Here is a 123,406-nt window from a genome sequence, read left to right as displayed (position 1 = left end):
GAGGTAAACCACGTCCACGTAATACGCACTCTTGTCCATAAATATGGACATGCCAATCAAGTACAACATGTATTCTCTCAATGCATATTCTACATGTTGCATAGCTTGTTCTGAAGGAGAAGAGCGATCCAAAATGCAGCAGAATTTAAAATTTCTCCTTTAATGATCCTTACTAATGGGCATGATCAGTGATAGAATCGTTACCTCTTGTGGCGATTGTAACCTTTGATGCAGATCTACGGAGCGATCACGAACGTTGAACGATGACAACGCCTCTACTCAATCCACACGAACGTTGAACGATGACAACGCCTCTACTCAATCCACACAAACGGATTCCTTCAATCTCAGTGCTAGCTGCTACGAATGAAGGCTTTGAGCGAGAGAGAGAGAGAGAGAGAGAGAGAGAGAGAGAGAGAGAGAGAGAGAGAGAGAGAGAGAGAGAGAGAGAGAGAGAGAAAACGAAATTGCAACTGCACAAATGCTTCTACACAAGGGTTCTATTTATAGAACCACTTGTGTGGGCTGCAAGCTAAAAAGCCCACTCAAGTGTATGTGTCTCATATCTTATAATATGCCAAAATCACTTAAGTGCGTGGTACCTTATCATATTTCGTATTCTACTTAAGTACACCGTACCTTACGATGTTCTACCATTCACTTAAGGGCACCATACATTATGGTATTCCTTAGTTACTCTATCTCTCATCAATCTGTCCTTTTGTGTGTGACCCTGTAGGTTTTCGCGGCATTGGCAATTATATTAAATCACATATTTGACAGAATAAATAGTGAGCGGTATCTAGCAACACATCACTGCTACCCAAGACACGAAAATGTCATGTGATCTGACAAATCCTTTTGTGATAATACTTATGTGTACAATTACCCTTTTGCCCTTATGTCTATATTGAACACAAGACATAGACTGTGTCATCCTTGTCCAGTTCAATATTGGGACCATAGACATTTATCCTGTTACGCAGGATGGGCAAATTCCATTTAGGTCACTCATGTCCCTTAGCATGCTTCGTGGAGTACCCATCAACTGTCTTTATGGTCATCCAGTTAAGGACAATGTTTGATCAGCAATAAGGCACTCGACTCTACATCTAGGGTCCATAGTGGTTTCAGGTCGAAGGGTGGTATACATCATTATCACCATGAGAATAACTTATGACACTTTGCATAACATTCTATATAGTATTCTCATAGCGGGTCAATCCAGTATAAATATTACTCTTAATATTCATACCTATATTTAAGACTTGATAACTCCTTATCCATGATCCATGAGATGCGATCATCAGTCTATATACATAATAGTCTTAATGCTTTAATGTTATCCCACTTCACAATAAAGCTCGATTATGGATACTTTAAGAATAGTGTCCTTATGTTTAATGTGATCTCATGATTAAGTCACACTTGATACATTAAACGAACTATCTATTCTAGGGACTTTATTAGACAAACACAATAAAGAAAAAGCCTTTTATTATTAATAAATAATTCGATACAAGTACCAAAAGTATTGGCCTCTAGGGCTTACACCAACATGTTCATCATCACCATTAGCCTGCTCTACTACTATTAGTTGTTGTGCATACATAATCTCTACAAATCCAAACCTAACATGACACCCTCAAGTGTCTTTTATCTCCTTTAGGACATCCCCTATGTAATCTCCCAAATATGTCACAATCTTCAGTGCCTTATCTCTGATAATCATGGTGTGTTCTATCTTCCCTTTTGGGAAGATGTAACATGTATGACACATCGTATAGTGTAATGGACATCTCCTCATATGAAAGATAAAAAGATAACGTCTTAGAGTTTCATCTCTCAACAAGCGTTGACATCATACTATGGTTAATGTTAGAATAACTGGTAATGCGTAAGTCTTACAACCCAGATAGTTGCATCACATTGTGAAACCACTGCTTTTGAGGTTGATGCAACCTCGCAATCTTCCGACCATGTTTGATTCATTTTAAAGCATCATGGTCATGCATATAAATAAATCATCATCAGAAACTTCGAATATTATAACACATGTGTTTTAAAGAATAAATACAGATGGATTTCACCTCTCCGTCTCAACATGCCTGACAACTTGGTTCGTATAGAGGGAACAACGATAACTCATACGGGTTTCCTCCCAACCCTTAAGAATGTCATTAACCTAAGGTGCCTCAACTTGGACCAATGGGGCTTCTAGGGCGTCATGAGGTGACACATTCCTCCTCTGAGAAGACAAAGTCGGATATACATGAACCTCGAAAAATGACGTCTCCGCATAAAACGAACTAGAATTGACTGGTAGCTGGGATAGCCGAGCTTTTTCCCTACCAATGCATGTTGAGACACTATGTCAAACCTCATTCTCTCATGTTTTTCATCCATGTTGCCTATAATTAAACCATGCAAAGTCGGAAAAATAAAACTCAGATGAAACACAATGAAAATTAAGATAAACAATGTAGACAAACCAAATACAAAAATGCATTTCCAGATTTCTGGAAAATAAAAGTTTGAAAGAATATGAAAGTGCATTTTTGTATTAACCTGCTACTAAAAAACGAAAAAAAAAATGGCAAAAATGCATGGAAATCCAACATTCTCAAAACATATTGCTCATCTAAACTACATATCAAACGCATTGCTTAGTTAATAACTTATCCAAACTAATTATTAAACAACCTAATGCTCGATACAAATGTATAGAGAAATAAAAAATATTTAGAGAAATAAAAAACTTACCAAATGTGAGTTTGATGTTGAGTTATTCGATTGATTGGATATTGAGTGTAAAAGCTTGGAAGTGAGATAAGAGAGTTTGAGAGGGTTTGTAAGTTTGAGAGCGTTTGAGAGAGTAAAAGAGAAACGAGGAAGGAGAAGAGTTTGGCGCATGTTTGATTAAAAATGTGTCTGGAGGTGCATTTTTGTAAGTTATACCTATATGCATTTTTGTATTAACTTTTTACATAAAGTTAGGGTCTGGCTCAATAACAAATGAATTTTGTGTGAACCATGCATATAGAAATACATAGTTGGACACGTGACTTCGCACACAAGGGGATGGTTGAATTGTGTGTTTTAGAAAAACTTAGATTTGAAAAACTTTTAGGATTAAAATCATAGTTTAATTTTTTATTTAGAAAAGTGTTAGAATTAATTAAGCAGTGGTAAATAAAATCACAGAATATAAAATGCAAAAATATAAAAAGCTAAGGGAAGAGAGAAGACACCAGGAGTTATACAGGTTCAGTAAAAACAACTTTGTCATGTCCCTAAGATTTGATCTCGAGAGTGTCCAATAAACTTAAGAGTTTTTAGTAGGTTGAACTCTCGAGCCCCCTTATACAAGGAAAGTCAAGTTTGTGTATAACTTCTAACCAAACACCAAACACCAAACATGGGAGAGAAGTAGCGAGTATTCCACCAAAATGATGGATCAAAGTGGTTAGTTTCCTTTCCACAAGAAACTTGAAGTAGATAGTCTTCAAGTTTCAATCAAGGATTAGAAGCTTTTAACACAGAGCTAAGCTCGCGAATCAAAACTTGGTTTTATACTGGGTTAACCAAGAACCTGTGAGATTTTACCATCGAAATGATCTCGAAACTTGAAAAAAAATTAACATGCTGAATTTTCGAATCCAAATAGAGGTTTGATCACATAATCCCTAAACCAAAACTTTTTTACGGGTTTAGCTTTGAACATAAACAAATGATCCCTAAATGGATCAAATATTCAACCAAGGTAAAACCAAAACCTTCTTGGTGAACTTACAAAACTACCATTCCATAATTATAGCTTCATCACTTGCAAAATTACTTTCTCGAAAAGCATTATGGCTAAAATTTTAGTGAGAGAAAGTAAACAAAAAGTTTTTTTTGAGAGACGGTGAGAAGTGAGAAATGAAATCACATTTATGGATGTGAAAATAAGTAGGAATGGGTATTTATTTATAGGCTAGAGGTTGGCACAAAAAAAAGAAAAAAATTTAAGGTCAATAATGATGTGTTAATAATTTGGCATCATGCTCCAATCGACTGGTAGGCCTGAGTTAATCGATTAATAGGCTTAAAATGTTAAGAAAAGATATTTAGTTCTTACGCCTCATAAAGATGGTGTCTAATCACTTAGGGTGCATTTCTGAACTGACCTAATCGATTGGGTTAAAGTGTCAATCGATTGGCAAAGACAAAAGTTTTCCCATAGCTTTTATAACATCTCCTAACTCATCTAGTATAACTTCAAGGTATTTTTAAAAGTGTTTTCTTGATAAAAATAAGCTTTAAAACAAGTTTGTGTATGTGTGTGTGTGTGTATGATTTAACCACTCGCTTTTACGAGGATGACCTTATGCTTTTACAGTTATTCACTCAAACGTGTTGAGGCATGATTTCATATACTTCAAGACTTGTCAGATGCTTTATCCTTATAGACACTTGCTTGAGTTTTCTTTGAGACGAGGCTTGAGTTATATTCCATTTAATTTCCATCATCAGATAATCAAGTTCATCAAACCCTAATATCCTGGTTTGCATCATTAACTTCTTAACCGTTTTATGCTTAACCTTAGTTGTTATCATTACCAAGGGCATGTTCATCTTCAATATTTGTCATCATAAAAGCATGTTCTATGACCTGCAAAACATGGTTTCACATACATTTATATATTCTAAGGGTAGTTTTAGTTTTTCACTATGGTGTGAAAGCAATCTATAGGGTGGGAAAAATAATTCTCTTTTGAAGAATCTACCTGACAACCTCACAAATTTTAATAATGCTAAAACTACCCATGTTATTATTTACCTTTTTCAAAAGTTGTAGTATGGAAAAAATTTACTCTAAAAAAACCAGCAAACCACAATATAAGGTAGTATTTAAAAAAATATGGTAGATTATTTACTGATTCAGGTGTAAAAATACTCATTTTTACTGGATTTTAAAATTTTAAGTTTGAGCCTTTGTTGTATTTTTTATAAATCCAATACGTGGCTATGATGTACCAGAAGTTTTAAAAATTCGATACATCGAATATTTTCTCCATCCTTAAAAAATATGGTATGTTATTTAAGAACGATCTCCTTATATGCGGCTGAGGTGTATGGTTCTTATACATTTCTTCATAATTGATTTTGTATATTTTAATTATATGTTTTATATGAATTTTTGAAATTTCTAATCCAATTATTGAATCTACGAGTAATATGTTATATGTTTTAATTGAAATATATCTCCCTCATGTGGCGAAGTGTTAACATGAGTGCAATCTATTGCGAGACAACATTGTATTGTTGTTGTTGATGTCTGTTGTGATACAATAAACGAGCAAAGATGGAGAAAAGACAAATTGATTATGGATTGTAAGAGAGGAGGAAAGTAGAATAATAAAAAATCGTCTCAAGTCACTTTTAGTAGAAGAGTTAAATATTCATTAAGTTTAGATATGTGCCTAACGGTAAGGGTCGGAACATAATGGTTAGATGTGATATTCACAATCATGATCTACATAAATATTTAATTGGTCATGACATATTAGGTCGTCTAAAACCCGATGAAAGATTGATTGTGAATGAAATGACAAAACACTACATGGTGTAACACCCCAAAATAATTTAAATACTATTTTTATTGTTATTTTGGTTTTTTGTTTTGTTTTAGCACTTGCATTATTATTATTATTAGTATTATTATTAGTAGTAGTATTATTATTGTTATATTATTATTAGGATTATTATTGTTTCGTAATGGAATAAAAAATGGAGTGAGGATCGGAAGTGATGGTGGATTTGAGCTTTTGGTGCAGTGGAGAGAGGGATGACCTGCAAGGTTAGCACTCCAACGCTCAAGTCAATACATGAAGTAGAAGAGTGAATTGAAATTGTGTTTGAAACTTGTTATCTAAATTTGGCGCATTCTCTATAAATAGTAGAAATATGATAACAAACTTGTTATTTATTATGAGTGAAGTGCGAATAGTCGTTGGATGTGAATGAATTTGACATATTTTATGATCATCAAGATGAGAGTCCTCATGTGCTGGGAAGATTCTATAAGGATTTTGATTCTTTCATGGTGGTTGGTCGAGGCCTATATGGGCATCCCAAAACACTTGCCCCCAAGCCCTTGCTTATGCGTAGCAAGGTGAGGGTTTGGTGCATTAGCCTCAAATGTTGGACACTTTTAGTTCACCTTTGGAATAGAGAAAGGGGAACATTTTAGTTTCCTCGGATTTATGCATTTAATACTCTATACTTCAAACATCTTTTTGGAGGTGTCATCATTACAACTCTTGAGAACCGAAATACTTGAGTGTTGTGTGTGACTGATTAGATATGTTTGATAGAGCCTACTTCCTTTTTCATGGTAAAATATATTTCTTGAAGAGTCATCGTTGTTTTCCTTTGGGTTATTTCCTTAGTTTAATTGTTATCTTCCTATTTCGCTTCCTTGCATCCGAAAAGTCAGTGCACTATGGGTAAAAAATTACAGAAGGGTGCTCACAAATCCCAAAAGAATGATCCATCTTCTTGGGAGGATTATGTCTACTATTCTGCCATTTTTTTTACCAGAAATGGAAGTCTTGATGAAGGCTTTCTTGAAGTTGGCCCATTATATGATTGATGTGCCTTAAATCCATCAGAGGGTGAGAGGATATGTAGTAAGTATGGTCATTGCATTATTCCCTTTTATGAATTCACTTTCTCGATTATGTGTCTTTGCCTACCCTTCATTTATTTTGAGATAGAAGTCCTGAAGCATCTAGCAATGGCTCTTTCACAACTTCATTCTGCAAGTTAGGCATACACGAAGATCTATCAGTACTAGTGCGAATACGTGAAAGGAAAACCTTATGTGGCCCTTTTATTTTATCTCTTTAAATGTTGTTGTGACCCTGTAACTCGGACGTGAAGCATAAGACTAATTTCTTTGGAGTTGATTGTGCGTGGCTTCAGACCTCTTCCTGAGATGTAACCTTTCGAAGACCAGTTCTTTCTAGTCACCTATATCTATTTGAAAGCTCATGTTATAGTTTGCGTTGTTGTGGACTAAGTGGAGGGAAGATGCGTTGAGTTGTTACCCAAGTATTGGTTTAGGGTCCTTTCTTATGGGGAACATTATGTATGTGTATAAAGAGAAGGACATTGCTGCAGAAGATCTGTACTAGAAGAGACAGTTTGTGAGCTTAATCAGCGACATGGGTTACTTTGGGGGAGGAACCCCCACATACGAGGTTGACCAGAAGCACTTGCAGTGCCTCATTGACGTTCAATTAATGATGGAGGCCCATTCCCAAGAATATAGTGTAACACCTCAAAATTTGCCTCCTCTCTTGGGACTAGCTTAACATATTGCATTGTATTTCTTAGGTCATTAGTCATTAGCATGTTGCATATCATGTGGCTACATTAAGCAAGTCATCCTCCTAAGTCTGGGTCAGAAGATAAGAGAGGTAAAGATGCAAGCTTGAGGGTTTCATTGATTGAATTGATCACTAGCCATCTGAGGGTGTGTGATTCAAATTAGGGTTTCTTGATTCTCAAGGGGGTTGAGCTTCATCTTGGTTGCAATGATACATCATCATCATCATGGTCTTTTTATCATCCAAGAGATTGATCAGATACCTTGGGATTAGGGTTTTGACCACTGGTCAACCCTAATCAGTTGAATCATCTGCATTGGGCCAGTCAGGGCTTGGCAAGGAGATGGGGTCTACAATGGATATGGGGATCATCATGTGATTGTTTTGAGCTTATGGAAGCTAGGGTTTCATCATTGAGCCATTTCATCAGGAGTTTGAGGCTCAACTGGATCAGTGCATGGCCAGATTCATCTATCAGTCAGAAAAGTCAACTGTGGTCAACTGTGCCTGAATTGATGGATTTGGAGGTGGGAGAGGGCAAGAGACACATCATTCATGTCTAAACAAGTTTCATTTGACATTTCAAACATCAAGAATGAAGAAAATAAAGTCAGATGGAGACTTTCCAAAAATAGAAAGTGACTTGTAATTGGAAACTGCCAAAAATGGAAAGTTTTTCACCTCAAAATTACATGTCCAAAAATGCTTCAAATGAAATTTTGTCCAACATGAAAGTTGTAGATCTTGCTCTCACCTTTCCAAAAAGTCCAAGAACATGAATTTCTCATGTGTGGTTGGCAAGTTGTGATCAAGCCATTTTCCAAAAATGTTGAAATTCAAAGTGGCATAACTTTTGAATGGAATGGCCAAATTGGGTGATTTTTCTTTGAGCAAACCACATTTTACATGTACTTTCATGATGCATCATCACATTTCATTAAAAATCATCATAGCAAAAAGTCATTTTTCAAGTGATTCATTTTGAAAATTGGTGGGAAAAAAGGTGATTTTGTGAAATACATGGCTTTTGCATACAAGACCAATTCCAACACATTCCAAATATCAAATGTGACTTGCTCCAACTGATTTTGCACTGTTACATTGACTGGTTTAGAAAAGGATATTTTGGCCATTACACATAAATTGCGTTTGTGCTAATTCACTCCAATTTTGCTAATTGTGATTAACTTTTGGATTAGGAGTTGGTATAAAATGATAATCATAACAGAAAATGCATAATCACATTTCACAATTTTAGATCTAACAAACTTTCCCTCCAAAAACCTCTCAATTCTCTCCAAAAAATTTCACACTTTTTTCATCATTTCTCATTGAATTCATCAATCTTTTGGCTGTTTCTTGTTGGATCCATCATCTACATGTGTCATTGAGGATCTGTTTCATCAAAATCGTGGCAAAGCATTGAGGAATTGGACTGTTGAAAGCAAGCTCATCCATGGCAAATTGAAAGTTCTCCAACCTGGTGCACAATTGAGCTGCAAGACCTCCTTCAATCATCTTCCACATCATCAATCTTCATCTGTTTTGGCATTAGAGGCTTGGAAACTCACGATTTCAACTGCTGCCATCACCACAAGGTTAGAACTCGATCTCCTTAATTGCTCAAATCATGATATGGTTCTTATAGATCTAAGTTCATAGAGTGCACTGCAACTTGTAGAATTGATTTTTGTTGAGAATCGAGTGAGAAATCTTGAATTTAAGTTTGGATGTGAAACCTATTTTCGTTCGATTCGTGAAGCATGTTTAGAGTTAGGTCAAATGCTTGCCATATCCGTGATGTACATTGAATGATGGTTCCATTGATATATCGCTTGCTCATTTTGGTTGTGATTTGTTCATGACGATTTCTGGAAATTATGAACACTATGAATGCTTCAAGAACATTCTCCAGGACATGTTTGATCCGTAATTGCCTTGCCTGCGTTTGAATTTGCTGTTTACTGCGTGTTTGAACCAGTAGCGTGCTGCCAGCACTTTTAATAAAACGATGCGTTTTGGTTTCGTTGTTCAATAATTACAAGTTTGCCACTGTGACATATTAATTCATTTTATTTCATTTCTTTTTTCAATTTCATTTCATTTTCTTTTTTCCTTTTGTTATTTTTATTTCATTTTGATCTTGCATCTTAGAAAATTCATATCTAATTCATTTTTAGTCCAAATTTGATGAGACTTTTTGCACCATTCTCCTTGTGATGTGTAGTTTTTTATGGTGATTTTTAATATTTTTGTGCACGTGTGAATTTTAAAAATGCCTAGAGATTGTTTGAATGTGTCCAATTTGTGTATGCCATGCCATTTTGCTTGTGAAGTCTTGATGCTTCCATAGAAATTCATGAAATTTTACATGCACATTCTTGACTCTTTTCTGGTGATTTTGATGTATAGTTGGCTAATTTTGCTTTTCTGGATTGAAAGATATGATGTGATCAAGTTGAGTGTGACAATGTGTGTCACACTATGTTATGCCATGTTCATGAATTTTGTTTCCATGCCTATGCTATGTCTTTTGCTCTGGATTTTTGCATGTGGTTCCATCTAGATGTTAGGTTTAAGCATGATTTTTTGTAGGATTTTTTGATACATTTCTTATTTGATTGGTATTTTTGTTTGCTGTTTAGTCATTTTTAGGTTTTTCTTGAGTGATCAACTTACATGACTTGTAAAATTCTCATTCCTTATCATATGAAGATGAAATTTGGTGGAGTGGTTCTTAACATGTTTAACTTCATTTTGGCTTTGGTCCCATTCATTTTTATTTTATTTCCACTGTTTTACACTTGCCTAAAGTTGACACATGATTTGTGGCATTGTTTGAGCTTGTATAAGCATGACTTGACTTCCTGATTTAATTTCCATACTTCCTCTGGTCCAAATAGCATGAAATTTGATATGCTACTCATTCAATGTGTTCTGTTTAGGCTTGAATTTTTATGGAATTTATTGAGCTGTTTTGATGTTGATTTGATGGTGATCATTCTGTTTGCTCTAATGTGATTCCAAAGTGCATAGTTTGGCATGTTTTATATATGAAATGGATTTGGTACATAGTTTTGGTGTGAGACCAATTGGATTCTATTCTTGCTTGATAAATCTTGGTTTTGATCAATTTTTACTTGCTGTTTTGAATTTTTCATCTCCTTTTGACCCTAGGCTTGTCCTAGTGGTCTCGTTTCTCACGTTTGGATGTGATTTTCAGGTTGAAGAAGCAAATGCTTTGAGGATGTTAATTCAAGTTGATTGAATTTGGTTAATTGTTGTGAACTAACTTGTGTGTGTTGTAGGATGCTTGGCTCACTTGCTTTGAGCTTGTGCTTGACTCACTTGAGTTGATTGTGCTTTGCACATTGCATTGTTTGATTGCACATTGTCTGTTGGTTTTTATACTGTTTGTTTTGATTTTGTGATTGGTATACTTACTGAATTAGATTGATTTCAGGTACTTTAGTCGCTAACAGTTCATCTTTGAACTTGCTTTGTGCTGCTGCTTGGTTGTATAAACCAATTGAGGTAGACTCTCTTGTCTCCATGTAGTCTGGAAGACCTGGCCTGTTACTTGGCCAGGCACCTGTCTGAAGTCCTCCTTAAGAGGCAATGTTTGTGATTGTTTAACTTTGTCCCCAAGCAGGAAAAGACCTTGATTAAGGCAATTGGCAGAACCCAAGGGATGTGCAATCCATCCCCTGCTATTCTTGTTGAGTCGTCCCTCTGCTCACACCACTGTGTTGATGCATTGGGACATTAACCCAAGATCAGTTGAGTCAGAGTCTTGAGTGTAGAAGGGTTCCTACTTTCTGAACCCACACTCCTTTGTCTGAAGTTCTCCCTGGCCAGGGATAAGAGCTGTGAAGTCTAATCTTCACTCACCTTTCATCTGGCTTCACCCTGACTCTCAATGTCAGGGTTAAGAGCTAATACCACCCTGACACAGTTGACTTGCCTTGGCAGTCTAACCCTTTGTTTGAGCCCACTTTGACTGGATATAGTGTGTGCTATTTGAAATGTCTGCTTTGCTTTGTTTATGCTTGCATGCTTTGCTTCTTCCTGGTTAGGATTAGCTCGCTGTTGTGCAAGTAGATAGAAACCATAACATAGGGCAATGATGCATGATAACATCTAGGCTCGAGTCCAGCTCCCTAGTAGTGTGTCTCCCTTTGTATCTGGTTAGAATTTCTTTCCCGTTCAGGGGAACTACGTCGCCCTGATCCTCATACCAGATAAGGTACGTAGGCAGGAGACCGTGCAAGGTCTCTCCGGGTGTCGCATCTCGAAAAATACGATTCCTCGCGATGGTCGCGGAAAAAATTATGTTCGAACAGAGTCGCCACCGAACTTTATTTACCCTAATAAAGGGATAGGAAAATATCGATAAAACCTCTAAAAAATAGAATAATGGTCGTCGCAACCATATTCGGGTTCGGGAGTCGATTACGCAAGGGGAAGGTATTAGCACCCCTCACGTCCGTTGTACTCAACGGGAACCTTTTAGTCTAATTTGCTATTTGAATGTTAGTTAAATGTTGTTTGCTTTCTTCTAGTAATTAGAGTTGATAATAGAGATGGGTGAAGACCTCATGAGGGGGAAATGGGAGGTTTTTTTATTAGTGTGCTCGCCAAGATTTCGCAATCTCGTGCCTACGTATCCTTATGGTGCAATAAGGAAATCAGAGCATTCGTAGTTCGGGCAACTACGGTTTTTGTTGGTGTCTTTTAATGAACGACTGTGTAGATCGCGTCCTAAAGGCTAAACGCTGGCTTGCCTACTCTCGGCGGAGGCTTAAGCGTTGGTTTGTTGTGCGCATTAGAAAGGATTAACAGTGTTCTTTTGAAAAGAATTTTTAAATTGTTGGTCGCACGAGGGCGAAGAATTAAATTTGATTTGTGAAAGTGTCTTGAATTTATTCGATTGTGTTTTAATTTGATGACGAAGATTCGAACAATGTGGCGTACGCCAATTATTCGAATAATCGAGAGATAATGAAGCGGATGCTCACTATTCTCCTTTTCATTCAAAGATTAATTATTAAAATAAAGCTTTTAGAATTTATAATTAAATTGGAAAAATGATTTTAATTTTAGAGAGTTTTTTAGGTTTTAATTAAATGACAAAAATTCGAGCAATATGGCGTACGCCAATTATTCGAATAATCGAGAGATAATGGAGCAGATGCTCATTAATCTCCTTTTCATTTAAAGATTAATTTAAATAGTGCTTTTAGAATTTGTAATTAATTTGAGAAATAATAATTTGTAAATGATTTTAAGAGAATATTAGAATAGTTAAATTGGGAAAATGATTTTAATTTTATAGAGTTTTTTAAGGTTTTAATTAAATGACGACAATTCGAGCAATATGGCGTACGCCAATTATTCGAATAGTCGAGAGGTAGTAAAGCGGAAGCTTACTATTCTCCTTTTCATTCAACATTAATTTAAATAATGAAACTTTTAAGATTTTATAAATAATTTGGAGAGTGATTTTAATTTCATAGAATTTTTTAGGGTTTAATTGAATGACGAAAACCCGAGCAATATGGCGTACGCCAATTATTCGAATAGTCGAGAGATAGTGAAGCGGAAGCTTACTATTCTCCTTTTCATTCAAAATTAATTATCAAATAATTTTAAGAAAATACTATTTAAATATGGTGGATTTGAATTTATTTAGAATTAATATACTTTTGAGAAAGACTATTTGGTATTGGACCAACATCAAATTTATTTATTAGAAAATAAAGTAAATTATTTGTTGACATTAACCGTTAATCCATCATATGATTAGTTAATGAGATAAAAATGAATTGAAAATAAAACTAAGCTAATGAACATTTCTACTATCATTATTTAGAACTAATCGTCTTAATAAAAATACTTAGAAGATAATACACATATCAAAGACTATAAATCCAAATATGTGAAAAATGATCAAAAGGAAATCCTCAAAAATAAACACCTAAAAACACAGCAAGCCTCAAACCAACCAGAGTTCATAATGGGCCCTAAGGCCCCAAAACTCATCCTACAAAGAAATGATCCGGAGATCAACAAGAGAAAAAAAAAGCCCTAAACTTAAACCTCCTAAGTTCATTTTGAAAACAAAAAAAGGCAGGCAGCTGTACAGCTGTCCTGCGCTTGTCCTTGATGGACGACCTTTGGTCTTCCCGTTAGTGGGACGCGTGGGGATTAACACAGACAATAGGCTTGAGGTGGCATTCGTGCACCCAGTCGTCATCAATGAATGGCAGACTTTTGAAAAACAAAATATTAATGATTTGATTAAATGTGAGTTTTTAAAAGGAATCATCGTTGGGTGTTGATACTAAAAGGAACGATAGGTCTCCTTCTTCCTCATTCTTAAAACTTGCTTCCAACAAAAACACCCTTCAAATATTATAAGACCAAAAAAAAATTCTAACATCTACCTCATTCGAAACTGGGATGACCATTTCCGAACCACAAACCATCCCTACCCATGAGTTTTAATGGAGACACAGACCTTAGATACATCACTAAGCTTCGGGAACGACACAAAAATGTCACAGATCTAAAACACATCCCAAACCGACATCAATAGTCATCTAGTTTAAAACAAACACAAAAACAGATGCAAAAATCTCTCAAAGAGTGGAAAGGAGCAAACCCTAAAGTGAAGGCGAATGGGTTTCGTGGAAACTTTGGAAATCCGGCGCAATTCTGGCGATGGTGATGGCTTCAGGTATCTACTCCTTCTTTCCTTCTTTCCGTCCTCTTGCGCTCGTTACTTCTTCTTCTTCGTTCTTTGTTACTGATCTTGGGTGTATTGGCTTGACAGGGGCTTAGCTCGAGCTTGTTGAGCCTCGATGTGAGAATCTCAACAAGTTCAAAACGGAGCTTTTTTTTAATGAGGGTTTTGGAGTGATTTTTCCAGAGTAACGGTGCAGAAATTCGGATCCCTCTTCAGTGGATTTCACTCCCTTCTTATAGAGAGGTGGTACGAGGTTCATACGTCCTTATCCTTCATGAGCTGGCAAATCTATTCAGAATCATTCTGTTAGAGAGGAATTTTTGGGCTGGATTTGGTGGGGACCAAGGTATGTGAGTCATTTTCCTGTTTTGTCTGTAGTGAAATCCTTCCAAAAACGTGTGGCCTTTTGTTGAACTTTTCACTGCCTCTTTACTGCTGTAAAACACATGCTTGTCAAATTATTTACTCTTCTGTAAAATGGAATTTTTAACTGATGCTTGACCTTTAATCATTTCTTACATACAACGGCTTTCTAATGTCAGTCCCATTTGGTTATGGATGGTGACAGGACCGTTAATTTGAGCTGGTACGCATTCATCTTGAGATAATACGTAGCGGATGTCGGTTTTGTTGCTATCACAGTGTGCTGTCACCAATTCTCGTATTGATGTGAATTGTTCTTCAGGTATGACATTTCCTGTTGATTCCGTGTGGTGTCTTAGCTATTCATCACTTTTGCTTATGGTTTTAGTTGCAGCTTCATGTTATTTTGGCTTGACTGATTATTGCATGTTTTGGATTGATGCATATTGCTTGACAATTTCAGGTTGGTAATTCGGATGGAAGTAAGGCAGTGCATACTGATATAGGTGAAATGCTGCCTTTATGTTGTAGGTCACAATATGACTCCCTCCTACCAGGTTTGTTATTTTGTACTATCGTATATGACTGCAATTTGAAATGCTCGATTGTTGTGTGTTATTGCCTTTATACTGAAGTGCATTGATACTTGCAATGTCTTTGATGTATGCTGCTGGACTAGGTTGAAAATTGATCATTGAATATGCTAACTGATATGCCTTGGAATTTTCTTGTGAGGATTGCTGAGACTTTTGTTGAACCTTCCTTTGATGCTGGATTTATACTTCGACAATAGGTACCTTGGTTTAATCTTGGTATGTGGCTAATTCTTCTTGCTGCAGGTCGGGTTCTCCAGTTAGGCCTGTTGATTCCATGGTTATGTTGAACATGTTGTCTCGACCAAGGTTTCCTCATCCATTGGCTTGTATTTCAAAGTTCTGAAGCGGGTTTGTGGCAGAACTGCTCAAGGTGCTTGCCATCCTATATGTTCTGTTTATTCATCGTGATGTTGTACTGATGCATTGTGGGGTGTGAACCGTGTGACAAAGGATACGCAGTGGCCCCTCTGCTGCAGAAGACCTGCAGACTTGCAGTTGCTTGGCCAAGGCGGATTGCAGCCCTCTTTGATGTTTGGTGGTCAGAATGCTGTGGTTCGTGATGTCGAAATGCGGTTCCATTGTTTGTAGAAGCACACGCATTGTATTGTAATGAGTATGTACAAGTTTCAAGCCTGTTTCAATTACGGTGTGTTTTGATCATGCCGGTTTTATATTTGCTTTATTGCTTGGCTTAGCCTCTTTTCTTTCATTCAGAAATCCATACTCTCTGTTAGAGCAACATTTACAAATGAAAGAAATCTCAGTAAATGTTTTGATCATGGCAAAAAAAATAAAAACAGTATTATCATTTCCAAGAGCAGTAACACTTATTTTTCTAAAAATGATGGAGCACCATTATTGAACAGTCACGTAAAACGCAAGGTCATTCCCAATTCAAATATAAGGGATTATTTGAGGATTATCAAAGCCAACCACTAGTTATTCAACCATGTCTTCCCAGAGTAAATAAAATCAGAATAACATATTGCCATGCGGAATGCCACATCTGAATATATCTAGAACGTCATAGGCATTTATGCAGGACTGCAAAATCTACATTTGGAGGTGGCTATTTTCAGACATAGTAACCAATGAAAGCGAATCCCCTTCCAATCAATCTTACCAGCACAATACCATGCCTAGGTTTCCACGCAAAACAGTAATGTCTGCATCTTCAACCTTTAAGTCTTATTTGTTCCTTCATAGTTGCTTGTCATAATCAAGTTTCTTCTTTAAGGCCTTACAACGACCAAGAATGCTAGTAAGGCAAGTGTAGAACAATTGCTTTGACAAAAGGTTGTATTTCTCAATTGTAGTAGGCTCTTGAATGTACTCTTTGCTTCGTTCCAATCAATTACTTGTCGTAAACATTTCCATGCCTGGATATAAACTGTGATGCTTGACATGCTTTGATTGCAACGACTTTGACTTTGATGCCATCAAATCTTGTGGAGTGAATGAGTGCAGTAATCGGAAATTATGTGTCGGCACTGCTACTACAACAACCAAGGGTGCGGCTCTTTATGGAAACTCAGCTCTATAGACTTTAACCTCGTGCGTGAATTTTTGCTCTCTTTTTACATGAATAATGAATCTTCGAACATGTAGTGCAATAGATAGTATGACTTTGACTTAATCATGAGTGATACCCAAGATTTAGGACCTGAATGGCTAGTGACACTCATGCGACATAGGCCCGACAAAGACTGAGATGTACCATGTCTTAAGAGTTCAAACAGTAGATGAAAAATAATTTATATCAAAACCAAGAGTCATGAGATGAATGAATGCTTGACCAAAACTTTTAAAATGCCCGGACAAAATTGGGGTATGACAGCTGCCCCTATTTAATTACAGTGAACTAGAAAGCAGAAACGACAGTGGTCTTCATGCGTTCATAGTGAACGGTAATTAAATACAAGAAGACCCGAGTTTTATCCTTTGAAGTGGAAGAAGTAAATTCATACAGAAAAAATGTAGTAAGAAATACAGTATGAGAAGGAATCGTCAGCATAGTATCTTGGATAATTACAATCGAAGTATCCCTTTAAAGGAACGATACCCCAACTGTATCCAAGACTGTCTGGTAATAAGCGAAACAATGTTTCTAAAAATGAATGAGACTCTTCATGTTGATGAAGCAGCATCTCAAACAGTAAAGAAAATGAGATTCTCTGCATCGAGTCGAAGCAGCATCTCATATGATAGAATTAAGATATTCCGAACAATGGAATGATACCTTAATTGAATCTGAGACTCTTCGAGGATACTAGAGCAGTATCTCAAAAGAAAAACTAGAATGAGACTCCTCATATTAATGAGACAGCATCTCAAACAGTAATGAAAATGAGATTCTCCATATAAATGAAGTAATATCTCAAAGAATGAATGTTTGTTGGGGGGTTTTTTTTAGAAAAGATTCCTTTTGGAGGAAACCTGTTGAAGAAGCTCTGCAAGGAAGAAACTCACAAGAGACCTTTATGGTAACTTCTGCTTGGGGAGTGTCATACCCCAAAATTTGCCCATTAATATTTCAAGACATTTGTCAGGGCACTCTGACTCATTTTTATGACACTGATCCCAAAGGAACGAAGGCCCAGCTCACGAATGGCCCAATCCAGAAAATGGCCCAAACTGGCCTGTTCGCTACACGCTCGCCTAGCGAACGTTACGTTCGCTACACGCTCGCCTAGCGAACGTTCGCTACACGCTCGCCTAGCGAAGCAAACGTTCGCTACCAGCTCGCCTAGCGAAGCTGACAGACAACAAAAAATTTCGGGCTTCGTTCTGAGCCCATTAGGTCATGAAAAAGGGCATTATAAATACCAGCACTTCAGTAATGAAAAGGAGAACGAAAAAGGAGAGGGGAGAACTCTAGCAAGCAAACCCTAGCGCTCACAGACGGAAAACCCTAAAGGAAGCCCTGAGGGAAAAGCCGGCGGCGGCAAGGTCACTTCCGCTCAATTCGATCCGATCAGCCAATTCAAGGTTACAATTCGATTACAAACAGGTTGGCATTGCTATTACTACCCTATGTTCTTAATTTGCACATGGTATCATGATTGAATTTATGAAACTATCTTAAGTTTTACATATGAATTTAAGTATGCATGAACCGTTGAATGTCTAACCACATAATCTCTGTAATGAATGCTATAAAGTGTGAAGCTTGCTGCCATCATATCGTTATTAAAACCGGAATCCGCAGCCGCTCGCTAGCACATCGCTAAGCGAGCATGCAGCGAGTATTCGCTAAGCCTTCGCTAGGCGAGGCAGGCGCGAATCCGACAGTAGCCAACTTTTCTGTTCTGACTTTTCATTCATGTTTTATCATAACCAGGCATTGTTTATTTGATCCTATTACTGTTATGATTTCTTTTGCGGTGTAATCCTCGATTGCATCCTGATTTGGTATGCTAACCCGTTTGTTGAATTTTGCAAAGGTTCATATGTCCCAGAAAAAAAGACCGCCGTTAGGTCTTCCACTTTATTTGTGGGATACCCTTGTGGAGGCTCACCCTAAATTGCTTAATTAATTTTAATGTGTTAATTTTAATAATTAATTTTAATGTATTAATTTTAATGTATTATTTTTAATGTATTGATTTTAATGTGGAGATTCATCATAATCACCTAATTAACTTTAAAATGTGGCCTTTAAATATGTGATCTTGGACCCCTCTTTTGCCTTACGATATTACGGTATAACGGTCATGTCCCGCGAATGTAGGGATACACTTAGCAAAGACCCTTCGGTTAAATCATCATAAAATAAATCATGGTCCCTCGGATGTTGCCTTCGAAATTACGATTTTGTCCCTCGATGACCCTTCGGTGTAGCCTACGGTTAAATGATGATCGTCCCTTCGAATGCTAAGGTATCCTTACAACTGTTGCCTTCAATGACCTATCGATGACCCTACGATGACCCTTAAACATCCAAAGGGTAAAATTACTCACTTCTCAATAGTAAGGACAGTTTTACCCTCATAAGGATAGGAAACGTTCATAACGACCTTAGGAAGGTATAACTCTCAATTACTGGATCCTAACCTAAAATATTTTCAACGCCTCACACCTTTCAAAACCTCTTTTGGAAAATCACCACTTGGTATACATTCATACTAGAATCATTACCAAGTTACATTTTTCTAAACCGTTTTCAAAATCAAACGAGATAAATACTTTGTATACATTCATACGAGAATCATTACAAAGTTAAACTCTCTTTTCGAAACATTTTTAAACAATTCACCAACACTTTTCAGACAAAAATATAAGTGATCCAGCAATTAAGAGCCCATGGATAACCATGGATACAAAGGGTGCTAATACCTTCCCTTTGTATAATGTACCTCCCGAACCCAAAATCTATTGAGGTCTTTCCTGTTCTTTTCCACCTTTCCTTATTGGATAAAAGAAAAGTCGGTGGCGACTCTTGCTATCCGCGACATTGCGATAAAAAGCAAAACACCCCAAGTCAGTTCACCGTATGACAGAACTGGCGACTCTGCTGGGGACACTTTAAAAAGAGAGGTTACCTTAAAAAACAAGATCACTTATTTAAAATTGTCTGATTTACTTTTAAGGGATTGCTTGGGTATTCTTGAGTGAAAGATCCTACACCCGGATCTAGTGTACCTTAGGTAAGTAGCAATAGATCATCGCGACTATCCGGCGTATACTGGAATGGTTAAAATGGTGGCTACGGTTAATGTGACACTTTGGTTGTCCTGATGTTCCTCATGTTACTTGAGGAAAAATTTGGCTTCCGCGTGGTGTCATTAAAGCATTAACCAGACCTTTAGAACCCTAATTGACTCATCCTGGCCATTAGAAAGTAGTGAGATAACTGACTTCGGTTCCGACTGGGGTTGGTTGATACTCGATACTACACCCTTTGAGATTGGACTTTAGGGAAGCTTCGGTCAACCACTTGGCGTTGCACTGAAGTGGACTGAAAGAAAGGTCGATGATCTGAGATCCTTCTAGAACCCGGTTACTATTCTAGGACAGGTTGAACCAACCAAACTTCAGTGGGGAGGGTACTTACCTATGGAACTCATGCAAGCCTTAAAACCTAGGATTGATTGTTGTGTGACATGTCTTTGCTTGCATAACAGCATAACATCATAACATCATAACATCATGGCATTATACTAACCATTTCAAGGACTTAGGAATTTAGCTTTGCTCTGTTAAACAGGTTATGGCTTCCAGGAAGACTATCCGGGTCAATCTTGTAGCAATCTCTCCTCAACTCAAGGATTTGGTGTCAGAACTCCCCGATCATGCTCAGTTCAACAAGAAACATGGTCATCTTCTCAACTTAGTTACCACTGGTTTCAAGGAAGATATGATGAGAGTCCTATTCCAGTTCTTCGATCCTAAACATCATTGCTTCACTTTCCCAGATTATCAGTTGGTACCCACATTAGAAGAATTCTCCCAGCTGCTTGGGGTACCTATCCTTGATCAAATACCTTTCAGTGGTTTAGAAAAGGTTCCGAAGTCTGAAGAAGTTGCCGCAGCTTTACACATGACGAAGTCCGACATTGAAGCTAATTGGGTAACAAGGAGTGGAGTTAAGGGTTTACTTGCCAAATTCCTGACAAATAAGGCCCGAGAATTCTTAAAAGTTATGAATGTCCGTGCTTTCGAAGACATCCTGGCATTGCTAATCTATGGCTTGGTGTTATTCCCTAATCCAGACCAATTCATAGACATGAATGCTATTAAGATATTTCTCACTCATAACCCTGTACCTACCTTGCTGGGAGACATTTTGCATTCCCTCCACACTCGTACCATGAAGAGGCAAGGGACTCTCATGTGCTGCATACCTCTATTGTCTAGGTGGTTTATTTCGCACCTTCCTCAATCAGTTTTAAAGAATGATCAAAATCTGAAGTGGTCTCAAAGGATAATGGCACTCTCCCATTCAGACATCCGTTGGTGTTCTAACCTCAGAGAAAATGTTATCATCATCGACCGTTGTGGAGAATTCCCTAATGTACCACTCCTGGGGATAAGGGGAGGTATTACTTATAATCCTGCCTTAGCCCTACGTCAGTTCGGGCATGCTCGAAGAGATGGTCCACATGAAATGATCATCGAAGGCATTGTGTTCGACTATGACAACGATTCTCAAGGTCTCCGTCAAAGGTTTGTACGAGCTTGGGGCATGGTGAAAAGAAGCACTTTAGGACAGAAAAACTCTATTCCTATGGAACCTTATCTCAGATGGGTACGCGCCAGAGCTCGTGAACTTGTCATGCCATATCTTGCAATCGGACCTCAGATTGTCGAACCTGAAGCTGAAGGAGATGCTCCTCAGATCATTCCTTATCCAGATATGCCTACCAACGTTGAGGAACTAAAGAGATCCTGGATCCAGTTGAGAGAAGAAAGGGATACTTTCGAGACTCAGTTCGTCGCAGAAAGGAAGAAAGTGTTAGAACTTACCAGTCAGCTCAATGAGGAACGAAGACTCAATGCATATCTTCGCCCAAAAAGAAGTCGCCCCTGGGAGACTTGAGCTTTCATTGTATTTTTATTATTTTTCTTTTTGTAATGAATATTGGTCAAAAAAAAAATTAGCAATAAACATTTCTCCCTTGTTGGTGATTTACGCAAAGTTAAATTCCAAAAGTCCTTGAAAACATTTCATACATTGCATCGCATAACATAACATTGCATAACAGGTGTTCTAAAGGACCATATTCTCACGGTCTGCCTCTTAAACAGAAAAATGGATCTCGAACAAACTGTCAAAGATCTCCAGACTCAGAATGCTCAGTTCAAGGAGATGATGCTAAGCTTATCCAAGGGGCAGGAGGAACTGAAGGCTCTTTTGGTTGAAAAGAAGAAAGACAAGAAAGCTGTGAGTTTCATTAACCCGGGAAGAAGGCGTAAAGGACAGGCTACGGGAATCAAATTTGGAATCCCGAATGGTCCAGAAGAGGGGGCGGAGAATGACTCAGAGGAAGAGAATGCTGATTTCTCCAACCCTGAGGATGACGATGAGAACTATGAAAATGAACAGTACTCTCCAAGAGATGATAAGTACAAATTGCTGGAAGAACGCATGCTAGCCATGGAGGGTCAGAAGGCGCCTGGTCTGGATTTCGAAAGTTTGGGTCTGGTCTCCGATGTGACCATTCCTCGCAAATTCAAAATCCCCACTTTCACTAAGTACGATGGTGCGTCTTGTCCTCAGATGCATCTAAGGGCTTATGTGAGAAAGATCCAGCCGCATACCACTGATAAGAAACTATGGATCCATTTCTTCCAAGAAAGTCTGTCTGGCGCTCAGTTGGAATGGTATTATCAGCTCGAGAGCTCTGACATCCGCACCTGGACTGATTTAGCAACAGCCTTCTATAAGCAGTACCAGTACAATTCTGAGCTAGCGCCTACTCGGCTGCAGTTGCAGAGTATGGCCATGGGATCTAAAGAAAGCTTCAAAGAGTATGCTCAGAAATGGAGAGATTTGGCCGGCAGGGTCAAACCCCCTATGACTGACCGAGAATTAGTAGACCTGTTCATGGGTACCCTGACTGGCCCATTCTACAGCCACCTACTGGGGAGTTCTTCATCAGGTTTCACTGAACTTATACTGACGGGTGAACGGGTGGAGGGCGGCATTCGGAGTGGGAAGTTACAGGCAGCTACTTCTACAAGCAGCAAAAAGTCCTACCATGGGAAGAATGAATCGAATGCTGTGTATGGTCAGAAGAATCATAATAAGAAAAATGGTGACCATGCCATTGGAGCAGTGACGATCGCAGCCCCGCCGGCTCAAAACTTCCAGCAAAGACAAGACAGACCAAGAAGGCAGTTTACCAAGCTCAATATGACTTTAGCACAAGCACTGCAAAGTATGCTAAAGGTAAACTTAATCACTCTCAGAGGTCCTCCAGCAAATGTCAACACTGCTTCGCCTCGTTATAATCCCAATGCCAGGTGTGCATATCACTCCGATAGCCCCGGGCACGATACAAACGATTGTTGGCTGTTAAAGAATAAAATTCAGGACATGATCGACGCTGGGGAAATTGAGTTCGAGCCTCCGGAGACTCCTAATGTCATCACTGCTCCTATGCCTAATCATGACAAGGTTGTTAATGCTCTCGATGACAATCCTCTCATCACTACTGTAACGGACTTAACATCTCCTCTCCCGATCATAAAGAGGAATTTATTGCAAGCTGGTTTATTTCCAGGTTGTACTGAAGATTGCAATCTCTGCATACTCCGGCCCGAAGACTGTTTGAAATTGAAGAATGGTATCCAACGACTGATGGACGATCGTACAATCCTCTTTGAAAGGGTTTCTAAGGCGGAAAACCCTATTGAAGAAGTATCTGTGATTGCAGGGTCCAAAGGTCCAGTAAAGATTACTGCTCCCAAAGTACCTGTGAAGATCATTGCTGAGCCCAAGGCAGCCCCCCTGATCATTACTACACCTGGCCCAGTACCATATTCCTCGAGCAAAGCCATTCCGTGGAATTATGGAGGTGATGTTTACATCCATGGTGTAAAGCAAGTTGGCAATTCTGCTAATCCTAATGATATTGTTGGGACTAGTAAAGTTACTCGAAGCGGAAGGATCTTCTCTCCAGAAATCTCACCTCCGGTTCCCGAAAACCGAGGAAAGGAACCAGTCAACCCTTCTCAGTCAGAGATACCGATCAAAGCTACTACTGAAGATGTTGCCAAACGAGAAATGGAAGAAATGCTGAAAATCATCCGCAAGAGTGATTTCGATGTGGTAGAATAGTTGGGGCATACTCCTTCCAAAATCTCAATGTTGTCCTTGTTGTTATCTTCCGAATCTCATGCCAATGCCTTGATAAAATTCCTGAAGACTGCCCATGTACCTCAGGAGACCTCCGTCGATCAGTTCGAAAACTATGTTGCTAATCTGACTGTCGACGGTGGCCTAGGTTTTTCCAATGCTGACCTGACGCCGGCGGGAAAGAACCACAATAAAGCCCTGCATATCTCCATTGAGTGTAAAGGGATCACCCTGTCTCATGTGTTGATCGATAATGGATCCTCTTTGAATGTGTTACCGAAAGCCGTGCTCGATAAACTTGACTGCAAGAGCATTGAATTGAAGCCTAGTGACATTGTGGTGCGTGCTTACGATGGTGCAAAGAGTGTTGTCCATGGTGAAGTGGTTCTCCCTATCAAGATAGGACCTCAGGTTTTCGACACTACTTTTCACGTAATGAACATTCGCCCCGCTTATTCCTGCTTACTGGGACGCCCTTGGATTCATGAGGCAGGTGCTGTAGCTTCGTCTCTCCATCAAAAGCTGAGGTATCCAATAGAGGGTAAGATCGTCACTGTGTGTGGGGAAGAAGAATACATTGTCAGTAGTGTGCATACCTTCAGATACGTTGAGATGGATGGTGAATTCTTCGAGACTCCGACTCAGTCATTTGAAGTGGTTCCTCCGCCTAGTCCTGTCCTTAAGCCAACTCCCCTTGTGCCCGAGGTTATTCGAGCTCCTCCTGCCATGGTTTCCCTGAAGGACGCTCAAGCTGTGGTTGAAGATGGTGGCTGAACTGGCTGGGGTCAACTGATCAGCATACCCTACAAGTCTGATAAATCTGGTCTGGGATTTAGCTCTGAAAAGATGGTCAAAGATCAAATCAATGCTGTAGAAGATGCTGACAGTGATTGCGACCTGGATAGCTGGATCTACCCAACAATTGGCGACGGACTCAATAATTGGAAGGCTGAAGACACTATCCCGATCTCCTTTAGTCAGGAGTAATTGTTATTGTCCATTTAGTATTGCAAATCTTTAATTTTTCAAGTGAACTTCTTAAAGCATTGTGTCTACGCCCGGGGCACAATAGCTAATTTGTTAAGGGTTTTGTCATTTCATAAGCATATTCATATTCAATAAATCAATGGACTTTTTCGCATTCGAATATTGCGCTCTTTATTTTTCCTGTCGTCTTTCAAACAAGTTATGCTTTCTTACACACACTCACGTAACAAATTGCAGATCCGTATCCACTCTGGATCCTATTGATAATAATTCCGCTACTGTTCATTATGACTTTGAAAATCCAATCTACCAAGCCGAAGATGGAAGTGAGGAAGATTGTGAAGTCCCTGGAGAGCTTGCCAGACTATTACTGCAAGAGGAAAGGACTATACAGCCGCATGAAGAGTCCCTCGAAATTGTAAATCTGGGTACTGAGGTAGACAGAAAAGAAGTCAAAATAGGAGCAGATTTGGAAAACAGTGTAAAAGAAAGATTGATTCAGATGTTGCACGACTATGTAGAGGTTTTCGCCTGGTCTTATGAAGACATGCCCGGGTTGGATACTGATATAGTGGTGCACCGGCTGCCTACGAAGGAAAACTGCCGTCCTGTCAAGCAAAAGGTTCGCCGCATGCGTCCCGAAATGTCTGAGAAAATCAAAGCCGAGGTTGTGAAACAATTCAATGCCGGTTTCCTAGCCGTTACTTCTTATCCTCAATGGGTTGCTAATGTGGTGCCAGTGCCAAAGAAGGATGGTAAGGTGCGAATGTGCGTAGATTACAGAGATTTGAATAAAGCGAGTCCCAAAGATGACTTTCCACTCCCGCACATTGATGTTCTGGTAGATAACACCGCTCAACACAAAGTGTTCTCATTCATGGATGGATTCTCAGGTTACAACCAGATTAAGATGGCGCCTGAGGACATGGAGAAAACTACGTTTGTGACGCAATGGGGCACGTTCTGTTATAAAGTAATGCCATTTGGTTTAAAGAATGCAGGGGCAACGTACCAGCGTGCTATGGTGGTTTTGTTCCATGATATGATTCATCATGAGATAGAAGTATATGTGGATGACATGATAGCTAGATCTCATACTGAAGAAGAACATCTCGATCATTTATACAAACTGTTCGAGAGGTTGAAGAAGTACAAGTTGAGATTGAATCCAAACAAATGCACTTTTGGAGTAAGATCCGGTAAACTCTTGGGCTTTATTGTCAGCGGTAAAGGAATTGAGGTTGACCCGGCTAAAGTGAGAGCTATTCAAGAAATGCCAGTTCCCCGTACGGAGAAAGAAGTCAGAGGTTTCTTGGGACGCTTGAACTACATTGCTCGATTTATCTCCCACTTGACCGCTACTTGCAAACCCATCTTCAAGCTACTGAGGAAAAATCAAGAGATGATATGGAATGAGGAATGTCAAGAAGCTTTTGACAAAATCAAGAAATATCTCCAAGAACCTCCAATTCTGGTACCGCCCGTTGAAGGAAGACCTCTAATCATGTATTTGACCGTGTTAGAAAATTCAATGGGGTGTGTGTTGGGGCAACATGACGAGTCTGGTCGAAAAGAGCATGCCATATACTACCTTAGCAAAAAGTTTACCGACTGTGAAACAAGATACTCACTGCTCGAGAGAACTTGTTGTGCTTTGGCCTGGGCTGCTCGCCGACTAAGACAGTATATGTTGAATCATACCACTTTGTTGATTTCTAAGATGGATCCCATCAAATACATATTCGAGAAACCTGCCCTCTCCGGAAGAATAGCGAGATGGCAGATGATCTTAACAGAGTACGATATCCAGTATACTACCCAGAAAGCAATCAAAGGAAGCGTGCTAGCTGATCATCTGGCTCATCAAGCGGTGGACGATTACCAATCTATGAATTTTGAGTTTCCAGATGAGGATGTCATGCTTGTCACTGATTATGAAAAACCTAGACCGGATGAAGGACCCGAATGGGGATCCCGATGGACTATGGTTTTTGATGGGTCTTCTAATGCATTGGGCAATGGTGTTGGTGTGGTAATCATTTCTCCCGAGGGTTACCATACGCCTTTCACTGCTAGACTATGTTTTCATTGTACCAATAATATGGCTGAGTATGAAGCATGTATTTTGGGACTCAAGGCTGCTATAGACCGGCGGGTCAGATTTTTGAGTGTGTACGGAGACTCAGCATTAGTAATCAGTCAGATCAAAGGAGAATGGGACACTAAGCATCCGAATCTCATCCCTTACCGAGAACTGGTGATGACATTAATCCCATACTTTGAAGAGATAACATTCGAACATATCCCACGAGAAGAGAACCAGTTGGCAGACGCATTAGCTACCATGTCATCTATGTTCAGAGTCAGATGGGACAATGAAGCTCCCAGGATCACCATTGGACGGTTAGATGAACCAGCATACTGTTATGAACTTAACACTGAGAAGGTACCGGAGAAACCTTGGTTCCACGACGTAAGAAGATATTTAGAAGCTCAGGAATACCCTGAAGGGGCATCCATCAATGACAGAAAATTCCTGAGGAAGTTCTCCGCTAAATTCTTTCTGAGTAACGGAGTATTATACAAACGTAATCATGATTCGACTCTGCTTCGCTGTGTGGATAAAAAGGAAGCAGAAAGGATTATGGAAGACATGCATGACGGTATTTTTGGGACTCATTCTAATGGACATACAATGGCCAAGAAGATTCTGAGATCAGGGTATTATTGGTCTACCATGGAAGCGGATTGCCACCATCACTCCAGAACCTGTCACAAGTGTCAGATCTATGCGGACAAAGTACATGTGCCTCCTGCTCCATTGAACGTGTTGACAGCTCCTTGGCCCTTTGCAATGTGGGGCATCGATATGATCGGAGAGATTAAACCTACGGCTTCTAATGGACATCGCTTCATTCTCGTCGCTATTGATTACTTCACAAAGTGGGTAGAGGCAGCCTCATTCGCTTCTGTCACCAAGAATGTGGTGGCACGGTTCATCAAGAATAGTCTTATTTGTCGATATGGCATCCCTGAAAGAATTATCACTGATAATGGTACTAATTTGAACAACAAGATGATTACTGAACTCTGCACGCAGTTCAAAATTAAGCACCATAACTCCTCTCCGTACCGGCCAAAGATGAACGGCGCCGTAGAGGCTGCTAATAAGAACATCAAGAAGATCATACAAAAGATGACAGTAACGTACAAAGACTGGCATGAGATGTTACCGTTTGCTCTTCACGGTTATCGCACTTCAGTACGCACTTCGACAGGGGCAACTCCTTTCTCTTTAGTCTACGGAATGGAAGCCGTTTTACCAGTGGAAGTTCAGATTCCCTCCCTAAGGATCATGAAAGAGGCGGGTTTAGGCGAGGATGAATGGATTCAGACTCGGCTCGATCAGATAAATTTGATTGATGAGAAGAGACTTGCGGCTGTTTGTCACGGGCAGATATATCAGAAACGCATGACCCAGGCGTTTAACAAAAGAGTCAAGAGACAGGTGTATCAAATTGGCGACTTAGTGATCAAGCGTATCATTCTACCACAAGGGGATCCCAGAGGCAAGTGGACTCCCACATACGAAGGGCCATTTGTGGTTAAGAAGGTATTCTCCGGTGGAGCCATGATACTTGCTACAATGGATGGCGAAGACTTCCCGCATCCTGTGAACGCGGACGTAGTTAAAAAATACTACGCATAACAGAGACCCGCTAGGGCGACGTACCTAGGCAAAAGTAAGGGCATCCCGGCGAACCAAAAGGGTTCGGGCAAAAATTAGGGATAAACCTATAAAAATGTACACCCGGCAAGTCGAAAACCTGAAAAGGCGGCTTGGGCAAAAAAAGGGTATCCCGGTGGACTGAAAACCTGAAAAGGCGGTCCAGGCAAAAATTAGGGATTAAAGCGTATGACTATGCCCCGTTCTCTGTCTGCTTCAACCAAGTTCAAGAGACTGAACAAGCCAATCACTTCTATCCGACAGCAGGAGATGAGATGCTTGAAGACATAATGACAGTGGTGGAATTGGAATCGATAGGACTTTTTCTGCATAGCTTTCTCTTTGTTTGCTTGACAATTTCCTCTTACTAGGATTTCTGTCTCCTTGTACACAAATTGCCTGTTTATAGGCCCTCTTTCAAAATCAATACAATTTTATCCCCAAAAAAGATGCTTTTGTTTTCACTTTTTCTGTTTTGATTGCATAAACGTCCATTGATTTAATTTGAATTGATATATGCATTTGAATATGATCAATGTTTACAAAAATACATGCCTAAAATAGAAATAGCGATTACTACAAGACTTCAGGACCAAGGAGAAGGTCTAACCATGCTTTCCAATGAATCCGTTGCTAATTCGATTCCCCGGCAACGCCAATTATTCCCCAGAAGAGGTCGGCACCACCATACCGAAAGGTCATCTCTTCCATCCCCAGCCAGGCTCTGTTGAGTGTTTCCACCATCAGACAGAAATCAAGTATCCCCCAGCCGAGACAGGGTCATCAATACCAATGTCTCCGACCAGCAGACTGAGATTTATCTCCCCAGTAGTGTCCCCTGGAAGAATGTTTCAGACGCCTAATGCATTCATTACATCATTTCACATCACATACCTATATACAATTTTCATTCCGCATCATATACATTACATCATTTCATATACATGCACACAATGCTCGCATTTATTCCAGACGCATAATTCACTCGTCACATCGTTTCACAGCACACGCATGCATACAACATTTGCATCTCATGCATCATGACATTGCATGAAACTAACTTCATGTTTCAGGTTAATTATCCTCCTGATACAGTCAAAATAAAGATCCATTCAGACGGACATCCTTCTCAATTACAAATACGGCTTTCAGATATACCCCATGTCAACATTCATTCTGACGTCCTCCCAATGGTGGCATCTCTAAGCCCACCTCAGATATTCGCTGCAAATACAACAAATATTATCAGATACAACCTAACGTACGGTTCATTCTGCAACTCCAATACGGTCTAACGTACGACCCATTTGGATACTCAAATCCTCAGATACGGCCTAACGTACGGCTCATTCTGCAACTCCAATACGGTCTAACGTACGACCCATTTGGATCTTCAGCTCAGATACGATCTAACGTACGATCCATTCTGATCTTCAACAACTCAAGTATGGTTTAATGTACGACCAAGTTAAACCTTCATCCCTTACTCAGATGCTACCTTCGGACAGGTACATTTCTGAATGGTAGTCTAGTATACGGCTACTCCCTTACTCAGATGCTACCTTCGGACAGGTACATTTCTGAATGGTAGTCTAGTATACGGCTACTCCCTTACTCAGATGCTACCTTCGGACAGGTACATTTCTGAATGGTAGTCTAGTATACGGCTACTCCCTTACTCAGATGCTACCTTCGGACAGGTACATTTCTGAATGGTAGTCTAGTATACGGCTACTCCCTTACTCAGATGCTACCTTCGAACAGGTACATTTCTGAATGGTAGTCTAGTATACGGCTACTCCCTTACTCAGATGCTACCTTCGGACAGGTACATTTCTGAATGGTAGTCTAGTATACGACTACTCCCTTACTCAGATGCTACCTTCGGACAGGTACATTTCTGAATGGTAGTCTAGTATACGACTACTCCCTTACTCAGATGCTACCTTCGGACAGGTACATTTCTGAATGGTAGTCTAGTATACGGCTACTCCCTTACTCAGATGCTACCTTCGGACAGGTACATTTCTGAATGGTAGTCTAGTATACGACTACTCCCTTTTCAGCAGATTCAGCCTAACGGACGGCTCATTCTGCTCAGATATGGTTTAATGTACGACCAAGTTAAACCTTCATCTCCTCAGATGCTACCTTCGGACAGGTACATTTCTGAATGGTAGTCTGGTACACGACTACTCCCTTTAAAGTAGACACAGCCTAATGGACGGCTCATTCTGCTCAGATATGGTTTAATGTACGACCAAGTTAGACCTTCATCCCCTCAGATGCTACCTTCGGACAGGTACATTTCTGAATGGTAGTCTGGTATACGACTACTCCCTCTTCAGCAGATTCAGCCTAACGGACGGCTCATTCTGCAACTCAGAGACGATCTAGCGTACGATCCATTCTGATCTTTCATCCCCATCAAAGTCATCCGCCTAACGAACAGCTCACTCTGGTACTCAGATATGATCTAGCGTATGATCCATTCTGATCCCTTATCCCCAGCAGTATATAGCATACTCTGACTCCCCAGCGAAGTCAACAGCATGATGGAGGATCCACTATACGGTCTAGCGTATGACCCGGTATGACATCCATGTCTTCAGACATCGTCTAACGTACGATGCAATCGGAAGCTCGTCATCAAACTTCCTGGATGGCATCTCTAAGCCCATCTCCATCAAGACTAGCTCCTGATTGACAAGCACAAATTTTTGGGGCATTCTAGTGTTCAATAATCTTTCACCTCCAGACCACGAACGGCACATACCATTCTACTCTCTCGGTTCAAGAATATTGAACAGGGGCAGCTGTCATACCCCAAAATTTGCCCATTAATATTTCAAGACATTTGTCAGGGCACTCTGACTCATTTTTATGACACTGATCCCAAAGGAACGAAGGCCCAACTCACGAATGGCCCAATCCAGAAAATGGCCCAAACTGGCCTGTTCGCTACACGCTCGCCTAGCGAACGTTACGTTTGCTACACGCTCGCCTAGCGAACGTTCGCTACACGCTCGCCTAGCGAAGCAAACGTTCGCTACCAGCTCGCCTAGCGAAGCTGACAGACAACAAAAAATTTCGGGCTTCGTTCTGAGCCCATTAGGTCATGAAAAAGGGCATTATAAATACCAGCACTTCAGTAATGAAAAGGAGAACGAAAAAGGAGAGGGGAGAACTCTAGCAAGCAAACCCTAGCGCTCACAGACGGAAAACCCTAAAGGAAGCCCTGAGGGAAAAGCCGGCGGCGGCAAGGTCACTTCCGCTCAATTCGATCCGATCAGCCAATTCAAGGTTACAATTCGATTACAAACAGGTTGGCATTGCTATTACTACCCTATGTTCTTAATTTGCACATGGTATCATGATTGAATTTATGAAACTATCTTAAGTTTTACATATGAATTTAAGTATGCATGAACCGTTGAATGTCTAACCACATAATCTCTGTAATGAATGCTATAAAGTGTGAAGCTTGCTGCCATCATATCGTTATTAAAACCGGAATCCGCAGCCGCTCGCTAGCACATCGCTAAGCGAGCATGCAGTGAGTATTCGCTAAGCCTTCGCTAGGCGAGGCAGGCGCGAATCCGACAGTAGCCAGCTTTTCTGTTCTGACTTTTCATTCATGTTTTATCATAACCAGGCATTGTTTATTTGATCCTATTACTGTTGTGATTTCTTTTGCGGTGTAATCCTCGATTGCACCCTGATTTGGTATGTTAACCCGTTTGTTGAATTTTGCAAAGGTTCATATGTCCCAGAAAAAAAGACCGACGTTAGGTCTTCCACTTTATTTGTGGGATACCCTTGTGGAGGCTCACCCTAAATTGCTTAATTAATTTTAATGTGTTAATTTTAATAATTAATTTTAATGTATTAATTTTAATGTATTATTTTTAATGTATTGATTTTAATGTGGAGATTCATCATAATCACCTAATTAACTTTAAAATGTGGCCTTTAAATATGTGATCTTGGACCCCTCTTTTGCCTTACGATATTACGGTATAACGGTCATGTCCCGCGAATGTAGGGATACACTTAGCAAAGACCCTTCGGTTAAATCATCATAAAATAAATCATGGTCCCTCGGATGTTGCCTTCGAAATTACGATTTTGTCCCTCGATGACCCTTCGGTGTAGCCTACGGTTAAATGATGATCGTCCCTTCGAATGCTAAGGTATCCTTACAACTGTTGCCTTCAATGACCTATCGATGACCCTACGATGACCCTTAAACATCCAAAGGGTAAAATTACTCACTTCTCAATAGTAAGGACAGTTTTACCCTCATAAGGATAGGAAACGTTCATAACGACCTTAGGAAGGTATAACTCTCAATTACTGGATCCTAACCTAAAATATTTTCAACGCCTCACACCTTTCAAAACCTCTTTTGGAAAATCACCACTTGGTATACATTCATACTAGAATCATTACCAAGTTACATTTTTCTAAACCGTTTTCAAAATCAAACGAGATAAATACTTTGTATACATTCATACGAGAATCATTACAAAGTTAAACTCTCTTTTCGAAACATTTTAAAACAATTCACCAACACTTTTCAGACAAAAATATAAGTGATCCAGCAATTAAGAGCCCCTGGATAACCATGGATACAAAGGGTGCTAATACCTTCCCTTTGTATAATGTACCTCCCGAACCCAAAATCTATTGAGGTCTTTCCTGTTCTTTTCCACCTTTCCTTATTGGATAAAAGAAAAGTCGGTGGCGACTCTTGCTATCCGCGACATTGCGATAAAAAGCAAAACACCCTAAGTCAGTTCACCGTATGACAGGGAGCAGTGGTAGCAAAGAAAATGCTGGGAATATCACTATCAACCACGAAGTTGAGAGAAATGACTGGCCAGGAAATGATTCCTTGGGCGTACATAGGGTAATAACTTTATTTGGGAAATGAGGAAAATCTAGGATAGACATGATTGACCTTAGATCCTTATCACATTATGTTTGATTCTTTGTATGATGTTCCACTTTGGGTGGAAATGCCATGCATGAAGTGTGTGTATTAGGTGTATGCTTTCTGCAATTGCTGGGGATATTTAACTGTGCATATAGAGATGTGAATCATATAAGGCTATGCATATGTATGCCAATGATTGATAGGATTGTGTTTGATGAATCTTCCTATTTGGCAGGAAAGTTATGCATGAAATGATGCATAGGATGTATGTGGGAATGCAACCGGGTAATCGGAATATGCCCTGATTGGGACGTTTTTTCTTTGGGTGATGATGCCAGTGGTGTGGACTTTTGTTATGATGGAGATCACAATTTGATGCTCCACGGGGTGATTTTGGGAATATATCCGGGATGCCCCAAACCACTGAAGGGTTCAGACTTCTCAACACGCGATACTCCAACTACGATTTAATGTTTCTGCTGGAAATGCATTAGAGACTTGCCCCGGTTTGGCTATACCATGAGTATATCTTTGAGAGGTGACGATTAGCAATTGGAATGAACATAGGTGCCTGCACACAGTCCTATACCTCTATGAACAACAAGAGCAAACTTGGAAACTAAGAGGTTCCTCCTTTTACTATTTCAAAAGCAATTTTATTACTTTATTCGATTATGTGTTTTTATTTTCTCCAAAATCTTTAAGAGTGATGTTTATCAAAAATAAAGGTGCTTTGCAAACAAACAAATAAAAATGCAAAATAACTTGGGCACAACTTTTGTCGAGAAAATTTCTCTTTTATTGATTTGACCCTTGAATGGGCGATTGTACATAAAGATGCAATTCCTTAATGAGGTAATTGCTGTGTATAGAAACAAAGTGGCAATAAAATTGAGTTCCTATTGAGTCTCCACACTGCTATGATCCTTATGTCTTTGATAGTCCGAGCACCTTGCCTTTGAAAAAAGTCGGGTGGATTGATTTTTTTGTCTTCGAGGGACATGCTAGATGCCTGAAAGTACAGTTCTTTGCCTTGGAACTAATCCCTAACTTTTGCCTGGATCGCCCTTTCGGGTTTTCGATCCACCGGGATACCCATTTTTGCCTGAGCCGCCCTTTCGGGTTTTCAACTCAGCGGGTCAAATTTTTTATTTTTATCCCTAATTTTTGCCTGGATCGCCCTTTCGGGTTTTCGATCCACCGGGATAGCCATTTTTTGCCTAAATCGCCTTTTCAGGTTTTCGATTTAGCGGCCTTTTATCATTCCACTTTTCTAGGCAAAGTACTTTTTAACAGCATCAGCATTAGTGGGAAGTGGCAATTCATCACCATCCATAGTTGCCAGGATTAGAGCGCCTCCGGAAAAGGCTCTAACCACCACAAATGGACCTTCATAATTCGGTGTCCACTACCCCCTAGAGTCCTTGTGAATGGGTAAGATTTTCTTCAGCACCAAATCACCCTCTTGAAACACCCTGGGACGGACTTTCTTGTCGAATGCCTTCTTAAGACGCCTCTGATAGAGTTGACCGTGACCTAACGCTTTCAAGCGTTTTTCCTCAATAAGGTTGAGCTCGTCGTACCTTGATTGAACCCATTCTGCCTCGTCTAACTTAGCCTCCATTAAGACTCTCATCGAGGGAATCTCCACTTCTATGGGAAGAACTGCTTCCATGCCATATACTAAGGAGTATGGGGTTGCCCCTGTTGAAGTTCGTACTGACGTACGATAACCATGTAACGCAAAAGGTAGCATCTCATGCCAATCCTTATACGTGACTACCATCTTCTGGATGATCTTCTTGATATTTTTGTTCGCAGCTTCAACAGCCCCATTCATCTTAGGTCGATATGGTGACGAGTTGTGATGCTCGATTTTGAACGTTGTGCATAACTCCTCCATGGTCTTGTTGTTGAGATTGGACCCATTATCAGTGATGATTTTGTTGGGAACCCCATATCGGCATATGATGTTATTCTTTAAGAAACGCGCGACTACGTGCTTTGTGACATTCGCATAAGACGCGGCTTCCACCCACTTGGTAAAGTAGTCTATGGCCACCAAGATAAACCTATGCCCATTAGATGCTTTGGGTTCTATCATCCCGATCATGTCAATGCCCCACATAGAGAAAGGCCAAGGTGATGCTATAACATTCAGCGAGGTAGGCGGTACATGTATTTTGTCAGCATAAATCTGACATTTGTGGCATGCTCTGGTGTAATGATAACAGTCAGCTTCCATCGTTAACCAGTAGTAACCTGCCCTAAGGATCTTCTTCGCCATGGAGTGCCCATTTGCATGTGTGCCGAAAGACCCTTCATGTATGTCCTTCATAAGCTGATTAGCTTCGTGTTTGTCCACACACCTCAACAAAACCATGTCATAATTCTGCTTGTACAATACCTCCCCATTCAAGAGGAACTTCGATGCCAGTCTCCGGAGGGTCCTTTTGTCAAGGCTAGAGGCCTCTGCCGGGTATTCCTGCTTCTCTAGATATCGTTTAATGTCAAAGAACCAGGGTTTACCATCTGGCTCTTCTGCTGTCGTCAAGCAATGCGCGGGTTCATCAAAACGCCTAATTTCAATGTGAGGCTGATGGTTGGGCCATATTAACTTGTACATGGAAGCCAAGGTTGCTAACGCATCTGCCATCTGATTCTCTTCCCGAGGAATATGAGAGAAAGTGATTTTGTCGAATTTTGGGAGTAACTTCAGCACGTAATCCCGATATGGAATTAGGTTGGCATGTCTTGTTTCCCAATCCCCTCTGATCTGATGTATCACTAGGGCGGAATCCCCGAACACTTCTAGCACCTTGATCTTCATCTCAATAGCCTCTTCCAACCCTAGTATGCATGCTTCATACTCAGCCATGTTATTTGTGCAAGTAAAACAGAGCTTTGCAGTGAACGGTAGATGGAAATTCTTGGGAGACATCAGCACTGCCCCAATTCCATGGCCTATTGCATTTGAGGCTCCGTCGAACATGAGAGTCCAGCCTGCTTTTGGCTCAAGATCCTCCGTTTGCTCGGAGTCTTCATCATTTTTGACAACCATGATGTCCTCATCTGGGAAGTCAAACTTCAAAGGTTGGTAATCCTCTAACGGTTGGTGGGCAAGATGGTCTGCTAGCACGCTTCCTTTGATTGCCTTTTGTGCAACATATTGAATGTCGTACTCTGATAACAACATCTGCCATCGGGCAATCCTACCGGTAAGAGCTGGCTTCTCGAATATGTACTTGATGGGATCCATTTTAGATACCAACCAAGTCGTGTGAGTCAGCATGTACTGTCTGAGACGTTTGGCGGCCCATGCGAGTGCACAACAAGTCTTCTCGAGTAAGGAATATCTGGTCTCGCAATCATTAAACTTCTTGCTCAGATAATATATGGCATGTTCCTTTCTACCAGTCTCATCTTGTTGTCCCAATACACAACCCATGGACTCGTCGAGCACTGTTAAGTACATGATGAGGGGTCTCCCTTCTGCAGGGGGCATCAGAATCGGCGGCTCTTGTAAGTATTCTTTGATTTTATCGAAGGCTATTTGGCAGTCATCATTCCACTCCACGCCTTGATTCTTCCTCAGAAGCTTGAATATTGGTTTACATGTGGCAGTAAGATGAGAGATAAATCGAGCGATGTAATTCAGTCTTCCCAAGAAACCACGGACTTCCTTCTCAGTCCTTGGTGCAGGCATGTTCTGAATGGCTCGAACCTTGTCAGGATCTACCTCGATTCCCTTTTGGCTTACAATAAAGCCTAAAAGCTTCCCAGATCAAACCCCAAATGTGCATTTGTTAGGATTGAGTCTCAACCTAAACTTCCTCAATCGAGCAAACAGTTTCTCCAGATTAGTGATATGTTCCTCTTCTGTCTGGGATTTGGCAATCATGTCGTCAACATATACTTCGATCTCTTTATGAATCATGTCATGAAAGAGGGTCACCATAGCGCGTTGATATGTTGCCCCAGCGTTCTTTAACCCAAACGGCATTACCTTGTAACAAAAGGTGCCCCAATGGGTAATGAACGTGGTCTTCTCCATGTCCTCGGGATCCATTTTAATTTGGTTGTATCCGGAGAAGCCATCCATGAAGGAAAATACAGAGAACTGGGTTGTGTTATCTACCAATACATCGATGTGAGGTAATGGGAAATCGTCTTTGGGACTAGCTCTATTTAAGTCTCGGTAATCTACACACATGCGGACTTTCCCATCTTTTTTTGGTACCGGTACAATGTTGGCAACCCATTGTGGGTACTTAGCGACTTCCAGGAAACCAGCGTCAAACTGCTTTCTCACCTCCTCTCTGATCTTGAGAGCCATATCTGGTCGAGTTCTTCTTAGCTTCTGTTTGACGGCAGAGCACTCTTCTTTAAGGGGAAGCTTGTGGGTTACGATATCAGTGTCTAATCCGGGCATATCTTGGTATGACCATGCAAACACATCGTTATATTCATGGAGGAGCTCTATCAATCTAGTCTTCACTGCATCTTGAAGCGCGGCGCCTACCCTTACTTCTCTTTTGTCCTCTTCTGATCCCAGGTTGATAACTTCGACGTCCTCCTGGTGTGGTTGAATGACCTTCTCTTCTTGTCTGAGCAATCTGGCCAACTCTTCAGGGAGTTCGCACTCTTCACCCACTTCCTCTTCAGCTTGGTAAATTGGACAATCAAAGTCATGTCAGACCCTAGCAGTGTCATTATCAATGGTCTCGGTGGTGTCTCTGCATGTTATGATTTATGCAGTTTATTTAGAAAGTGCGTGCATTAAAAATTGATGCCATTTTTGTAATAAAAACGAAAGGAAAGGAACAAAAATTTGAATGCAAATCTCCATTTATTATTGATATAGAAAACTCTTGAAAAAAGATAAAGGAGGCCCTACAACACGCCACTGTGCCTTGGGCAGAGCACAGGGTTTTGTCTAAAATAATAAAATTACTTTTGAAAAAATTGAGGAACTTCCACAGCCTTCCAGTTTGTCAGTTCTTCATTGGGCGCGGCTTGTCGTATCCAGCTAGATACCTCCTCCTCATGATCTTCAACGTTGATCATTGCCACCTGGTTGCCAAAAATGTGGCCAGCGCTGGTGAACGTTTCCTTTACAAGAGGGATATGCTCCTTATCATGTTGGTTACCGGCTTCGATTGACGATGGGTCATATCCTAACCCAAACTTGTCTCGCTTCTGGTTCACTTCCACCACTTTGCCCCAGTCTTGAGCACTTTCACTTTCCATCACAGCCTTGGCTCCTTGCCACGAGGCCATGGATGGTCCTGACTTCGGAGTCTCCAATGTCTTTTGGACAACCATCATATTTACCACTTCCAAGGACTGGAATGGTGTCTCGGTTATCTCGCCATCCACTTCGATATATCGGAAAGATGTTAAGTGGCTAACCAAGATATCCTCCTCCCCTCCAATCACAATCATCTTGTCATTGGTAATGAATTTTAACTTTTGGTGTAACGTGGAGGTGACGGCACCTGCAGAGTGGATTCATGGTCTTCCAAGTAGGCAACTATAACCGGGATGTTTGTCCATAACTTGGAATGTGATATTGAAGAAAGTTGGGCCTATTTTGACTGGTAGGTCAACCTCTCCTATCACTGCTCGTCTTGAGCCATCAAATGCTTTCACAATTAGGGTATTGGGCTTCATATTCATCCCCTCCATCGGCAGCTTTATCAAAGTGGTTTTTGGCATGACGTTCAGTGAGGAACCTGTGTCTACTAATACCCTTGATAGTATAGTGTCTATGCATTTCAAGGAGATATGTAGGGCCTTGTTATGGTTCTTTCCCTCAACTGGCAGCTCATCATCATTAAACCCCAAAAAATTTCCAGTGGTTACGCAAGCTATCACATCGTCAAACTGTTCTGTTGTTATGTCTTTCGTGATATGTGCTGCGCTTAACACTTTCAATAATGAATTCCTGTGTGCTTCTGAGTTGAGCAACAGAGATAACATGGAGATTTTCGAAGGTGTTTGATTCAACTGGTCTACCACTTTATAATCACTTTTCTTGATTATCCTTAGAAATTCCTCAGCCTCCTCACGAGTGACCGCAGCTTTAGGTGACAGATGCATTTCTTGCATTTCTTGATTTGGGACAGGGATTTGGACTGTAGTAGCAATTTCTTTCCCTTTGGCTTTTGTAGAAGCATCAACAGCCCTTGGCGCGAACACTCGGCCACTGCGCGTCATTCCGGCTGGCCCCACAATTGAGGTGACGTTTGGTTCATTGATTACCACGGGTCGGTCTTCCTGCCCTTGCTTAAAAGCTCTGGGCTGATATATCCATGGTACCGCCTTCTCATCTTTATACGCAAACGGTGCTGGAAACTCTATCACCAATGGGTTTATGGGGATTTCCACATTAACCTCATCATAAGGGATGGCCACATTAACCTCATCAAAAGGGATGTCCACGTTAACCTCATCAAAAGGGATATCCACGTTAACCTCATCATAGAGGATGTCCACCATGACGGCTATCTCTTTCTCTCCCTTGTTCTTGACACAGTGATTTATCTGTAACTCGCCTTGGTCCAACATTTGTTGTATAAAATTCCTCAGCCCTTTATCATTCTCATCATTGACTAGCTCCTCTGGGACTAGACCACTTTTTAGCAGTTGTGCCCCTATCATGGTGATAGGGGTTTGAATCTCTTCAACCTTAAGAATCAGTTCTCCTTGATCACTCTCCTCAATGGCACTGACGGAAGCATCTCCATGTGTTGGCATGGGATTAGTGTTCACGTTCTGGCGTCTTGGAGTGAAAGTAACAACTTTTGCTTCAATCAGGTCTTGTACCCTATTTTGGAATGCAAAACAATTCTCCAGAGTATGGTCGGGCGCTCCCATGTGAAATTCACAATGGGCATTAGCGTCATATCCGGGTGGATATGGAAAAACAGCCGGTTTCAGCTCCCTCAATGTCAGAAGGCCCTCCTTTTGCAAATATGGGAATATTTGGCTATAAGGTACTGGTAGAGGGTCAAGTTGCCTTCTTGGAGGCTTTGGCTTGAATTGTCTTGGTGGTGCTGCGTTCTGTTGTTGACGAGGTTGTTGATGATGTGGTTGATACATTGGTTGTTGTTGTATGGGTTGTTGATAGGGTATGGGTACCACGGCAGCGACTTGGCCATATGAAGCCTGTTGCTTCCCCTTATAGCCTCTAGATACAGCGTTCGTTTCACCCTCTCTTTTCTTCTGAAAGCCTCCAGAATACTTTTTCGGTGCGCTAGAGGTTGCCACGGCTCCTGAAATCTTTCCATCCCTCAGCCCCTTTTCTATGCGATCTCCGATTGTGACCAGATGCGCAAAATCGGATGCCGCACTACTCACCAATCTATCAAAGAGTGGGTCCTTCAGCGTGTCCACAAATATTCCAGTCATTTCCTTCTCAGACAATGGTGGCTCTACCTGAGCGGCCAACTCTCTCCATCGCTGGGCGTATTCTTTAAAGGACTCATTTTCTTTCATTGCCATCCCTTGCAACTGCATTCGGTCGGGTGCCATATCCAAATTATATTTGTACTGATGGAGAAATGCGTCAGCCAAATCTTCCCAGCTTTGAATCCGCCCTTGCTCTAAGCTCATGTACCATCTTAGAGACGCTCCACTCAAACTATCTTGGAAACAGTGTATGAGCAGTTTGTCGTTTTCGGTATGAGCAGCCATTTTCCTGAAATACATCACTAGGTGACTTCTTGGGCAAGTCTGGCCTTTGTATTTCTCGAAATCAGGAGTTTTAAATTTAGCCGGAATGACCAAATTTGATACCAAGCGCATGTTCATGGCAGAGGCACCGAAGATATTATTCCCTTCGATAGCTTTGATCTTCTTTTCCAAGGCACGAAGCCTATCTGCAGATGGGTCTGGAAGTGTCTTAGGCTTCGGATGATCAGGCACATAGAAAGCTTCGTATGGGTCATCTCCTATTTCAGACCCATAATGAGCAGGCGCCTCAGAAGGCTCTGCACGATCCCCCTCTCCTTTGCTTCCTATTGGTATATGAACCAGACTCTTCTTGGCGTGGACGTAGCTCTCATCTGGGTGGACCAAACTTGATGGGTTATCATTCCTTCTAGCCTCATTTTCTGCATCAGCAACCCTCTCTCTCTGGGCGATGGCGAGCATTGTTTCCAGCAGTTGTTCCATCTTCTCTTGGATCGTATTGATGTCTGACCTCATGGTAGCTTGGTTGGCCTCCACTTGCTCTAATGTCATCTTGTAGTTGCTTCGCGTCTCGTACCGGTGTTGATTAGTCAGCGTTACTGGATAGAGGGCAAAAGGTTGGGTAAGTTTTTTTTTGTTTTTTTCGTTTTTATGAAGCGTGATGCATGAGGATGCGAATGTTATGCATATTTTATTTTCAAGGAATTTTCATCACAGTTGTAGTTATATTAAGCATTCGAAGAAAACATAAAGTCAGTAAATAAAATGAGGATCATCCTCCTTCATTCAGATGTTTAAAGTACGGAGTACAAAGGCATAACCGCCCAAATCGATACAGCTCAAATACTAAACTGAATATAAGAAAAACAACCTAATCACACAGCAGTCTTTCGAGTTATGAGTTCTTCTAATTCAAGCTTGAACCTCTTCACCATCCCCTGACACATCATAACAAAATGGATTACAGCGGGATGTGTGCCATGTTGGTCCAATCCTTCCACTGCCTCTCTCAACCTCCAAGGCATTTCTTGGGTCGTCCAGTTGCAGAATTGTACAAAACCGTTGAGCTTTGCACGGTACCCATCTTTGTCCGCTTGCAAGAAATTGATAGTTCTCCTAAAGGTATCATAATCCTCAATGACTTGCTCTCTTTCTCTTAGCCATATCACACTGTCTTGATGGAATGCCTCAAATCTGTCCTTCCAATGTTGAGCAACCTCTCTAGCATCTTTTGCTTCTTGACATTTGTCGGCCCAAGTCGTAGGTGTGACTCGAGAAGCTTCAAGGGCTCTTTCCTTAAGTCGGCGCTCGTGCTCGGCTTGGGTCTCAGCATTATGGAGGGAGATAGTGAGATCTTGGATCTTAGCTTCCAATATCTCTCTAACTTCTTTTTTCTCTTCTGTAGCTCGTAGCCACCACCGCTTATTCTTTTGGCATTCTTTCTCAACTTGTCTTAACTGCTCTTTAAGGGTTTCTAAGCAGTGATTAGCTTGTTCCATGCCTACCTTCACTTTCTTTCTCTTATGTTCTTCCTTGTCGACCTTTTCCTCAGTCGCTTCAAGCTGGGCCTTCTTCCTCTCTAGTTCCCACCTTATTTCATTTCTTTCATTTGAAACTTGTTGGAAGCTGGTCTGTAGCTCTTCATTTTCTCGTCCAAGTCTTGCTATAGTAGCTCTCAACGCTTCCACTTCTTCCATGGAGACAGGGATGAGTTCTGGTGGTGAAGGTTGAGTTGGAGGATCGAGGATGAATGGCAGCTTGATCTCTAGACTTCTTCTGGTGACCCATTGATGATAGGGTTCTCTATCCCCTACGACACCCTTTCCTTTGTCTTGTCCTCTGAAGCGAACTTTCTCCCAGGCTCGGATAACCCTTCTCAGCATAACGGGATCGTCCATATCATGGAACACAAAACCTTCTAACAACTGGTCGTCCGGCTTATAGGTGATAGGGTAACCCAACTGCCTCATCGCTAAAATAGGATTGTAGTTAATGCATCCTTTTGACCCTATCAATGGTACATTCGGAAATTCTCTGCAACTAGTAATTGTATCTCCCACATTCAAGCCATGAGGATACCAAATAATGGTATTTTCAGTGAGTCCTACTAGCTTTTGAGACCACTCATATCCATCCATACTTTCAATTGTATCAACCTCTTTGAACACATGAGAGACAAGCCATTGGTAAAGGAGTGGTATGCAACATAACATCAGTCCTCCCTCCTTCTCAAAGCGTAAGTGCAAGGTGTGATAAACATCTGCTAGGAGTGCGGGTACTGGATCTTCATTCTTAACATTGACGGCCCAAAACACGCTAATAGCTGCTACATCAATTAATTTCTCCATGTTAGGAAATAACACCAATCCAAAAATAAGTAAAGCCATAATAGTATCATGGGCTTCCCACTTCTGGGCTTTGGCAAAGCTTTGAGCAATTTTCTCCAGGTACTCTTGTGGAATTCCTTGCACCTTCCCCCAAATTTTGATGTTAGGGGTTAGATCTTTGACTGGGATGTCTAGTACTTCTGCTAACTCTTCGGGTTTAGGGATTTGACCTAGCCCCCTGTATGGTCCCTTCTTCTGCTTAGGAGAGTCCAATATTCTTCCGAATTCTTCCAAAGTCGGGGCCAACTGGAAATCTCTAAAGAGGAAACTTCTGAGTGGTGGATCATAAAACTGGGCTAGTGCGGTAATAGCTTCTTTCTGCACCGGTACAGACAACAAGTGTAGAATCTTCCCATATTTGAGTGTGAATGCGTCTCGACGGATATTAGTCAACCCATCTCTGAATGCAATGAACTTCTTCACACACGGTACCTTAGCTTTGATTTGGAATGTTTTTTTCTTTCCTGACTCCATTTGTTCTTGAATGCTTAATTAACTGAAAATTTTGAAATTCCCTGAAAATAAAAAGTGTGTAAATGATTTTGCTATGCTCATAATGAAGGAAACATGATGTTTATGCAATGACCAGGATCCAGGTTTCACATATATCACAAGGTTCAACTTAACAACGGTTCTATGTCTTTTACCCCACACATCAAGGATTGCTCCTAAGGTTATCCATTTTCATGATAAGAACTTAGAGTCATGGACCAAGTTCAGTCTTCCATCGCAATAATGGGCTAGCCACATTGAAATGGAAGTTCTGAATCGGTCTATTCTAAGTGGGATCCTCGTATTGTTCGAACAGGGTGTACACCCTTCGGTTCAATACTACACGATCGCCAATCATGAAGACGGACTTCAGTTTAAGATGAGGTCCCCAGAGTCATGGACCATGTTCAACGTTTCCTCGCAATGATGGGCTAGCCATATTATGATGGAAACTCTGAACAGATCTACTCTAGGTGGAGTTCTCGTATTGTCCCAATGAGGTGTACACCCCCCGGTTCAATACTACACAACTCCGGGTTCTAAGTTCTTCTCAAAGCTCGGGTACGGAGCTTATCTCACAACATATGTCAAACACCATAGATCACCCAAGATAATAGCAAAATAAAATACATAGCATAAATAATACATCAAGATATACAAAAACAAATAAAAAGCGGTATTCTATCATTCACAGCAAATTGACTAAGTTAGGCTTGACTCTCTCTTGCTTGGAGCAGTGTCCCCAGCAGAGTCGCCATCTGTCGCATCTCGAAAAATACGATTCCTCGCGATGGTCGCGGAAAAAATTATGTTCGAACAGAGTCGCCACCGAACTTTATTTACCCTAATAAAGGGATAGGAAAATATCGATAAAACCTCTAAAAAATAGAATAATGGTCGTCGCAACCATATTCGGGTTCGGGAGTCGATTACGCAAGGGGAAGGTATTAGCACCCCTCACGTCCGTTGTACTCAACGGGAACCTTTTAGTCTAATTTGCTATTTGAATGTTAGTTAAATGTTGTTTGCTTTCTTCTAGTAATTAGAGTTGATAATAGAGATGGGTGAAGACCTCAGGAGGGGGAAATGGGAGGTTTTTTTATTAGTGTGCTCGCCAAGATTTCGCAATCTCGTGCCTACGTATCCTTATGGTGCAATAAGGAAATCAGAGCATTCGTAGTTCAGGCAACTACGGTTTTTGTTGGTGTCTTTTAATGAACGACTGTGTAGATCGCGTCCTAAAGGCTAAACGCTGGCTTGTCTACTCTCGGCGGAGGCTTAAGCGTTGGTTTGTTGTGCGCATTAGAAAGGATTAACAGTGTTCTTTTGAAAAGAATTTTTAAATTGTTGGTCGCACGAGGGCGAAGAATTAAATTTGATTTGTGAAAGTGTCTTGAATTTATTCGATTGTGTTTTAATTTGATGACGAAGATTCGAACAATGTGGCGTACGCCAATTATTCGAATAATCGAGAGATAATGAAGCGGATGCTCACTATTCTCCTTTTCATTCAAAGATTAATTATTAAAATAAAGCTTTTAGAATTTATAATTAAATTGGGAAAATGATTTTAATTTTAGAGAGTTTTTTAGGTTTTAATTAAATGACAAAAATTCGAGCAATATGGCGTACGCCAATTATTCGAATAATCGAGAGATAATGGAGCGAATGCTCATTAATCTCCTTTTCATTTAAAGATTAATTTAAATAGTGCTTTTAGAATTTGTAATTAATTTGAGAAATAATAATTTGTAAATGATTTTAAGAGAATATTAGAATAGTTAAATTGGGAAAATGATTTTAATTTTATAGAGTTTTTTAAGGTTTTAATTAAATGACGACAATTCGAGCAATATGGCGTACGCCAATTATTCGAATAGTCGAGAGGTAGTAAAGCGGAAGCTTACTATTCTCCTTTTCATTCAACATTAATTTAAATAATGAAACTTTTAAGATTTTATAAATAATTTGGAGAGTGATTTTAATTTCATAGAATTTTTTAGGGTTTAATTGAATGACGAAAACCCGAGCAATATGGCGTACGCCAATTATTCGAATAGTCGAGAGATAGTGAAGCGGAAGCTTACTATTCTCCTTTTCATTCAAAATTAATTATCAAATAATTTTAAGAAAATATTATTTAAATATGGTGGATTTGAATTTATTTAGAATTAATATACTTTTGAGAAAGACTATTTGGTATTGGACCAACATCAAATTTATTTATTAGAAAATAAAGTAAATTATTTGTTGACATTAACCGTTAATCCATCATATGATTAGTTAATGAGATAAAAATGAATTGGAAATAAAACTAAGCTAATGAACATTTCTACTATCATTATTTAGAACTAATCGTCTTAATAAAAATACTTAGAAGATAATACACATATCAAAGACTATAAATCCAAATATGTGAAAAATGATCAAAAGGAAATCCTCAAAAATAAACACCTAAAAACACAGCAAGCCTCAAACCAACCAGAGTTCATAATGGGCCCTAAGGCCCCAAAACTCATCCTACAAAGAAATGATCCGGAGATCAACAAGAGAAAAAAAAAGGCCCTAAACTTAAACCTCCTAAGTTCATTTTGAAAACAAAAAAAGGCAGGCAGCTGTACAGCTGTCCTGCGCTTGTCCTTGATGGACGACCTTTGGTCTTCCCGTTAGTGGGACGCGTGGGGATTAACACAGACAATAGGCTTGAGGTGGCATTCGTGCACCCAGTCGTCATCAATGAATGGCAGACTTTTGAAAAACAAAATATTAATGATTTGATTAAATGTGAGTTTTTAAAAGGAATCATCGTTGGGTGTTGATACTAAAAGGAACGATAGGTCTCCTTCTTCCTCATTCTTAAAACTTGCTTCCAACAAAAACACCCTTCAAATATTATAAGACCAAAAAAAAATTCTAACATCTACCTCATTCGAAACTGGGATGACCATTTCCGAACCACAAACCATCCCTACCCATGAGTTTTAATGGAGACACGGACCTTAGATACATCACTAAGCTTCGGGAACGACACAAAAATGTCACAGATCTAAAACACATCCCAAACCGACATCAATAGTCATCTAGTTTAAAACAAACACAAAAACAGATGCAAAAATCTCTCAAAGAGTGGAAAGGAGCAAACCCTAAAGTGAAGGCGAATGGGTTTCGTGGAAACTTTGGAAATCCGGCGCAATTCTGGCGATGGTGATGGCTTCAGGTATCTACTCCTTCTTTCCTTCTTTCCGTCCTCTTGCGCTCGTTACTTCTTCTTCTTCGTTCTTTGTTACTGATCTTGGGTGTATTGGCTTGACAGGGGCTTAGCTCGAGCTTGTTGAGCCTCGATGTGAGAATCTCAACAAGTTCAAAACGGAGCTTTTTTTTAATGAGGGTTTTGGAGTGATTTTTCCAGAGTAACGGTGCAGAAATTCGGATCCCTCTTCAGTGGATTTCACTCCCTTCTTATAGAGAGGTGGTACGAGGTTCATACGTCCTTATCCTTCATGAGCTGGCAAATCTATTCAGAATCATTCTGTTAGAGAGGAATTTTTGGGCTGGATTTGGTGGGGACCAAGGTATGTGAGTCATTTTCCTGTTTTGTCTGTAGTGAAATCCTTCCAAAAACGTGTGGCCTTTTGTTGAACTTTTCACTGCCTCTTTACTGCTGTAAAACACATGCTTGTCAAATTATTTACTCTTCTGTAAAATGGAATTTTTAACTGATGCTTGACCTTTAATCATTTCTTACATACAACGGCTTTCTAATGTCAGTCCCATTTGGTTATGGATGGTGACAGGACCGTTAATTTGAGCTGGTACGCATTCATCTTGAGATAATACGTAGCGGATGTCGGTTTTGTTGCTATCACAGTGTGCTGTCACCAATTCTCGTATTGATGTGAATTGTTCTTCAGGTATGACATTTCCTGTTGATTCCGTGTGGTGTCTTAGCTATTCATCACTTTTGCTTATGGTTTTAGTTGCAGCTTCATGTTATTTTGGCTTGACTGATTATTGCATGTTTTGGATTGATGCACATTGCTTGACAATTTCAGGTTGGTAATTCGGATGGAAGCAAGGCAGTGCATACTGATCAAGGTGAAATGCTGCCTTTATGTTGCAGGTCACAATATGACTCCCTCCTACCAGGTTTGTTATTTTGTACTATCGTATATGACTGCAATTTGAAATGCTCGATTGTTGTGTGTTATTGCCTTTATACTGAAGTGCATTGATACTTGCAATGTCTTTGATGTATGCTGCTGGACTAGGTTGAAAATTGATCATTGAATATGCTAACTGATATGCCTTGGAATTTTCTTGTGAGGATTGCTGAGACTTTTGTTGAACCTTCCTTTGATGCTGGATTTATACTTCGACAATAGGTACCTTGGTTTAATCTTGGTATGTGGCTAATTCTTCTTGCTGCAGGTCGGGTTCTCCAGTTAGGCCTGTTGATTCCATGGTTATGTTGAACATGTTGTCTCGACCAAGGTTTCCTCATCCATTGGCTTGTATTTCAAAGTTCTGAAGCGGGTTTGTGGCAGAACTGCTCAAGGTGCTTGCCATCCTATATGTTCTGTTTATTCATCGTGATGTTGTACTGATGCATTGTGGGGTGTGAACCGTGTGACAAAGGATACGCAGTGGCCCCTCTGCTGCAGAAGACCTGCAGACTTGCAGTTGCTTGGCCAAGGCGGATTGCAGCCCTCTTTGATGTTTGGTGGTCAGAATGCTGTGGTTCGTGATGTCGAAATGCGGTTCCATTGTTTGTAGAAGCACACGCATTGTATTGTAATGAGTATGTACAAGTTTCAAGCCTGTTTCAATTACGGTGTGTTTTGATCATGCCGGTTTTATATTTGCTTTATTGCTTGGCTTAGCCTCTTTTCTTTCATTCAGAAATCCATACTCTCTGTTAGAGCAACATTTACAAATGAAAGAAATCTCAGTAAATGTTTTGATCATGGCAAAAAAAATAAAAACAGTATTATCATTTCCAAGAGCAGTAACACTTATTTTTCTAAAAATGATGGAGCACCATTATTGAACAGTCACGTAAAACGCAAGGTCATTCCCAATTCAAATATAAGGGATTATTTGAGGATTATCAAAGCCAACCACTAGTTATTCAACCATGTCTTCCCAGAGTAAATAAAATCAGAATAACATATTGCCATGCGGAATGCCACATCTGAATATATCTAGAACGTCATAGGCATTTATGCAGGACTGCAAAATCTACATTTGGAGGTGGCTATTTTCAGACATAGTAACCAATGAAAGCGAATCCCCTTCCAATCAATCTTACCAGCACAATACCATGCCTAGGTTTCCACGCAAAACAGTAATGTCTGCATCTTCAACCTTTAAGTCTTATTTGTTCCTTCATAGTTGCTTGTCATAATCAAGTTTCTTCTTTAAGGCCTTACAACGACCAAGAATGCTAGTAAGGCAAGTGTAGAACAATTGCTTTGACAAAAGGTTGTATTTCTCAATTGTAGTAGGCTCCTGAATGTACTCTTTGCTTCGTTCCAATCAATTACTTGTCGTAAACATTTCCATGCCTGGATATAAACTGTGATGCTTGACATGCTTTGATTGCAACGACTTTGACTTTGATGCCATCAAATCTTGTGGAGTGAATGAGTGCAGTAATCGGAAATTATGTGTCGGCACTGCTACTACAACAACCAAGGGTGCGGCTCTTTATGGAAACTCAGCTCTATAGACTTTAACCTCGTGCGTGAATTTTTGCTCTCTTTTTACATGAATAATGAATCTTCGGACATGTAGCGCAATAGATAGTATGACTTTGACTTAATCATGAGTGATACCCAAGATTTAGGACCTGAATGGCTAGTGACACTCATGCGACATAGGCCCGACAAAGACTGAGATGTACCATGTCTTAAGAGTTCAAATAGTAGATGAAAAATAACTTATATCAAAACCAAGAGTCATGAGATGAATGAATGCTTGACCAAAACTTTTAAAATGCCCGGACAAAATTGGGGTATGACACCGGGCACCCTTTTTCTTTTTGTGTGTGTTTGCTTGACAGTTGCTAGGCTCGAGTTCCCGACTCCTTAGTAACTTGTTGTTTGTTTCTTCTTGTGTGTGTCGGGATATGGATGTAAGACCAGCGATTGGCTGTCCGTATCCTGAGTGTGTTTGTTTGGTTCAGAAGCCGATGTAAGTCCAGCGATTGGCATTCGGGTTCCATGTTTGCCTGTGTTTGTGTGTGTCTTGTTTGGCGTGCGTGAGCCGAACTACGGCAGCTCTGATTCTCGTTCCAGACGAGATACGTAGGCATAGGATGCGATATCCTAGCGAGCCCTCTCTTCTCTTTCCCCACCCGTGTTGTTTTCAGTGTGTGTGTGTGTGTGATGCTTGTTTTAGCAACCTTAACCTATCTTTTGAGCGTGGATCCCGTCGAGTACGACGGATGCGTAGGGGTGCTAATACCTTCCCTTCGCATAACCGACTCCCGATCCCATTCTCTTTGCTCGCGAGACCATGGCTTTTCCAGGTTTACTTCGAGCGTTTCCTTTCCCTCTTTTGGGATAAATAACGCATGGTGGCGGCTCTGTGTTGTTTTGTTTTAGCCCGCCGGTTGTTTTTCGCGGATGCGACAGCTGGCGACTCTGCTGGGGAATTACAGAAGTTGACCTCTTGCTGGTCCATCTTCCCTAAGCGAGTCTCTCCTAGCGTTCTAGGATAGTTTAGGTTGTTTGTGCCGCTTTATTTATTGCATTTATTATTCTGACTGTGTATATATTTGCATAAATATTTGCATGCATCATACTATCATTCTGCTGTCCTCTGTACATGTGGTTCCTCTGTTAGGGGTGGGTGTTCTGAGTGGGGCTAAAACCCAGGCCCGAGTATACACCTAGGAGTAGTGTGGTCTCATGTTGCCTCCTTCATGTTAGGTCAACATGTGTTTGGCAACATGATGTACCACAAGTCGGACGAGGTTCATTTGATAGTGCTCTTCCTTTGTGGGGTACTCCACTCTGGTTGAGTCACTTCATCTGAACTATTGACTCTGGTGACCGATCATTTCCCGGATCTTCGGTTTAGACAATCTTAAGAGAGCTGCAGCGGCAGACCCGAAAGGGCAAACCCGTTGAGTATCCTTGCCCGATTGTTGAGACTATTATCCGCCTTAGGATAACCTGATTAGAATTTACCTGTGAGGGGAGGGTGATTCTTTCAGATGCATGTTCAGATGGTGACTTTGTTGGTGACTGATGGTTCCGCGGATCAGAGTCCTATTTATAAGTCGGATTTACGGACATTTCTTTCAGAGACGCCGGAGTGCTGTCCGAGTTATTTATCAGTGGGGATCCGTTTATTTCAGGATTCCCCGGGCCGATTCAGAGGATTGTGGTTATCCGCTCAGAGATTGTCTGGTGATGATGGTGATGTATCATTCCGTTCCGTTTATTTCGGAACCCCAAGTCGGATTTGTGGTTACATATTCCTTCAGATGGTTGTGATTAGTTCAGAGATCAGGCTTCAGTGCAACAAATGTTCAGATGACTTGGAGGATGGCACTATGCATTGCATTCATTCATCAGCATCATCACATTTTGCATTTACCTACATCTAACACATGTTTATTCATATGCAGGGACATTTTTGATCGAGATCCTGGTTGAGAGACTTTCTGCTCAGACATGAGGACCGGTTTGAAGCATGATGTTGCCTACAGTTTCTTCGACCCAGAGATTGGTGTGTTGAGAGATATGATAACCTTGATTACACCCGACCATGTGGGGATGTTCCGTGAGGCATACGGTGGTATTCTGAAGATGGTTTTCAGACTCACCGATAGCGACAAAAGCGCCATTCATACTTTTCTCCAGTTCTATGACCCGGGTTTGTGATGTTTCGTGTTCCCGGACTACTTGTTGGGACCTCTGATGGAGGACTATGCTAGCATCCTGGGTATCCAGATCCGAGATCAGATTCCTTTCTTTGCCACTAAGGTGGAGCCAGTTGTTATGGAGATCTCTCGTGCTCTTTATTTGAGCCCGGAGATGATCAAGGAGGGTTTGAAGGAGAAGGGCAAATTACTGGGTTTTCATTTGAGTTTCTTGGAGGCCAAAGCCAAGGAATATGTTGCTGCGGGTAGTTGGAAGACGGTTTGTGCTGTGATTGCTGTGGGCATTTATGGGATAATCCTGTTTCCTAATCAGAAGAACTTTGTGGACATGAATGCTATTAGGCTATTTATGCAGAGGAATCCCATTCCTACTCTGATCGGAGATGTCTATTACTCGGTCCATAACCGGAACGAGAAGCGGCGTGGTGGTCTGATCCGATGTTGTGCTCAGATGCTATTCAGGTGGTTTATGGGGTATTTGCCTTCCCGAGGTGCTTTTGCTCATCTCGATCCGACTGTCAAGTGGTCATTCAGACTGATGGGTTTGCGGGCTGCTGATATAGCATGGACTCATAACGGTATGGCCGGACGGGATTTCATATATAGCTGTGGGAGTCTCCCCAATGTGCCTCTTGTGGGAGTTCAGGGTTGCATCAATTACAACCCGGTGCTTCTCAGGAGACATATGGGGTTTGCTGTGGAGGGTCCCCCTCTTGGACGAGAGATTCAGGAGTCCTTCTACTTTCCGATTGAGGGCAATCAGGCCAAGCTGAGGCAAGTGTTGGATGAATGGCGCGATATTCAGAGAAAGGGCAAGGTTCCTTTTGGCAAGGTCAATAGTCGGTATTTCCCTCTATTTGATGATTGACTTCGGAAGAGGATAGAGCTCACACATCTACCATTTCCGGGAGGTGATCCTGGGTGTCCTTTGATTGAGGGTCCGCGTTCTTCTGTCAGTATGGAAGAATTCCTCGAGATGAAGAAAGCCAGAGATCAGTTGCTTGCAGAGAAAGCTGAATTGGAGATGAGTGTCGCTCGGATTCAGATGGCTAATCAAGAGATCAAAGTAAGAATGGAAGATCAAGACAAGTGACATGCCCTGGAAGCAAAGCGCTTTGAGATGGATACTGCCTACTATGGGAAGATCAGCCAAGCCTTAGCGTCGTCGACAAAGGAGCACGACATCACTAAGGAGAGGCTAGCCAGAGCCTCAAAGGTCATCGAAGATCAGAAGAGGAGGCAGATCCTCGTGAGGGATCAGAGAGATGCCAGAGCCAGAGTCCTTGCTGCAGAGTGGGAAGTGGAGAAAGCGAAGATCATCGCCGAGAGAGATCACTACATTGCTGAGAGAGATCATTACTTCAGGCAGATGAAGATTCACCAGAAAGAGGTGGGGAGATTACAGCAAGAGAATACCGAGCTCAGGTTCGCCGCAGAGTTCGCAAAGATGGTTGATGATATAGGGTCTTCTGTGGGACCCTCGTCAGGCTAGACCTTTGTCATTTGTGTGGATTACCGTCAGGCATGTTGACGAAATTCATTTTTTTGTATTTCTTTCCCGATTCTGGAGATTTGTATCAGTTGTGATGTATGACTATGGCACTTCTTGTGCAATTTTGCTATGTGATGGTTATTTTTCATTCAGTGATTAATCTTCAAGCTTTATTTGCTTTACTGTATGCACTTACACAGCACACACACATGGTTGGGGGTATTTCGCTAAATCATATATCTTTGGTCTGTATGATGAAATCAAATGCTGAATGTCAGAATATTGCTGCCGGGTTATTATCTGTCTCGATGAATGGTAATGCCGATCCCGTGCCGGTGCAGGGTCAGGCGATGGTGAGTGCAATTGCTGAAAATTCAGATCGCGTCTGTGCGGTGGGGGAAGAGACTGACAGTGACTGTGAGCTGGAGTCGTGGATAAAAGCGTGCGTACCAGGGAACTGGAGGGCCTAAAAAAAATCATCACTATCACTCATCTGGAAGAGTAATATTTTCTGTTTTCAATTCTGTTTGCATGAAAGCCATACGTTTTGCCCGAAACGTATTGGTCCATTGTAAGGGCCACCTCATGTTTCATTTTGCAACATTTTGCATCATAAATAAATGGATGTTTTTTAATTAAAAGCGGTGCTCCCTGTTTTTCATTTATTTTTACAGTTTAAAAACAAGTAAAAATGGCAATGTTTGTTTTCATTTTTCTTTCCTTGCGTCTTGTCTCGTTCCGACTTCGAAGAATAATTCTCCGGATCTCATTGATAACAATTTGGTTACACCTCATATGACTTCGCCAATCCGATCTATCATGCCGAAGAAGAAGGCGAAGAAGATTGTGATCTGCTGGAAGATTAGCCAGGTTGTCGAAACAAGAGGAGAAGGTGATTCAGTCGCATGAGGAGCGAGTTGAGATTGTTATTCCAAGCGCCGCCGAGGTAGGAAAGGAAACGAAAATTGGGACCATTTCAGAGGCAAGTCGAGAGCAGAATGGTAGCCTTGTTGAAAGAGCAGGTGGATACCTTCGCCTGGTCGTGTCAGGATATGCCAGGGTCGGATACCGGTGTCGTGGTGCACAAGCTACCATGGAAAGAAGACTGTCCTCTAGAGAAGTAGAACGCCGGTGCTACTTATCAGAGAGCCATGGTGACTTTGTTTCATGATATGATTCATCATGAAATTGAATGTTATATTGATGACATGATAGCAAAGTCCCAGACAGAAGAGGGGCATCTGGCAGATCTGGCCAAGCTGAGTGGACCCGGTGAGACAATTCAAACGGAGGTTGAATTCAGATAAGTGCACTATCAGAGTGCGGTCTGGTGAGTTGCTGGGGCTTGTTGTGAGCGGAAAAGAGGAATCGAGGTTGATCCTGTAAAAAAAAAAAGCAATAAAAGAAATGCCTGAACCGAAAACAGAAAAAGAGATTTGTGGTCTCTTAGGTAGATTGAACTACATTTCATGGTTCGCATCTCATCTAACAGCCATGTGTGAACCCATTCAAGCTGAGAAAAAAAATCGAACGGTCAGGTGAAATAATGATTGCCAAGGGGCATTGAGAAATAAAAGAATAAGTTGCAGGAGCCTCCGATTCTGTTGCCTCCCTATGGAAAGAGACTGTTAATCTGTACTTGACGGTCTTCGAGGGGTCTATGAGGTGTGTACTGGGGCAGCATGAGGAGTCTGGTCGAAAAGAGCATGCAATTTACTTTAGCAAAAAGTTTACCGACTGTGAAACAATACATTCACTGTTCGAGAAAACTTGATGTACTTTGGCATAGACTGCTCGCCGACTGAGACAGTATATGCTGGTTCATACCACTTTATGGATTTTGAGATGGATCTGATCAGGTAGATTTTTGATGAAGCCAGCATTGGTCGGACGGGTTGTGAGAGTGCAAAAGAAGGTTGACTGATTTGGGATATTCCCAGAAAGCAATCAAGGGGTGTATTGTCTGATTACATCGCCCCACAACCCGTAGAGGATTATCAACTGGTGAAGTTTGAGTTCCCTGATGAGGACATCTCGAGGTACTCTAATCGAAAGATTGAGAGTAACCGATCCCGGAGGAGGGGCCTGACCCCGAATCCGAACGGATTCTGATGTCTGACGGGGTTAATGTGAATGAGTTAGTGCTGCTTTGGTTACGCCAAAGGGATCCCAGGTTCCCTGCGTTGCCTGGTTAGCATTTGAACGCACCAACGATGGTGGCTAAGTACGAAGTTTGCATCCTGGGTATCGAGGCGCACATCTACTGGGGCAACACCTTTCTCGTTGGTATATGGAATGGAAGCGGTGCTACCAGTCGAGGTCCAAATTCCCTCTTTGAGAGTCCTGAGGGATGTGAAATTGCAAGAGGCTGAATGGGTAAGGACCCGGTACGAAGAATTGAGCCTGATTGGGGAAAAGAGGCTGGCAGCCATCTGTCATGGGCAGTTGTACCAGCAAAGGATGAAGCGTGCTTTTGACAGAAAGGTACGACCTTGGGTATATCACGTAGGTGATATGGTGCTGAAAAGGATCCTTCCTCCTCAAAACGATCGAAGGGGCAAGTGGACACCCAATCGTGAATTCCCAGCATGGTCAAGAAGGTTTTATCCGACGGAGCCTTGTTGTTGACGACCATGGATGGCGAGGATTTTCCATCCCCTGTGAATGCGGACGCAGTTAAAAAATACTTCGTATAAAGAGACCCGCTGGACGAAAAGAATAAAATAGTCCAGGCAAAAATGGGCATCCCGGCGAATCGAAAAAAGAAGAAAAGGTTCGGGCAAAAATTAGGGATAAAAAGAAAAACTGTACACCCGGCAAGTCGAAAACCTGGAAAGGCGACTTGGGCAAAAAGGGGTATCCCGGTGGACTAAAAACTCGAAAGGGCGGTCCAGGCAAAAGAGGGATTGAAACGAACAACTGCGTCTGGCATGATCGTTTGCGCTTTGGTTAAAGCAACATGGATAATACCCGGTAGGGATCAATCAGAGACGTCTTGTTCAGAAGACAGAAAAGTACGGAGAGTCTGAGGACATATGGGGTGTAACCGAGTTGGAACTCGATGAGATCGCGGATTTCATATTGCCATTAGGATAGATTTTTCCTTTTGTGTGCAATTACCTCTTTTCAGGAATTGCTTCCTTTGTATTGCTCAATTTGAGCCACACACTTTTTAATTAATAAAATGCATATTCAGTCAAATAATTTTGTTTTTTTGTTTTTCATTACCGCTTTGATTGCAAAAACATCCAGGTTATTTTTGATAAAGAATCTTTGCATTTTAAGACATACAGGTCCCTTCCAATGCATGTTTATAAGATTGAAAACTTGAAATCTTATTCAGAAGGTTAAGTGACCCAAGTGCTGAAATCTTGACACGCCTGAGGCACGGTTTTATCTAACGATCTCTTTTGCAGGTGCTGTTAGATATTTTTCACTCACTTGCAGGTTGTGATGTGGAAGCTTTTGATGAACAATCCCCGTGGAGTCCGATCAGGGACGAGTGAATGGAGAACGGTGAAAGGACGACGAAGGACGTACAACGATCCCTTGAGATTAATCAAGAAGACTCTTCAAAGTCGGAAGATTGAAAAATCTGTATAAATCCCGGGAGTTTGCTCTCCGTCGAGTATGGAGCGGTCGGGAATACAAGGTGATGAATCAGAAAAGTCCAGACGAGTCTGGGAATTCTAAAAATTGGAAAGATGACATGGGAGTTGGATATGAATGCCATGGTTCGACGAGTCGACGGGTGTTCAGTACCAGACTGTCCTCCTCCCCAAGCAGAGTCAGAATGACTAATTCCCCAGCAGATTCAAGGTCTGTGGGTTCCCTAGCAGGGTCAGGATGGTTATCCCCAGCAGGTTTTAGATCAATGCTTCCCCAGTCGCCAGGCTTGAGGGTTGCTGTTTCCCAACGGAGGTATCTGTGAGGGTTTCCCAAAGCAGAGTCGGGATTTAGATCCCCAGCAAGTCAAAGACTGTTGTTTCCCCCACAGATAGCGTTGGAGGTTCTTATCCCCAGCGATATCCCCAAGTGGATCGGGTGCAAATGAGGTTTTTCCCCAGCAAGGGTTGCCTTTTCCTAGCAGCAGTGCTATTCCCCAGCAGGGTGGAAATTGGAGTGTTGACGAGTTCCTCGGCGGAGTGTCTCGGGCTCCCCAGGAGAATCCCTCTAGGGGGATGCTTTTTATACATTCATCATGTAGACTAAGCATAGAATATTGCGTAATAAATCGCGTAGCATTTCCATAATTATGGAGCATTACGCGGAAAAATAAATCATGCATCATATTGCAAGCATAAAGCTAGTCTCAAGCCGTGGTTATCGTTTGAGAGGTGGTTGTGCCCGAAGAGGAAGGTGTTACTCCGAGGAGTCTAGCATCATGAATTTGAATCAAAGGTATTTCCCAATAGTGCGATACTGGAGGAAGGGTTTCTGTCGAGCAGAGATGGGAATGTTAATCAAAGAAATTTTCGGGGTCCAAAAAAGAAAAAAGCGGAAAAGGAGAATAATCCCCAGCTAAACGCGAAGTGTTCGTTAACTAAGGTGGAATAGAGAGTAGTCGGCTCAGGGATTGCTATCCCCAGCATGGGTCTTTGGCATGCATGTCGACTCACTTATCACTGTTTTGTTATCTTCGCCGATGCTGATAAGCATGAAGAGTTTTCCGGTATCCAGACCGAGGGGGCGCTCAGGCAAGTTTCCGATTTTCAGATCGAAGAAGTTTCCGACGATCAGGTTGAAGTACTTATGGTATCCAGACCAGTTTTACGGTGTTCAGACCGAGGCGGTATTCAGACCGATGTGGCGCTCAGGCCAAGTTTCCGATTTTCAGATCGAAGAAGCTTCTGACAATTAGATCGATGCAGCTTGTGGCAGTCAGGCCAGTTTTCCGGTATCCAGACCGAAGTGGTGTTCAGACCAAAGTGGTGTTCAGACCAAAGTGGCGTTCAAGCTAATCTTCCGGTATTCAGACCGACGTCAATATTCTCATATTTCGGTGTTCAGTATTCAGACTGAAGGGAGGCGTTCAGGCCTTGGTTATCTCTGTGTTACCAGTTATCCATATATTTCTGTTTCGGTATTCAGGCCGACTTTCTCCGTACCAAACGGATTTTTCTTCAAGATTGTTTCTTTGCCGATTCTGACAGGCTGTTAATTATTTCCCATCAGAGTGCAAATTGTTCGTCTGTTCGTGGTATTCAATCACTCTTCATCCTGATCATCTGAAAGCCGAGGCTATTCATATCGACAGGTTCACAGTAGATTGAATAGGGGCAGCTGTAACACCTCAAAATTTGCCCTCCTCTCTTGGGACTAGCTTAACATATTGCATTGCATTTCTTAGGTCATTAGTCATTAGCATGTTGCATATCATGTGGCTATATTAAGCAAGTCATCCTCCTAAGTCTGGGTCAGAAGATAAGAGAGGTAAAGATGCAAGCTTGAGGGTTTCATTGATTGAATTGATCACTAGCCATCTGAGGGTGTGTGATTCAAATTAGGGTTTCTTGATTCTCAAGGGGGTTGAGCTTCATCTTGGTTGCAATGATACATCATCATCATCATGGTCTTTTTATCATCCAAGAGATTGATCAGATACCTTGGGATTAGGGTTTTGACCATTGGTCAACCCTAATCAGTTGAATCATCTGCATTGGGCCAGTCAGGGCTTGGCAAGGAGATGTGGTCTACAATGGATATGGGGATCATCATGTGATTGTTTTGAGCTTATGGAAGCTAGGGTTTCATCATTGAGCCATTTCATCAGGAGTTTGAGGCTCAACTGGATCAGTGCATGGCCAGATTCATCTATCAGTCAGAAAAGTCAACTGTGGTCAACTGTGCCTGAATTGATGGATTTGGAGGTGGGAGAGGGCAAGAGACACTTCATTCATGTCTAAACAAGTTTCATTTGACATTTCAAACATCAAGAATGAAGAAAATAAAGTCAGATGGAGACTTTCCAAAAATAGAAAGTGACTTGTAATTGGAAACTGCCAAAAATGGAAAGTTTTTCACCTCAAAATTACATGTCCAAAAATGCTTCAAATGAAATTTTGTCCAACATGAAAGTTGTATATCTTGCTCTCACCTTTCCAAAAAGTTCAAGAACATGAATTTCTCATGTGTGGTTGGCAAGTTGTGATCAAGCCATTTTCCAAAAATGTTGAAATTCAAAGTGGCATAACTTTTGAATGGAATGGCCAAATTGGGTGATTTTTCTTTGAGCAAACCACATTTTACATGTACTTTCATGATGCATCATCACATTTCATTAAAAATCATCATAGCAAAAAGTCATTTTTCAAGTGATTCATTTTGAAAATTGGTGGGAAAAAAGGTGATTTTGTGAAATACATGGCTTTTGCATACAAGACCAATTCCAACACATTCCAAATATCAAATGTGACTTGCTCCAACTGGTTTTGCACTGTTACATTGACTGGTTTAGAAAAGGATATTTTGGCCATTACACATAAATTGCATTTGTGCTAATTCACTCCAATTTTGCTAATTGTGATTAACTTTTGGATTAGGAGTTGGTATAAAATGATAATCATAATAGAAAATGCATAATCACATTTCACAATTTTAGATCTAACAAACTTTCCCTCCAAAAACCTCTCAATTCTCTCCAAAAATTTTCACACTTTTTTCATCATTTCTCATTGAATTCATCAATCTTTTGGCTGTTTCTTGTTGGATCCATCATCTACATGTGTCATTGAGGATCTGTTTCATCAAAATCGTGGCAAAGCATTGAGGAATTGGACTGTTGAAAGCAAGCTCATCCATGGCAAATTGAAAGTTCTTCAACCTGGTGCACAATTGAGCTGCAAGACCTCCTTCAATCATCTTCCACATCATCAATCTTCATCTGTTTTGGCATTAGAGGCTTGGAAACTCACGATTTCAACTGCTGCCATCACCACAAGGTTAGAACTCGATCTCCTTAATTGCTCAAATCATGATATGGTTCTTATAGATCTAAGTTCATAGAGTGCACTGCAACTTGTAGAATTGATTTTTGTTGAGAATCGAGTGAGAAATCTTGAATTTAAGTTTGGATGTGAAACCTATTTTCGTTCGATTCGTGAAGCATGTTTAGAGTTAGGTCAAATGCTTGCCATATCCGTGATGTACATTGAATGATGGTTCCATTGATATATCGCTTGCTCATTTTGGTTGAGATTTGTTCATGACGATTTCTGGAAATTATGAACACTATGAATGCTTCAAGAACATTCTCCAGGACATGTTTGATCCGTAATTGCCTTGCCTGCGTTTGAATTTGCTGTTTACTGCGTGTTTGAACCAGTAGCGTGCTGCCAGCACTTTTAATAAAACGATGCGTTTTGGTTTCGTTGTTCAATAATTACAAGTTTGCCACTGTGACATATTAATTCATTTTATTTCATTTCTTTTTTCAATTTCATTTCATTTTCTTTTTTCCTTTTGTTATTTTTATTTCATTTTGATCTTGCATCTTAGAAAATTCATATCTAATTCATTTTTAGTCCAAATTTGATGAGACTTTTTGCACCATTCTCCTTGTGATGTGTAGTTTTTTATGGTGATTTTTAATATTTTTGTGCACGTGTGAATTTTAAAAATGCCTAGAGATTGTTTGAATGTGTCCAATTTGTGTATGCCATGCCATTTTGCTTGTGAAGTCTTGATGCTTCCATAGAAATTCATGAAATTTTACATGCACATTCTTGACTCTTTTCTGGTGATTTTGATGTATAGTTTGCTAATTTTGCTTTTCTGGATTGAAAGATATGATGTGATCAAGTTGAGTGTGACAATGTGTGTCACACTATGTTATGCCATGTTCATGAATTTTGTTTCCATGCCTATGCTATGTATTTTGCTCTGGATTTTTGCATGTGGTTCCATCTAGATGTTAGGTTTAACCATGATTTTTTGTAGGATTTGTTGATACATTTCTTATTTGATTGGTATTTTTGTTTGCTGTTTAGTCATTTTTAGGTTTTTCTTGAGTGATCAACTTACATGACTTGTAAAATTCTCATTCCTTATCATATGAAGATGAAATTTGGTGGAGTGGTTCTTAACATGTTTAAATTCATTTTGGCTTTGGTCCCATTCATTTTTATTTTATTTCCACTGTTTTACACTTGCCTAAAGTTGACACATGATTTGTGGCATTGTTTGAGCTTGTATAAGCATGACTTGACTTCCTGATTTAATTTCCATACTTCCTATGGTCCAAATAGCATGAAATTTGATATGCTACTCATTCAATGTGTTCTGTTTAGGCTTGAATTTTTGTGGAATTTATTGAGCTGTTTTGATGTTGATTTAATGGTGATCATTCTGTTTGCTCTAATGTGATTCCAAAGTGCATAGTTTGGCATGTTTTGTATATGAAATGGATTTGGTACATAGTTTTGGTGTGAGACCAATTGGATTCTATTCTTGCTTGATAAATCTTGGTTTTGATCAATTTTTACTTGCTGTTTTGATTTTTTCATCTCCTTTTGACCCTAGGCTTGTCCTAGTGGTCTCGTTTCTCACGTTTGGATGTGATTTTCAGGTTGAAGAAGCAAATGCTTTGAGGATGTTAATTCAAGTTGATTGAATTTGGTTAATTGTTGTGAACTAACTTGTGTGTGTTGTAGGATGCTTGGCTCACTTGCTTTGAGCTTGTGCTTGACTCACTTGAGTTGATTGTGCTTTGCACATTGCATTGTTTGATTGCACATTGTCTGTTGGTTTTTATACTGTTTGTTTTGATTTTGTGATTGGTATACTGACTGAATTAGATTGATTTCAGGTACTTTAGTCGCTAACAGTTCATCTTTGAACTTGCTTTGTGCTGCTGCTTGGTTGTATAAACCAATTGAGGTAGACTCTCTTGTCTCCATGTAGTCTGGAAGACCTGGCCTGTTACTTGGCCAGGCACCTGTCTGAAGTCCTCCTTAAGAGGCAATGTTTGTGATTGTTTAACTTTGTCCCCAAGCAGGAAAAGACCTCGATTAAGGCAATTGGCAGAACCCAAGGGATGTGCAATCCATCCCCTGCTATTCTTGTTGAGTCGTCCCTCTGCTCACACCACTGTGTTGATGCATTGGGACATTAACCCAAGATCAGTTGAGTCAGAGTCTTGAGTGTAGAAGGGTTCCTACTTTCTGAACCCACACTCCTTTGTCTGAAGCTCTCCCTGGCCAGGGATAAGAGCTGTGAAGTCTAATCTTCACTCACCTTTCATCTGGCTTCACCCTGACTCTCAATGTCAGGGTTAAGAGCTAATACCACCCTGACACAGTTGACTTGCCTTGGCAGTCTAACCCTTTGTTTGAGCCCACTTTGACTGGATATAGTGTGTGCTATTTGAAATGTCTGATTTGCTTTGTTTATGCTTGCATGCTTTGCTTCTTCCTGGTTAGGATTAGCTTGCTGTTGTACAAGTAGATAGAAACCATAACATAGGGCAATGATGCATGATAACATCTAGGCTCGAGTCCAGCTCCCTAGTAGTGTGTCTCCCTTTGTATCTGGTTAGAATTTCTTTCCCGTTCAGGGGAACTACGTCGCCCTGATCCTCATACCAGATAAGGTACGTAGGCAGGAGACCGTGCGAGGTCTCTCCGGGCACCCTTTTTCTTTTTGTGTGTGTTTGCTTGACAGTTGCTAGGCTCGAGTTCCCGACTCCTTAGTAACTTGTTGTTTGTTTCTTCTTGTGTGTGTCGGGATATGGATGTAAGACCATCGATTGGCTGTCCGTATCCTGAGTGTGTTTGTTTGGTTCGGAAGCCGATGTAAGTCCAGCGATTGGCATTCGGGTTCCATGTTTGCCTGTGTTTGTGTGTGTCTTGTTTGGCGTGCGCGAGCCGAACTACGACAGCTCTGATTCTCGTTCCAGACGAGATACGTAGGCATAGGATGCGATATCCTAGCGAGCCCTCTCCTCTCTTTCCCCACCTGTGTTGTTTTCAGTGTGTGTGTGTGATGTTTGTTTTAGCAACCTTAACCTATCTTTTGAGCATGGATCCCGTCGAGTACGACGGATGCGTAGGGGTGCTAATACCTTCCCTTCGCATAACCGACTCCCGATCCCATTCTCTTTGGTCGCGAGACCATGGCTTTTCCAGGTTTACTTCGAGCGTTTCCTTTCCCTCTTTTGGGATAAATAACGCACGGTGGCGGCTCTGTGTTGTTTTGTTTTAGCCCGCCGGTTGTTTTTCGCGGATGCGACATATAGGAAAGTAATTTTTGGTAAGTTCTAGAGGCTCTATGCTTTATTTGTCTTTAATCTACTAGTTCATGACATATTTGTTCTGGCCATGATTATGTGCAGATTAGTTGAAGGATGAAGTACATTTCCGACTTATAAAGCAGTGAATACGATCGTCTGGGAGTGATAGGTTTCAGAGTGTGATGGGTCTTCCAGTCCATCGGTTGCTGATGGGGTCGGGTTCACGTTCCTCTAGGGACCGCCAAACTCCTTCTTCAAAAGAGGATTGTTTGTATCTAGCCAACCCCGCGTGCCTCTGCCGCTTTGGCCCTCAGTGGAGTTGGCGCTATGAAGCTCTTTGGTCTGGTTAGCAACATACTGAGAAACAACTAATGAAAGAGAGTGTTTCACAATCTGAAGCTTTAGATAAGTCCTAGCAGGAAATACATATAGATTATGCCTCGTTTAATGATATAAGAAATGAAAAGTCATCCTATACTTTACAAAATAAAATTTTATTATGTAAGAAATGAAAATAATTAATTTTAGTTATTAAATTTTAATTTTAAAAAATAATAAATTATTTATTTATTTATTTATAATTTTTTTATGTAGACATTATCATTGAATCTCACTTTTTTCAATGTAGACAAAATAACAATAAACACGTTTCTTTTAGTTTTGTTTTAAAATAATTTTTATAGTATTATATATTTTTTATTTTAAAAAATATATAATTTTTTTAATAAAAACTTTAAATTAAAAATTGATTTAAATAATTAAAATGTTAGTTTTTTTTTAAACAACCAAGTTTTCCAACTAATTTCTTCAAATAATCATATTTTCTCATTAACTTTCAAAGTACTCATATTTTAACAACAAAAATTTGCAACGGAGAGCACTAATCAATTCAATTGACGACTCCATTTGAACAAATAAGAGTCCTAGCCAATTGAATCGACAATTACACATAATCTAGTCAATTGAATTGGCGATTTTGTACAAGTCATATGAACAATCGTTAATTCATCTACCTCCTATGTGTTGGATATTTTTTTATTTAATATAATTAATTAATAAAAATCAAATATAAACTATTAATATTTAAGTTAAATCAGATTATATACGAGAATATTTTTACACTAATGATGACAACCCGATTGATCGTACATGTCATCGATTCCACACTCTTTAGGTATCCTTTCTCGTACTGGTCTCTGTTGATTTCCCTTAGGTGTTTGATATGAGTTCCCTACAACATCACCAGCACTAAATTCCCTACGGGTTTTTTACGTAGAATTTTGTTGGAAAACTTGATTAATTAAAAAAAGTTCAAAATGTTATTTTCTATTTTTCATATTTCTACTATGACTTTTATTGAATATCAAATTTTTTAAAAATTAGGTTTAATGTACCTTTTGATCATTTAACTTAATTTAAGGTTTTACTTTGGTCTCTGATCTAATAAATGTTAAATTTTAATCCCTCAAAAACTATTTCATTAGTCAATTTAGTCCATTCCATTAACTTTTAACCTTAAATATATTTTTTAATCCCTAAATTTTATTATTTTTAATTTTAACCATTTGATATTTTTGATGAATTTTACTCCTTTGGATTTTGAGGCTCTACAAATTATAATAGTACACCGTCAGCATCTAATATTTTTTTTACCTCATCTTCTTCACTCTTCATCTTCATCACCATCTTCATTAATCTTTAACTAAATTTCAAAAAAATTACAAAAAAAAATTAAAACTCCAAAATCCCATATTATCAATTCTCAGATACAAATAAATGATTGGCATTAAACTACACACTTTTCTATTTTCGTTTCATCTTCATCTATACTGAACCTTTGTTTTAAACTATCACCAATTATTTTTCCAATGCTTCATCGAATCTCTACTCGTGCAGAAGAAAAGTAATTAATGGATAACTCTGGAAAATTGAAATTCTTCAGCATAGTAAATCACTAGACTTTACTCTTTCTTAATATTTATATAAACGAGTCTTCCCTAAATAAAGTTTAAAGGAAAAACCTAGAATAATACTCCCTCCGTTTTTTATTATAAGTCATTTTTTACTTTTCTCACGTATTAAGAAATGTAATAATTGTGATATAAAAAAGAGAAATTATGAAGAGTTTTACAAAATTGTCCTTCATTAATGGTATTGAAAAGACAAATTCACATAATTGGAAAGAGAAAATAATAAATATTTAAGGGTATAAGAGAAAAAATATCATTAATGATTTATTGATATTATAAAATGACTTATATTGTGGTACAAAATATTTTTTCAAAGCGACTTATAATAAAAAATGGAGGTAGTATCATTATAAGAAATTACCTTAAACCAAAGCATCCCCAAAACCTACCATATAATCAATCTTTGAAACTTTTACAAAATCAAAACAAAGGGATGCATGACATAAAATATGCATTACTAGTGTTGGTGCAAAGGTAGAATGAAAGATGAATATTCTATTAAGAGAATGACGGCTACAAACATGATAAAGTTACAATGATTGTCACCCTATTTATAAGCTAAAACTAGGGTTACTAGAATATAATAAAATACTAAAATACCCTCTAACAAACTTAGGGGCTAAGAAAATAGTAAAACTAATAAATATGAATTACTTCTAATACCATCCCTTAATTCATATTCCATCAAAACTTGTAACACCAATTTCATCCCTTAATCTGAGGAATAGATCAGTCTTGATAGCTTTCGTCAGAACATCTGCCAACTGTTTCTGAGTGCTGTAGTGTACAACTTCTAACACTCCCCTCTGAACTTGATGTCTCAGAAAATGATACTTGGTCTCAATGTGCTTGCTTCTCCCATGCAACACTGGGTTTCTGGCAAGATTGATTGCAGACTTGTTGTCAATCATCAGCTTCAGAGGTTTGTTTACTTTAATCTTCAGATCCTGCAATAGATTCAGAATCCACACAGCTTGGCATGCAGTAACAGCACCTGCAATGTATTCAGCTTCACAAGTTGACAATGCCACAACAGGTTGCTTCTTGGAACACCAAGAAATGGGACCTCCCAGAAATTTGAATAAGTACCCAGACGTACTTCTTCTGTCAACTCTGTCTCCACACCAATCAGAATCTGAATAACTCAGAAGTTCTGACTCATCCTTTCTTCCAGAAGGAAATAATACTCCATACTTCAGAGTTCCCTTAATATACCTCAGAATCCTGACAGCAGCTTGGTAATGGGACCACTTAGGTTTACTCATGAACCTACTAACCATCCCAACTGAATAGCAAATATCAGGTCTGGTATTGCACAAATACCTCAGAGAACCAACCAACTGTTTGAAGGTTGTAGCATCCACATCCTTTCCATCAGAGTCAGAATCCAGTTTCTGATTTGTATCAGAAGGTGTGACAACAATCTTACAATTCTTCAGTTCAAATCTTTTCAGAAGTTCTAATTCATACTTGAGCTGATGCAAAATAATACCTTTCTCAGAGTATCTAAATTCCATCCCTAGAAAGTATGTCATTTTGCCTAGATCAGTCATTTCGAATTCATTCATCAGAACTTTCTTGAACTTGACTATCTCCTGTTCAGAACTTCCAGTCAGCAGTATATCATCAACATATAAACATACCAGAGTCATATTTCCTGCAGAAGTATGCTGAACATAGACACCGTACTCCATCTCACATTTTTGAAAGCCTTGCTTCTTGAAAAATGAATCAATCTTCTGATTCCAAGCTCTGGGCGCTTGTTTCAATCCATATAGAGCTTTGTATAATCTGTACACCATCCCTTCCTGATTCTTTTTCACAAATCCAGGAGGTTGTGACACGTAAACTTCTTCTTCTAATGGACCGTTCAGAAATGCAGATTTTACATCTAAATGCATCAGAGGCCAATTCCTGTTAGCAGCTATTGCAATCACCATTCTGATTGTTTCATGTCTTGCTACAGGTGCAAACACTTCAGAGTAATCCAGCCCAGGTTTCTGTAGAAATCCTCTGGCTACCAACCTTGCTTTATGTTTGCCAATTGAACCATCTGGCTTTAACTTCTGCTTGAAAATCCATCTGACGCTGATGGCTTTCTTGTCTTTTGGAAGTTCTGTCAGCTTCCAAGTCTTGTTTCTCTCTATAGCATCAAGTTCTTCTTTCATGGCCTTCAGCCAGAGCTTCTGCTTAAGAGCCTCTTCTGTACTTATGGGTTCATAGTCTACTAACATGGCACACTGAATAACTTCTCCTTCAGAGTCTACTTCAGTGTCTTGCAGCATGTCAAATTCTGCATATCTTCTGGGGATGTTTCTGATTCTTTGTGGTCTCTGAACTTGTTCAGAGTCTTGAGCTTCAGAGTTTCTAGCTTCAGATGGTTGACTTCCTCCAGAGCTTTGACCATCTTCAGGGGTTGGCATATTTCCAGAGTCTGAATTGCCACCAGAATCTGGATTACCATCAGAGTCTGGGTCATCAGAGTCTGGATCATCAGAGTCACCTTCATCTTCTGAGTCTTCTCCAGAGTCAGAATCACTATCAGAGTCAGAATCACTATCAGAGTCAGAATCAATGTCAGAGTTTACTCCAACTTCAGAAATTCTTAACTCTGACCTTTCTTCAGAAGATCTAACATCAGAATCAGATTGAGACTTATCCCAATTCCAAATTTCTGATTCCTTCACAATCACATCTCTGCTGAATTCTATTTTATTGGTTTCTGGACAATAGAGCTTATATGCACCTGTACTGTGGTACCCTATCAGAATCATCACTTTGCTTCTATCATCCAGCTTCTGTCTTCTGGCTTCTGGAACATGTTTATAGCAAACAGAACCAAACACCTTCAGATGACTAACACTTTGCTTATCTTCAGTCCACTTCTGTATTGGAACTATTTCCTTCAACTTCTTCGTAGGACATCGGTTGAGTATATACGTTACAGTGGCAACAGCTTCTCCCCAGAGCTTCTGAGGAAGCTTCTTCTCCTTTAGCATGCTTCTCACCATATCAAGCAAAGTGCGGTTTCTTCTTTCAGCAAGACCATTGTGTTGAGGGGTATAAGGAGCAGTAACCTCATGCTCAATTCCATTCTCCTCACAGAACTTCTGGAACTCTCTGGAGTTATACTCACCTCCACCGTCAGTTCTAAAAATCTTCAACTTCTGACCACTCTGATTCTCAGCCTTCATTCTGAACTTCTTGAATTCATCAAACATCTCGTGTTTAAACTTAATAAGGGATACCCATGTCATTCTTGTGAACTCATCAACAAATAACACAAAGTATTTATTCCCTCCAATCGATGCTACTGGAAATGGACCACACACATCAGAATGTACAACTCCCAAGGCATGTTTTGCTCTTGGAGCAGTTTCTGACGCAAATGGCAATCGTGGTTGTTTTCCTTCCATGCAAACTTTGCATGACTTTTCAGGCTTCTTAATTGCAGGAATTCCATGTACCAACTTCTTTGAATTCAGATGTTTTAAGCTTCTGAAATTCAAGTGACGAAATCTTCTGTGCCACAGCTCACTCTCCTTCTCAGCACTTGTTGCACTAAGACATTCTGAGTCTGCAGTTCTGACATTCACCTTGAATGTTCTATTCCTTCCCTATTCTGACTCCATAATCAACTTCTGATTGCAGTCATACAGCTTCAGAAGATTGTCCTTCATGGTAACTGAAAAACCTTTCTCAATTAATTGTCCCACACTCATCAGATTGCTTCTGATGCCAGGTACATACCACACGTTCTGAATCAATGCTGTTTTCCCATTGTTCAGAATCACTCTGACATTTCCCATACCTTCTGCATTAAGATATTTGTCATCAGCACATCTGATCTTTGTCCTCTTTTCAGAGTCAAAGTCAACCAGCCATTTGTTGTTTCCAGTAAGATGATTTGAACAGCCAATGTCCATATACCACCAGTCTATCAGATCCATATCATCAGATTCAGAGGCCATCAATAGCACAGATTCGTCATCAGAACTTCTGGCTATATTTGCTTCTTCTGATTTTCTCTCCTTGTTTGACCAACAGTCTCTAGCAAAATGACCAAACTTCTTACAGCAGTAACATTTGATTTTCTTCTTGTCATACTTCTCTTTTCCCTTTTGAGCATTCTTTTGTCTATCAGAGGTTGAGCTTTCTGACTTCTGACCACCATCAGATCTTCTCCTGGCTTCTGACTGCTTCTGATACCTCCTATCAGAAGTTGCTTTCAGAGCCTGCTGCTCTACTTCCCTTTCAGAAGTTCTCTCAGTTAGACGTAACTCTTGCGCTTCTAGACTGCTCTGCAGCTCTTCAATTCTCATGGTGCTCAGATCTTTGGAATGTTCTATTGCTACCACAATGTAATCAAATTGACAGGTAAGGGATCTCAATACCTTCTCCATGATTGTTTCTTCAGAAAGAGTTTCTCCACACGCTTTCATCTCATTAGTGATCAGAATTACTCTAGAGATGTATTCAGAAACTTTCTCATTATTCTTCATGTTGAGATTCTCATATTGCTTTCTCAAGGACTGAAGCTTCACCTTCTTCACTGATGCGTCACCACCATAACATCTAACCAGTGTGTCCCACGCAGCTTTTGCTGTCGTTGAATCTGCAATCTTCTCAAACACATTTACATCAACACATTGATGAATGAAGAACAATGCTTTCTGATCCTTCTTCCTTACTTCCTTCTGCGCGTTTTTCTGTTCATCCGTCGCATCTGCTGCTACCGGAACATAACCATCAGTGACAAGATCTAGAACATCTTGAGCACCGAACAGTACACGCATTTGGATCATCCAACGATTCCAGTTTTTACCGTCAAATACTGGAAGTTTGGTGTTCATGTTGCCGTTTCCGTTCATCTTTCTACCTTGCACAGTACACTCAGATTTCTCACACAGTGTTTCCCAACCCACAGAATTAAAATTCTGATCAGATTTTGTTCAAGATTCAACACGAATCTAAGAATCAAAATCAAACACACAAGACCTCACGTTCACTCGTGTTTCCCGTGTTTCCCTATGAATCCGAACCGGAGCTCTAGATACCAATTGTTGGTGCAAAGGTAGAATGAAAGATGAATATTCTATTAAGAGAATGACGGCTACAAACATGATAAAGTTACAATGATTGTCACCCTATTTATAAGCTAAAACTAGGGTTACTAGAATATAATAAAATACTAAAATACCCTCTAACAAACTTAGGGGCTAAGAAAATAGTAAAACTAATAAATATGAATTACTTCTAATAACTAGCACCTGAAGTAAATGAATTTATCTTTCCAATTACATGTTGGTATTCCTATTTGTCTTTTCTTTTCAGGAAGATGAAAGGGTGTGCTTGAAAAGGAAAAGGAGATTATCTAAGCTTTAATTAAAACGTCAATTGGATTGTGACTAGGTGTGGCAAAACGGGTCCAGCTCATTGGGCATGCCCGTTTTGCCTGCACTTTAGTGCGGGGCGGACTAAGGATTTAGGTCCTCACCCTCTAATATGTTTGCCCCGCCCCGCCCCATTTTTTCGTGGGCTTTTGCGGGCACATGCATTTACATAAATTTTTGCATTTTTAGGCTTAAAGAGTGCAGTTTTCGCGGGCTTTCCTTGCCCTACCCTCGCTTTTTTACGGGTCAGACCTAAGTTTTAGGCCCACATCCTCAACTATGATTGCCCCGCCCCGCCCCATTTTTTTACGGGCTTTTGTGGGACGAACCTAAACGAGGCGAGCATGCCTGTTTGCCACCCCTAATTGTGATTATCATGAATTAACCATAATTTTGGAAATTCCTGTAGCAAAACTTTAAGCAAACAATAGAAATACAAATTGGGGGGGTTCATGTAAATGAAAACTTAAAGATACTGAAAGAGAGTTTTGGTGATGATTATGTAAAATTATATAGATATTCACATTCATTTCACCATAAAAACAATCCAACAAGAGTTTCGTGTAAAATAAATTTTTGTTTAAGATTTTTATATCATGATTTTTCAGACTATTCTAATTTCTATGAAAAATAGTAAAAATGTATCTGAATCCATGATGTCGATTCTTTTTCGATTCTCAATTTTGTTTTCAATTGTTCTATCTTCTCTTCCTTCTCTTCTGATCTTGTAAGAAAATTAGAAGGAATGAGAAAAGTTGATGTAGTTTGTCTAAATGTGCCTTTATATAGGCATTTTGTTCCAACAATTACATTTCATCCCAAAAGTCATGTCCCAACATCCATGAAGAGAGAGGAGAGGAATTTAAATTTTTAATTTCAAAATAAAACTCAATTGGCTTAATTATCCATGAATCTATGAAGAATCATCACATTAATGTATCTTTCATTTAAGTCAAACTTTTAATTATATGAGTCAGATTTATTGGATTAATAAATTAATCTAAGAGTCTCTCATTTGACTCAGGTGAAAACTTAATGTTTCAAACTTATAGCATAATTGTATATCATTCATTAAAAGTACCAAATCATTATCTTTAATGAATTGAAATGATCGGATCATGGTTGTCAAAAATAATTCATTAACTTAATTCCTCCCATATATCACGGATCAATCCAATTCAAATAACTTTAAAGGATACAATAATACGTCTTTCATGTCTTTCCAAAGACACATTTATCATCACATATCAATAATAACATATATAGTATAATATGGATAACAAAACTCGGCAAAAACATATCCTTAATTGAATTCATAATTGTCATACAATACGAACATTATTCTCTCTCTCTCTCTCTCTCTCTATATATATATATATATATATATATATATATATATATATATATATATATATATATATATATATATATATATATATATACATATATATATATATATATATATATATATATATATATATGACTTTTACATGCTTTCTACATGACCAACAAATGTCTCTGGCGATAAATCTTTAGTTCACGAATCCGCTATCATTAAATCTATACCAATATATTCAAATGACACTTTTTGTTTCTACATTTTTTCTTTCACTTATAAGTACTTCAATTCCAAGTGTTTAACACATTTGGAATATTTATCATTCCTAGAGAAGAAGACAACTCTAGAATTATCACAATAAATCCTTAGCGGCCTTGCTATGTTATCGATAATACGAAGCCCTATGATGAAGTTCCGCAACCATAATGATTGAATTGTGGCCTCAAAGCACACCATAATTTCTGCCTCCATATTAGAAGTAGTAATGATTAATTGTTTTCCACTCTTCCATGATATTGCTCCTCCATCCATAATAAAAACATATCCAAATGTGGATTTTCTTTAGTCCACGCATCCCACAAAGTCTGAATCTTAGTATCCAACCACTTCAAGTTAATCTGATATTCTATATGTGAGCATGTAATCTTTGGTGCTTTGTAAGTACCTAAGAACTTTCTTTACAGCTTTCCAATGATCCATTCCAGGATTAGCTTGATATCGACCCAACATACCAACGACAAAACAGATATCCGACCGAGTACATATTTGGGCATACATCAAGCTCCCAACCACTGATGCATCGGGAAACTCCATTTCTTGTCATTCTAATTCATTTTTTGGGACATTGCATTTGACTAAATGTGTCCCCTTTCTGAATAGGAACTATCAAAGCAGAGCATTTATCCATTCTGAATCTCTATAATATTTCCTTTATATAGTCTTTATGAGACAATCCCAACAATCCCAACAATCCCTGTGATTTATTACAAAATATTTCTATTCTTATCACATATGATGCCTCACCCATATCCTTCATTTCAAATTTACTGGAGAGAAACTTTTTTACATAATGTAACAAAGAAAAATCATTGGCAGCAAGTAAAATATCATCAACATATAAGACCAAAATTATGAACTTGCTCTCATGACCTTCATATAGATACAATGATCTACAATGTTCTCTACGAAACTATATGACAAAACAATATTGTTAAATTTAAGATACCATTGTCTGGAAGCTTACTTTAGTTCATATATTGACTTCTTTAATTTACACACTAAACTTTCGTTTCCCGTGGTAACAAATCCTCCAGGTTAAGCCATATACACTTTTTCCTCTAAGTCACCATTTAGAAAGGTGGTATTCACATCCATTTGGTGAAGCTCTAAGTCATAATGAGCCACCAAAGCCAAAACAATTCTCAAAGAGTCCTTCTTTGAAACATGAGAAAAGGTTTCTTTGTAGTCAACACCATCCTTTTGAGTGAAACCTTTGGTGACAAGTCTAGTTGTATATCTTTCAATATTACCTTTCGAGTATCGTTTAGTCTTAAAGACCCATTTACAACCAATCCGCTTTGAACTTTTAGGCAACTCAACTAGATCCCATACATTATTGTCATCGATTGATTTTAACTTTTCTTTCATAGATTGATCCAATTTTCAAAATTGTCACTTTCCATGGCTTGTATGAATGAGAATGGATCATCATAAATGCTTAAATCACATTCATATTCAAGTGAATAAATGACATAATCTTTCAAAATCGCTTGTCTCTTTTGCCTTTCAGACCTTCTTACTGAATCTTTTTAGACCAATCAACATAGTTCAACCCATTGAACTTTGTCATTGTATTGCCCAAGGCAAACATATTAGTAACAACGACAAACATTTAAAATACGCTCTTGAATAAATTTTATGGATTCAAATCAATTTAACTTTAATCATGTATCTAAATACACATTTGAGTGATGCATAAATACATTTCAATAAAATAAACGGATGCTAAATAAACATAATTTAATGAAGAATTAATCATACTCAAAATAATATGCATGTCTGTCTTTGGATATACAAGCAACAAGTATATTAATAAAAACTTTAATTTTATTAATTATAAATCATAATCCATCTTTAGATGATTTATACATGTCTTATAATAATAAGTACTCTCTGTGTCCTTATTTATAATAAAAAATCTTCTAATTTTTTGGGTTTAAATATAAACAAATATCAACAAATCTACGTATATTTAATGTTTTTATTCCAAAATTATTCATGCATTAATTATGTAATATTGTTAGTAGAAGATAATTTAATTAAGGGTATACTAGTAATTGTGTTGTGTCTCTCACATAAACTCAAAAAAATTTAATGCACTTAACTATATTTCTTAATAAACGTAGAATTTGTCTTTTTTGTTTATAAATCAGACCGGAGTAGTATCATTTAACATACATGTTATCCCTATAACATTAAATCAAAATTCAGTTACAAAATTTAGAATTACAAACTTTAATAAATTTAATCATGATTAATAAATTTCTAATATAATAATTCAAAAACAATTAATTTACATATTATATAAAAAAATCTATGCATTGTTTTAAGCATTCTGTTGATGAATTGTAGCCTTTTTTTCTACATATACGGAATGTACAAAACGCAAGGCATATAATCTCTAATGTATCCATTCTAATGTCTTTTTTTTTTCTTTTCTTTTTTTAATTTAATATGTTACAGTACTTTTCTTAAACCGTGCTTAAAGATATAGAAACATTTAACATATTATTATTGACATATTTCTACGAGCAACTTATTTTTCAAATTTGTATTGTACTTTAATTCTAAACTTTACTGGAACTGAGTATAATATACTTCATCTATATTATTTTAATACATTCATGAAATATGTAGATAGATGCTAATGCACTCCGTTGCCTTTGGAAAATTTATTTCATATTCATCAGCACCATCAAGACATATATAAAACACAAATGATATCGGACAAGTAACAATGCACTACAAAAGTTTAATTAACGCATAGCAACAACAAAAGCCAAAATCTACATAACACCAAGCAACAACAATACACTACATATGTATTTGATTCCGTTAAAGCCAAAATTTAAATACCTCATCGCAATAGAGAATTTTAATTAATATGGATCTAATTCCAAATTTCTAAGAGCAGATTTATCAGAAAATTATAATATCGATAATCAAATACTCTGATCTCATCGATTAAATAATTTTATATTTAGGATTTTAATATTATGATTTTTACGTTATTCTATTTTTATGAAAATCCATAAAAACGTATGTAGATCCATGACGTCGATTCTTTTTCGGTTGACGGTATTTTTTATGTATTTGTGAAAAAATTAGAAGGAATGAAAAAAGTTGGTTTGTTTGCCTAAACGTGCCTTTTTATAAATGTTTTATTTCAACAATTACATTTCATCCCAAGAGTCATGTCTCAACGTCCATGAGAGAATAGAGAATTAAGTTTTGAATTTCAAAATAAATCTCATTGACTTAATTATCCATCAACCTAAATAATAATCACATTAAAATATATTTCATTTAAGTCAGACTTTTAATTACATGAGTCATATTTATTGGGAGTATAATCTAAGTTGTGTAGCCGAAGGCCAAGATAGTTAGGGTTAAAGTTTGTTATATTAGTTACAGTTAACATAGTTATATATATATATATATATATATATATATATATATATATATATATATATATATATATATATATATATATAATATATATATATATATATATATATATATATATATATATATATATATATATATATATGAGTTTTTGCTTCATATGCCCTCTATTTCAATTTTTTTACCCAATATGCCCCGGTCTGAATTTTTTTTCCCAATCTACCCCTTTTTCAGTTAGGGCTCGTCACTTCAAGTGACGAGGGGATGAAGACCCAAATTTTTCAATTGGAGCTCGTCACTTCAAGTGACGAGGACATGAAGAAGTTTTTTTTTTTAATATTTTAAATACTCTATTAAATATTAATAATAATTAATATAATTGATTTTTAATTATTAATTCTATATTTATATTAATAATTATTCACCAAATATAGAATTAATATAGTACTTTATTAAATACTAAATCAATAAAAAAATAACTAATTTCTCCATATTATTCAAAAAAAAAAAATAGTAATCAATAATAATTATATAGTACTAATAATTATGGTCATAAAAAAATCAATAATAATTATATAAAATCAAGAAAATCAATAATCAATGATAATTATAGAAATAAAAGGTAGTATTGTTATTTTCGATAACTTATGTAGCTGAAAATAGAAATATCGCGAGAAATTGAAAAGGGATATTTTCGTATCGCGCGTGAGTTGTTTCTCACTCATTCATTCACAGACACTCTCTAACCTTGGATTTTGTCTCTCCGAGGTCTCGCTTTCCCATTCTTCCACACACACACTGTGTTCAACCTTCTCTCTCTCTCTCTCTCTCTCTCTCTCTCCCCTCAACACCTTCCATTGTTGTCTCTTCTTTTCTTTCCACCTTTCTCTTCTCCTCAACATCTCCTCTTCTTCTTTGCTCCAACGGTCACATTCACAAATTTGTACAACAAAAAATGTTCCCTTTTCTCTTCCTCCATCTTCTTCTCTTCTGCAACACTTTCACACCTCTAGTGAATTCTCTAAACCCTGAAGGCTATGTCCTCTTAACACTCAAACACTTCATCACTGACCCACAAGGCTCCATGAACAACTGGAACTCTTCTGATCAAAACCCATGTTCATGGAACGGAATCACCTGCAAAGACCAAACCGTTGTTTCCATCAGTATCCCAAAAAGGAAACTTCATGGTTCTCTTCCTCCTTCTCTAGGATCTCTCTCACACCTTCGTCATCTCAACTTCAGAAACAATCAACTCTTTGGTACTTTACCTCAAGAGCTTTTTCAAGCCACAGGTCTTCAAAGTTTGGTGCTTTATGGAAATTCCTTTTCCGGGTCTGTTCCAAATGAGATTCAGAATCTTAGGTACCTTCAAACTCTTGATTTGTCTCAGAATTTCTTTAACGGCTCATTACCTGATTCAGTTCTTGAATGTAAGAGACTTAAAGCTCTTGTTTTGAGTAGAAACAATTTTACTGGCTTTTTGCCTGATGGATTTGGTGCTGGTTTGTCTTCACTTGAAAAGCTTGATCTTTCTTTCAATGATTTTCATGGTTTGATTCCTAGTGACATTGGAAATTTGTCAAGTTTGCAAGGGAATCTTGATTTGTCTCATAATCTTTTTAGTGGTTCGATTCCAGCTAGTCTTGGAAATTTGCCTGAGAAGGTTTATATTGATCTTACATACAATAATTTGAGTGGTTCAATACCACAAACCGGTGCTTTGATGAATAGAGGACCAACTGCTTTTATTGGAAACCCTGGCTTATGTGGCCCACCTTTGAAGAATCCATGTGGCTCTGATGTTTCTGTTCCAGTTCCAGCTACTAGTTTACCTTCCTCAAATCCAAAACTTCCTGGTTCTGAGAAAAACAAAGGGCTGAGTAAAGGTGCTGTGGTTGGGATTGTTGTTGGTGATTTAATAGGAATTTGTCTTTTAGGTTTGTTGTTCTCGTTCTTTTACTCGAGGGTTTGCGGTTTTAATCAGGATCAGGATGATGAGAATGATGTTAACAACAAGAGAATGAAAAGAGGGAAAGAGTGTTTTTGTTTCAGAAAAGATGGATCTGAGGTACTATCTGATAATGTTGAGCAATATGATCTTGTTCCATTAGATTCACAAGTTGCTTTTGATTTGGATGAGCTTCTTAAGGCTTCGGCTTTCGTTCTTGGTAAGAGTGGAATAGGGATTATGTACAAAGTTGTGCTTGAAGAAGGGCTTGCTCTGGCTGTTAGAAGATTGGGGGAAGGTGGTTCTCAAAGGTTTAAAGAGTTTCAAACGGAAGTAGAAGCTATTGGGAAGTTAAGACATCCAAATGTTGCTACTCTTAGAGCTTATTACTGGTCTGTTGATGAGAAGCTTCTCATATATGACTATGTTCCGAATGGAAGCCTCGCTACAGCAATTCATGGTAAGTTTCGTCATTTTAGGCCTATTTCGATTTATTTATTTGAGTTTCGAGCAATTTTATGGCATATCCATAAGTTGTTTTAAGCCTATTCCCATATATTGTTTATCCGATTGCGGAAGCCCGATAGCAGGTGGTTTATTAGATCTTAAATCAGGCTCTGATACCATCTTAAGAATGCGTGGTTGGGCTTAACTCAACTCTACAAAACCGTCCGACTTAAACCAAACTAATACATAGCACGTTCATTTGTTTCATTGATTATTTGATTATGCTTTTTTAATTATATCTTCAGGGAAGGTTGGACTTGCCACATTTGCACCGCTAACTTGGTCGGACCGGTTGAAAATCATGAAAGGAACAGCAAAAGGAGTGGTCTATCTGCATGAATTCAGCCCCAAAAAGTATGTCCATGGAGATCTAAAGCCAAGTAACATACTTCTTGGACATGATATGACACCCTACATTTCCGATTTCGGACTAGGCCGTCTTGCAAACATCGCGGGCACTTCCCCGACCCTTCAATCAAACCGAGTAGCTGCGGAAAAACTGCAAGAAAGACAGAAGAGTCTGTCCAATGAAGTCGCAGCAAATATTTTAGGAAACGGCTATCAAGCTCCAGAAGCTTTAAAAGTGGTGAAACCGTCGCAGAAATGGGATGTTTATTCATACGGCGTGATTTTGTTAGAAATGATCACAGGAAGATTACCTATTGTTCAAGTAGGTAACACAGAAATGAACCTTGTTCAATGGATTCAGTTCTGCATTGAAGAGAAGAAGCCACTCTCGGATGTATTAGATCCATATTTAGCCGAAGACGCAGACAGAGAGGAAGAAATAATTGGAGTTTTGAAGATCGCAATGGCTTGTGTTAATAGCAGCACTGAAAAAAGACCTACAATGAGGCATGTTCTTGATGCTTTGGATAGATTGTCTGTTTCATCTGATTGAGAAGTTTTTTTACCTTTGTATGATGATTCCTTGTGATCGAAGAATATGAATTTGTTTGAAAAAAAATCAGCAATGTTTCTAAGATTCTCCTCTTAATTATTATGCTTATTTGTAGTATTAACTAATCATTAATGTTACTCATCTGTTTTTATATTCTCACATAGAGAATGTCAGAAAGTCATTCTATTTTGGTTTTATTATTAGTGAAAAATGTATTCACCTCTTTATGTCTCAACCTATGTATGTTTGTATCTGTCTTGCATAGTTTATGACTTTATTCTAAGGGGATGGTACCATCTATCTAGGACCCGTGATCTTCAGCTTTCTTCTTCTTCTCAAGTCATCACCATCATTTGGGGGGATCATTTGGGGGGTCCTATTGAAAATTAATAAATTAGGAAAATAAGTACTATTTTGCAATATTGGTAGGTAACTGTTTTACTAGTACATTGTTCCTGTCTCTCTCTGATAGGATGTTTTATTCTGATTAGTGGTGATTTGAATAGTTTATGTCACATGAGATGATTTATTTTAAAGTATGTTTAGGATCCGACCAAGATTGCATGCCATTAAAACATTCATTGTCACTCTACAATGGAGCACATGCATGTTTCATTGTTTCTTTGTAGGTTGTTATAAAATGTTTTTAATTAGAATTATGACTCTCAAATTAGTATAATTAATAGAGATTACTCAAAGTAAGGACATGTATGAGATAAAATGTTAAGAGACTATGAATCACACAACAATAACCACGGTCTTTGATTATTTAGTTTGATTAAGTGTTTACGTTTTTGACTTAAAAACAACTATAATTTCGTTCTCTCTCTCTCTCTATATATATATATATATATATATATATATATATATATTAAAAAAGAAGAAAAAAACCTCTACAATAATTCCTTAAAAAAGGAAAGGTGTATACAAACTTTTTAAAGAAAGAGTAGTTCCTGATTTTTTTTTTAAATTATATATTTCAAAATTAAAAAATTCTAAAATAATCATATTTTAGAAAAAAATATTAGAGTAATGTTGCAAATAAAAAAAAATTGTCCACAAGAGGAGGCATCACATGCAGTGGCGCATGCAATCATATTTTGGCCAATGAGTGTGACACATGCATTCGACTTTTAGGTGCATGCGCCATTGTCTGTAGTTCCTGTGTTTTTCTTATATATATAATCCATTCTCTCCCCACCATTTTCCACCCATCTTCTAATTCTCTCCAATTTTTCTTTAAAATGTCGTGCTATATTATCAAGAGAAATGCTAATTTGATTTATTCAACAGTAAAGCCTTTGATGAAGATCTAACTCTGAAACATGGAGACTTTTGAGCATCTTCAGAAGAGTTTGATCCGTTTGTTAGATGGAGACATTGAGAAAATCAGAAGAATTCAGAGGCTTGTTACGGTGTACAACAACAATGAAGAAAGTCGTTTCTTGGAGTCAGTTAAAACTGACACTGATTGTCGTATTATGATGCATAGTTCAGAGGAAATTGTCCTGATGGTTGTAATCGCATAAATATATTATTTAGTCGTTGTATTTGTTTGTCTTATTGTTTAATTGTTGTTTAAAAATTGTTGCTTAGTTGTTGTTTAAATTGTTCTAACCAAATATTGTGATTTTTATGAAATGAACGTTGTTTTCAATATCAAATAAAATGGTTACATAAAATGAATTACATTAAAATGCAGGACTAAAAGTGGATTTTTGAATTATGTTGTGGAGCTTGCTCCAACATTGTGACAGTTTGTACGATTGTGTCAGATTGACGGCATGAACTACATAATTTCACCATTTTATTCGCCGTATTCACTTTAGTTCGAATACGCGTGCTGTTAAGGCGCCCATTTTTCTTTCTTCACATATTTTCATTATGCCAAACTATCTCCCCTTGATATGCAGACCAATAATCCTGATTTGCTACCACCAGAAAGCTATTGTTGTACACATTGCATAAGTTTATGACTTTGTAAACGAAGGATAGTAAGTTGGAAGGATCATGCCGAGCCTTTGAACATACCTCTATGACATGGGAGCAAGACATACAGAAGGCTTGAAACTTTTCGCAATTGCACCAACCTCTATTTAGTTCGACTCAATATTATCCCCCTGGCCTCCCCTCATTCTGGTCTATTGCCTCATCTACCAACCTCACAACATCACCATGCCAGATACACCTAACAACCAATCGAACATGATTACGAACCCGCATATGTAACACCCCAATCTTAGTAAATTATTTTATTTTAATTTAATTATACTTTTTGTGTGTTTATTTATGTCTTTATTTGATTATTATGTGTGGGTGGATAAATGAATGTGGGTGAGAGAGAGGGTGAGTGATCTTGTAGTTGGGTGTGAGAGTAATTAGAGAAAGATATAATAACTTAGAATTATTTTATTAATTGAAATAATATTTTGATTTTATTATTTAAAATAAAATAAAAAGATAAAAAGAAAATAGAAGTTGTAGAGATATTGAGAGCAGAGTGAAGATTAAAGAGAAAAGTAAGGGTAAAGTAGGAATAGTTTAATGGGGAGACTAGATTTTTAGTGTAAAAAGAGAATCAGAAGGAAAGAGTTAAGTAATACGTAGAGTTTTTGGGAGAAAAGAGGAAAAGGAGGCTAGGGCAAGAGAAAGAGCAAAATAAGGCATATGAAGAACTTTCATTGATAGAGTTTGAAAGAATTTTGCTGGAAAAGTCTAAGGTAAGGGGGAGAATACCTTTTGATAAAAGGAACTTATGCATGAGGGGTAGGGTAAATGAGTCCTTAACCTCCGATATGATTAATTGATTTATTGAGAATTTTGAATTTAATGATCCTATGCGATTTTATGTTGTTATGAGTGTTGAATTTCATGTGTCAATGTATGAATAAAATTTTATTTTGGTGTGTTTATGTATTTTCCACCATTGGTGATGCGTGAAGGTTTTAGGGAGTTGTGAGAATATAGGAATCCATGATTATACTTATTAAACTGTTAATTTGATGATGAATTTGATGATGAATTTGATGATGAAATTGCTATAATGATGATGAGATAGGTGAAATACATGTTAACGATTATGATGACATGATTAGTTGTTAAATTCTGGAGATAAGTTGTTTAAGGGTTAAGGTGTGTTTGTGTGAGGATTGAAAGTGAGGAAAGCTGCTGAACCTGAAGGAACACTGGAATTTTTGGAAAAACTACAATGACAATCTATTGCACCAGATGACAATCGATTGCATTAGTTGAAATTTTGAAAATAAATAACAGTGCAATCGATTGCACCAGATGAAAATGGATTGCCTATCCTAGAAAAGTGATTTTTACGAAGTCAATAGCAAAACGTGTTTCAGTGACAATCGATTGCACCAGATGACAATCGATTGTCATAGGCCAAATGGTGAAAATTATGCTTTTATTTTATTGCATTATGATGACTTCTCGGTAAGTGTACTTATAATACCGTAGTAATAAAAAAGATTCAATCCACAGAGATTCCTATTTAACAAGTCAAATTGTGAAATGCGTAGAAAATACTAAATTGCGTATGTGTGTGTGGGAGGAGGGGGGGGGGGGTTCAGGTTTCAAATGTGAAAAGAAAATAAGTTGATCAGACAATAAGACGAAAGCGGTCAGGTTGTGTATAAAATCTCATATTTCTCTATTGTTGACGTTTAATGCATTATATGAATGATATTGTCACTATAATCCCCCGGTGAATTAACAAACCCGTTGTACCCAATCCCTTGGGATATAACTCACTAATCTATACTTAGAATTTTCCATCCATAGTCCATAAGCATAAGCAAGATTAGACAATGCAATAAAACGTTAATTCCTAAGCCACTTTGTATTTTTTTGTCCCTAGTCCATTAGCGTAAGCACAACAATTGCCCTAGGTCTAACACATAAACTAATGGTTAGTATTCTTCATGTGCTCAAAATCAGATTAAAAGAGTATCTCACATAAATATCATTAAGAATAAGGTGCAATTGAATAGAATTATAGATCAAATTATTCAGGTAACATCAAATCAAACATATGTCCTAATAATATCAAAATAGGTTCATCAAATACAATGCACTAATGACTTCTCGGCAAGTGTGCTGATAGTGTCACAATAATAAAAATAGTATCGAATCCACATGGACTACTATTTAACAAAGCAATACTTGTGCAAGTATAAAAAGTAACATTTGGGGGGGAGGGGGGGGGGGTTTCAAGTTTGCAATTGTAAATAAAAGAAGTGTTCTGACAATTTAGAGAAAATGGTCAGGTTTTGCCTAGAATCCCTTATTTCTCCCATGTTGATGTCTAATGCATTACATAAATCAAGCACCGTTATATTTCCACGACAAGTTAACAAGACCACTATACCCAATCCTTTTGTGTATAGCTCACTAATTCCTACTAGAGGTCTCCTATCCCTATTCAACTTGCGTAAGTGAAATTAGACGATGATACCGTAAGATAATTAATCCAACATCAAATTAAACATATGCCCCAATAGGTTCGAAACAGGTTCATGAGACAAAACCTAACCTAAAACTGTTTAGCTACTCATATTGATAAAATTATAATACCAATTGATAAGAATAAGATTGCATAAGAATTCTTTGAAGATCTGGCCTCCAATGGCTTCGAATGCGCTCCAAAACTCACTTCTGATGTTGTAAATCGTACTTTCCAATACCCAATCACAAAACCCCTAAAAATTACAAAGTCTTCCTTTTTATAGCCATCAAATCGTACCAGAATGTGTCACAAGTTGTCCAGATAAAGGGCTCGTCGCGCGCGCAATAGACTACATCATGCACACGATGCTGTATTGACTGCTCTTCCACGCGCACGATGGCGTGCAATACCACTTTTCTTCTTTTCTACCGTGCACGCAATGCAACGCGTAATTATTCCAATGGCTTACTCGTTTTTGCTCCTTTTCAGCCAAATTTCTCTAAGTCCCAAATTCTTCATACTTGGTCATTTTTACTCTGTTCTTTGGCCATTATTCATAAAATTTGGTCATCTTCGACTTGATTTTCTTTGTTTATTCGGTAGAAAACATGAAATGATCGAGTGTCATCACAACTCCAAACTTGAAATGTTGATTATCCTCAAGTAACTTGCCTGCAGTGCAAATTCCAAAAAGAAAAATAAGTTACAACAATAACAAATGAAGATCACCATATGAAATTTGTTTTACCTGACCACCATTCTAGATTTCAACTACAATCCATAAAATTCAGAAAACATCCTCAATCTTTGACAAGTACTCAAACTGACTCTCCTCTCACGATGACTAACTCAATTGATAGGGTAGTCTCTCAATTAACATGCAAAATAGTTTATACTGAGTTTGATCATGTTCTAATAGAATTCATCAAAGAAATCAAAATACACACACTTAAGGGATTTTTCGGTTGTAACGTGGCTTATGTCCAGGAAGAATATTTTTGGGAAAGTAGGTTTAAAACTTTGGATTTGGGTACCTAGTTCTCCTATTATTATCATACCAACTCTTTTCTTGATTAACGGTACTAGAGATATCACTATTGCGGTCCTCAATATTCATTTTGCATTCTTTCTCTCGTTTTTTTGAAGAAATTATTTTAACTTCTTATTTTCTTTAAATTTTTGAATTTTTTGACCATTTATTCTCTAGTACCCAAACCCCAAACTTAAACCTTGCTCACTTCCAAAAGCAACCCCAAACTTATTCTTTTTCATACAACTTTAGAACTAAAACTTTTCTACATAACTCCAAAAAGAGGGTGGAAAGATGTAATCTTTCAAGTCATATGGCTAATGAATAAGGCTAAGTCATCGAAAGAAGGACTAAGCTCAAAGTGGTTAGCAAAGGACTTTACCTATTACTACATGGTGGTTTTAAAAAGGCTTAGAGTTCATAAAAAACAATTGTCTCTGTATGTGAAAATCAAACCAGACAAATTGAACCAAAAATAGTTCAAACCTGATAAAGTAATAAAATGCATGGATACACTCAGTGAAAGGGATAATAAACAATGGAAGTTATTTGTCTCGAACCTTACTAGTTGAGGTATTTGAAAGTTGAGTACGATTCTGTTGATTCCTTTTTCATCCTTTACTTTTATTTTGTAAGTCACTTTCCTAATGATCAAGTTTCATCTGATGGTGCTTTTGGTTCATTTGTTCAATGCTAAGGTTGTAATTTTTGTAAATCTGAAATAAACAGTAGTAGCAAACTCATTCATTAAAGATAATATAAATAATGTTTGAGAAACGTGCGAGCGTGGCTAATTCCTCTTATTGAATCTAACTACTAACATAAGTTAAATGCTGCAAAAAAAAACAGAGAAATTTGTTAGAAAAGATGGGTTGCCTCCCATGAAGCTCTCTTTTTGTGTCATTAGCTTGACTACTGGATTCATGGTTACGAAAGTATTAGGGAAGCTTTTTCATTTGAAATTTCCCCTCCATAATAATACTTTAACCTTTGTCCATTTACTTTAAATCTCCTCATATCACCCGAATCTTGAATTTCAATGGCACCGCTTTGACAAACTTCTGTGACTACAAACGGTCCTAACCACTTTGATTTCGTCTCTTATAAAAAGGAACATATGTAGTATATGATCTGTAAGTATTTTTTGTAAAAGTTCTTTGAATCTTGAAATTCGCCCTGATCCCAATGAACGTGAGGAATCCAACTCACCTAAACTTTGTAACAATTTTTTTTATCAATATTGTTAAATGTCTATATGTCCGTTAATGATTATAGTGTGCTCATGTAAGTCATGTTATCAATGATTTATGTGGTATTCGGATCGAACTCTAGCCTCAACATGGTTCGACAGTAGTTGAAGATTGCATACCTTAGTCGAAGTTTGTTCATGCATATATATGTATGTTAGCTTGTTATTTAAGTTAGCATGTCGAATCAGGTCAGTCTATTGGGCCAATTGTTTAGCATGTTAGTTGAAAGCTAGGATTTAGTTTTCTTATAAATATCATACTAGTCACCACTTCTCCATTAATCCCTGACAGTCCTAATTAGAGAGAGAAAGTAGTGTGATTGAGATTCAATTGTAAACATTGTTCTCTAATGTATAATTGGATCAAGAATCCAAATTTTAACCACTTTTAATTGTCTTTCTTCTTTCTTCTAACTTTTCCTTTGCTTAGTGGTTTTCTTACTGATAAAGAAACCAATCATACTTTATTTTCTTGGCATCAATTTCATAATAAATTAGTGCGGTGAGTGTGGAGGAGAAGATGCCATCAATAAAATATGAGATTGAAAAAATTAACTGGTGTGAATGATATCGATCTATGTCACTTAAAGATGCAAGCCCTACTGGTTCAACAATGTTTGTTAGAAGCATTGAAAGGATCAGAGAATATGGATGTTTCCCTAACGGAGATGGAGAAGACGATGATGATCGATAAAGCCCACAATGAAATCATCTTAAGTCTTGGTAATAAGGTTCTCCGGAAGTTCCAAAGGAGAAAACTGCAGCGAGTGTGTGGAGAAAACTCGAGGGTTAGTATTTGACCAAACCTTTGGTCAATCGCCTCTACCTGAAGCAAGATTTGTATTCATTCAAGATGAGTGAAGACAAAGTTTTTCCTTAACAGCTGGATATGTTCAACAAGTTGATTCTTGATCTTAAAAATATCGAGGTCAAGATTGATGATGAAGATCAAAAGTTGTTGATGTTGTGTGCTTTACCTAAGTCTCATGCTCATTTCAAAGAAACTCTCTTGTATGGAAGAGATTTATTTACCTTTGAAGAAGTATCCATAAATAGATTTTATGGAATCCATACAACCTCCATAATCAGAATCGACGAATCCTTTGATTTCGACTTTGCTTTCATCACCACTAGCTCCACCATAAATCAGGACTCTGCTCAGAGACCCATTTATGTACTTTAGAATCCACTACAATACTTGCCATTGTGCCTTCCCAGGATTGACCGTATACCTACTTACAAGGCTCACTCCCTACGCTATGTATGGCCTCGTACATGCCATAACATACATAAAAAAACCAATTATACTAACATATGAGATGTTATTTGTATAGGCTCTTTCGACTTTAGTACTAGGACTTTGAGTCGTACTCAACTTGAGCTGAGGATTAGATAGTGTTACAACAGGCTTTGAATTAGACATACCAAACTTGTCGAGAATATTCTTCGGGCATGTCTCTTGAGATAAGCATAATCTTGATTGCTTTTTATCTCTCTGGATGTCAATCCCAAGAATCCTGGAGGAAGCCTTCATATCCTTCATGTCGAACTCCTTATCGAGTTAAGCCTTCACCTTCATAACATCCTCGACATTGTTGTTTGGTATGAGGATGCCATCCATATAAAGAAACAAAATAAAAAGTGAATTTCCAGGTCGGAATATGAAGTAAGCACAATGGTCAAACTAACTCCTAGTGAAACCTATGTGTGCCATGAACTTTTCGAATCTTCTATTCCATTGTCGAGGAGATTGTTTCAGACCATATAACAACCTATTCAGCTTCCATGCATAATCTTCCTTTCCTTTTTCTGCATACCCTTCAGGTTGCCTCATCAGGATTATTTCATCTAGATTATTATAGAATAAGGTTATCTTTACATCCATTTGTTCAATCTCTAAGTCGAACTTTGCCACCATGGCTAAAAACATTCTAATGGATATGTGTTGTACAACATGTGAGAATACATCATTGAAGTCGACACCTTCTTTTTAAGTAAACCCCCTAGTAACCAACCTTACCTTAAATCGCTTTGACATCACTCATTTGATTCCTTCCTTAACCTTGAAAATCCACTTACAACTAACTAACCTAGTCCATACAGGTTTCTCGATCAGCTCCCAAGTGTTATTATCATGAAGAGATTTAATCTCATCATTCATTGCTTTTATCCATTTATTCTTGTTTTGACTCTTCATAACTTCCTTATAGTCTCTAGGTTCTTCATACAAAACCTCACTTCCAGAGATTAAGGCATAAGTTATAAGATCTGTATAACCAAGTCTCTGAGATGGCTTGATGACTCTTATCGACCCGTCTCTTTCTAGCATGTAGTCATTATCAGTCTCCTCAACTTTGTCAGTAACTTCTGCTTCTTCGACTTCATATGGGTTATGTAATTCAACATCACTATGCTCCACCTTAATAAGAATCTCTTCTAGTTCCATCTCTTCTACAAAGATCTCTAAATTTTGATCAACATCATCAATTTTCTTGAATGCCATTTCTACTTCACTAAAAACTACATATCGACTTATGATACACCTCTTGTGACCTGGCCCTAGGCACCACAGCCTATAAGCTTAGACTCCTTCAGGGTACCCAAGAAGCATACATCTCAGAGCTCTAGGTTTGACATTGTCTTGCCTAATGTGAGCATAGGCTAAGCAACCAAATACTCTAAGTCTGTCGAGATTAAGTGGATGTTTCGACCAGACTTCTTCAGGTGTTTTCATCCCCAATGCAGTCGAGGGATACCTATTTATCAGGTAAGCTGCAATCATGACTGCCTCATCCCAAAAAACCTTCTTTAATCTCGCACTAACCAACATGCAGCTTACTTTTTCCAAAATGGTTCGATTAAACCTTTCAACCAAACCATTTTGTTGGAGAGTACCTTCAGTATTTTTGTGTCTTGCAATACCAGACGTAGCACAATAACTGTCGAAAGCCTCATTGCAAAATTCAAGACCATTATCGGTCCTCAACCTCTTAATCATCCTGCCAGTTTACTTTTCGACCAGAGTCTTCCAACTTTTGAAAATTTCAAAAGTATCATCCTTAGCTTTCTGAATGAATACTCACAAATTTCGTGAGTAATCATCAACTATGGATATGAAATATCTTGCACCTGAGTGTGAAGGATTTCTTGTAGGCCCCCAAAGATCAGCATGGATATAATCAAGGGATCCATGTGTTCTTTGTTTACCTTCGTTAAACTTCACCCTACAAGATTTATCAAATAAATAAGGTTCACAAAACTCTAGTTTTTCGACCTTGTCATCACATAACATATTTTATTTCGACAATTCGACTAGGCTTCTTTCACTGACATGGACAAGTCGCGTGTGCCACAGATCAGTCTTCGACACAGGTTTTGTGGATGTCACATATACAGAACCACTTATAACTTTATCCTCAGGGGTATACATGTCTAGCCTTTTGATGCCTCTCAAGACTTCCTTCGACCCCTTCATTACCCTTAGGATACTTTTCCCTTCTTTGAAAACATATCCTTTCTTGTCGAACTCACCAAGAGAAATTAAGTTCCTCTTAAGTTCAGGTACATAGCTGATATCAGTCAATAGCCTTATTGACTCATTATGGAGTTTGAATCTTACAGATCTAATACCTGTGATTGCAGGCTTTGTTTTTTCCAAACAACATTGATCCACCATCTTGATCACATAATTACTCAAACACATATTTCTTTGGAGTCATGTACCAAGTGCAACGTGAATCCATAATACACTCCTTGCTATAGTCGATGCTTGAAACTACCAGGACATTAGATGATTCATAATCATCTTGCACAATCGCTGCATTACCATTAGCCTCTCCATCGTGATTATTCAGACGTTCAGGACGCACCTTTCTTGTGTGGCCCTCCTTTTTACAATGATAACACCTAATAGAAAGAGAATTACCACCATAAAAATTATGTAGAACTTTACCATTCATCTTCTCAAATCTACCATCTTTCTTTGAGAACTTTCCTTTAACCGATAATCCTTCACCAACAAATGACGACTTGTGCTCCTTTCGTTCATTCAAATCCTTAGAGTACAAGGTTGATGTGTTCACTATGTTTGGCACAACAATTAGATAGAAATCAACACTTCAGAAGGTTGTTTCCTTATCAACCACTGAAGCGGAGTATATTGTCCTCATTGAAGTTGTGAAAGAAGCATTGTGACTTGAAGGTTTTGCTAAGGAGCTGAAACTTTAAGGTCAAGTTATCACTATTAAATGTGATAGCCAAAGTGTCATACATCTATCTAAGAATTCAACATATCATGAGCGAACCAAACACATCGATGTGAGGTTGCATTTTGTCAGAGAGATAATCGAGCATGGAGAAGTCCAAGTGCTGAAGGTTTCGACTGATGACAATGCTGCTGATATGATCACCAAGACATTGTCAAGTAGCAAGTTCTTCCACTGTATGCAGTTGATAAAGTTTCATGATGAAAACCATAGTTTGTTCCTTTGTTAGTGTAAAGTTTGTTCTAAGATGAAGATTTATAGTAGTTGGATCGAACTCTAGCCTCAACAAGGTTAACTTTATGGTTCGACAGCAGTCGAAGATGTGAAGTTGTAGTCGAAGTTTGTTCTTGCATGCAGATGTATATGTTAGCTTGTTGTTTAAGTTAACATGTCGAATTGGGCCAATCCATTTGGCCAATTGTTTAGTATGTTAGTTGAAAGTTAGAGTTTAGTTTTCTTAGAAATAACATATCACTCACCACTTCTTCATCAATCCCTAATAGTTCTAATTAGAGGGAGAAAGTGGTGTGGTTGAGATTCAATTGTAAACATTGTTTCCTAATGTGTAATTGAATCAAAAATCTAATTTTTAACTACTTTTAATTATCTTTCTTCTCTCTTCTTTTTTGTTTTATGATTTTCTTCCTGATAAAGAAACCAATCATATTCTATTTTCTTCTCACCAATTTCACAACAAATTAGTTTTAGTAGTACAACACACAAGTTACTGTACATGTGTTATGTATCTTCTAATTGTATTTGTTGATAAGTTAGGAGGTTCTAAATGAACTAAGTTGCAACTTTGATGTATGTTGTTTGAAGGTAAAAGTGTCTATAAATGTCCATGTATTCATATAGAGAGGTATAGAATTTACAACTTTTTTTATAAGCTAGGATTTGTTCCTTGTGATGTCATGCTCTCCGATTTGCGTGTACAATTTTACACGATTTTGTTGACTTGTTGACCCCATCAAATTAGGACTCTGGATGGCCTAATCATGTGCCGCAAATTTAGGGAAAAGGTTCTTCTTATGACTTTGACGGATACAACACTTTTTCCTAGTTTGAGTTTCACATGGTTTGCTATTGAATTTAACGCCAATGCTATAATATTTACAACAAGTTTATCACTTGATTTCGTAAATCAATGCCTCTAAATCTTCTATACTTTTCAAGTACTAATATTAGTAACTGAGATTAGTATGTTGTCGTTGTGCATAATTTTGTGTTTAGTGGACTAGATGTATGTAATGATTAGTTGTTTATAGATAAGGTTTTACCTTTGAGTTTTTCTTCTTCTTCATTTATGATGCACCAACTGATTTTAACGACAATTAATTGTGATGCAGTTAATAATCAAATACTCTTACTTCAATCAAGGGGCTAATATCTTATCTTAACGATTATTAGTCACATTTTACTAATCGATAATAGGTTAAGTTGTCAATGAATTCCACATCAATTGATTTCAATATTTTATATCTGAAATGATTCATAGACTCGTTTCAAAGTTTTTGATGAATATGTGTATCCAACTCATTTATGCGTTTCTTCAAAGTCTAATGTGATATCTTTGGACCCCTCGTGACTTAACAATGGTATATGAGTCCGACTAGACTAGGGCCCCTTGGTCAAAGACCGATTAAACCAAGGTCTCTTGGTCAGACAACATGTTCCATTGAACTGAAATAACAATGGTGCATCGCATGGATCAAAGCCTTAAGATTTTAAGTTCAAATGCGATATCCAAATGCTACAATTCATACATTTAATACACTAAAGTTTCTTTTGTTAAGATACGATCTCCAACTCATTTTATATGATTGTTGTTAGAGTCTTGCTAATTTATGTCCTTAAGACATAAGTCAAGGATATTACAATTAGAAATTTTTTGTGAAATAAAACAATGTTTTAAATTTCAAAAAATTAAATGTACGAATTCCAAAAAAATATTTCTACAAATAAATCATTAATTTGTGTCATTGGAACACATGTTAGCATTAACCTTGTTGTTATTCAATGCGGTGGAAAGACGGAAATATTAACAATGTACTTGTTTATGAAATCTATTTGAGACCCTTGTTTGTACATAACCAATTAATAGTAATTATTAATGATGCTCCGATCCTCAAGCTCCATATTGTTAGGAATCAATTGAAATTAAAACGTGTTACACAAGTCACCAAGTGTTAAGCATCAAAGTCCTTAGATTCATTACCACATTTCAACTTTCCATGAACTACTATATCTAAAATAGCACGTGCAAAGAGTTTAATGCATCTAAACTCACACAACTCAACAAAAACTCATCAAAACAATTTAATTAACATAGGCTTCATTCTTTCTTGCAATCCTCAGCCTTTTCACACATTCCACAAACTCCCTGCTTAAAAAAAACAAGTTAGGCCTATTACCTCCAAAATACACACTCAATACAAATACCAGACACGACACACGTTAACGGTATCATATCAGACATCAGGCACACCTTCTATTAGACATATTAGTCGGTCAGATATTATTATTCAACTAAAGAATGTAAGGAGATGAGTACATACTTCCAAGGAACATCACCAACAGCCCTCCAATTATCTTCTCTATCTTTATAGAATAATGAATACTCTGATCCAGATTGAAACAACCTTATACCAGAAACTGAGTGGCTACCTGAATAGTAGTACAATCAGTTAAAAATATAATAAGCTATTCTAGAAAAAAGTCATTATTAAGACTGCTTACCAAACATGTCTTCTAGTTGAATTGCTAGACTTGAATATCCTCCATGATCAAGAACACAAATTTTCCTACCTATGGAGACACCATCCATGTTAACCTTCACATAAGCCCATCTCTCATTACTCTGAACCCCCTCTATCTCTTCATCAAAGTTTTCATGAACAGATCTCGAATGCTCCGTGCTTGAATTCTTCACATTAGGCCATTCCATAAGGTCATCATCATACACTGAATCCAAACCAAACATCATTTCATTATCATAAAAGTAAACACTATGAAAAATAAGAAAAAGAACTTAAACAATGAACTCATACAGTTGGTTGAAGAATGATAAGCATCATGATGAACCGTTCCGAGACTAAGACCAAGATCAATTATGCCATCATCGCGTTTATCTTGATAAAAAACTGAGTGAAAATTCGAAGGGTTCAAAAGAAAGCTAGATGAATTCGAGTCCATTGCGATAATATAATGTCGTATAAAAGTATAGTACTAGTAGTAATCAATGTTATGAGTTTCATTACTAGACTTGGACATTTATACTGAATTTATTTTTAGTATCGAAAATGAAATTCGAAAAGCACATGGAAGACAAGAAAACCTACTCCATTATTAATCATTGAATGCATAAAGCTTATCTTCTGTTACTGTCAACATGGAAGACATGGTAAAAACAAAACAGCAAAAGAACAAGGGATGGAGAAATTGATCCTTTACAGAAGTTATTCTGGATTATGCTACCTAACATTGCTACAAATGTTCAGAATCTTGCGTCAATTTTTCATTTTGTGACAGTAAATGGAAAATGTTATGTCAACATTGAAGGTAATGATGTACCCTTATAGCAATACATTTATCATAACTGCAGTCTCAGAAATTTAGTAGCACAAGTTTCAGTGTAATTAATGCATGCACTACTAACAGAAGTTACATTGTAAGTGTTGGTGTTGGTTTTGAACACCGACACTGACTCGGACATATTTATTGTTCCATTAATCAAAATCATGTTGCAGTGTGATCCTGACTAACTAGTAAATGTTAGTCCAAACATACACTTGAAGAGATTCACTAACTTCCATGAAAGTGTTTGATAGAAAGAGTTTGGAGTTTAGTGCTTGGAATTTTGAAAGTAAACTTGATTATTAGAGTTTAGTGCTTGGACTTTTGAAAATAAACTTGATTATTAGAGTTTAGTGCTTGGACTTTTGAAAATAAACTTGATTATTATAAAATGTTTAGATAAAGCATTTTAATGCAAATACTAATGTCGCATAATGGTGATGTATTGACAGTGTAATTTTTTTTTATTCGGTCATCTAATAGGAATATATCATTTTGCCATGTCATATCAGTATTTTAAAATTTTCAGTCTGACTTGGCGGGATGCATGATCGTCATTGGTTGACAGTGTAAACTAAATTTACACTTTCAGTGCATCATCCATTTTCTCTTAAAATAATGTGTACAAATTTTTTTGAGATAAAAAATATGAAGAATTATTAAAATGATACTCCATCCGTTCCAAGTAATTTTTTTTTATAGATTTATTGAATAATTAATAAAAAGAATTTATATTTTGATTGATTGAAAATTAACATTTTTGGTTCATATATAAACCAAACATATCAATTATTTAATTATTTTAAAAAGATAAATTAATGACATCTAAAATGAAAGTGAATGTGAAATTAACTTTTAAATTTACAAGTCAGTCCTCATGATTTTCAAACTTTATAAATTGACTCTTTTTTTTAAAATAAAGATTAGTTCTGAATAATTTTTAAATTTTACAAATTAATCCTTAAATTTTTTGAATATAAATCACTTCATCTTTCATCTTTAATTCACTGTTAACTAAGATCAACATTACAAAATTAAATAATTTAAAATTATTTTTTATGACCTCATAATCAAACACGGTGAGCAACGTGACAATAGATAAGATATAAGCATAAAGTTCTCTAATTTTAGAACATCTGTTTGAGTTATCTTCATACTATGTATGTGACATGACTGCCACTTTCCAAGGGAACAGCGATTTTGTAGGATTCCAACATCCCACACCATCCTGCTTTTTCATACCAACACTTTTATTTCTCTTTTTATGAGTTACAAGCAGAAAAATGTGGTGCTTTATTAGTTAAACTGCTGGATTATAGAATATAATTCAGAAAACAATTTTCTAAACCTATGTCTCTGATAAAGTATGCATTTAGCAAAATGATGATCATTGCATCCACTTCTAGAGGAAAACTAGTATATCTAGGTGTAAAGTTTAAAATAAAGTCAAGGATTGATTTAGATATTTATTGAGATGTCAAGATCAACAATGGAGGGACCACCCTTGAAGACAATGTAGAAGGTGAACCCATTATTGAGATCTCTTGCTGGCAAAGAAACAATGCCCTTGTATCTAGTTTTTTATCTTCTTACTATCGACATACAGTAACCTTTTCTTCTAGTGACGACAGTGTGTGTCTGTTACATGTTCCAAATCATGTCTAAGGGTGGGTTTGTTTGGTTCAATTATTAAGAGAGGGAAAAAAAGGAGAAACCAAAACACCTCCTAAAATTTTGTATTTGAACTTAAATAGGCCAATATACATTCAGGAAACTTGTAAGATGTTCTGTACATGAATATTACAACAAATCAGCAATAATGCTGAAATTTTTTCTAAAGGACTATGGACTTGTAATTTCTGTAACTATATATCTTTGGTAGTAATTCAGCGCCTTCAGAATGCACGAAACTCGAAAGAGATATGAATTCTTTTAACTTTCTGCAACGAATAATGTACCTAGTAAAAATCAACCAGATAAATGATCTTGCGAGTGCCATCAACAGCCTTTGGTGAGTGCTGCATAAGAGATCTATTAGGATATACAAAAGGGAGCAAGAAACTCAGACCTGTTAGGAATGATTATCAAGCATGACCATAGAAGAATGTATTTGATGGAGATTGGTGTTCGTCATTTCTCGTCGTGACAACTAAGAAATTCAATTATACTAGGATATACTTGCTCCACTGCCTGTGTTCAATATACGCATAATAAACATCACATAGAAAGCAGCAATAGGTTTTAAGAATACAAATACCAATTATTCGTGTCAAAACAATCCTGATACTACGAAACAAAACAAGTCGTGCTTAAATGAGATAAACAACCATTTTCCAATCTAAAATAAACTTAAGAATGAAAGTAAAGGGAGTAAGGTAATACCAGTCTTCCTCCAACCAAATCATAATGAGCATAATGCGGGCCTTCAGGATCTCCAAAAAGTTTATAGGTAACTAGGTGCTCAGGAATTAGTTTAATAGTATCTGCTCATAAGAAAAAACTTTGAGAATATTCATTTACTAAAAGCCTGGCAGGAAAATAAAACATCTACAACTAGGATATGAAAAATACCTTCCACGGCTTCGGGTGGGCAAATCAGATCCTTGTCTCCAGCAATAGCTAAAATAGGTACGTTGCTTTTGTGTAGATGGTCCTTGTAAAAAAATGTCCCATTCCTATCACATAAACCACGCTCTCGAAATGCAGTTGTGAGTTGTAAGAGAAGTTTTGCAGGTATGGTGCCTGCCAGATGCAATTATATTATACGAAGGTGATTTATAAGTTGTTTAGCCAAATATAATTTTCTTAACTGAAGAATAAAAAGGTGAGTGCAATGCATATACCAATATTATTACAGAAAAATGTTCTTCTAATCCCAGATATACCTACCAGCTGATTGGAGCAAAATTGACAATATCTAGACAGCACATCGAGCAGGATTAGATAACTGGTTAAATTTCATGTAAACCAGTCAAATCATCATTTCCTGCTCATCATATGATTCCTAAATAATTTAATATCTTATCCTCCGACCCATCAAAAAATAGCTTACCCTTCTCAACCTACCCATGCCTTCTAGGTCCAAAGACTTGACCCTTACTATTATATTAAAAACCGAGAAATAATATCACTTTTCAACATACTTCGTCATTTTAGAATGCTTAAATGAAGTTATATTATCTCCCTAATTCAATTCCATCTGAATATCGTCTCTCAAGATTCTGTATGATGATAACATATAACATACAACCAGGGGTAGACCTACAAGGTTAGGGTGTGCACTTGCAAACCCCTCATATTTAAAATATCTTACTTATCTCTCTATATTTTTTGTGCTGCACACTCCCACTTTATAGTTTTGCACATACTATCCATAGACTCTCATTCAATTTCTCATGATGGTGAACACAGATGGCTTTCTCATTTCTCATTCTCAAACTCAGGCATACACCCAATCTCTCTCTTGGCAATGCACATGGTATTTTCTCTGTATGAATTAGTATGAATTCCATTTTACAAAATGTAAGGAGAGCACTTATGTTTCCGGTAAGTACATTGTGTTATATTTCAAGATCTTTTTCAACAATGGTTGGAAGAACTTTTTTTGTATGACAATACAAAACTGTGAAAATAGGTTGCGTTATAGAATCTGATGGATTAATTTGTGTAGTGATCCATATATATTGAGAAATATATGTTTGAGGGTCATGCTAACAAGTGTCCTATGGGCATTTAACAGGGCACTTGTTAAGGACTTAAAAAGGGAAATAAAAGAAGAATTTGGTGTGGAAAAAACCAAAATTTTAATTTTCAAGATATTGAATATACAGTTTTCAAGAGAATTCTTCTACATTTGATTTCTTAACACGTGTCCTCAGAAAACTTGTTAAGCATTCTCCCATGTTAATAACATTAATATGATAAGGTGGTCATGCAATGATTTCAAAACTAGAGATATTGAGCGGTTAAGAATCAACACGAGAATAAAGTAAGGATAACAGATGAGGATGTTGCGTTGGATGTGTGGCAAGGCTAGACAGAATAAGATTAGAAAGGACAATATTAAAGAGTGTTGGGATAACACCTATAGTAGAAAACATGGTGGAAAATAGACTTAGATGGTTTGGACATGAGAAAGAAGACCTGTAGATCTTATAATAAGGAGAGTAGATCAGATGAAGAGAAGTCAAACAGCTAGAAGTAGAGGAAGGCCTAAAAAACCACAAGAGAAGTTATTAAGATCTCAAGATTAACGGTTAGGATAGAATTATGGTAGAAGTTAATTCATGTAGTTGACCCCACTTAGTGGGATAAGGCTTAGTTGTTGTTGTTCTATTTGAGTAGATGTATTAACTCTTTTTAAAATTAATTTAGATATATGTGTGTGTGTGTGTATCACATGTAGAACCTCAAGGGACAGAATTCGAATTTTATCGGGACAGTTGTAAAAAATGATCATTAGTGCCACCGTTTTTAATAATAATTTCTTCTTTCCAATTTTTTTATAAACAAGAAACGTGTATAATAGTTATTATTAATTAGAGTTCAATAGTCTGCAACTCTTGAGTCATAGTCTTTGGATACACCACTGCATACAATTCTCAACATCCATAAAATGGAGCGACTGGTATGATTTTTATAAGTATCAAATGTGCTTTAAAAAGAAGGGTGTGTTTTTATGTCAGACAGAAGTTATGTTAAGAGACCAAAACAAATAGCATATGAAGCCAACTGATTGCTCAAAAAAAATTACTTTACAAGATATGACACTAAAAATACACATGAGAAGAAAGGATCTCTAATTTATATTTTCATGAAAAAAATAATTAAAGCCAAAGCATAATTCAGCATTTACATTATAGTATCAATCTAACGGCTATGCTATTGCCTCCAGATCCTTTTAAACACCAAAGTGTGCTTTGGAATAAATTCAATCCAAATAATTGGTGAAAAGGAATCAATAGTTTGTTATTTCACAATGATATAGTTGTCAGATATTAACCAAGATATTATTACTGATCCCAAAATAAACTATAAACAAACTATACCCCAGCTACAATGCAACAAAAAGCCTATGCACAAGCCAATTTTACCTTGTGCTGAAATTCAAAATAATAGGAGGGATCAAATTCCTACGTCCTAACAACGGCTCTGAAACTAACATGTCAAGAACAAATTTCCCTGAATACTTAAATAATTACTTGATGGTACACAGATATTAATAGATTTCTCAGGGTTAGAAACTTACAGAAGTTATTCAAGACTAGCCTTTTAAATAAATCAGGATCCATCATGCCCTCAGCTGAAATCAAAGTATTTAACCATGACAGTGCATATGGTGAACGAGATGAAACCTCATAAGCTGCTACCAACAATGCCCCTAAAGGAACAACAGGGACACTCAGAGCCTGTGCAGGATCTGCCTGTTTAAAAATGACTTCATTAGGTCCTTGCCAAATATTCTGACAAGAAAAGGATAAAACTATCCACTTACGAGTGGCAAGAGTAACTTCAAGGTTGATTTGGATGATGTGTAGTCCAGAGATGATGCAAGGGTAACTACTGCAGCCAATCTGGATTCTTTTCCTTCAGAACCTTACATGAAATATAATGATAACAAATCATATATAAATGAATAAATAAATAAATAACTTATATATTTATTTTGTACAGTGCTACCAGAAGACCTAGGTTTATACCATTATGTATGCTCACTAGTAAAATCTGCCATTATGTATTCACAATTTTTTGAAGGAGCTGATATTATAGTATAATTAAAAGCAACAAAAGACTAACCTGTGTATCATGGAAATATAAAAAGGTAGAACTGGTTTACGAGTATTGTTATTTTATGTAAGAAAATAATCAAGCCAAAGTTATCAAGATGCCAATAGATATATTTCAAATTAAATCCTAGTTTCACTAAAACTATAAAAAAGACTCATAAATTCTCATGTGAGTCTAGTAGTATACTTGACTCAATCTTGCGCATATCTACGTGTGGACTGAATCTCAGATGGTTCTAAAGTTTGGTCTTTTTTGTAATTCATCAAGATATATAGCTGTTTGTGTTTTAGACCTTTGAAATGTCATTCAGGAAAGATCATGTTGGGTTCAGAAATTGATATTGATTATTGTTAGTGACTTAACCACAACTACGCAAGTGTACAGAAAACTTGTAGAATCCCCAGAAAGGAGAGTGCATTAGATAAAATGATGGCCATTCCCGATGGTTTAAGGTAGATAAATAAATATATTAAATAGTGAGCAATAAAAAATTATAGGTCAAATTAAACCATTATGAAAGATTTAAATTTAAGTTGTTTATCATTGGGCATGATAATAGAGGATATTGTGAGGTGCAGTCAACCCCACATTGTGTAAAAAGGCTTTTGTTAAAAACAAAAAAACAGAGGTAATGATTTTCATAAACAAAGTTGTTTGCTGTCATTTTCCCCACAAAGTAAATATTGTACTAAAGACCAATTCAAAGTCTTGACAACTAATAACTGAATAAATGATGGTATATTTGGTCAACTCAACAATAGAACAGAGATAACATATCGCCCATAGATGGCCATCATTATGATATTAGCTTGCTATGGAAATTTTCAAATCCTACACCTTTGCTCGAAATTAAAAAATGATCGAGTAAACAATAAGATGATAACAAATAAAAGAAAAATGGTCTATGGTAAATCTGCACTATCAAAAGCTGGAAACTTACCAAATCGTGACAGCATTGAATATAGCAAAATGCCACCCATGGAGTGTCCAATTGCAAGCAATTTCCCATCTTTTGTTATGCTTTGTTTCAAAATGTATTCCATCTGTCCGATAAAGATAAAACCAAAAAAATCATATAAGAATAAGATATATGCAGCCAGAGAAGGTTTCTTCTGAAGTCTGATTATCACAAAAAAGAAAGGGATTGCAACTCATATGATTGTTAACCGGTGAAAAAAAGAATTATGAACGTGTAACATTGCAACATGATCAGATGTCACCTTACCGCTGCAGGAACATCTTCTTCCAAGTAATGATCAAAGTCCCAATTGTACTTCACCATCAAGTCCAATTGCTTCTGAAAATCTTCTATTGTAGACGTAAAGCGAGCTTGCAAATCAAATAAGGGAGGCGAAACGGATAGCTGACCTGCCTCAATAATATCTACTAGCTTTTCACTCAACTCTGTTATTTGACTAGTAATGCCAGAATTTTGTCTCGTTTCCAACAAAGTTGCAAGATTTCCCCTTACCTCATTGAATTGTTCATATAATTGAGAATCCACCAAAAGTTTCGAAATCTGATCAAAAAATTTGGCAGACATGACCTTCGCTTGACTTTCACCAAGAAAACCAGAGACTCTTTCTGACAAACGTGTAAAAGTTTCAGTCAAACTAGCGACCAACTTTGATTCATCCCAAGCAGTAGCAAATCTAGCTAGGTCTCCTATGACAGCCACATTCTCTGTTTCTACTCCTGAGGCAGAATTGGACACATCACCAGATATGTTATCCAATTCCTTTTTTGACGATATGGATCCATTAGTTGCATTTTCCATCATATCTTCCATCTTCTCAGACATTGCATGGGCAGACTGTTCAATATCTTTGGAATCTAAACCCTGAACACTCAACCCAGCTCCCCGTACTTCAAGAATCCAAGTCTCGAATCCCTGCCCAGACATGTGACGGGCAAAGGATGACTGCAGCACATATCATGTGTTAGTATGAAACCTGATATAAAAAGCCAGAAAAATATGTAATGCTCGATAACATACAAATAACCAGCTATGATTAGGAAGAGAGTATCATTCGTTACTCAGACATAGTTTAATTGCATAAAATAATAAAAGGAAAAACAAAAATTTAACCACAAAGATATATGGTTGAAGGAAAAACAAAGAATCAAAAGATGTGTCTTCATTGCGTTCTTTAAAGGAAGAGGAGTTCAGAATTTCGCTATCAAAGTTCATCAAAACTACATCATAATGTTCATCAAACACCATGCTTCTACCCAACTCATTAATCTTGAGATCTTTCTTAATAGTTTCTCTTATAGTTCTTATATGTCTTACTCTACCTCTAGCGGTTTGACTACCCTCCATCTGATTGACTCTACATAATCCACATGTCTTCTCTCTGCATACCCAACCCACTTAAATCACTTAAATCTAGTTTCCACCATCTTCTCAACTATAGGTGTTATCCCAACAATCATTCTAGTATTGTCATTTCTAATTTCATCTCATCTAGTCTTACTAACAAAACCTCATCCCACTATGTGGATTTGTTATATGAATTGGACGACATCGTCATTTCAAATATAGACCTTTTGCCTCTAATGTTAATGATTTTACCTAGTTTTTTTTGCTCTCTGCCTATCTCTAACTATAAGACAATTCTCTATCAGATCAACCTTCCATACTAAACACACACAGTGCACAATTATGAAGGAGGAGCTAAGAAATTCTGTATACAAATAAGATTACTAGAAAAGAGAGAGAGAAAAAAAAGTTCATTACCTGAGGCGAAAGGTCATACCCAACAGCATTAGTCCCCACTCCAGATAATAGCAGTAGAGGATGATTTCTGGGAGGTGCCTGTGAAACAAGTATTGAATTCAATTTTAATTTTTAGAGATAGCTCATAAATCTTGATACACTCAAACCCTTTAATAACTTTTACAAAGAATAAATTTTATCAATACATCTATTTAAATTAACACTTTATCGCAGTGCTTTTTTTAATATATCACGTAACAACAACAACCAAGTCTTATCCTGTTAAGTGGGATCGGCTACATGGATCAACTTCCGCCATGTAATATTCTATCCAGCACAATGCTTCTATCCAAACTGTTAATCTCAAGATCTTTCTTAATAACTTCTCTCATAGTTTTTCTAGGTCTTCATCTATTTCTAACTATTTGACTCCTTTCTATCTAATTCACTCTCCTTGCCACATAATTTATAGGTCTTCTCTCTACATGTTCAAACCACCATCTTCTCTGTTGTAGGTGATATCCTAACACTCTCTAATATTTTCATTTCTAATCTTATCATGTCTAATCTTACCACATATCCAACGCATCGTTACACTTATTTTATTTCTGTATTTAATATATCACGTAATATGTTATTAAAAAACTAAGTAAGTTTTATGAATTTAATTACCGACGATGCAAGAAAATCTTACACAAATATTCAATCATGTATAGCCATATAGGTATTTAGGGAAAGAACATTATGAAGGGACACCCCTTCGAAATATGCTTAGACATATTCATAGAACTATTTTACATTGTCAATGTATAGTTATTAAACTCAATGTTTATTAATACAGCATATATCCAATCAATCAATGTCTAAACTATAAGATTTGAATATACATAATCATCAAGATAGTAGTATAACATAACTCAACAGTTTGAATTGATCGATTTTCATTCCATAAAAAAAATTGAAGTTTATGAAATTTTACACAATTTATGAAGTAACTGATAGTTAATTGAATGAAAGACGTAACCTTGGGACAAGGATGGTAGCGCCATAGGGCAAGCTTCCAATCGGAATTGGAAACGGAGACATAGTGAAGTTCGTCGGCGGTGCAAATGGAAGGCTTATCGTGGACGGTGGTGGAGAAGGCTCTAATACGGAAAGGAGCGGTGGCGCGTGGGAAACGACGGAAGGGGGAAGAAATTTTGCAGAGAGAATAGATTGGATCGTATTGGATGATTCCCATATTTTTGAAATTAACACTCGCAAGAAACAACGTCGTTGATTTCGCTGCTCTTATTATTATTATTTTTTTAATTTTTTAATTATTTATCTCTCTATACTTTCCTTTGCTTGTGATCGTTTGTGTTCTCTTTTGTTATGGCGGTTGACATTTGACAAGGTGGCATAATACTTATCACAATTAATAAATAAATATGGAGTAATTTTTCCAATTCAAGATCAATTTTGGAGTTACTTACTCAAAAGAAGAAGAAAAAGTTACATGTGTAATTAAGGATTACACGTGTTAAGTTATTTATGGTGATGACACACTCATCTAAGTAATTGAAATTCAAAAATGAAATTGAAGTTTTTGTAAAGGTTTTCAAGAATAGTAAATTGCCAAAGGAAGGGTATTATTCTTTGTAAATTGAAAAGATAACTTTTGTGTGTATGGTTTAGAAGAGGAATGGTCGGAATTACAAATCTAGAGTAATGAAAGGATTTAGGAGAGAATTCTAAAAGAGAGGAGATGAGAATATTTCTCACACATTATTCATTTCTCACATTCTCAATCCATCTCACTATATATTAACCAAAGTGTAGTGATCCCTTAATAACTTGGAGAGAAATTGTGGTATGCATGATTGTTATACTCCTTGATTATGTGGCTTTTGCATAATAGAATTTAGTTGTATTCTAGAACTTTACCCATGTGTGCATTTTTGTTGTTATCATATTTCTCTTTCTTAGTTGGGAGTCTCGTTATAATACCATCCCCTTTAAAACCAACCTTGCCCTCAAGATTGAAATTGGGGCAGTTATAAGCAATATCCTTTTTGGCTTTCCAAGTAGCTTCTTGCTATACATTTCATTTCATTGTATTAGTACTTAAGGAACTATTTTTTCATTTTAGCAATATGCCCCTTGTGTGTACTATTGCAATTGGTTGTAACATGGGGATCCAACTCACCTGTAGTCAAGGGTACACGAAGGTATGATTCTTTGGATGTCCCATTAAACTTCTTCAAATGAAAAATGTGAAAACAAAATAATTTTACCCTCGTCTGGTTTGTCCTACTTTATGAATTACATTGATGGGAGCAAAATACCGCATTCCTAACATTTAATGTTTCCTCAGTGGCAGTGAGTTATATCGGTAAATTGTATCAACTGTCTCTAGTTGTATGACTTTCATATGCTTTTCAACTTGTACTTTCATTGCTTGTTATTCCTTAAGTAGGTTATGTTTTAGTTGTGCTAACAAAATGTCTCTTTCACTTAGTTGTTGGTGTATCATTGTATCATCGTTTGGGGGATTTGTATATCTTACTAGTGTAAGGGGTGGTCAGTCGTAGAGGACTTGGAAGGGAGTCATGTAAGAACAAGTTTGAATCTACATTTACATACCTTAAGTTTTTATAATAACAAAAGATAGAAGAACAATTTTATACACCAACTTAGCGTTCAAGTGTGCATATCTACAATGTTTAAAGAAGTAGATTCTGAATGATACTCAAATTTGTAAAAGAGTCAACTATGAAGAAAGATTGAAGCAAGAAAAGTTAAGTTGCGGATTTATCAAAGTCAACACTACTGCAAAGGAACTTTTCATAATGATTTTGTAAAAAAACTATGTTAGATCAAGCTTATGAACTATGTTCCTAGAGAGACTTTGAATATAGAGATTTTGGACTCTATTATAGTAGACTATGATGTCTGGATGTCTGGATGTCATTGATATCTGTTTCAATGGTATTCTTGTAGAAGTCCTGAAAATATTGTCTACTCTAGTTGTCACTAGTGAAATCTTCTGAAGAAGGCACCACTGATACACTCTGAGTTATCCTAACCTCATCTAGTCTTCAGGCTCTGATAGATTCTGAACTCTGAACATTTCATTATATATGTCAATACGTTATTCTAGAGTATTTTAATAAGTGGAGAGTTATTATGTATGATGCTAATCAACGTCAAACTAATAAGTACTTCTTCAAACGATTAGAATTTTTTTTACCTATCCAAGATTTAATATTATACCTACCTACTCTACAACAAAGGTGTACCTCGAAGAAAGCGTTAATCATATCCTCCAATGGATCTATTCTTCCTATATAAAAAGGTCAAATGATTTACATTAAAATGGATGGATGATTACAAAAGAAAAAAGACTTCAAAATTGAGACTTCATAATGAAGAATATTGATCAGTCTCCAATTCTACTTGTTTTTTGACACTCATTCGGCACAATTTCACGAAGTCGGTAACACATTAGTATACCTGTTTTGTCGTTCTATTTAGTTAATTTGATGTTTTGTATTCTTATTTCAATTTGTTGATTATATTTGGTTTGCATCGTTATACTCCATTTTATGTCCCTTTGTGGTAGTTTTACTTGTTTCAGGTGTAAGCAAGAATATTGGAGGGATCGCCAAGGGAATCTGACGTTCCGGGCCCGTCGGAAGAGAAATTGGACAACACAATAGTCCTGACACGGCCACTTGTGTTGCCCAACATGGCCCGTGTCAGGAGAGGAGAACCAGGAGCAGAAAACAGGGGGCTGACACGGGTGTAACACCCCAAAATTTACCCTCCTCATTCATGCATTCATTTAGCATTTCATATTGCATTTCATCATGTCAATCAGAATTAGATCCAAAAAAAAAAAACGAAAAAAAAAATAATATTTTACAAAAAAAAAAAAAAAAAAAAAATAAAATTAATTAATTAATTAATTAATTAAATAATTAAATAAATAAAATATAATAAATTTTTTTGGACTTGGACCTTTCTCAAAAGCCCACTAAGCTACCAATATTAGCCTATAAATACTAGAGTTTCATTGAAACAAAAGCCACACAGAAGAGGAGAAGAAGGAAGAGAAGCAAAATACTCTGAGGTTTTCTTGGAACAAAACCCTGAGGAAAAAGATAGTGAGAGAAGACCTAACGGAGTTCAGAGCAGCCTCCAAACCCCGAAGGGAACTCAGCTACACAGAATCGCCTCTGCCTCACATAAACCCTGAAGATTGTTTTGTAAACCTCACGGGTGCAACTCAATTTCAATCAAGCTCTCCAATCAGGTTTGCCTTTATTCCCATTACCTTTTGCTTTGAAGTTGAATACTCTGAATGTATGAGGTATGATGGATGAATTTCATTAGGTTTTTCGCCCATGGGTTTAATATGTATATGAATGTATAAACAATGCCTTGAATGTTTAACCGTTTAATTTTTGAGTGTATGCCACAGGGTTTGAGGTTTCTGAAACCATACTGTTATTCATGAAAAAAATGCTTATGGTGTTTCACTAACCCTTTTGTTGAGTTTTTGTGAGGGCTCACATGACTTTTGCAGGGATAACTTGCATGGTTTCCCACTTTATTTGTGGGATAACCCCTGGAGGTTCATTCCGATTACCTGTACTGACTCACTTTTCTTTGATGGCATTAGCTTGGAAGGATCTCAGGGTTTCCCATTCCTCTAATTGTTGTTACTTCGGATCTTTATCCGCGTGATACTTTTACATTTTTCCCGCATTTTACTGCTTTCCTAGCTGGAAGACCTCGATAGGAGGCAACGTTTGAGCCCCTTGGTGGCATTTTACTTTGAGATACATGTTTTGTGTTTTGTATTCATATACCTGCAGGTAGCGCGGTTCCTTCGTCAAGGACTGCCTTTTTTCCCTCGAGCATCCCAAATCCTAAAACCCAAAGCAACACGTTAACTCCTTCTACTACAGGCGAGTAAGTCTCCAAAGGTCGAGCATCCGGTAGATTGCGTAGTGACGTCGTTCGTCCAAAACCCAATCCATAACCCCGTAGTTAGCCGAACTACGTTTTGCTCTGATTCTCAGGCCAGATGAGATACGTAGGCATAAGACGCGATGTCTTAGCGAGCACACATCCCAACCCATAGGTCAGCCGAGCTACGAAGACTCTGATTCTCATATTCAGATGAGATACGTATGCAGTGGATGCGACATCCGCGCAAGTCATTTTCATTTAACCCTTTTTTTTTTGGTAAACAGCACAAGATAAACCCACACCCTTTAGACAAGAACTACAAAAGTGGATCCCGTAGAGTACTACGGATGCGTAGGGGTGCTAATACCTTCCCTTCGCATAACCGACTCCCGAACCCAAGATTTGGTTGCGAGACCCCGTCTTGTTCTTTCCTTTTTTCAGGTTTACTTCGAGCGTTTCCTTTCCCTCCCTTGGGATAAATAACGCACGGTGGCGACTCTTCTGTCTTTTTCTTTCGCCGGTTGTTTTTTTCGCACTGTATTTTTCAGGTTGCGACAACGGGTGCCTGTGTCAGCTGACACGGCCCGTGTCAGCCTCCCTGGAGGGGCGTGTTAGACTATGGCACGGATCTAGAAGGGGGGGGTTGAATAGATCCCAATTAAAAATTGAGTCGGCGCTACCAATTAAAAATTGGTTTTGAAAATTTGTTTTAAGTGCGGAAGCGGCCGAGGAAAATATAGTCTAAAACGAACTGTTATTGGAAAACTGGATATGCGTCTAGCCTATGGATTAGTGATAATGTAGAATAAGAATCACTGCACTAGTCACTCTATCAATGATTTATTTCACTTGCTAGGATTCCTAGTTCCAATGATTCAAAGAGCAAATCAAACTAGATACACAACTAAGATAATTTTGATTTAGGCAAATTATCAAACACTTGGTGTGCAAAAACACTCCAAGTGATATTTATGTTGAGTAAGTGATTCCAATTAGTCTAGTACAATATCTTATTGTACTTTGGATTCAAAAACGGAGTTTTAACTTCTTACTCAATTAATATCAAGGTTTGATAAAAGTTCTTATACAAAAATCACTTATTTTTAAGCCAAAAACAAATATGCTGAAAAATAGAGAAGACAAAGATTTGATGAGGCAGTTCCCCCGTCGTCCTCGCTTCGGGGTACGTCTACCCTCAATTCTAAAACTAGAATTGAGATAGCTTTAATAGATATCACCTGTTGAGTATAATAGTTTATACAAGGATTGAAGAGCAAATATACAACAGAATTCTCAAGACGTTGAATGTTGCTTCCACTCCTTGTTTCTTGATTCAAGGTGAATCAAGTCCTTCGATTGTTGTTGATAGACCTCCGATTCCAGCCCCTTTGTTGAATAACTCTCAGTTCTCCAAACCCTCGGCCCGGCTGATCTCAACAACAACAAATCGAACCCGAAATCTTCCCTTCAATATCACTGAATCCGCTACTAGATTGATGAAGACTTCCTCTTCTCAATCACCTTCGCTCAGCTGAAAATTGATGAAGAAATCGTCCAAAAACCCCCAAAATCAAACCAATCTTGGAGGACAAAACCCTAAAGGTTTTATTCAAGAAAAAACTTGTCGCAAGCTTCAACCCGAACCGGATTCCCCAATCTCGGCTTCGAACGTTATCACCTTTAACCAATCACAAAGCACTTCAAAAATGATTGTGTGTAATTGATGTGTTGTGAGATGTTGAAGATGAAGATGGAGAATCTTGGACACCTATTTCACTTTTTCTTGTTCTTTGTACACTTGAATCAATTTGTCAAATGTTAGTTAATACAAGTAAGTAAACTACTATTTATAGTGATAAACCAACCAACCTACTTAACAGCTTTTCAAACAAAGTGGGAATTGCTTAAAAACTGTTTTTGCGCACGAACGATCGACCATAGCAGGTCTATGCGTCGACGCATAGCCTGTAGTTTTGGACAATCTGAAAAACACATCAGTATGCGTCGACCATAGGTCGGCGTGCGCTGACCCGTGGTTCATGCGCCGACCCTGCGGTCGACTCAAGCCTTCGTGCGCTGACCCGTGAGGAAATGCACTATGTTATGCGCCGACCCTGCGGTCGACTCAAACCCTGCAAATCTGCAAAAATTCAGATTTTTGTGGTTTTCATGCATTTTGTCATGACCATATTTTATCCACATATGTTGTATAAAACATAACAGTTTAGATGAGCATAGAAAAGGATATGATAGGTGATATGTTGCATTTGTTTTGTAGAGGTGGAATCGACAATGCCGATTCATCCATGGTGGTAATTTGTCATCATCGAAACCTATGATCATATGTTGTATGACAGTTTGCCCTTACATACTCCCCCTTTTTGATGATGACAACCTGTGTGAAACCAAAGAAAAACAACATGCAATATTTACACACACTCCCCCTTTCTTTTGTAATCTAAGGCTGGCTGCAAAACAGACTGTTAATTAGACTGTTAATTGTTGTGAATATCTTGACTTGACTTTGGTACATGCTCTTCTCCCCCTTGACAACATCAAAAAGAGAAAGAGAACTATTATTCAACATAACATGATATTCAACAGGAGATAACGAATCATATAACAATACCACACCAAATATTATTACTGAACAAATGGAAAATGAGATAACATTAAACTAGATTAATAAACAAATAATAAGTTCAGTCAAACAACAAAAGTACAGATGCACATGCAGTTTTATGCCCTAATAGCCTCGTCCTCGACCGTAAGTCATTTGGTTAGCAACATTACTTAGATACTCGAGCCTCTCATTTTGTGCTTGAAGTTGGCTGCTTATATGAGCATAGCGCTCATCCTGAGTTTGTATGAAAGATTGTTGAGCCAACTGCATATCTCGCATCATTGCTAAAAGTTCAGAAGAATTTTCTTGCTGCGGAGGAGACGGTGGAGATTCTTCATCACCATATTGATACGGCTGATAGAATTGGCGTTGTGTTGATCAGCCCATATGTTGCCATTCACCCCAGCCACCACGGTTGGGGGCATCTGCTTCAGTCGAATAGGTATTCTGAACCTAAGCGGTGTTTGTGTAGTCGTGTGTGTCTGCTTGTGGAGGACTATCATGCTGCTCAAATGCTTGTCCTGCTCCTTCTTCTTCGTTTTCCTCTTGGTCTTCTTCTTCACTTTCATCACTTTCATCAGACTCTTCAACAATCCTAGGAATATACCCCCTGCGAACAAATTTGTATGTTTTCCGCTCATCACACCAAAAGTATCCCATCATAGAGAAAGTTTTTGGGCTGAATTCTTTATCTGAGGAAATGGAGGTATAAGGAAAGGACGGATAATCAACGTCGGCTGCAGTAAGAACCTCTTGAATAAAAGATCCATAGGCAAGAGCAGTGCCTCGTCCTGAGTCTCGTAAACTGTACATCCTACAAGCGATGTAGCAGGGCCAGTTTATTTTGCGCTGATTTTTCAGGATATATATGAGATGAACCTCAGCCTGTTCAACTCGGGAAAGACCACCCTTCTTAGGCCGCAGGATGCGCGCCACAATCCACTGGAGAATGCGCTCACCTGTTTTCAGCTTACCGGCAGTGACAGTTCGTGGGAACGCATCACTGTTCACAATGTGGTCTGGGTAAGGTCGTTTCAGCATAGCGTTCAAAGCGCTCTTAAACTCATATCCTTCTATTATGTGAGAATCAGTTACCTCATGAGGAGGATTTTCATCAGCAGCCAAAGTCAGATCAAAATATTTATTCCAAACATTAGACTTAAAAGATACCTTTCTTGTGCCGATCCTGGAGTGAAACTTTTAACCACGAACTTTGTCATGAAGGCAAGTGTAGAACATACGGACCAGGTCTTCGCTATATTTGGCATTGCATTCCAGGAATTTAACAATACCGTGATACTGTAGCAGAGTCATGATGTCTATGAGATGCATGCGTTCTGCTGTGAGTTTGTAGAATGCATGTTGCCTCACAACTCCTCTTTGACCAATGTCTTTGTTGAAGGTGTCTACAAAAGCCGGTGGAACTAATGAGACAGCGGTAATGGGTAAGGAGGCAGAGGATGATCCCCTTGATCTCTTACCGGTAGGTTTGCGGGATGAGGAAGCCATGGGTAATGATTCTGAAGCTTTTTGTAAAGGTAGAGAGTGAAGCTTGGTGGAAGATTTTGAGAGTGATTTGCAAGAAGGAGGTTTGCCCTTTTTATAGATGAAGATTTAGGGTTTTGGGAAGAGGAGAGGCCAAGAGACAATAGGCACTAGGTAGGTGCAACTCACAATGTAGTGGGTTGAATGCACACTTAATGAGAATTTGAAATGTAAATGCATGGGAAGTTTGAACGTTTTCTGCAGAGAAAAACTGATTTTTCGCGCGATGCGTCGACCATACCCTCTGCATGTGTCGATGCATACTGTTTAAATTTTTTGAAAAAAGAAAGTTTTTAAGGTGTGCGTCGACCATTGCCCTGTTATGGTCGACTCATACAGGCAAATTTTGCAGATTTTCACTGTTATGCACATATGCTCACATGTTTGATGCATAAATAGAATGCCACACAATATTAAACATCCAAACAGATATAGTATACGAAACAAGTCATATATATACAATATTATCATGTAATACAACTATTTAGCCATGAAGGTTGGGAGAGAGAAAAGGGTAAAGGAACAATATCACCTCGATGCCGGAATAACTTGATGAACAATATACTTGTGCTTGCAACAACATTAACTTGTTAGAAGTACAAGACTATAGTTTTAAATGAAATAAGATAAAGCAAGCAATTTATGACGCCCGTTCCGAAATGTCGAGAATACCAAGTTCTCGGCGAATATGAAAGAAAGGCTCAGTAGCTAGCGACTTTGTGAAAATGTCCGCTAGTTGATTTTTAGTGTTAACATGTTCAAATACAGCATCACCTTTCTCTACATGATCCCGAAGAAAATGGTGTCGAATTTCGATATGTTTGGTGCGAGAATGCAACACTGGGTTTTTGGTAAGATTAATGGCACTTGTATTGTCACAAAAAATGGGAATACGTTCGAGTTTGAGATTAAAATCCAATAATTGTTGCTTAACCCATAGGATTTGAGGACAACAACTACCGGCGGCAACGTATTCCGCTCCGGCGGTTGACAAAGCAACTGAGACTTGTTTCTTGCTATGCCAACTGACCAAGGAATTTGAAAATAAATGACAAGTACCACTAGTGCTTTTCCTATCCGATTTGCAACCGGCAAAATCGGAATCGGAGAAACCTACCAATGAGCAATCATTACCTTTGGAATACCATAGCCCATACTTCGGAGTACCGGATAGGTATCGAAGTATTCGTTTGACAGCTTTTAGATGGGATTCCTTGGGACATGATTGATATCTTGCGCACATACACACGCTAAACATAATGTCGGGACGAGAAGCAGTAAGATAGAGAAGTGATCCAATCATACCTCTATACCTTTTTACCTCTACGTCCTTACCGTTTTCATCTTTATTCAAGTTTGTACATGTTGGCATGGGGGTGTCAATGGCATTGGCTTTTGCCATGTCAAATCTCTTGATAAGGTCCAAACAATACTTTGTTTGACTCACGAATGTTCCTTCTTTAAGTTGTTTAATTTGCAAAACGAGAAAGTATGTGAGCTCCCCCATCATACTCATCTCAAATTCACCCTGCATAAGATCCGAAAACTCTCTCACGAGATTCATGTTAGTAGACCCAAATATAATATCGTCAACATAAATTTGTACTAATATCAAGTGTTTTCCTTGGCGTTTAATAAAGAGAGTTGTGTCAACCTTTCCTCTTGAGTAACCTTGATCAAGTAAAAATTTACTTAGTCGCTCATACCAAGCTCTAGGAGCTTGTTTGAGACCATATAAAGCCCTTTTTAGTTTACAAACATGATCGGGATACTCATGAGATTCAAAACCCGGAGGTTGTGCGACGTAGACCTCTTCATTTATGTAACCGTTAAGGAACGCACTCTTAACATCCATTTGGAATAGTTTAAAGTCTTTCGCACAAGCGAAGGCAAGGAGAAGGCGTATAGCCTCGAGTCGGGAAACCGACGCATAAGTTTCCTCATAGTCGATGCCTTCCTCTTGGTTATACCCTTGTGCGACTAAACGCGCCTTGTTACGGGTTATTACCCCGTTTTCGTCCAACTTGTTCCTAAACACCCATCGGGTGCCGATTACTCGATGACCTCGCGGAGGAGGGACAAGGTCCCAAACCTCACTTCTAGTGAACTGATTTAGTTCCTCCTGCATTGACAAAAACCAGTGTTCATCGAGTAGGGCTTCTTTAGGGTTTTTAGGTTCCATTTGTGAAACAAAAGCGAAGTGATAACAGAAATTACTTAGCTTTGATCGAGTGGTAACACCCTTTGAGATATCTCCGAGAATGTTGTCAATTGGATGGTCTTTAGGAGACTTCCAAGCTTGAGGGAGATCATCGTTTGAAGGCGGATGAGCTACCTCGGTTTCCTCATGGTGTACATCTTTATCCTCCTCAACTTTGATTTTGTCGGGTTGATCAATCCCCGGCTCGCCACCCTTGAGTATGTCTTCCGTAGATGTACTTGCACCATGAACAACACTACCCTTTCCGACGTTTCTCGGATAGGATTCGTCAAAAGTGACATGTACAGACTCTTCCACAACAAGTAATCATTTATTATATATTCTATATGCTTTACTCGATTGAGAGTATCCGAGGAAGATACCTTCGTCGGCCTTGGAATCGAATTTGCCCAAGTTTTCCTTTCCATTATTTAATACAAAACATTTGCAACCGAAAACATGTAAGTGAGAAACATTTGGCTTTCTCCCTTTTAAAAGCTCATACGGTGTTTTATTTAGAATGGGGCGAATGAGCACCCTATTCAAAACATAACACGCCGTACTAATGGCGTCGGCCCAAAAATATTTCGGTAAACCACTTTCGTTAATCATTGTTCTTCCCAATTCTTCCAAAATTCGATTTTTACGCTCCACAACCCCATTTTGTTGAGGAGTACGTGGAGCGGAGAAGTTATGATCGATACCATGGTTACCGCAATATTCTTCAAATAAATGGTTTTCGAACTCACCCCCATGGTCACTTCTAATTGAAACAATGTTTGTATTTAATTTATTTTAGGAAAGCTTAGCAAACCTTTCAAAGGCGGCGAACGTATCGCTCTTGCTTACTAAAAAGATAGTCCAACAAAATCTAGAAAAATCGTCCACTATTACGAAACCGTAATAATTTCCTCCTAGACTTTTAATCCTAGACGGTCCAAATAAGTCCATATGAAGAAGTTCGAGAGGTCTTGTTGTTGAAACGATATTTTTGGATTTAAATGAGATCCTCGTTTGCTTCCCTTTTTGACAAGCATCACAAAGGTGATCCTTGGTGAACTTTATTTTGGGGAGACCTAAGACTAGATCTTTTGAGACTACTTTATTTAGTAAGTCAAAGTTAACATGTGCTAAACGCCTATGCCATAACCATGAATCTTCACTCATTGTTACTAGGCATTTGTCACTTGTTAACGATACTTCGTTCAAGTCTAACATATAGACATTATTCACTCGCAGGCCATTAAACATACTCTTCTTATCATAATTATGTACAATTTTGCAACAATCTTTTGAAAAAGATACATCGTATCCTTTGTCACATAATTGATTGATGCTAAGTAGATTGTGTTTAAGACCTTCGACAAGCAATACATCAGAAATAGTAGTGGAAGAAGGGTTACCTACACTACCTTTACCTAGTATTGCTCCACGGTGGTTGTCACCATAGGTTACATATCCTTTCTTCTTAGCCACGAAGTCAATGAAGAGTGATATGTCTCCTGACATGTGCCTTGAGCATCCACTGTCGAGAACCCATCTTCTCTCGGTGGTCTCGAGGCATTGTACCTATGGAAATGCAATTAACACGAGAAGGTACCCAATGGCTTATTGGGTCCTGAATGGTGAGTAATGAAATGGTTGCATTTGGGCAGCCATTGATAAATGCCTTTAGGAACTAAGAATCTCCTAAACCTGCATTTAGCAATGGAGTGGCCTTTCTTGAAACAATAAAGACAAGAGAAATTAACATTTTGATTGACTTTGCTATCTTCATCCTTTATAACATATTTATATTTTTAATATGGATTAACCATACTTTTTCGAAAGTTTGATTTATCGATTGCAAAGGTAAATCTTGGGCTCAAGAGCCTTGTCAAGTTTGGTCTTTAGGTTTCTTACTTCACCTTGCCAAATATAACAAGTATCACACCCATAGTTGATTATCGTATTTCTAAGGTCCTCACAACCTGCTTTTGTGCTTTCTACTATAGAAGCTTTAAGTGCCTCAAGTTTCCTTTCGGATTCTCGAATTTTTTGTTCCAAATGGATAAAAATTTGGTTATTTGAGGCAAGCCTTTTAAAGGCCTCTTTAGCTTCACAGTGTAAAGTATCAAATGCAGCTTGTAATTCATGATGAGACATACTAGAGGATTTTTCATATTTAGCATGTCGTACCTGTTTCTTTTTGTTCTTTTGATGAGCAGAGAGGCATAGGTTTACAGCTTCATCTTCATCACTAGAACTTTCATCATCGGAGGAGTCGCTATCGCTTTCCCAAGCTATGTATGCTCTCCTTGGCTTTGATGATTTCTTGTGTGATTTGGATGATTCCTTTTCCTTTGTCTTTTTGTTCATCGAACAGTCCGGTTTATAATGATCGGGCTTCCCACAAGTGTAGCACGACCCTCTAGTCTTTTTACCTTTTGAATCATCATTTTTAGAGTACCTCGATTGTTTCCGGAAGTTTACCAAGTTCTTCTCGGAATGTTGGATGTCGTTCTTTCTCACGTAACGATTGTAACGTTTAACGAACAACCCCATATCTTCGCTCTTGTCCTCTTCTTCTTCATCGCTCGAGGAATAATCACTTTGCTCTTTTGCTTGAGACTTCGAGGAGGAAGTCTTAAGAGCTATAGATTTCTTTTCACTCACCTTTGTTTTGTCCTTCTTTTCTTTCTTTTCGTGTTGTTCTAGGCTCAAGAGTACTTGTTCGTGCTCTTGTAGTTTGCCAAATAATGTTGTCAAGTCTAATATGGTAAGATCATTTGCTTCTTTGATGGCGGTCACTTTCGGCTGCCATTCCCTGTTAAGACATCTCAAGATCTTATTAGTAGCAACATCATTGGAAACCGGCCTACCTAATGAATGTAATCTATTGATGAGATGAGTAAATCTCTTTTGCATGTCAGCAATGGTTTCCCCTTGCTCCATGAAAAAGAGATCAAACTCTTGTGTTAGTGTGTTGATTCTTGCCAACTTAACATCGTTCGTCCTCTCATGGGCGATTTGTAGTGAATCCCACATGGCCTTAGCAGTAGGACAATGGGATACACGATAGTATTCATCTACACCTAATGAGGAGATTAGGATATTTTTGGCTTTCCAATCATAATTGTATTTTCTTTCATCATCATCGGTCCATTGTGCTTTGGGCTTTGGCACTAATTCATCATTCTCATTGGTCATGGTTATTTCAATTGGACCATTGAGAATAACGTTTCATATTTTTCTATCTATGGAATTTATGTGCACCCACATACAGTCTTTCCAATAACTATAATTTTCACCATTGAAAACGGGAGCTCTATTATAAGCCCCTTTAGGTTCGTTAGCCATTTTCTATCAAAGTTATATTTTGAAGCACGGAGTGAACCGGTGCTCCTGATACCACTTGTTAGACTATGGCACGGATCTAGAAGGGGGGGGGGGGGGTTGAATAGATCCCAATTAAAAATTGAGTCGGCGCTACCAATTAAAAATTTGTTTTGAAAATTTGTTTTAAGTGTGGAAGCGGCCAAGGAAAATATAGTCTAAAACGAACTGTTATTGGAAAACCGGATATGCGTCTAGCCTATGGATTAGTGATAATGTAGAATAAGAATCACTGCACTAGTCACTCTATCAATGATTTATTTCACTTACTAGGATTCCTAGTTCCAATGATTCAAAGAGCAAACCAAACTAGATACACAACTAAGATAATTTTGGTTTAGGCAAATTATCAAACACTTGGTGTGCAAAAACACTCCAAATGATATTTATGTTGAGTAAGTGATTCCAATTAGTCTAGTACAATATCTTATTGTACTTTGGATTCAAAAACGGAGTTTTAACTTCTTACTCAATTAATATCAAGGTTTGATAAAAGTGCTTATACAAAAATCACTTATTTTTAAGCCAAAAACAAATATGCTGAAAAATAGAGAAGACAAAGATTTGATGAGGCAGTTCCCCCGTCGTCCTCGCTTCGGAGTACGTCTGCCCTCAATTCTAAAACTAGAATTGAGATAACTTTAATAGATATCACCTGTTGAGTATAACAGTTTATACAAGGATTGAAGAGCAAACATACAACAGAATTCTCAAGACATTGAATGTTGCTTCCACTCCTTGTTTCTTGATTCAAGGTGAATCAAGTCCTTCGATTGTTGTTGATAGACCTTCGATTCAAGCCCCTTTGTTGAATAACTCTCAGTTCTCCAAACCCTCGGCCCGACTGATCTCAACAACAACAAATCGAACCCGAAATCTTCCCTTCAATATCACTGAATCCGCTACTAGATTGATGAAGACTTCCTCTTCTCAATCACCTTCGCTCAGCTGAAAATTGATGAAGAAATCGTCCCCAAACCCCCAAAATCAAACCAATCTTGGATGACAAAACCATAAAGGTTTTATTCAAGAAAAAACCTGTCGCAAGCTTCAACCCGAACCGGATTCCCCAATCTCGGCTTCGAACGTTATCACCTTTAACCAATCACAAAGCACTTAAAAAATGGTTGTGTGTAATTGATGTGTTGTGAGATGTTGAAGATGAAGAATCTTGGACACCTATTTCACTTTTTCTTATTCTTTGTACACTTGAATAAATTTGTCAAATGTTAATTAATACAAGTAAGTAAACTACTATTTATAGCGATAAACCAACCAACCTACTTAACAGCTTTTCAAACAAAGTGGGAATTGCTTAAAAACTGTTTTTGCGCACGAACGGTCGACCATAGCAGGTCTATGCGTCGACGCATAGCCTGCAGTTTTGGACAATCTGACAAACACATCAGTATGCATCGACCATAGGTCGGCGTGCATTGACCCGTGGTTCATGTGCCGACCCTGCGGTCGACTCAAGCCTTCGTGCGCTGACCCGTGAGGAAATGCACTATGTTATGCGCCGACCCTGCGGTCGACTCAAACCCTGCAAATCTGCAAAAATTCAGATTTTTGTGGTTTTCATGCATTTTGTCATGACCATATTTTATCCACATATGTTGTATGAAATATAACAGTTTAGATGAGCATAGAAAATGATATGATAGGTGATATGTTGCATTTGTTTTGTAGAGGTGGAATCGACAATGTCGATTCATCCATGGTGGTAATTTGTCATCATCGAAACCTATGATCGTATGTTGTATGACAGTTTGCCCTTACAGGGCGTGTCAAGGCCATGGATACCAGACAGCCAACGCGGTATGTCGTGTTGCATGACACGGCCAGTGTTGGCTTGGACATCTCATTTTCCAATTTTTGTTGTATATTGGCACGGCTAATCCTGGATGGCATTTTGGACTTTTGCTACATCAAATTAGTGATCAGGAACTATTTAGGGGGTTTTTGAATATGGAGAAAGAGGCTTTTCACGATTACAGATTAGAGACGATAAAGATTGAAGCGGTCAAAAGCGGCGAAGAACGGAGATCCTTCAAGAGCGGATGCAATTGAAGACTGTCATACCCCAAAATTTGCCCATTAATATTTTAAGACATTTTGCAGGGCATTCCGACTCATTTTTATGACACTGATCTTAAAGGAACAAAGGCCCAGCTCACGAATGGCCCAATCCAGAAAATGGCCCAAACTGGCTTGTTCGCTACACGCTCGCTACACGCTCGCCTAGCGAACGTTCGCTACGCGTTCGCTACACGCTCGCCTAGCGAAGCTGACAGACAACAGAAAATTTCGGGCTTCATTCTGAGCCCATTAGGTCATGAAAAAGAGCATTATAAATACCAGCACTTCAGTAATGAAAAGGAGAACGAAAAAGGACGAAAGGAGAACCCTAGCAAGCAAACCCTGATACTCATTGGAGGCAAACCGGGAAAGAACTCTGCGGCACCAAGTTCTACCTCCGCCCAATTCAATCCGATTTGCCGATTCGAAGTCACAACTCAGCTGCTAACAGGTTTACATTGCTATCATTGTTTTATATTCTTAATTTGCATATGACTTTATGATTAGATTTATGAAATACCTTAAGCTTGGCATGTGAACTTTAATATATACCATGCATACCTTAAATGATTAATCGTATAATTGCAGTAATGAGATCCATAAGGCATAAAATTGGTTGAGATTATACTGATATCATATTCAAAAACCAGCAGCGCTCGCTAGCACATCGCTAAGCGAGCCAGTAGCGAGTACTCGCTAGACCTTCGCTAGGCGAAGCAGGGGCGAATGGAACAGCAGCTGTTTCATTTTTTTTTTGCTGTTCTATCTTATGTTATTATAATTCTGCATCATTTGGTTTGAGTTCATGATTGTTGTGTTTATTTTATGGTGCAACTTTCAATTATATTTTATCTTGATGCTCTAATCCGTGTGTTGAATTGTGTAAAGGTTTACATGTTTCCAAGGAAATGGCCGGCTAGGCATTCCACCTTAGGGGTGGGATACCCTTGTGGAGTTTCACCCTAAATTACCTAATTAATTTTAGTGTATTAATTTTAATGTATTAATTTTAATGTATTAATTTTAATGTATTAACTTTAATTCATCCTAATTACCTAATCGATTGTAAAATACGGCCTCTAAATATGTGATCTTGGACCTCTCTTTATTGCCTTACGATATTACGGTATTACGGTCATGTCCCGCGAATGTGGGGATACCCTTAGCAAAGACCCTTCGATTAAATCATCATGTCCCTTTAAAATAAATCATAGTCCCTCGGATGTTGCCTTCGAATATATGATTTTGTCCCTCGATGACCCTTCGGTGTAGCCTACGGTTAAATGATGATCGTCCCTTCGAATGCTAAGGTATCCTTACAACTGTTGCCTTCAATGACCTATCGATGACCCTACGATGACCCTTAGACATCCAAAGGGTATAATTACTTACTTCTCAATAGTAAGACCAGTTTTACCCTCATAAGGATAGGAAACGCCCATAACGACCTTAGGAAGGTATAACTCTCAATTACTGGATCATAACCTAAAACATTTCCCACCCCTCACACTTTGCAAATCCTAGAAAATCACCACTTGGTATACATTCATACTAGAATCATTACCAAGTTACATTTTTCTAAACCGTTTTCAAAATCAAACGAGATAAATACTTTGTATACATTCATACGAGAATCATTACAAAGTTAAACTCTCTTTTCGAAACATTTTTGAACAATTCACCAACACTTTTCAGACAAAAATATAAGTGATCCAGCAATTAAGAGCCCATGGATAACCATGGATACAAAGGGTGCCAATACCTTCCCTTTGTATAATGTACCTCCCGAACCCAAAATCTATTGAGGTCTTTCCTGTTCTTTTCCACCTTTCCTTATTGGATAAAAGAAAAGTCGGTGGCGACTCTTGCTATCCGCGACATTGCGATAAAAAGCAAAATACCCCAAGTCAGTTCACCGTATGACAGAACTGGCGACTCTGCTGGGGATACTTTAAAAAGAGAGGTTACCTTAAAAACAAGATCACTTATTCCAAATTGTCTGATTTACTTTTAAGGGATCGCTTGGGTATTTTTGAGTGAAAGATCCTACACCCGGATCTAGTGTACCTTAGGTAAGTAGCAATAGATCATCGCGACTATCCGGCGTATACTGGAATGGTTAAAATGATGGCTACGGTTAATGTGACACTTTGGATGTCCTGATGTTCCTCATGTTTACTTGAGGAAAAATTTGGCATCTGCGTGGTGTCATTAAAGCATTAACCAGACCTTTAAAACCCTAATTGACTCATCCTGGCCATTAGAAAGTAGTGAGATAATTGACTTCGGTTCCGACTGGGGTTGGTTGAGACTCGATACTAAACTCTTTGAGATTGGACTTTAGGGAAGCTTCGGTCAACCACTTGGTGTTGCACTGAAGTGGACTTAAAGGAAGGTCGGTGATTTGAGATCCTTCTAGAACCCGGTTACTATTCTAGGACAGGTTGAACCAACTAAACTTCAGTGGGGAGGGTACTTACCTATGGAACTCATGCAAGCCTCAAAATTTAGGAATGACTGTTGTGTGACTTGCTTGTGCGTGTTATTTACATAACATCATAACATCATAACATCATAACATCATTTCAAGGACTTAGGGATTTAACTTTGCTCTGTTTTGTAAGGCTATGGCTCCCAGGAAGACTATCCGGATTAATCTTGTAGCAATCTCTCCTCAACTCAAGGATTTAGTGTCAGAACTTCCTGATCGGGCTCAGTTCATCAAGAGACATGGTTCCCTCCTCAATTTGGTTACTACTGGTTTCAAGGAAGATATGATGAGAGTTCTGTTCCAGTTCTTCGATCCTAAACATCATTGCTTCACTTTCCCAGATTATCAGTTGGTACCCACATTAGAAGAGTTCTCCAGGCTGCTTGGGATACCTATCCTTGATCAAATACCTTTCAGTGGTTTGGAAAAGATTCTGAAGCCTGAAGAAGTGGCCGCGGCTTTACACATGACAAAGTCCGATATTGAAACCAATTGCGTAACAAGAAGTGGAGTTAAGGGTTTACTTGCCAAGTTTCTGATAAATAAGGCTCGAGAATTCTTAAAGGATATGAATGTCCATGCTTTCGAAGATGTTCTAGCATTGCTAATCTATGGTTTGGTGCTATTTCCTAACCCAGACCAGTTCATAGACATGAATGCTATTAAGATATTTCTCACTCATAACCCTGTACCTACCTTGCTGGGAGACATTTTGCATTCCCTCCACACTCGTACCATGAAGAAGCAAGGGACTCTCATGTGCTGTATACCTTTGTTGTCTAGGTGGTTTATTTCGCACCTTCCTCAATCGGTCTTGAAGAACGAGCAGAATTTGAAATGGTCTCAAAGGATAATGTCGCTCTCCCACCCAGACATCTGTTGGTGTCCTCAGTTCAAGGAAAATGTTACCATCATTGACCGTTGTGGCGAGTTCCCTAATGTACCACTCCTAGGAATAAGAGGAGGTATTACTTATAATCCTGCTTTAGCTCTGCGACAGTTTGGTTGTGCTCGAAGAGATGGTCCACATGAAATGATCATCGAAGGCATTGTGTTCGACTATGACAACGATTCCCAAGGCCTCCGTCAAAGATTTGTACGAGCTTGGGGCATGGTGAAGAGAGGTACGTTAGGACAGAAAAATTCTATTCCTATGGAACCTTATCTCAGATGGGTACGCGTCAGAGCTCGTGAACTTGTCATGCCATATCTTGCAATCGGACCTCAGATTGTCGAACCTGAAGCTGAAGGAGGTGCTCCTCAGATCATTCCTTATCCAGATATGCCTACCAATGTTGAGGAACTAAAGAGATCCTGGATCCAGTTGAGAGAAGAAAGGGATACTTTCGAGACTCAGTTCGTCGTAGAAAGGAAGAAAGTGTTAGAACTTACCAGTCAGCTTAATGAGGAACGAAGACTCAATGCGTATCTTCGCCCAAAAAGAAGCCGCCCCTGGGAGACTTGAGCTTTCATTGTATTTTTATTATTATTCCTTTTGTAATGAACATTGATCAAAGAAATTAGCAATAAACATTTCTCTCTTGTTGGTGATTTACGCAAAGTTAAATTCCAAAAGTCCTTGA

The 123,406-nt window shown here is 38.2% G+C and overlaps 3 protein-coding genes, 2 long non-coding RNA genes and 2 pseudogenes across 6 annotated transcripts; 3 read left to right on the top strand and 4 right to left on the bottom strand.

Moving 5' to 3' along the window:
• Positions 1-13,727: 13,727 nt before the first annotated feature.
• LOC127098312 (uncharacterized) lies at positions 13,728-14,970 on the top strand. The gene is made up of 3 exons (XR_007793332.1): positions 13,728-14,115; positions 14,212-14,809; positions 14,951-14,970. It is a non-coding gene; the product is annotated as an uncharacterized LOC127098312 (long non-coding RNA).
• A 1,188-nt stretch (positions 14,971-16,158) lies between these two features.
• LOC127096358 (uncharacterized) lies at positions 16,159-16,768 on the bottom strand (annotated as a pseudogene).
• Positions 16,769-47,426: 30,658 nt separating this feature from the next.
• Positions 47,427-48,968, top strand: LOC127098311 (uncharacterized). The gene is made up of 2 exons (XR_007793331.1): positions 47,427-48,021; positions 48,163-48,968. It is a non-coding gene; the product is annotated as an uncharacterized LOC127098311 (long non-coding RNA).
• A 402-nt stretch (positions 48,969-49,370) lies between these two features.
• On the bottom strand, positions 49,371-73,236 carry LOC127096357 (uncharacterized; annotated as a pseudogene).
• Positions 73,237-76,839: 3,603 nt separating this feature from the next.
• On the top strand, positions 76,840-79,705 carry LOC127098310 (receptor protein kinase-like protein ZAR1). The gene is made up of 2 exons (XM_051036871.1): positions 76,840-78,518; positions 78,811-79,705. Exons 1-2 carry the CDS (start codon positions 77,063-77,065, stop codon positions 79,464-79,466), a joined length of 2,112 nt encoding a protein of 703 aa, XP_050892828.1. The 5' UTR covers positions 76,840-77,062; the 3' UTR covers positions 79,467-79,705.
• Positions 79,706-92,559: 12,854 nt separating this feature from the next.
• LOC127098309 (auxin-responsive protein IAA32) lies at positions 92,560-94,231 on the bottom strand. The gene is made up of 4 exons (XM_051036870.1): positions 93,520-94,231; positions 93,209-93,433; positions 93,028-93,136; positions 92,560-92,852 (listed from the first exon to the last, which is right to left on the bottom strand). Exons 1-4 carry the CDS (start codon positions 93,662-93,664, stop codon positions 92,789-92,791), a joined length of 543 nt encoding a protein of 180 aa, XP_050892827.1. The 5' UTR covers positions 93,665-94,231; the 3' UTR covers positions 92,560-92,788.
• Positions 94,232-95,756: 1,525 nt separating this feature from the next.
• Positions 95,757-103,918, bottom strand: LOC127098308 (uncharacterized). Of its 2 annotated transcripts, none has more exons than XM_051036869.1 (10): positions 103,576-103,918; positions 102,573-102,650; positions 101,058-101,753; positions 100,773-100,875; positions 99,540-99,640; positions 99,294-99,468; positions 96,617-96,787; positions 96,428-96,528; positions 96,114-96,235; positions 95,757-95,985 (listed from the first exon to the last, which is right to left on the bottom strand). In XM_051036869.1, the coding sequence occupies exons 1-9, from the start codon at positions 103,789-103,791 to the stop codon at positions 96,176-96,178; spliced, it is 1,701 nt and encodes a 566-aa protein (XP_050892826.1). In that variant the 5' UTR covers positions 103,792-103,918; the 3' UTR covers positions 95,757-95,985; positions 96,114-96,175. The 2 variants fall into 2 exon arrangements, with proteins under 2 accessions (XP_050892826.1, XP_050892825.1); XM_051036868.1 differs by having other exon boundaries at positions 95,757-96,003; positions 103,576-103,917.
• Between the last annotated feature and the right edge of the window lie 19,488 nt (positions 103,919-123,406).

Source organism: Lathyrus oleraceus, chromosome 6, assembly GCF_024323335.1.
Source record: "Lathyrus oleraceus cultivar Zhongwan6 chromosome 6, CAAS_Psat_ZW6_1.0, whole genome shotgun sequence".
Lineage (NCBI taxonomy): Eukaryota > Viridiplantae > Streptophyta > Magnoliopsida > Fabales > Fabaceae > Lathyrus > Lathyrus oleraceus.
The sequence above is the reverse complement of the archived record's forward strand: the minus strand, read 5'-3'. Positions and strand labels throughout refer to the sequence as shown.

What these genes read in the sequence shown, in the direction of transcription:
- LOC127098310 (XM_051036871.1), top strand. Translation starts at nt 77,063, where the DNA reads ATGTTCCCTTTTCTCTTCCTCCATCTTCTTCTCTTCTGCAACACTTTC. An exon ending in CCTCGCTACAGCAATTCATG is followed by an intron (nt 78,519 to 78,810) that starts GTAAGTTTCGTC and finishes TTATATCTTCAG; the next exon opens with GGAAGGTTGGACTTGCCACA.
- LOC127098309 (XM_051036870.1), bottom strand. Translation starts at nt 93,664, where the DNA reads ATGGACTCGAATTCATCTAGCTTTCTTTTGAACCCTTCGAATTTTCAC. An exon ending in TTATCATTCTTCAACCAACT is followed by an intron (nt 93,434 to 93,519) that starts GTATGAGTTCAT and finishes GTTTGGATTCAG; the next exon opens with TGTATGATGATGACCTTATG. An exon ending in TCAACTAGAAGACATGTTTG is followed by an intron (nt 93,137 to 93,208) that starts GTAAGCAGTCTT and finishes ACTACTATTCAG; the next exon opens with GTAGCCACTCAGTTTCTGGT.
- LOC127098308 (XM_051036869.1), bottom strand. Translation starts at nt 103,791, where the DNA reads ATGGGAATCATCCAATACGATCCAATCTATTCTCTCTGCAAAATTTCT. An exon ending in TTCAATGCTGTCACGATTTG is followed by an intron (nt 99,641 to 100,772) that starts GTAAGTTTCCAG and finishes ATTTCATGTAAG; the next exon opens with GTTCTGAAGGAAAAGAATCC. An exon ending in TGAAGTTACTCTTGCCACTC is followed by an intron (nt 99,469 to 99,539) that starts GTAAGTGGATAG and finishes ATTTTTAAACAG; the next exon opens with GCAGATCCTGCACAGGCTCT.